Source organism: Mesoplodon bidens, assembly GCF_964165515.1.
Source record: "Mesoplodon bidens genome assembly, chromosome: 1".
Classification (NCBI taxonomy): Eukaryota; Metazoa; Chordata; class Mammalia; order Artiodactyla; family Ziphiidae; genus Mesoplodon; species Mesoplodon bidens.
In genome coordinates, this window is record NC_138176.1 from 8,449,754 (window position 1) to 8,591,967 (window position 142,214).

Below are 142,214 nucleotides of genomic sequence, written 5' to 3' on the forward strand. Positions count from 1 at the left end.
CCTTAATCCCTTTAAAATGAACTTCCAACAGCAATGCCTCTTGAATCAACAGCTTTAGAAGATGCCACAGCCGCAGCTTTCAAGGTCCTTCTCCCCTCCAGGTGGGGAAACTGAGGGTCAGAGAGGGGCTCAAGGGCTTACAGACAGCTGAAGGCAGAAGCAGAACTTGGGTCCCCCAAGCTTCAGTATTTCTTAAGCAAATTGTACATAAGACGCCTGGAGATTGACACAGCTGTGTTTACTTCTTTATCCTCACTGCGCTTACCTGATGGGTGTGCCCACCATGAACTTGAATTCACTGGCACGAGTGCACACTAAAGGTATAGGAGTGGGCTTTGGTCTTTTCCTATGTTGTTTTTTTTCCCTGAGCCTCAGTCTCCTCACCTGAAAAATGGGGATTAAATCATATTGGCTCACAAGGCTGTTTTGAAGGTCAAATGATGTAGCACGGGGAAGCACTTAGCAGTGTTTGTCACATGGTGGGGATCTGTAGGTCTCCATCCTTAGGAGGGTTGGGAGACTTAATCTTCTTAGTGGCTCCAACATTCACTCCAGTGTGTGGCAGAGCAGAGGTTCAGGGAGTGTCTGCTGAACGAATGAAGGAATGAATGAACGTACTTCGGGGATCGTGGCAGGCCCCTGGTCTTCCACTTTTCTGATGTGCTTGCATTCTCACAGAATCTTTACTCAAGTAATACTTGTCCATTAAGTCAATTAACCAGCCCAGTAACAGTCCTTATGTGACTATTATTTGCAAAACCACTTTCAGTAATATTGATTACTAATAATAACGAATATTTCTGAGCTCTTACTAGGTCCTAAGAATTATGCTTAATGTTTCTCAAACACTGTATCATTAGTCTTCACACCAGCCCACTGAGGGAATGTATCAGTCAGCCACTTCCACAATAATGCTGTGTAACAAAATTTCCAACATTCAATAGCTGGCAACAAGCGTGTCCCCCTTGTTCACGTGTTTGTAGGTAGCTGAGGCAGTTCTGAATCCAGGCTGGGTCACTTGGCTCCAGGCTGCAAGTTGAGTTCAGGTGTGCTCCACGTGTGTTTATTCTGGAGTCTTGCTGGAAGAGGCGGCAGCTTCTCAGGATGTGTTCTTCTCATTATGGAGAAGAGGAGAGCAAGCCCAGCCCTGCAACACACGTCAAGCCTCTGACTCAGTCACATTTTTCAAAATCTTTGTCTAAAGCAAGACCTATGACCAAGTCCAAAGTCAAGGGATGGGGAAGCACATTCCATGTGCTATGAGGCTGTGATAAAGATGTTGAAGCATAATACCCCCATCGGGTCAATAATTCAATTTACTGCTTGTAGGGGCTATTATAGGCCCCAGACTGAGGCAAAGAAAGAAGTGACTTGCCCAGGGTCACTCAGCTCGTTGGTGTCAGCAGTATGGGTTGAAGCCAGACGAGTTAATTCCAGAATTATGGAGGCCTACGTGTGCATATGGTGAGGGGATATTTGTTTTCTTAAATTACTTGTATTTTTTTTACCCATTAGGTGCCAATGTCATGTTGGCACCAGCCTCTCTCACAGTTACCCATCCATCTACTCACCCACCCGCTCACTCACACGTCTGGCCTTTGGGTATTCTCTCAACTCTCCAGAATAAAAGACTCAAGGGCAATTCTTGGGTGATTTTTTTGAAATTAATGTTGAGGGGAAAAATTGCCATCCAGTTAATCTCAGGCACATATATAAATACCTTTAGAAAGTCCCTGGTGGAATTCATATCAAAGCGGCACCGTGATTTTACTTAAAAACAGTTTGTTCTGAGTCAACTGAGATTTCTGACACCTGAATCTGAAAGGGATCTGGGTGGGCCCTGTGCTGTCTCCACAACGGAGTGGTGTGTTTACTTGGAGGGAGGAGAGGAAAGACGAGGTATGTGTGGCTGTGGAATAAGGTTCCACACATGCTTACAGGAGGGGATTTCCTCCTCTGTGTTTCCATAGAACCTTCCCTGTGTTTGTTTAAACCCACTGCACACTCTGGTCTGACAGCTGCCTGGCCCAGGGCCTTCCTTGCAGAAGCATGCACAACCAACCTTCTTTAACAGCACCCTTCACTGTGTCCCCCGAGGCAATTACTTGAGTATATAAACCTTACTGAAAGGCAGGCTTTTCTTGGGAACTAATAAATAAGCCCCAAAGCCACAACGTGGGTAAGACCTTGAAAAATGGCATCATCATCTATTGGGAATTGTGAACCCTGCAAAAAGCAGCTCATTGTATTTTCAGAAAAAGCTTTTTGTTAAAAAAAATAATAATGAACAAAAACCACCAAGTGGAGACTATATGGAAAAAGCAATCTAGTCTGAGATTCTAAGGCTGGTCTCTTTGCTGCATTAATCTTTCTTCGTAAATTTTATGTAAGAGGCATTATTTGCAGGAAAACAAGATACCGTTTTGAAGAATTCCCATCTCATCCCAGCTTTCCATCTGCAGTTATAATCCTCTGATTGTGACCTCTGCATTAGTTGCCATGGATGCTGAGCAGAAGTTTATGACCTCAGGGTGGGTTATAGTTTCTGGGGTGGGGGGGTGAAATGAAGCCTCAAGCAATAAAAGTCACGTATTTCCAGAAAGAGAGGAAAGGGGGAAAGGGCACCCTCAGGACGCATCCCTCAGCGGCGGGCCAGCGCTCGACACTTATGGAGCATTTTAGCTCCACTCTTGGTTGCTTTGTTGTTTTGAGGACAAGATGCTGGACTGTAGCCATGGGGACACGGGCAGGCAAAAGGCTGTGTGACTGAGGACAAGGATTTTTTTTTTTTTTCCTGTCCCTTGGACCTGTTTCCTGAGAGGCCGGGCTTGAGTCGAGTCTTCCAGAATTCAAAGTGTCTTTTCTTTAACTGACGGTATCTTCAGTCAAGAGCCCGGGAGTGGACCACTGGTGCTGCTTCCTTGACCTCGGGCAGCCCAGGTGGTTTCCTGGAGCTGCCGCCCCCTGGGCCGCTGCGGCCCGCCGGGATCGGGGTCCCGCTGAGCCTTCGCTCACCGTGGAAGCAAACAGGCTGGGCCGAAGAGCCGGGGAGAGCCTTCTCGGGATGCAAAAATACAACAGAGGGCGCGGAACCCACCAGCGCCGTGGCCTTGAATATCAACGTATGGGCTGGCTCCAGACCGCCAAGTTCGTTAAAAATGTCCCTGGCAGGGTGTCATTGGCAGACTTTCGGGGTTTCGGTTTGCTTTCTATTTGGAATCACCGCATCGCACAAGCCGTGTTTACTTGGAAGGAGAGGGGGCGGGAACCAAACCCACCGCTCCGCGCACACGCCTTTTTCTCACATTCCAGACTCGAGCTGATGTGTGTCAGCGCGACATGGGGCGGGGGGAGGGTTCTTTTCGGATGTTTCATTCGCCATCCGCACGTCACTCCCAAACTTTTCCTCCCTGCGCTCGGGGAGTCAGGTTGACGCGCCCTGGATGAGGGGCTCGAGGCGCGGGGCTGGGCGCGCTCCCGCGGACCCGGAGCCGAAGAGGCTCCCGGGCTGGACTCGGGCTTCTCAGGTACAAGTTGGGTGCCAGGCGCGGCGGCGGGGGCGGCGACGAGCCGCGGGTGGGTGTCTGGCTCCGGGCTCCGGCGCCCCTCCGCGTTCTGGCCGGGCAGCGCCGGGGGCGGCCCGGGCTGGGCGTAGGGAGTCCGGGCTGGCGGAGGCTGCGCGCAGCCTCACTCCCCGCGGCGCTCCCGGCGCGGCGGCAGCAGCGGCGGCGGCGGCGGCGACGGCCCAGGCAGACAATGAACTTGCGAGCGCGCGGAGCCGAGGCAGGTTTGGGCCCCGCGACCCTCGGCCCAGTCTCCCCGAGGCAACCGCGGCCCCCAGCCGAGGGCGTCCCCTCGCCGCCGGTTCTGGCCGCGCTCTGGGCGCCCCGCGCGCTGGGGACCCCGCGGGAAGGGTCGCACGCCCCCCTCCCCGCCTCGGGAAAATGCGGTCGGAGCTCGGGGACGGGGGACTCGGCGGCGGGGTGGTGGCGCTGCGGACAGCCGGAGGCCGGCGGGGGGCGCACGCCACGGGGCACGCACGGGGTGGCTGTCCAGGAGAACGACCCCAGGAGTCGGAATCGGGGCGGCGCGCTGCAGGCGGAGGACCGACGGACCGACAGATCGGTGCTTTCTCCTTAAGAGCGCGCTTTGGGTGGGGATGGGGGTGGGGGTGGGGATTCCCCAGCCTTGCGCTCCGCTTCCCGGCGCACTTCTGGGAAGTTTCCAGGCGCGGCCCGGGGCAGGTAGGTGTGCATCTGCCACTCTTTCCCGGACTCCGGTTCAGAACCGCCTCCTCGCCCCGGCTCCAGTCCTGCGGCCGCACAGGGAGGGGAGGCTTTGCGGGGGGGTTCCCAGGCGCCGAAGCCTGTGGGACCGGGTTCCGGGAGGGGGACCGCGGGGGCGGGCCTGGGAGGAGACGGGGGCGCGGCGAGGCCCGGGGCGGCCTGAACTTTTGGCCCCCGCTCCCTCTTCCTTCCTCCCCGCCCCCTGCCCCCTGCCCCCTCCCAGCGCCCCGCCGCAGCTCAGGAGGCGGTGTGACTCCGGAGTAGCCAGCGCTTCCCGGCTGCGGTGGCGGCGGCGGCGGCGGCGTTCCCGGCCGGCCTGGGCGCGGCGAGCCGAGCGCTGCAGGTCTGAGCCGAGTGGCGCGGCGGGGCGGCCGGGCGGTGGGGCTGCGGGGTGACGAAGCTGTGGGGAGCCGGGGTGGCAACGGCCCCTGCGCGGGGGCGACGCTGCCGATCGTGATGGAGCCCGAGTCTGTTGGGTTGTGTGTGCGGGTGGAGAGGACTCGGCGGCCGTGGGCGGATGGCGGGCGGCTCGTGGCGCAGTTGGCCCCCTTGGAGCCCCCTAGGATCTTGGGATGGAGGCGCCCGGGAGAAGGGAACCTCGCCTTTGGGGGAATGAATGAAGAGCTGTGGAAGCGCCTTCCGACTCCTCCGGGCGAACGGATTGGCCGGCGCGCGCGCTTGTGTGTGCGTGTGTGTTTAGGATTTGGAGCCTCCAGGGTCCTGGGCGCGGCTGCTTGACCGCCCCGTCGCGGTCCTGGTGCCCACGTTGCCCGTCCGCCCAGCGCCCGGGGTCGGCCCGCGGGGCTGGAGCGGCGGGTGTGGACTGAAGGCTGGGGCTCGGGTGCCGGCTGTAGCAGCTGGACGTCCGCGCCTCGAGCAGGGAGGTTCGAGAAGGAGGCGGCAAAGGCTGGGGCTGAGACTCGCTCCTCCGGCCCCCATTTTCCGGTTCCCCGAGGCCCTTCGCTGCATTCACGTAGGGTGAGTTGATGGCACGGAGTTCTGGGGAATGAGGTTGTATGTCCAGGAAGCCGCAGGACGCCCCGGCAAGGGATGTGGCGCGCTGTTCTGGAGGCTGAGCCGAGGGCTTCGCAGGGCCCCAGCTCCTCTTTATCAGCTGCGGTTCCTAAGAGGGCAGCCAGCCGATGTTGGAGCAGAAAGCAGCCCGGGGGCACGTGCACCCGCTGAGACGCCCAGGTGGAAACTGAGGCCTGGAGATTTGCCCCAAGTTCCTCTAGAACCTCGCACACCATTTTCCATGCCCAGCTTTCCTACTCCCGCCCCGCTTCCAAATGGTGCAAAATCAGGAACCCTTCCTTCTAGAACGTGGCACTTATTAATTTTACCAACTGTACGTTGAATCAGGCTGTCTTGAGGTACAAATCACATATGATTTTGTTCAAAATAGCATGGGCATAAAAATGCCTTTTTATTAGGTAGTTTTTAATCAAATACGTTTTTGTCTCTAATACTCCTGAAAGATTGGCAGGAAAATGTTTTCCTTGCCTCCTGCTGCATGCGGAAACTGAGCCAGCAAGGTGAAGCAGCTTGCCGTGGTCTCTCTCTCTCAGTGCATAGGTGCGTAGTTGAGCCAGAAGTGGAGCTGCAGGGCTCTTCTTCCCTCCCAGGTCCAGCTCCCCGGGAGAACCATTTCTAGGGCCCTCTGAGGGAAACTCAATAATGTTTTTGTGTTTTTTCTCTCTGGGTATTGTATGACTGCAGTGAGCAGGGTTAATTCATCCAGGATATTGCGTGTGGGAGGTGGAGAGGTGGGTTTGTCCATAGTGGATCCCACATGAGCCTTGCTTTTCTTTGATGGTTAGATGGCCAGGCATCCCAGCACTGTCACAGTGGCTGCCGTGAGGCCTCTGTGTCTGCACCTTTCTTCTCCTCTGTTGCTGCTGCCCCTGGCCAGAAGAGGTGAGGAATTTGATTTTCCGCTGGCCTGAAGGAGAGAAGATTAATCCCCGCATCTGGAAGAGGCTATGTTTACAGGAAAGTTTGGGAGAGGTTGGGAAGTGGACTCTGCTTATTTGGTGTCTGGAGAAAGAGCAGGAAAGAAACTCCAAGTCAACCAGCTGGGCCGCGGGAGCCCCAGGCTCTTGGAACCTGTGCTAGCAGAAGCTTTAGGTTAGGGCTGGGTTGTGATTAGACTGTGGTTGTCCAAGGCCACCTAGGGCCTGGCTGGAGGTGGCCTGGCTAGCATCTGCCTAGCATCTGCCGATGGCATGGCTAGCATCCGCATCCGGGCTAGCTCTAGGGGATGGGGAGAGGGGAGACACTCTGGGGATGCCCTGGGCAGGTGAGCACATGCCCTACCTAAGGAGGGCAGCTTTGGCTCAGCTCCAGACAGTTGGGGAAAAAAAAAAAAATCGACTTGACAGGTCTTGTTACTTTTCAAGAGAATTCTCGAGCCTGGACATTTAAGTGTGGGCTCCAGTACTACAAGTAGGGGGTGGGGTGAGTACTCTGCCAGGAGGTCTGAAGCTTGACATCTGGCCCTGTGTCTGTGTACTGGGGAGGGCATCCCACTGTCAGAGACATGTGACACCTGACAGGCCATGGGGATCGCATCTCCCCGAGGCCGAGGGACTGAGAATTGACGGGAGCCCGATGTGCCTGTGGCCATGTGCCCGGCTGTTTCAGGTGCTGTGTGTCATGCATCCATTCGATAGCTATTTGATGAATTCTTTTTTTTAAAATTTTATTTATTTATTTACTTGTACAGCAGGTTCTTATTAGTTATCTATTTTATACATATTAGTGTATATATGTCAATCGCAATCTCCCAGTTCATCCCACCACCACCACCCCTCCCCCCTTGGTGTGCATACATTTGTTCTCTACATCTGTGTCTCTATTTCTGCTTTGCAAAGCGATGAATTCTTGTCATGTGGAAAGAGACACCGTGCCTAAAACTTTTCATATAATTTCATTATCAAATAGTACACCATGATAAGACAGAGTCCCAGCCCTTGTAGGAAGGGAGCAGGAAAAAATGCCTGTACCTGATGGACAACTGAACAGCGAGCTGCGTTCAAAGGTGGGCAGGACAGTGAGGCAAGGAAAGAGAGAGGTGGGTTGTACAGGAGGAGTCTCCTTTTACTGATGTGGAAATTGAGGCTCGGAGCAGTGGGTCTGAAGTCACACAGCCCAGAAGTGGCAAGTCAGCCCAGGTCTCTGATTCTCCAGCTCCTGGGCCGGCTCTTTCATCCCACTCTGCTGGGCTGGAGCCTCTTGGAAACTCCTAGATGAATGGACATTCGCTGTGGTGGGGAGTTCTTGCTTCCTGTCCCTGTATCCAGACCCTGTCCTGGTCCCCAGGTCTCAGCAGGCCCTGGATTGCCAGGTGTCATTTGGGACGCATTTGTGTGAGAAAGGAGTTTCCTTAAATTCTAAAAACAGAAACTATTTTGAAACGTAGCTGGCCTGGGAGTGTCACTGTGTGAGCACTCTGTCACTGGGCATCTCTTCAGCAGCACGTGATTTAGAAGCGACACTTTCAGCCACTGGTGAGAACAGTGCATCCACCTGAAAGTCGGGATGCTCAGGTGATGTTGACTGAGTTCCGCCGGAACTGTGTTGCTTTGCTGTGAATCCAGAGCCTGTCTTCTCACTTAGCTAACGACGTACTGGGAGACTGTTTGGACTTGCACACGGTCTTTCGTTATTGTTCTCAAGTGCTGGGGTCTGATTTCCTTCCTGTGACGCTCATCCTTTAAAATGAAGCACTGGGACGAGATGATTTATGTGTAGACCCGTGTCTTCACAGCATGAAATGAAGCATAGAGGTGGCAGTTATCTACTGAGTATCCAGTCTCCATACCTAGGAAGAAAAGTAAAGGTTTTGTGTGGATTTGGGCCAATACAGAATATATATATTTTTTAAGTACGGGGGTTGGGGAGGAAGACATTTGGTCATAACAGCTGTCATTTGCTGGGCCCCTACTGATTCCCAGCTGGCCCTGTGCCAGCCAGGTCAGACAGGTGTCCTCCTTTGTCTCAATCAGAGGGCAGGGAGGCTCTTGGAGATCACAGGGAAGAAGCTTTCAGCCATCCGGATGTGCAGGAGCGAGGAGCACGGAATGGCAGTGGAGGAAGGAGGGAGATGAGGCTGGAGGTTGAGAAAAACAATCCTGGCTCTAGAAGGGGAAGGCGGGTGTGAATCAGCAAGTGGTAAGGGGCGGGGAGGTGGCAAAAGAAAGCAGGTTCCCAGTCTCTGCTGATTTCGAAACGGATGTACAGGAAACGCGAGCAGTCTCTTTCATCAGCAGCAGCTACATGCAGCATTTACGCCTTCTTCCAGGTGCAGGCCCAGGGCCAGGTGCGTGGGAGCTGAGAGGCTGCGCTCAGAGTAGTGGGCGAAGCAGAACTTGCGCAAGTCAGAGTTACACAGTGCTGCCCTGAGTGCGCAGGAGCCTGGGTTAGCGACTCTGACATTGGAGTGGTCTGGGGCGACGTCACCCCTGGCCTGAGAGCTGGGGTCCTATACATGACCATACCTGCCAGGCACTTAGAGTGGTGCCTGGCATACAGTAAGTGCTTAAGAAACATCGGCTTTTGTGGTATTCTTTAGCTCTAGAGCTCATAACCAGGGACGGGGGACGTCTCTGCTCTCTCTGAAACTGCACGTACAGTTTTTTATGTAGATGTGTATATTTCTTGGTGTGTGTGGGGGGGTGGAATTCTAGCATATTCTACCTCAGAGGGCTTCTCTGACACCCCGTAAGGCCAGGAGCCCCAGGACACATCGGGTTCTAGTCAGGCTGGTGGCTTCACCTCTCTGGGCTATTCTTCATCTGTGCCAAGAGGGGGCTGGATCCACAGTTGCCCTCTGGGATGCTTCCAGCGGAACGCTGTGGACAGGCTGTAGGTCAGTTTGGCTGTGCTCCCATGAGATGCGCTTAAGCCCAGGGCAGACCAGGAAATGGTGCTGGGGTGGCTGGCTTTTGAATGTTACATCTTGAGCACCACTGTAAGCTTCAGAGAGTCCTGAGCAGGTGTGTGTGTGTGGTGGGGGGTGCTTTTTGCCGGGGAAGGCTCTCCCTGACACCTATGCTACATTTCTAGAGATTGTCCTGGTCCAGACCTTTCAGGTCTCTGAAGAAAGTGAGGCTGGTAGATCCTCAAAAGCAGAGAGTATCATTATAATGGAAACCTGGACACTTTCCAGAATTGTGTTTGTGATAAAAATATTGAAACAGGCGGCCTAGTTACCCAGGTGCCTGGAAAATACCCCAACATGGGCAAATAATTAGATTACACGGCAGGCACAATTGTTTTTTCCAGTGATATGCGGGAACCTGGTGGTTTCACGTCTTCTCTTGAAATGGAGTATGTGCTTGCTGGCCCTTTATGCTCCCTGTGGTCGAAAACATAGTGGAGTGGCCTCTGAGGGGGAAAGGGCCTGAGAGTTGGCCATTCTATCCCTCTCGGGGCAGCCCTGGATCTTGGGGGAAGTTGTGTCCCACTCTGCGGTGCCCTTGTAGGAGCTGCCCCAAGGGCCAGGGCCCATGGCACATTTGCTGTGATGTTAGAAGGTGCATTTCAGAGTCTGAGAGGTCTGTGAAGGTGTGTTATTTTCTCACCCCTTGTTGAAAGGGGTCTGGGCAGCTCTGTCTGCCCTTTGTGACACACGCTAACTGACTCGGGCTGGATGAAGTAAGTTCGGCCAGCACCTTCATTTTCCAATCAACCAAACGTTTGGTGCCCATCATGCGGATGTTCTTTTAGCCTGGGTGTTGAATCCTGTATAGACCCTTGGAGGTGGTGGGGTGAGCCTGGGCACCACGTTGACCTGTGTTTGATCATGACCCTGGGCAAGTGGTTTAATCTCCTTGTGCCTCGGTTTCCTCATCTGTAAAGTGGGGTTAATAATCTCTACCTTGTCCTTGTAGTGTAGTTTGAGTACCAGTAGTACAAGTTAGGGTTCAAGGGAGCTCCCCAAACTGAATCCCTCTTTCCTGGCCAAGTTCTGAACCTACTGAGAGAGAGGGGAGGAGAGAGATGGGTGGAGGTAAAAATGCAAGGTTTGTTCCCGACTGAAGTAGACATAGTAGAATGTGATTGGACCGGTGGGCACGTGGGCATCGCAATCCTCAAGTGAGGAGTGGGCAGTTAGGCCGGCTGACCTCCCCTGGGTCACAGGTCGAGTGGGAAAGCGGCAGCCTCTCCCTGGGGCAGCCCCCTTCCTCCACAGCGCAGCCAGCAGGGGGCAGTGCCTGCTCTGTGTGGGAAGAGGCAAGGCCAGGCTACCTATGTCTAGTTCCTCCTCGCACACTCCTGGGATAGGGGTGGATGGACACCACCAGGTGTAGACACAAGTGGTGGTACACAGGTGGCGCTCTCTCCACGAGGAAGGAAACATCAGGAGTGGGCAAGAAGATACCCCCCATCCCCCACCCCACCTCCACACACAGCAAATAATAAGTACTTAGCCCAGGGCCTGACCCACGGGGGGGCGGGGGCGGGGGTTTGGGGCTGGCACATGGCACCTATTAGGCATAAGCTGATAAGGGCAGCATTAGATATGCAGTTGATAAGGATATTGAGGGGGACATTGCGATTAGGAAGTGAGCCTGTTAACCAGGCCTTGTTATCTGCAGAGCATGGCAGTGATTAGCCAGATTGAGATAATGATTAGCCTTTGTAATACACATGTAATTTACAAGGCTGGGGGTGCCCGCGGAGCCACTGGCTGGCTGGCAGCCTGGTAGCCTGAGTGGGAGAGCCTTTTCTGCCTCCTCTTGGTTCTCCCTCCTGGTTCATCCCAGAGGGGAGCTGTGGATCCAGCCCCCTCTTTGCATGGCCTGAACCTTCATCATCCCCCTGCCCCCACTCCCATCACCACCTTCGGGAAGCTTTGCCAGTAATTCTTACCATCTCTCCATATCCTCCCATCCAGGTGTTACCATCCTCCTCTGAGCGTCTGCAATTCTACGCTATTGAACTCGACCTACTTTATACCACGTTCTTTCTAGTTTTCCTGGGTGTGGTCCACTCACCCAGGCCCAGCAAGCCTCTCAAGGATGAGGAGGCTGTCTGGGGGCCCACTCAGTCACGAGAGACTGTCATGTGTTGAATTAATGCATCAAAAGCCAGCTAGTCCTGGAGAAAGGGCTGTGATGGATTTCATGTGGGCCCCTGGGTATGCCCCCAGAAGACAGAAAAGTATCCCCAATTTGGCAGCATGGTGCAGGAGAGTTAATGCTTGTCACTAAATTTCTGAAGGAGTCAAGAGCCTAATGTAATAACCTTGGATTTCCTGACACTAGATTTTTGGGCTATTAACAGGTAGTGACCACAGTTTTTCGTGTCTTGAGAGTCTTGGGGATAAACGTTATGGAATTTTGCTTGGTATTTCAGAAATAGAAGCAGGAGCCATTTACTCAGGATAGAAATGTGGAGGCCGTCAGTGTTTCTTATGGCCAGTATAAATAGCTTGTCTTTAAGTTCCATGCTCCTTTGTTTGGAATGTAAATATTTGCATTAAAAATATAAAGTATGTCCTGGCGTGTATTTATAGGGACCATAATTTCCAAACCAAAAATCAGACTGTTGGTCTACAGAGGATTACTGCCTCTGATTCATGAACCTGTTTATATAAAGTCTTCCAAATGTACACACACAGAACCGTATTTGCTTTGTGCACGTAAGGGATCTCCAGGATTACAAGAAAGCAGAGTTGCCCCGGGGAATTGGGCCAAGTAGTTGGGTTTCCCGACAGACACTTATGATCACGCTGTCTGTTAAGTTGCAACCACCCCGGGCAGGGCGAAGTTTTGGCCCAGGTCCCGTGGGACCGGCTGGCTTCTCTGTCCTCAGTTTCCTAGACATCCAGGTGGGAGTTGGCCGCAGCTGGCTCATCTCTGGGTCATGTCACCAGACACCTGATTTCAGAATTGCTGTTGCTGTAGGAAGATGTGAGAAGAAGGCGGGGATGGGTGTTCTTTCCGCCATCTCGTTTCTGGTTCAAGGATGAAGTCTGAGGGCCCCTGGAGGATGTCCTCCTCCATCAGATTCTTGGGGCCGTTTAGCTTTTTAATTTTCCATGAAGAAAAGTGCAGATTTGTCAGACATTTGCTGGAGGCAGGATATCACCACTTATTTGGTCTCTGCCCTCTTCTTTGGAATGAGAGATTGGGGGCTGCAGTCGGGCTGGGCCAGGGCCTCTGCGCCTGGCACTGTGTGTGTGTGTGTGTGTGTGTGTGTGTGTGTGTTGGGTGGGTGGGTTTATTCTCGAAACTCCCTGTTGGCAGCCCTCAATGGAAAGCCTCTCTCCAGAGTCTCAACACATACAGAGTGGGGGGATGTCTGGTCTGTTGGAGAGGGCCAACCTAGTCCATAAGCCAGCCCTGAATCCAGGCTCATCCCCTGCCTGGAAACCTCCCTATCATCACAGCGTGAAGGACAAATGAGTGGGGACCCAGGGGGGTCTTGGCAGGGCCGGGGACCCCAGCTCTGACCTCTGTTTGCCTGCTACCAGGACCTCCTTTGTCTGGCATCCCAGCCAGCCCAGGGCCCTTCTCTCTGGTGGGACCAACACCTCCTCTCCCACTGGGCACTGTTGCCTTAGGACTGGGACTCGGTTTGGGGGTAGCAGGACTCCTCCTCTGTCTTGCAAAGGGCATGGTGTCCTGGCTATAGGAGTTTCAAGCATCTTTCTGCTTGGGGTCCCAGGATGCTGAACCCCACCCCGGGGAGGAAGTAAAGCAGGGTGGTGGTCTGAGGGGAGGGGCGTGGAGAGCTGAGTTGTAGGCCCACGCTGCCTGTGTACCATCCAGCATTAAGCACTAAACTTCCCCTGTTTGCCTCTTGCTTTGACCCATCAGTATTTCTTGTCTGAAAGAAACACCGTCTGGGCTTAGAGATGGTGCGTCCTTAGGGAGGACCATCTTCCTGTGTACCTGGGTGTTCTTGAACCGTGGGAAGCTCACGATTGCCTTTTCTTTGGTCATCTGTAGCCTGACCTTCACTGGTGGGACCTTCCCTTATTCTGTCACAATTCTCTATAAAGATAATAGTTCCAGGAAGGCCCCATCCAACCCCACTTCAGGCCAGTAATCCAAGCGCACTATTTTGAAAGTCAGAGGAAATAGCTGCTTTTAGGACATGTTGAACTTGGCTAAGAAAGTTATCAGCAGCACTAAATGAGAGGATGAAAGAAGGCTCCGATTAATGAAAGTGGGATCAGCCTGATATCTGTGTTGCCCTAACGTTGAAAAGCTGTTTATACCTGCTCTGTAGCAGTTTCTGTGAGAAATTAGATATGGAAAGATACACAAAAGGGAAGAGTGACCTTAACAAATGTGGCCTCTTTATTGGAAATAGCTTCCAGGAAAAAAAAAAAAATCTTTTGCCCATGGGTCGACAGCTGAAAATCCATGGATCTTTTGCATTGTTCACAATTTGGCTCAGAGAAGAAAAATGATGTATTGGAAAGTAGATGAAACCTCAGTTGCCATTTATATGGTAGAAAATAAATTTGCTTTTGGCTGTTAAAACTGAAGCAAATCAATAGAAAAATGCAGGCCTGCCCACTTTTAAGTCAGCAGTTTCTTTTTTTCTGTGTGTGTGTGGGGGTTTATGTACCTTTGGATCAGTTATGAAGGTATAGGATTGTTTAGGGAGACGTGTGTGTGTGTGTGTGTGTGTGTGTATTTATGTGTATATATATTTATTTTACGAAGTTCTCATCTGATTTTTTTAATTTGAATTTTATTTCTTTTATTTTTTTATACAGCAGATTCTTATTAGTTATCTATTGTGTACATATTAGTGTATATATGTCAATCCCAATCTCCCAAATCATGCAACAGACTTTTTTGCCCATTCAGCCTGTCCTTTTTTTGTTGTTTTGTTTTGTGGTACGCGGGCCTCTCACTGCTGTGGCCTCTCCTGTTATGGAGCACAGGCTCCGGACACACAGGCTCAGCGGCCATGGCTCACGGGCCCAGCCGCTCCGTGGCATGTGGGATCTTCCCGGACCAGGGCACGAACCGGTGTCCCCTGCATCGGCAGGCAGACTCTCAACCACTGCGCCACCAGGGAAGCCCCTCATTTACTTTTTTTTTTTTTTTTGCGTTACATGGGCCTCTCACTGTTGTGGCCTCTCCCGTTGCGGAGCACAGGCTCCGGACGCACAGGCTCAACAGCCATGGCTCACGGGCCCAGCTGCTCCGCGGCATGTGGGATCTTCCCAGACCGGGGCACGAACCCGTGTCCCCTGCATCGGCAGGCGGACTCTCAACCACTGCGCCACCAGGGAAGCCCTCTCATTTACTTTTTTATATGCTTTTTCCCTGGCCCTAGAGAAGGCTTGATTCTCAGATGAGGTTCTGATCCCCACCTGAACTGTCTGAATTTTAGAGTTTGGAAAGGGCTTCAGGGAAACATAGTCTAGCCCCATTTTGTAGATGGGGAAACCGAAGCCCAGAGAGGCCACACAGAGTCAGGACTGAATCTGGGTTTTCAGAGTCAGTCCAGTTACCCTGAACGTTTTCCCTGAGTGCTTAGTAAAACCACAGGTCACCCTCTTGATTGGCTGGGGACAATAAACACAGGCTGGTTGGGTGGACAGACGGTGACCGCCTGGCCCAAGCCCACTATTCTAATCCCCTTTGATCTGCAAAGGCCCCAGAACAACTCATCCTCCACCAGCTGCCAAACGAGAACTGCAGCTCGTGGCTCCTGGCGCCAGTGCCTCCTGAGTCCTTCCCCTGCAGCTACGGGAGGCCAGCGCTTATCCGGAGAGTAATTAAATTAGGAACCAATTCAGAGAATGAAATTTTATCTGATCTGGCCAAGCCCATAAACAAGGGGCTGTGATTGTGACTCCAGGGTACATTATAAAGTTGTTTTTTAAAGAGTTAGGCTGGACCACAGCAAGGAAGGAAATGTGCGGGACCTGCGGGCAGCTCTCCCGGGTGGGTGTGTTGCAAGGGCTGGGGGTGCATCCCGGGGTGCTGAGCTGAATCCCCAGACTAGCTTTTGTTTTTTCCTTTTTTTTTTCTAGTTTTATTGAGATATAATTGACATATAACATTGTATTAAAGTGTACAACATAATGATTTGATATGTGTTTATATTGCAAAATGATCACCACGATAGGCTTAGCTGACATCCATCCCCTCACGTAGTTGCAATTTTTTTTCTTGTGATGAGAACTTTTAAGATTTACTCTCAGCAACTTTCAAAAACACAATACAGTATTGTTAACTATAGTCACCATGCTGTACATTAGATTCCCCAGAACTTATGTATCTTATAACTGGAAGTTTGTACCTGTTGACCCCTTCACTCATTTCCCCTCCCCTCAGCCTTCCCTGCCCCGCAACAACCACCAGTCTGTTGTCTGGACCTTATCCTTCAGCCTCGCTCTAGCTCTTGGTTGTCTCTCTCTTTTTTTTTTTTGAATTTTATATTATTTATTTTTTTATACAGCAGGTCCTTATTAGTCATCGATTTTATACACATCAGTGTATATATGTCAATCCCAATTGCCCGATTCATCACACCCCGCCCCGCCACAGACTAGCTTTTTTTTTTTTTTTTTAAAGAAGATGTTGGGGGTAGGAGTTTATTATTTATTTATTTTATTTTTGCTGTGTTGGGTCTTCGTTTCTGTGCGAGGGCTTTCTCTAGTTGTGGCAAGCGGGGCCACTCTTCATCGTGGTGCGCGGGCCTCTCACTACCGCGGCCTCTCTTGTTGCGGAGCACAGGCTCCAGACGCGCAGGCTCAGTAGTTGTGGCTCACGGGCCCAGTTGCTCCGCGGCACGTGGGATCCTCCCAGACCAGGGCTCGAACCCGTGTCCCCTGCATTAGCAGACAGATTCTCAACCACTGCGCCACCAGGGAAGCCCCCTAGCTTTTGTTTTGTGACTGCAGTGTTCTCCATGCTTAGGAAAGCTCACCTGCTGAGATCCTCCTGGATACATTTCACGCTGTTATCACTGACCTCTACAACTGTGATCAGAAGGAAACTTGGCAGGAGGCTCCTTGACTCTAAATCCAGGGTGCCACATCAGAACTCCTATGGGGCGTTTCGAAAGAAATATGCATGCTCCAGTCCTACATGAGTTCTTCAGGGGTTGGCCCAGGGCATCTGTGTGTGTGTGCTCCTGTGTGCTCACATGTGCTCACGTTCGTACGTGGGTGCGTGTGTTAAGCTCTTTAGTTAAGATGGAACGTAGCAGTGATTGTAATTGTTCTCGTGAGGAGGATTTCCAGTCCTTCCATGGCACAGATGGGGGACAGATAATCTGCAGAGATCTCAGGAGTGAGCCTCTTCTGTCCGCAGTCTGTCCTCAACGGTGACTCTCTTGGGGTTTCTTGATCAGATTCCCTGGATGTAACTAACATACATGTTCCATCACTGCAGCGTCTGTGGGATTTTAGCTCTGGTTTCCTTCTCTGCATGAATGGCCCAGCCAGAGACCCAGGAGTCTCCTTGGCCCTTAGCTGGTCAGTGCAGGAATTACCTCCTTTCCCTCTCTGCCACTAGAAAGTTATTTGTCCCTTTAGGGGAGGAGGTGTGTCTCACTCAAGGTTATATCCCCAGAACCCAGCCCATGGGAAAGAATGATTGGATGGATGGACAAATGGATGAAAGGAGGAAAGGCAAGAATACATCGATTGATTGAAAACCTCGACCCACAGTGCGGAAACGGCAAGGGTCTTACCGGTCGTCTGGGTTGTTTTCCTGTCCTGCTCACCCCCCTTTTCCAGCTGGAGAAACTGAGACCTGCGGGGGTGAAATGACTTGCCCCTGATCTTTCAACTTCGTTAACGAAGACCATTTGAGAGCCTGACCCTTCATCTTCAACTCTTCTGACTCAGGCTCTGCACCCCCTTTAAGAGCCACCCTCCAGTGATTGAGGGCCTACTGTGTGCCCAGTGCTGTCCTAGGAGCTGGGAATCCAGCAGTAATTAGACGGACAGGGTCCCTGCACTCACAGAGTGTATATTCTCATGGATGAGTTCACGAATATCAGAGAACAGACAATAATAAGTGCTATGGGATGGGAAGTGACTGTCTGGGTGATCGGAGAAGGCCTTTCCAGAAAGGTGACATCTAAGCTGATTCTTGAATGACAAGAAGGCACCACTGTCTGCAGCTCGGGAAGAGCAACCCAGGCAGAGGGAACAGCCAATGCCAAGATCCGAGGAGGGGATAAGTTGATGGGATGGGATCAGGTAGGCTTGGGAGAGCTGGTCAGAGGACTTGGTTTATAGCACCCTTGGGTTGATGCCTGTTGTTTTCTGTTCTACATCCCCCGAATTTTCCTTTACAGCTTCGCTTTCTGACTGGTCTCATCTCTGGGTGAAGAACACTTGTCGCATGCTGGCTGGCCCACAGCTGCTGCAGTTTCAAAAAGCAGGGCTAGTGAGAAGCAAAGAAAACCCCCATCCTCCTTGTCCTCTCACTTAGGGTTTGAGAACAGAAGTTATTTTTATGTAAGCACATGCTTGACGGGGGAAGTCTTGGGTGGGCAGCTGAAACCACACTCATAAAAACAAGACTGAAATAGTCTGTGAAATCCCAAAGGTGAGCATGTGGCTGTTCACTTGATTTCGGTGACAGCTCCAGACAGCCCACTTCGGGGAGAGGGAACCCTTTGGAGGGGGGACCAGGGCGTAACAAACTCCCGTGCTGGTGTGGCCCCTGCCTTGAGCATTGCTTTCTTCCCCTGGCCTTGACCGAGTCCCATCCCTCCCTCAGGACTTGACTTCCTGCTGTATGCTCTCACGTGGAGGTTTTTCCTCCCTTCCATGGCTACCCCCAGATGTTTTGACATGTTGAAGACTTGCCAAGAGTCCCCTTAATCTTTTGGCGATCCTAGATTCTGCCTCATTTTATTTTTGCTTTTTATTTTGAAATAATTTTAGACTCACAAGAAGTTGCAAAAATAATACAGAGTTTCTACGTACTCTTCAACCAGCTTCCCCCAATGATAACATCTTACATAACCATAGAACATTATCAAAACCAGGAAATTGACATGGGTACAATACCATCACTAAGCTGCAGACCTTATTCTGCTGCCATCTAATTTTATTAAACCTAGGGACCCACAGCACTTTGGAAGCATTTTAGAATTTCATGAACTTCAGAGTTGTCATTTATCTTTTAGATTGTTTTTGGGTTCCTTCCAACTGGCCATCAGTTAAAATTAGTTTTGATCAGATCAAAACAAATTCTGGAAGACCCACAGTTTATGTATTTCATGTCTCCGTGTGCCCACATGGTGCTTTGTAGGTGCCTCATCCCTGGGGTGTGCACACAGATAGCCTTCTTCCCTAGATCTGGGAGATTCTCAGAGGTAAAGAACCTATAATATAAAGAACAGTTTGGTGAAATAGAACACAGGACAGGGAATTGAGAAACTTGAGTTGTGATAATAGTAACCCACATTTCGGTACTTAGTATGTCCTAGACTTTACATTATTCCATTTACCCTCAGCAACCTTTGAAACAGACATGATTCACACCCCCATTTTACAGATGTGAAAACTGAGGCTAGAGAGGGTCACGCTGCCCAGGTTTTGGTAGCTTATGAATGATAGTATTGAGACTTGAACCCAGGCAGTCTGACTTTAGAGGTTGCTGGCTCTTACCTTGTAGGGCTGCCCTCATTTTTTCAGGCCATTGCATCTCTGGTCCCAGTTCTCACTGACTGCTCTATGTCCTGGGGCTGCTTACTTGACTTCTCTGAGCCTCTTTCCTCACCTGCAACACGAGGGGCTTGGCTGAGAAGATGTCATGTCCCTTCTGTCTTTGAGTGCAGTTGGTTTTACTGGTGAAAACAGTTATATCAGTAGAGGAAGAAACACTCCAAAGAGCTGAGTGAAATTTCTACCCTGTCCCTTGTAGGGACTTTTAAGGTTGGGAAGATTTCTGCTGCCTAATTTGGTTTGATGGGAACCTCAATTCCAATTGAATTATGCTCTGGTGTATTAATTAAACCATCTACAAACTGATTTCTTAAAGATGCAAAATCCCCATGCATTGTGCTGTGTCTGAACCCCCTACATTCAGCTCTGGGTCAGAGTGATGCTTGTAATAACCAGAAGGTGTTGTGTGAAGCTGCTTACGGTCAGCCTCATGGACTGCATTAATTGTGAGATGCCACCAGAACGTGATGTGAGGACGTTATCAGCAGATACGTAGTTGATTTTGCATCCTCCGCAAAGGAAGGTTAAAATGAAGCTTGTTGGTAAATGGTATTTAAACCTCGTTGTCTGCGGACGAGTTGTAAAAACTAACAGAGCAGAGCGCTTGTGGAAGGGCTTAATTTTTTTTTTCAGATTGTGGAATGAGTTCATCCCTCAACTAAGGTAAAGATTTTCCCATTTAAAGGGGCTGGAAGAGCGTAAGCTTCAGGTTGTAAATTTCACAGGCGGGGCCTCCACTTGAGTGCCTCTGAGATGGCTAGACTCTGGGATGGCTTTGTAATCACATTAGCTTGATAAATGAAAGGTCCCCGTAGTTTTAAAATCGTCAGGCCGAGCTGCATTAGAAAAGATGCTGTTATAGACCAGAGTTATGATAAACAGGCTCATGGAAACTGATTTTGCTAATTTCACTCCTGGTATAGTATGGAAGATTCTGATTCTGCAGTGACCCTGGAAAGGTCTCTACTTAAACCAATGATGGGATTAAACCCAGGGTGTAATGCCATTTCCAAGTATTCATTTGTACTTTAGCTGTTACATGTACCAGGAATAAGAGAAGCTCTCTGGATATGATTTCTCTCTCCGTTTAAACCTGACTGTATTCCTCTTTCGGTATCTCCAGAACTGGCTCTATAATTTGCAGGCCTTAGTACAACATGAAAATGCAAACCCCTCATGAAAAAATTATTAAGAACTTCAAAATGGGGACAGTAGAGCATTAAACTAAGTGCGGGGTCCTTCTGGGCACTGGGCCCTGTGTGACTGCATGGGTTTCAGCCCTTGGAGCTGTCCCTGGGCACCTTGTATCATGCTCATCCTAGACCACCTGGACCTGTAGCAACTTGTGTGAACAGTAGGTTGTAAGCATCAGGGGGACTGGGCTGTGGCCACGTCACCCAGGTGTGCTCTGCGGGCTCTGGCAGGGTTCTTGACCCCTGTACATGCTTAGGAGAGATTTGCTGAGCTGAGTCGGTTCACGGAGGGATTGTCCTGGTCTGCTGGTGGGATTTTATATGGCTTTCTCAGGAATCTGGAAAAATCCACCTTTAGACTCTTCAGAATGGACAGGTACAAGGACCAAAATTCCTACTGTCTGACAGCTCAGCTTGCAGAAGAATACAAAACCCTTCTAGATTTTGTGTGTGTGCATGTGTGTGTGTGTGTGTATAAAGCCAGTGATTTTTCACTGCAGAATATTAAAGGCTGACAAAATCCAGCACCTCGCAATGGTTAATGTGTTTTTCTGTTTGTAACCCTGTGCCTCGGTCCCTAGAGGGCCAGCTCCATCCTATCTTGGCTTTCATCTCTGGTGTCCACTGCTTGGGCTCTGCCTTCCCAGCTGAGTGGAAGGCCTCTGGAGAGGTCCAGGATCTCAGGACCAGTGTAGGTCACCTCGTCCTTTCCCAACCCTGGAGAGAGCCAGTGTGCAAAGTCGGGGGGTGGGAGGGGGCGGACAGCGCATCTTGGCGAGGAAACAGACTCCAGCGCCTGAAGCATCCCTCCTCTGGAGCAAGTGGCTTCAGGGCTTGGAAGGCCCGGTTCTTCTTTGTGTTAAGTCTTTGTTCTCTCCCGCGTGTTGAGCTGGGACTTGTACAGGCTCAGCGGGTGCCTCTTTTCTCTTAGAAGCCGGTGGAGAAGCGGAAAGTAGCATCCAGGGCTGCCTGCCAAAGAGAGGGGAGGTTCCAGCAGAGGAGAGCCGGGACTTGCAGGTTTTAAATTGGAACCGGTGATCTTGAATGAGGATTAAAGTTATTTTTTATTGGGGGAGGAGCTTGGGGGCTGCTCTGCTCAGAATCCCTAAGGAAAGCTCTTCAGAGGCACGTCTCGGGGGAGTTACTGTGGACTGCCACTGGATTCCCCGCCTTTTGTTCTCAGTTTGTACAGAGGTCACTGGGGGTGTGAGCTCAAAGGGAGCCGGGACGCTGTGCTCTCCTTTCATTGTCGCAAGCTGATGGGTCTGAATGGGGCTGTGATGCTTGAAGAAAGAAAGAAACCGTCTTTTATACATCTCCTGGCTGGGGAGAGATTGCTGGTCGGGAATCGGGTGGTTCTGGAGGCCATAGCTGCCCTTGCTGAGCCCAGGACTGTCTGTGGTACCTGGGTGTCCGGATTCAGGCCCTCCCTTTCAAGGCTACACTCAGCCAGCACTTAACTTTCTCAGGAAATGACAAGTTATAGTACCTTGGTGTGCAAACGAAAGCTGGTTTTATTTATTTTCCCTGTGAAGACATCTGCAATCACTGTTTTTATTTTGAAAAGAAAAATAATGGGAAAAAAACCTATAATATTTTTATTACCTGGTGCGGGAGTCTTATATAATTTAAATAATATGTTGGGTTTAAAGCTATCGGGGAAAAAAATCTTGATGCATAAACCAAAAGAGAGAGAGAGAGAGAGAGAGAGAGAGAGAGAGAGAGAGACATGAAAAGATGAATATGCAAACAACCTCTCCCCTCTGCAAAACCTCACAAACGCCGAAGCGGCTGGGATCTTGTCTGTGGTGTCCACCCACCGTGTCCCGTGCCTAGGCCAGCTGCACTGAGTGGACCCTGTTAATGAATGAATGAATCGGGTGCTGGATCCCTGTTCCGGCCTGCGAGTTGGCCTTCTTGGACAATGGCCTCAAATGGAAGGAAACTATAAAGATACAAGAAAATAATACTATCATGTTTGAGACACTGTGGTCAGTGATTAACCTAAGTCGGTCTCCCCTCCAGCCCTGAGGGGTAGATAAAGCTCAGAGAGGTTTGGTAACTTGCCCAGGGTCAACCAGCTGGCAGTGGCTGGGCTGAGATTTGATTCTAGGACTTGCCCCACGGCTGCACACCACTCTTTCTACAGGAGATGTCAAGGAGAGGGACAAAGAACATTGATGGACAGCCAAGTGTTGGGAATGCCTTGGTGTCCCCTCTCTGAGCCTTAACCCACAGATGGATACAGACAAGGAAATAAACATCGGCTGCTGGGAGCCGGTGGTGACTAAGACATGCCCAGCCCCTGCGCTCATGGAGCTTGGGTTCTATTGGGTGGACGAGGTACAAAAACTGAGTCAAATGATTATTTAATTTCAACTGTGATGAGTGCCAGGGGGAGACGAGGGGGGCAGGGGTGATATGTGAGCGTGCCTGTTGGTGCATTGAGCCAGCGTGACCAGGGAGGCGTCAGAGAGTTCCAGGGAATGACGGAGGAAACTTGGAGGAGACTGGGGCACCAAGGAAGCTCTGAGCCCGGAGGGGAGGGAGGGAAGGTCCTAGAAGGGCTCCTGGAGGGGCAGAGTCTGTGATGTCAGGTGAGTGACAGGGGTGGTTGTGGTGAGCTCGAGGCACATGCATCCCAGGGAGGTGCCAGGACCTGGGGTTCTCTCTCTTCAAGGTTCAGAATGTGGGGACTTCCCTGGCGGTCCAGTGGTTAGGGCTCCATTCTTCCACTGCACGGGACACGGGTTCGATCCCTGGTCAGGGAACTAAGATCCCACAGCCGCACAGTGCAGCTAAAAAAAAAAAAAAAAAAGTTGAGAATGTGGTGGGCTTCTGGTTCCTGGGCACTAGATTGATTCCAACTCAACCCAGGATCAAAGAGCGAGTTCCTTTCCCTGGGGGCCCAGCAGGAAAGCTAGGGTTTGCTGTTGATCTAGCAGCTTCTGCCCCAGAACTTCTTCTATGGAAAGTGGCAAAAAGAATACATGAGAGCCAGCCCTCTTAAGCCCGCACTTCAGACCTCACGCCTGCCGGGGTGTGCCCGGCCTGCAGGTGGCTGCCAAGCTGAGCTGGCCACGTGACGTGGCCCGGGAGGACCGGGGCTTGTCGGCCTCCTTGCCCAGCCCACCCTGGAGGGAGCCCTTTAAGACCCTGGAAACCCTTTGAACCTGGGAACTGGAAGTCATTATCCTCTGGACTGTGAGCTGGGTCCTAAAATCAGCCCTGAGTGGTTATGAGCGGAGGTGACTTTGGTTTGGTGCCTCTGAAAGGAAAAGGGGGTCGATCTGATGGGAGGACATTGCCCTTTGCAAGGCCAGAGAGCTGGATTGCATGGGCGCTTTCACGCCCGCGTCAAATTGCCTGCGTGCCCTTTGCTTCTTTTCTTGGTTTCTTATGGGGCAGAAACCTACCACCGCCCATTCTAACTTTCTTTCCTTTATGAACTTTTTTCCCCCATGGTGTGTAACAGACCTAATTAGAGAGCACCTGCCAAATGCTTACAGCTCGATGCATTTGCATAAACAGAACTCACCGGTGCAACCGGCACCTCGGGCAAGTGTGTCAACAGCACCCCAGAAGCCCCCAGTCAGGGGAGATCACCATCCTGATCCCCACGGCCTCTGCTGGTTTCGCCTGTTCTTTGTACTTTATAGAAACGGAACTATGTGGAATGTTCTCTTTTGTGTCTAGTTTCTTGCACTCAGTACTACGTTTGTGAGATTCTTTCCTGGTATTGCTTGTGGCTTTAGTTTGGCCTTAGAGCGGGGGCTCTGAGCATCCTAATTCTAGTACATGCCTTTGATCAGCATTGGGATCGTTTCTGTGGGGCACATACCTAGGAGTAGAATTGCTGGTCTTTGGGAATCAGTGTGCTCAGCGTCAGTAGGTGTGGCTAGTTTTCCAAGCTATTGTATCAAATACGATTCCCACCAGCAGTGTGTGAGTCTCCTGAAAGATGAAATAAGAGCCTGGAAGAAACATGCCGTGAGACTGACTCCCGTTTACCCCCTGCTCCATGCTCCCCCAAACCCCTGGGGATAACTGCTGACTATTCCTCAGGTTTGCATTGAATGGATAAACTGGGAACTGAGTAGAGAATCCCTATGATGCCCCAGAGAGATGTCCATCCCTACTGGGATTCTGCACCCCATGGTCACGTTTCACTTGGAGCCAGTCTTCGTGCCTGAACCTGGGAATGGGGATTTGTTGGTGTCTGGGAAGAGCCCAGAATCCAGCATTTAGTCACTGCCCTTTGGGGTGTCTGCTTGCATTGAAGTAGAGCCTCCAGGCTGATCCTTGAGATGAAAGTGGCTGGCCTGGGGTTCCTCCCTTCTGGAGCGGGGGGCGGGGGAAGGGGCTACCACCACGCAGAAAGATTTTATTTGCACATCAATCCAGTCCCAGAACCAACTGGTTCTGCACACTCCCTCCTTTTGTGGAGACTGACTGGCCAGATTTTCCCACCCCATGTTCAAGGTGGGGAAAGAGCTTTTCCTTCCCCCACGGCTGATGTTCAGGCTGACTGGGGGTCCAGAGCAGTGAGAAGAGGCAGCTGGCATTTCCTGAGCGTCCCTGTGTGTTGACAAGAGCTTTGGGCATAGGTAAGTTGGTGTCCCTGATATGCACAGGAAAAAAGTCAAGGAGAAAAGACTCTGCCCCTGAGTGCAGGGCCAGCCCTGGCTGAGTTCCAAGGTGTGTGGGCTGTCCTGGCTCCGTCAGATTCCAGACTCACACAATGGCCGTGACTGGATAAGGGAGTATTGGAAAGAAGGAAAATCTGTGGCCATTGGCTTGAGGCTTAAAAGTCACCTGGGGTGATTGCCCACCTACCTCCCCCTGCCTGCAGTAGATTCTGCAGATCGGGGGCAGGGGTGGAAGCTGTGTTTTTTTGGTTTTTTTTTTTTTTTTAACATCTTTATTGGAGTATAATTGCTTTACAATGGTGTGTTAGTTTCTGCTGTATAACAGAGTGAACCAGCTATACATATACATATATCCCCATGTCTCCTCCCTCTTGCGGAAGCTGTGTTTTATCTAGTACCCTAGGAGTCTTACATCAATTTTGGGAAACGGCGATTTCCCAGTGCCTTTAGTTGGGAGTCCAGGTAAGGAGAGGAATGAAGGAAGTAAGAAACAGCCCTCACCCTCAAGAAGCTCTTGTCTTGAGCAGTAGAAATTTCTGGGACAGTGGAGATACTCTGTATCCGTGCTGCCTGGGCTGGTAACATGAGCCACACGTGGCCAATGAGCACTTGAAATGTGACTAGTTTCGGTTCCACTGAGGAACCGAAATTGTGAATTGTGTTTACTTTTAGTTAATTTAAATTTAAAAACATATACGCAGTTCAGTTATTGGAAAACTTTTAAGAATGTTTGGAGCATCTTGGGCATGTACCTCTCCATTTTCAACTGTAAGTTTTATAAAATCTATATACAGATCAAGTACTTCCAATGAAAATTTAGCATCCAAATTGAGATGTGCTGTAAGTAGAAAGTACAGGACTTCCCTGGTGGCACAGTGGTTAAGAATCCACCTGCCAATGCAGGGAAGATGGGTCCAAGCCCTGGTCCGGGAAGTTCCCACATGCCGCAGAGCAACTAAGCCCATGCGCCACAACTACCGAGCCTGTGCTCTAGAGCCCACAAGCCCCAACTACTGAGCCGGCATGCCACAACTACTGAAGCCACCACAGTGAGAAGCCTGCACACCGCGACGAAGAGCAGCCCTCGCTCGCTGCAACCAGAGAAAGCCCGCGTGCAGCAACAAAGACCCAACGCAGCCAAAAATAAATAAATAAATAAACAGATAGATAAATAAAAAAAGAAAGTACACACTGGATTTTGAAGACTTAGCATGAAAAGAAATAATGTAAGCCGCATAGCACAGGGAGATCAGCTCGGTGCTTTGTGTCCATCTAGAGGGGTGGGATAGGGAGGGTGGAAGGGAGGGAGACGCAAGAGGGAGGAGATATGGGGATATATGTATATGTATAGCTGATTCACTTTGTTCTACAGCAGAAACTAACACACCATTGTCAAGCAATTATACTCCAATAAAGATGTTAAAAAATCATGTAAACTACATCATTAATAACTGTTGTACTGTATACACGTTGAAATGATAATATTTTGGATATATTGGGTTGAATAAAATATATGGAAATGAACTTCATATGGAACATTTACACTTGGGTGTGAGGCTCATGTTCTCTTTCTTGGGCACCGCTGCTCTGGGGGGTCTCCCTGTCCTTCCTGGGCTTTGAGCCAGAGGACCAGGGAACAGGAGAAGATGAGTGCCGCCCCTCCTGTCCCCCCACTGTTTCGCTCACCTGGGTGCGGGGTTTCGGGCTGATGACACACCTGGCCTCAAGGGTGCCTTGTCCAGCGAGAGGGGGGCTGTCCTGGGGCTCTGTCCTTCCAGCCACTTCTCTCTGGTGGTGGCTTTAGAAGTGAGCATCTGCTCTGACGCTCCTTGCTAGGGAGAAAGTCTTAGCACATGAGTGAGCCCATCTGCAATGTGGTCATGCATGGATGGGCCATGACCAGCCACCAGCCAAGCTGAGAATTTGGCCTTGACTTTTAAATTAAATTTAACCTAAATCTCTACTCCAACGGGATGGAGAGCCCCTCCAAACTCTAAGCTACAGAAATGTGGTCCAGAAAGTGAATCAGATTTCCTTTCTGCCTCCCTCCTCGCCCCACCCCCATCTCTGGGGGACAGTGGGAGTTCCCGGAGGGAGTCCCGTGGAAGTGTGGCGGGTGGCGATGCAGAGCTGAGCATGTTATTCTGCCAGCGGCTCGTATTCGCCCGTGGCACTCAGCCCATCTGACATTTGTCTTCTTTGTGGGATTCTGGACGCTTCTACTGCTGGCCTGCAGGCTCTGCTGGGCATGGCCTTGTTCAGTTCACTGCTATGTCCCTGGCTCTACACTGGGGCCCGGCACATAGTAGGGGTTGAATGAACTTTGTTGACTGGGTTAACTTGGAGTGTACTGTCTTTATCTGAGGGTCAAATATGGTCTTTAGGGAGGCTTCCCTGGTGGCGCAGTGGTGGAGAGTCTGCCTACCGATGCAGGGGACACCGGTTCGTGCCTGGGTCCGGGAAGATCCCATATGCCGCGGAGCGGCTGGGCCCGTGAGCCATGGCCACTGAGCCTGCACGTCCGGAGCCTGTGCTCCGCAACGGGGGAGGCCGCAACAGTGAGAGGCCCGCATACCGCAAAAAAAAAAAAAAAAAAAAAAAAGGTCTTCAGGGGTCAGGGGATTGGAGTGTACCTCAGTGGATGGGCGCAGGATGTGGAGGTGGTTAGGAACTTTGGATCTACCTTGTGTTTAGTCTAAAACTCCAAGTGCAGGGTCTTCTTCTCTTTTAAAAACTGTTTATTGGATGACACCATAACTTTTATGCAGAGAAAAGAGAACTCTCCCTGTCTGTCCAGACCTCTCCTTTCTACCAAGCCCTCCCTCCACCTTGGTCTGCCATTTGCTCTGCCAGTACCCTGGGTGACATCAGTATCTTCATGTGGTCCCCGGAAACAGGTGGGGCCATGTGGCCAGAGTCGAACGGCTGACGGGGTACAGCTGGAGCTTAGATGCGGGGGAACGCCCATCTTGGGGTGACTTCTTCACGAGTGTTATAGCCCACACTTAATGCGACCTAATGCATAAATCCTGGTTGATCGGACCCTAGGGAAACAGGAAATGTCAAAGTCAAGACCGAGAGAGAGAAATCTGTGCCCTTCAGAAGGGAGGATGCGGTCTGTTTAGGCAGGGATGAGCTGGTGGGCTGGGGAGGGCCTCAGGCTGGCCTCTGTGCTCAGGTGTGCCTTGGTGGGAGCTCGTGCCAGGACGCTGGTCTTGGTGTATTGGTCCTCTGCTGTGCCTCACGTGTTCAACGTCAGTGACGCAAATTTCTACAACCTGAAGCCATAAACTCATGAGTCCTGCGGTCCTGTTGGTCTCTGGGGAAATACCCGGCTCCCCCGCCCTCTCAGCCTTCCCCCGGCCACAGGTCCTGCACTCTGCTTGTTTGGGTTTCTCCTTCCATCACAGTGTGAGGTGGGGCACCCTTCAACTTGCCAGAGACTGCCCCGCCCAACTCCCCGAGGACCAGCCCTCGTGACTCCTGCAAGGTCACACCCTCTGCACCACAGATGCTGTCTGAAAACGGCAGAGCTGAACTTGAACTTCACAGGACTGTTGCATTTCTTGGCTGTATGTATGGTTTGTGTGGCCTTGATTTGTGCTAGAGCTAAACTTGCAGAATTCGGTTGAACCCAGTTCTCCATGTATGTAGGAGAACTATGGGATGTGGGGAAGCAAGTGAGGTGTTGGTTTGGGGAGTTCGCACCTTCGCCCCGGGGAGCCCGAATTTCAAACTCACTGCCTCCATGGGAGGGGCCTGTGGGGCATGATGCTGAGCTGGATGCAGGGACAAGGGACATCTTCTCACCACTGAGAGGCCGAGTCCCCACCCCGACTGGTCGTGTCCCAGTCACATCTGCCCGCGGCTTAGCCCAGAGAGGGACGTGTTCAGACCTGTTCAGACACTTTCTTCCTAGCTTGCATTATCTCCTTGCTGTGCCATCTTTGTGGGCTTGGGGCCCCAAATACCATCAGACCTAACATTTAAAATAAAAATGATTCTGTTTTTATTATTTGAATTTATGTTTCTTATTAAAATGGAATTTATGTTTCTTATTGAATGCAATTTCTGTTTCTTGCAAATGCTTTGCAGTTATTCACAAGATAAGGTCTTTTTAAAAGAATAACTGTTTCCTCGTTCTGATTTTTTTCTTTTTTTGTATTTAAGAGTAGGGCTTTCCAGGCAGGTGTATGAAAGCAGAATTTTGAATAAGAGCATAGCAACTCCTCAACAGGCTTAGAAGACATTAAAATAAATGTATGTGCTTTGGTCTTCTTTTTCTGGACTCGAATATGAAGGATCACTTGTTTCTGATACCTTTCAGCGAGCTGACATCCTAGAAGAGGCCAGCATGAAACATGCAACTGAGTGACACAGACCAGACCAAAGACGTACCGACGTGTTCACTAAACACAAACCCTAAAAGCAGGTGGCAATAGGAGTATAATAGCGAGCACCTACGGGGTACCGGGCGTCTTGCTCAGCGCTTCCCATGGATCGTCGCAGTCCTTCCCACAATTCTCTTAGACCAGACATTATCATCATCATCCTGTTTTATCAGATGGGGAAGTGGAGTGGGCTTGGGGTCGGGCCGTGGAGCCAGGATGAGGAGGACCCTGGCCACCGGGATGCCCCCTGTGCTCGTAGCCACCACCCTGCTCCCCAGGAACTGCTCACGAGTGGCGACTAGTCTCCACCACCCTCTGCCTCTGACCCCCAGAGAAGGTGAGGACTGGAGGCAGCTCTTCCTGGAATTAGCCATATGCTCACTTCTTTGCCTCAGTTATTTCACTAATTGAGGCAAAGGTTCTGGGAGTTCTGACCTTAAGTAACTGGATAATGCCTCAACACGTCATTTTCATTTTACTGTTTGGACACAACCTTTAATGAAATTTGAAAACCCAGCTCTACTTGGGGAAACGATATTACCTTATATTTCTAACTTTGTTTGCCCAAAGTAGTTGATGGATTAGGCTTCCAGTTATAAGTTTAATTGCCCGACACATAACCTCCTCCAAATGCCCTGTCTGTTGAAAGTCAGCTTGATTTGGGGCAGGTTCACTGACCTTTCCTTACCTGGGAAATGAAGACTTTTAAAAAAAGATGATCTCTCCGGTGCCTGGCTTTGGTTCTGAGGTTCCGTTCTGCTGGCTTCTATGCCTAACTGGATTGCAGGTCTCAGAGGGCAGGATGGAAGTCTGCCCTTTCCCTCATCCCTCCTCAAGGCCCAGCACTGATGACTGAACAGATGGGTCAGGACAAGGGTGAAGATGCCAGTGGTTTCACTGAATGATGTGAATGTAAATTACCGGCCAGAAAATATCCAAAGAAGATAAATATCTAAGAGCTTCACACTACCTTTGAAATGTTTCCCCTAATTTCTCCTGTGAGATCCCCAAAGAGGATTTTAAAGAGACTCCAAGTATGCTGCTTGCAAGAGCCCCGACACATGATCGTACCCCCGGAATAAGTGCAGAATGTGACGTGTGGGGTGCTATTCTTACATCACTAGGGAGTGCGGTCTGCACACCCACTGATGCTTTGAGAAGCCCAGCCAGTTACTGGGGGGTGTGCAAACAGCTCCTCTCCTCTGGCTACAAGGCACCTTTTGGGTCAGATCTCAGTGAGAGTGGGGATGAATGGGGCAAGAGGAGCTCGAACCCCTGGTACGTGCTCACACAATCCTGCTGTCACCAAAAGGCCCTGCCTGGTCCCAGAAAGCTGTGAGGGGACCAGAAGGGGACCCGGGAGAGGCAGCCCTGAGAAGGAGCTGCCACTGTGTCGGCCCACCCCTCGGGGAGGGAGGTGATTGGCAGTCCAGGTAGGGGCGCCCCCGCCTCCCCAAGTTGAAATGCCTCCATCTCCTTCCCATTGTAAAGTGAATGCTACCGGCCATTCATAGGGAAAAGCATCTTTGGAGTCTGTTCATAATCATTCGTTTCTGCTCAAGGTTTTACAACTGCAAAAAAGGGTGTGAAGACCTCAGAAGAACTGAGTTAAGCAAAGACGGTCCAGCAATGTCATAAACTGTTTTGTCATCAGAAAGTGAAAATAACCCCAGGGTAAGAACATTCAGAAAAAAAAAGTCAGCCCAGATTGCTTTGTGAGAACGTAAACTTGTTTCTTGCAGCCAGTTTCATAGGAGGAGGAGTGGGTGAGGGCTGGAAACAGAGGCAGAAGCAGTGACAGACCTATTGAGGGTTCACTAAAGAGGCTCCAGAAGCATCCGTTTCCCCCTGCCCATCCTAACCTGCTGGAACAGAACTGGTTGACACTTAAACTTTTCCAGCCCTGGAACTCTGTAATGCCATGAATAATTATTTTAACCTAAAAATCTGGTTTCTCCCACCCATAAAACCCAGTAAATCCTTCAAGTTAATTAAATGGAAGAACTCATTTAATTACATAGTAATTGGTATTTTTATCTCTTTTAAATATAGATGGGGGGAAAGTACCCGAGGAGACCAAAAAAAAAAAAAAAAAAAAAAAAAGAAAAAGAGAAGGAAAGAAGGGAGAAAGGTAATTTGGATTTTTAGTCAACTCTGAATACTTGATGTTTTTGAAACATTTCCAGATTTCCTTTACAGGAAAGGAATGAAAATGATCCAAAAGGAGGAGGGAATTTTTTTTTTTTCCTTTTGTTCTGAGCTCAGTCCTGGGGTTTTGTGGCAGGTGCTGAGAAGCTGGGTAGACTGAGCGCGTTCAGAAATTTGCCCGAAGGGGTTGTAAGAACTGAAAATGAGTAAAAACAAAACAAAATGGAAAAAAAAAAAAAAGAAAAAACACAAAAACTCCGGCCACAGATAAGCATCATGTAATTTGCTAAGACATATCATTTTGATGTTTTCTTGAGGAGGAAAGCTAATTTAGAAAGGCAGGGAGGTACACTTGTGGTTGAGGGGAGTGAGATCCAGTCCCGGGCCCTTGGAGGCCCTTGCTTCTGTTCTAGCAGAACCGGGGGCGGGTGGAGGCAGCTCTGTGGGTGTCAGAGCCCGGGGCCAGCCCACCAGACCGTCCCACCATGGAAACCAGTGCCAGCTGCAGGCCCGAGAGATACCAGGAAATGGGTTTTCAGTGCCATAGGGACTAATTCTAGAGAGGCAGACTTCAAAAACCTGCAGAATTTAAAGTCCTATTTTTGATTTTTTTTTTTTTTTTTTTTTTTGCGGTACGCGGGCCTCTCACTGCTGTGGCCTCTCCCGTTGCGGAGCACAGGCTCCGGACGTGCAGGCTCAGTGGCCATGGCTCACGGGCCCAGCCGCTCCGTGGCATGTGGGATCCTCCTGGACCGGGGCATGACCCTGTGTCCCCTGCATCAGCAGGCGGGCTCTCAACCACTGCGCCACCAGGGAAGCCCCTAAAGTCCTATTTTAAACATGACCCCCGCCCCTTCCCATCATTGGGAATTCTCTGTCTATGACTGTGCTATACTTGTGTAAGTGTTGCCTGCTTCCTGCCTGCCTTTCTAATTTCCTTTTCTGGAAATACTTTATAAAAGTCAACAGAAGAGACATTCTTGCCTTCATGGAGCTTATAGTCCAGTGGTCAAGGCAGATGTCAGCCCAGTAAGCACACATGAAGATGAGAAGTAGAAGGGGTTTGGCGGTTGAGGGCAGGGGCTGACTTGGTCTGGGGGCTGGGGAGGGGGGAGCTTGGCTGACATCGGAAGGGGGAGCGGGAGTTCATAGGTCAAGCAGACCAGTGGTGGTGGTGATGGTGGCCATCCAGGGAGGCTGGGGGATGCAGATGGAGACAGACAGAAACAGAGGCGGTGGGATAACAATAGCCAGACGAGCAGAGGCAGCACCCGTGCGGGGCACAGTCCTGCTTCTTTCCTTGGGTGGTGAATGTCCCCATTCACAGCGAGGCAGCTGACTGGGGCTTGGAGTTGAGGTGGCCTGCAGGTTAGGCGGCCGGCCCAAGGTCACCTAGCTGGGCAGCTGTTTCAGGACCTTGCGGTGTAAGAGCCATCGAGTCAGGCGTGTTTCTGCTCTGCTCGCCATGTGTCCCTGTGGACTCCACATCCAGTGCTCGTTTGGCGGCTCCATGGCCTCTGCTGGGCCTGGGAAGGATGGGCATGTCATCACGTAGGCACTCGGATTGTGTCGGGAGAAGTTCTTATTGACTCTGAGCTGACTCTAGGTCTGAACATCTATGTGCTTTGGCCAAATGTTTATCTGAACCAACCAGAGCAGTTCTTTTTTTTTTTTTTTTTTTTTTTTTTCTTTTTGCGGTATGTGGGCCTCTCACTGCTGTGGCCTCTCCCGTTGCGGAGCACAGGCTCTAGACGCGCAGGCCCAGCGGCCATGGCTCACGGGCCCAGCCGCTCCGCGGCATGTGGGATCCTCCCAGACCGGGGCACGAACCCGTATCCCCTGCATCGGCAGGCGGACTCTCAACCACTGCGCCACCAGGGAGGCCCCCAGAGCAGTTCTTGACAGAAAGTCAGCTATGGGGATTTTTTTTTTTTTGGTCGTTTTTAAAAATTTGAGACTTTTTTAGCCCAGGAAGAAGTCTGCTCTCTGCAAACAAGTCCCAACCTTCAGAATGAGGCCTGAACGCTTTCCAGATCTTTATGGAAAAGATTCCACTCTTCCGTGGTTAATTCCAAGAGGTCACTTGTTTACGTAGCACGAAGTTTGCAGGGCAGCTCGTGCAGCCCAGCTGTCTGCGTTTATACCGAGTACTGCTTGCTCTCCTGTCCCCACTCTGTGTTACCTCGTTGCAGAAGGAGGCTAGTCCTCTCCGTCAGCAGGGCAGCTGCGAAGGGCTCCGTTGAAGCAGCATCTTAGCGGGCTCCAGGGAAACATGGTTCTTCTCGGAGATCATGCCTTTGTTATAATGTTTATTGAATGTCCGCCTCTCCAGCTTCAAGTATCAAAACTTGGAGAGATGTTTTTTGAAAGAAATCATACCCCACCAAACACTTTGAGCGCCTCTACTTAACGGAAAAGAGGAAAGAACTCCTTTCCGACAGACTGATGTGTGTTTAGCATCTTGGGTGATATGTCTGTCAATAAATACTCGATCTATTTATTTTACAGAGGTTGGGAATCTGGATTTCAGATTTGAGTGGGGTTATTAGAAACTGGGTCTCTTTTCTAAAAGTGTCAAGGAAGTTATTAGAAGGAGAGTTTGAAACTGCCATTTTAAATGATTTATTTATTGAATACTAAGGAGTTTTATTTTGCAATTATTTTAACTCGTACGACTGCATATATTTTGGTTGCCATTTACTTTTTTTAAAAGGTTATGTTCCATTTATAGTTATAAAATATTGGCTACAACAACCATTTTTTAAATTATTTTTTTCTCTCGGTCTTTCCTTGCATCCAAAATCTAGTTCTTGGCTCCGGGTGTCCTGGTGGGACCAGTGTGTTTGTCGCCGTGTCACTGCAGGACAGGGCCTATTTCAGTCAGTCTCGATCAGACATTGCTGACACACAGCCTTTGCAACTTTCCTTCTTCCTATTTTGCATCCAGGCTTGGCTGGGTCTTTGTACCCCGGGTGCGAGTCCGTACTGCGGGGCTGAGATCCTGTCTGCAGAGATGGGAGGGACAGCAGGAAGAGAAATGGGGAGGTAGTGGTGGTTGGTTGCTTTTTATGGAGTTTAGGGTTGAGGGTTGGTGTTGGCAGCACTGTAGAGGCATTTTGCACGGACCATCCCGTTTGATACAGCTCCCTGGCGGTAGGTAGCACCACGTTGTCTCCATTCGACAGATGAGCAAACTGAGGCACAGAAGTGTAACGCGGTCTGCACAAGGGCACACAGCAACCAGATGGGCAGGTGTGTGTGTGTGTGTGTGTGTGTGTGTGTGTGTTCACATACTTCTAGGGTTGGGACTTTCATCTTTGGTCCCCACCACCACGCTTCTCTTTCCATGGGGGCAACGTGCGCATTCCCACCCTGTGTAGCCGTGTGAAGCAGGATCCTGCATCAGAAGATTTAGAGGCTCATTTGGCCTCAGCAAAGAGTCAGTCATGAGAAATGGTCATCTAGGGTCCCACTGTCCTTTTTGCGTGTTGTCCCTTGGCGCTCTTTTGGAATGTGCCTGTTTATAACCGTGGATGCCCACTCTGGGGAATTCTGTGGTCGGCTCCAGGATGTCCATGGCTGTGGCAGAGAGGGCAAGGGAGATGTCCCTCCTGGACTCACTCCCAGGCCTGTCATTCTTAGGTCAATGGGAACTGGATTTTTTTTTTTACAACAGTCGAGCGTGATAGTATATCCGGTGGTGGGGGCGGGGATATTAATGCAGAGATACCTTGAGAAGTGAGGGGATACAGTGGGGCTTGGATGTGCCTTCCCATCTGGCAGTTTGCATAGCCCCTTCCGTGCCATGGCACCTTGCCTCGTGTAGCCCCGCAGCCTCCTTGCCATCCCTTGTGCCACCTGATCTGCAGAGAGAGGCAAGAATGCACCCATTTTCAACAGATGAGGAAACTGAGGTTCAGAGGTGGGAACTCGTGTCCTGGGGAGCTTGGCCCAGACCGTTTTCTTTTCTTTAGCTTTTTTTTTTTTTAACATCTTTATTGGACTATAATTGCTTTACATTGTTGTGTTAGTTTCTGCTTATAACAAAGTGAATCAGCTATACATATACATATATCCCCATATCCCCTTCCTCTTGCTTCTCTCTCCCACCCTCCCTATCCCACCCCTCTAGGTGGTCACAAAGCACCGACCAGCCCATTTTCTATTTGCCACTCCTGTTTGTCAGCATGTATTATCATTGTTTCATCTTTCTCATCTTCGTGGTTATAAAAGTAATACACTATGTAAGTAAAGTGGGAAGCAAGGTGATTGGAAACTGTAATGTGCATGTGGGTCCCAGCCTCCCTGCGGGGAGGGGCAGTTTGGGCTTCAGCTTGTGTTTTTTTCTAAATAAATTTATTTATTTATTTTTGGCTGTGTTGGGTCTTTGTTGCTGCGCGTGGGCTTTCTCTAGTTGTGGCAAGGGGGGCTACTCTTCCTTGCAGTGCGCGGGCTTCTCATTGTGGTAGCTTCTTTTGTTGCAGAGCATGGGCTCTAGGCGCGCAGGCTCAGTAGTTGTGGCGCACAGGCTTAGTTGCTCCGCGGCATGTGGGATCTTCCCGGACCAGGGCTCGAACCCGTGTCCCCTGCATTGGCTGGCAGATTCTTAACCACTGTGCCACCAGGGAAGTCCCTCAGCTTGTGTTTAAATCCAGATCTGCCACTTACTTGCTGTGTGATTTAGGACAAGCCACTTTGCTGCCCGGAGCCTCAGTTTTCTTACCTGCAAGATGGAGCAATTGCATCTACTTTTAGCATCGCCTCAAAGTCGGGGTAGATGAGAGGCAGCATAGTGCCTGCCGTGGAACAAGTGTTCAGTTCTTGTTAGTTCTCCCCGCCAACCCCCACCCCGGCCCTATATCAGTGCCTCTCAAACTCACCTCCAGGAGACCCTGAAGGCAGAAGATAATAAATTCTCACTGGAGTGCCCTAGGCTGCCCGCAAGCAGCTTACAGACACCGAAGCAATCTGCAACATTGTACAGACTTCGTATCACTTAGTTATGTATCTGAGTATAACAATTTAAAAACAATGTTTCAAATGCTTAAATATTTTAAAGATGGAAGCTTCAAACTGTCTTGTAGCTTCCTGCAGCTCCTGGAGTACCTCTGCACAGCCTGGGGGGCTGGCACACACCTCCCCACAACCCTGGGGTCTACACACCCAAGCTGGTGTCGGTGCTGGAGTTGCTGTCCTTGCCTCTTGCCACACCTCGTAAGAGCTAGACCTGTCTGTGGGTAGACAGTGGATGTTCTGGAGAAATCCCATTTTACCCTCACCTTGTTCTAAAACCCTCCAGGGGACACTGCTATTCAGTCAGATGGCTCACTTTTTCCATCCAAAAGACATAAATTCCAAAGAAGTGTTTTCAGGCGGTTCTTCTTGTTCAAGGGTTAACCAGATTCTTATTTTGCTTTTCTTTGGAAATAAAACAATGTTTAAAACTATTCAGATCAGCAAGGCCATCTGGTGGGGAGTATGCAGCTGCTCCCCATTCAATTGTGCCGCCTCTAATGTATTCATCGTAGGTCCATTGTACAGCTGCAAAATCATTATTCGCAGTTGGTTTTGAACAGAGCTCTGTGTCTGGGCAAGACCTCTCTCCTCCGCCTGTCCTGAAGGACATTTGGCTTGGCCATCTTCTGATGGTTGGCAGTCTTTTCACTCTTCCTGAAGTCACATCAAAGCAGGTGAGAGGGTTCTGGGCACCCAAGTGAGGGGGGGAACAGAGCCCCTTGCTCCTTTTGGCCCTAATACTTAGTCTCTGCATTATACTTGGAGCCACTTCTCCTTTTCGTTCATTTTCCTATTTGTTAAGGAAGAATTGTTGGAAGGCAGCTAGAATCTACCTCTCATCTTTGTGGTTTAGTTGCACAAGAGCCAAAAGGACACACGAGTCTGAAAATGTGTGACTTTCCCCCCAGTAGTTAAGGTTTTTTTGTTGCAGATGTTTGAATCCTTGAAAGTGTGCAAAAAGAATAATAAGAGAATTTATCAGATACCTGTGTTCCTGAGATCACTGGACTCTGTGATGATGTGTCGTACTTTGAGAAAAAGAGGATGAGCGTCTAAGTGGTGCTGGGGTTTGCTTATGGTCACATGGCTGGTTAGTAGGTGTGGCAGGTGGTCCACCCAGGCCTTTTGATCCCCAGGCCCGCTCTCTGTCCTATACTCTGAGTCATGGTGGGGGTGGGGGAGGAGGTGTATAGCATTAAATTCATCTGTAAAATGGGAGTACTAACTGGGCTTTCCTTTAGATTATCATGAAGTGTAGACAGGATTATGCATCTAAATCCCAGCCTGGTGTCTGGACACCAGAAGGCCTTCAATAAATGTAGTTCATGTCACTTTTATTGTTGTCACTAAGTGGCAGGAGCCCTGTCCTGGATTTCTGCCAAGAGTGTGCTCCTTCACTCATTACTTGAAGAACGGTTCAGGGAGCACCCGCCCCCGTGCCGGGCATGGTTGATGTACAAGGAAATCTAGTACCTACACTGATTTGATTTCAGGTTGAGCCTCACCGACCCTGTCCTTGTAGACCTGACAGTCCAGTCGGACAGTCCCCAGCTCCGACCACACCTCCTCGCCTGGGAGACAGGGTGGCCGGTGGGCTGGGTGAAAGCTGCCCTTGCTGCCCTTTGAGTCTCGAGCTCTGAGCAGGTTTCTCCCGGAGCTGCCATCTTACATAATGGTGTGGTGTGGGGAAAGGTCATAGGCTTTGCAGCCAAACAGACCTGTGGTTGGAGTTTGGTTCTGCCACTGGCTGGCCATGGGATTCCGGGGACGTTTTTAGCCCTGTGGTGCCTCAGCTTCCTGCATTTAACTTGGGGGTCGCAGTGCTGACCTCAGAGGGTTGCCATCAGGAAAGGACCTTGCGTGGTGCTCTGTGCATGGCAGGGGCTGGATCAACATTTGTCACCTTCTCTTTTCACCATCCCTGGAGTCACTTAAAACCCTAAGCTGGGCCCATGTTTCAAAGTATACATCCTCGTCTGCACAGAGAGTGATATTTCATTTCTAATTTCAAATGTCTTCAAACAGACTGCACATTGCTTCCTTGACAGGCTTTACGTTATAGGACTGTCCTTGCTTTCTTGCCGAGAGCCATGTAGGTGGGTGGGTTTCACAGCAACCTAGCAAGCTTGTCTCAAGTAGGTTCTACTCTAATGGAAAACCACCGCCGTAGGTGTACAGGCTTGAGTGGAAACTCAAGTACCTAAATCCAGCACCAATTTACATTACAGTTACTACTGGAAATAATAAAATGAGTGGTTAGAAACAGTTTCTCCTCCCATTTGCTTTCAGAAAAAGAAAATTGTCGGTCGTGTCACAAAGACCTTTAGAATCTTGTGCCCATTGAGATTGCTGGGTGACCGTGCAAAGTGAACACAGTGGCAGCCTCTGGTTCACCCTGCCGCTGGTCGTTCTGTGCATTTTAGAGAGACTGGGGCACTGGCTGGGTGTCATCCATACATCTGGCGGTTGCACGAGGGTGCTGGAGCAGGTTACCCTATGGGAGAGTGAGCCATCCCAGAGGATATTAAAAGGATCCCATTTGCCCTCCCGCCTTCAGCTGTCGGATATCCCGTGGGCCAATGAGGCAGCCCCACTGTTAGGGTACATTTTGAACCAGCGCTGGTTTCCCAGCTCTGCGGATGCTCAGGGGCTGGTGGGCTTTGGGGCTGCCCTTGAAAAGGGTCTGATTCTGAATGTGGGCTTTTTTCTGGAGCCTTTGGAGCCTTTGTTCTGGAGTTAAATGGAATGTTAACAGAGGACCTGGGTTGTGCATTCTTCATATTTGTCGCCTCAACAAACACGGTGCCCCGCACACCGTGGGTGCTTGATAAACGTGTGCTCACCGGTGTGGGCTACTAATAAGGAGAGTGCACTGCGTGTTTGGGGGTTAATTGTGCAGCTTTCTTGCCTAGCATAAGGCAAGCACTGCACCAGCTTTTCAGTGCTTGCTGCAAAATCGTTGGCTTCTTAGCAGCCCGAAGACTTAATAGATATGATACTGGCTTTTTATTAGGAAGGAGTTAATTGCAAATCACCCACTCAGGAGTGTTAGGCTGAAAGAGGTAGTCCCGACTCCATATTTTACATACAGTTTCAGAGATGCAGTGACTTGTCCACGGTTACCATCCAGGTGAATGTCAGGTCTGGATGGGGACCACGCTTGGGAATCTCAGCTCAGGGGCCACACCCTGTGGCGCGCTGCCTTGTCGGAGACAGATGATCGCTGTGAGGGGGGCAAGCTTTTCCCAGGGTACACCCATAGCTGTCCCAGGCTCTCCAGGGCTCCCCACCCTGGTTATTGAGGCACCTGAATGATCCCAGTCAGCTCTGCTTTGTAACATCTTGTTTCTACTCTAAAACTTGACTGTTATTCCTGCACCTGTGTGCCTGCCTGTAGCTGCCACCTGCCTCTTCTCACTCATTACTTCAGATTAGTTGCAGACGGGGAAATCAGACATCTGTGCTAGAACTATATATACACTGAAAGCAGGTAGCCTGGAATGAAGGTCTGAGGGCCTCTCCTGTAATAATACAAAGAATACATATCATTTTTTGTGGCTTGGTGTGTGCTAGATGCCGGGTTAAACATTTTCTGTATATTATCTCATTTCCTCTTCACATCCATGCTGGGAGGAGATAGTTTTATTCCCATTTTACAGATGAGGATGTAAAGTCACGGAATGGTGAAGTTAGTTACCTGAGATCATAAAGCTGGCACAGACTTGAGTCGGATTGAAATGCAAGTCTGCCTGAGACCTTTGGCAGTCTGACTCCTGTAAGGCTTTGTTATGACTGCTCAGAGAACGTTTTTGCTACATCCCAACTTTCTTCCAAGTTGCAAATCATTTGTTTCCCTAGGCCAGATGCAGAGGGGGAGCTGGCTGCATATTTGTGAAGATTTGGTCTCAGAGAAAATGCCTGTTTCTTAAAGATATATTTTATGTAATGAAATAATAGTTTAGAATGTGTTTTCTAGACTGTAAATCATGTGAAGTGGTCATTACTCACAAACTGTTGATGATGAACTTAATGTCGAGTCAAGTACGCTTTAAAAATAACTTTAAAAAAACTGCCTTTGTTTTGTATGACACACATTTTGAGTGAGCCAGGAAGATCCTGCAGGTCACAGTTTGAGAATCCCTGTTTTAGACAAAGCATGCAGAAGGTGTCTTAGTCATCAGGAAAGACGAAATCTGGCAAGGAAACCATGAGCACAGGATGCAGGAAGGGCTTGCTCAAGGAGAGCAGCAAGGAGGAAATTATAGTGACTCTAAAAATAGGCAGGGAGGAAGGTTCTTCATCAGGGACTGGGGAAAATGTGGTCAGTCATCTGATAACTAAAGCATAACAGCTGTGGTTCTTTTAAATACACATTTTGCCAGAAAATAACCTGATGTGTGACATTTGGGTAGTTTTGTCTTGATTTGGGAACAGCTGCCATCTGGGTTTCCAGCATTATTTTGGCATATCTGCTTTTGGTGTTAGCCAAAGCATTCTTCAAGGCCACAGCCTTGATTCAGTTGATTCACTGGGTTTTTGGATGAATTGCTTTGACCTGAATTGCTCACTTTACTCAGATAACGACACTTTTTGGAACTCTTAAATGTATAATTATACCAGCTTAATTTAGTAACACCTATTGTTTGTAACCTGTAGAAGAGTGTATCAGTTAACTTTTTTTTTTTGTTAAGAGATTCTTTTAAATTTAATCATTTTGGTTGATAATAAAGCTTATTTACACTTGTTCTTCCCTTAATAGGAACAGAAAATAACCACCCACTATCAGTCCTACATTATCCAGTAACATCTTAAAGATTAACCAAATCTCCCTACATTTTTTTCTTTTCTTTTTTTTAATAAGTTTTTTTAACATCTTTATTAGAGTATAATTGCTTTACAATAGTGTGTTAGTTTCTGCTGTATAACGAAGTGAATCAGCTGTACATATACATATATCCCCATAGCCCCTCCCTCTTGCATCTCCCTCCCTCCTTCCCTATCCCTCCCCTCTAGGTGGTCACAAAGCACCGAGCTGATCTCCCTGTGCTATGTGGCTGCTTCCTACTAGCTATCTGTTTTACATTTGGTAGTGTATATATGTCCATGCCACTCCCTCACTTTGTCTCCCAGCGTACCCTCCCCCTCCCCATGTCCTCAAGTCCATTCTCTACGTCTGTGTCTTTATTCCTGTCCTGCCCCTAGGTCCAATAGAACCTTTTTTTTTTTTTTTTTTAGATTCCATATATATGTGTTAGCACGTGGTATTTGTTTTTCTCTTTCTGACTTAACTTCACTCTGTATGACAGACTCTAGGTCCATCCACCTCACTACAAATAACTCAGTTTCATTTCTTTTTATGGCTGAGTAATATTCCATTGTATATATGTGCCACATCTTCTTTACCCATTAATCTGTCGATGGACACTTAGGTTGCTTCCATGTCCTGCCTATTGTAAGTAGAGCTGCAATGAACGTTGTGGTACATGACTCTTTTTGAATTATGGTTTTCTCAGGGTATATACCCAGTTGTGGGATTGCTGGGTCGTATGGTAGTTCTATTTTTAGTTTTTTAAGGAACCTACATACTATTCTCCATAGTGGCTCTATCAATTTACATTCCCACCAACAGTGCAAGGGGGTTCCCTTTTCTCCACACCCTCTCCATCATTTATTGTTTCTAGATTTTTTGATGATGGCCATTCTGACTGGTGTGAGGTGATACCTCATTGTGGTTTTGATTTGCATTTCTCTAATGATTAGTGATGCTAAGCATCCTTTCATGTGTTAGTTGGTAACCTGTATATATCCTCTTTGGAGAAATGTCTATTTAGGTCTTCTGCGCAGTTTTGGATTGGGTTGTTTGTTTCTTTGATATTGAGCTGCATGAGCTGCTTGTATATTTTAGAGATTAATCCTTTGTCAGTTGCTTCATTTGCAACTATTTTCTCCCATTCTGAGGGTTGTCTTTTTGTCTTGTTTATGTTTTCCTTTGCTATTCAAAAGCTTTTAAGTTTCATTAGGTCCCATTTGTTTATTTTCATTTTTATTTCCATTTCTCTAGGAGGAGAGTCAAAAAGGATCTTGCTATGATTTATGTCATAGAGTGTTCTGCCTATGTTTTCCTCTAAGAGTTTTATAGTGTCTGGCCTTACACTTAGGTCTTTAATCCATTTTGAGTTTATTTTTGTGTATGGTGTTAGGGAGTGTTCTAATTTCATTCTTTTACATGTAGCTGTCTGGTTTTCCCAGCACCACTTATTGAAGAGGTTGTCTCTTCTCCGTTGTATATTCTCACCTCCTTTATCAAAGATGAGGTGACCATACGTGCGTGGGCTTATCTCTGGGCTTTCTATCCTGTTCCATTGATCTATATTTCTGTTTTTGTGCCAGTACCATACTGTCTTGATTACTGTAGCTTTGTAGTATAGTCTGAAGTCCAGGAGCCTGATTCCTCCAGCTCTGTTTTTCTTTCTCAAGATTGCTTTGGCTATTCGAGGTCTTTTGTGTTTCCACACAAATTGTGAAATGTTTGTTCTAGTTCTGTGAAAAATGCTGTTGGTAGTTTGATAGGGATTGCACTGAATTAGTAGATTGCTTTGGGTAGTAGAGTCATTTTCACAATGTTGATTCTTCCAATCCAAGAAGATGGTATATCTCTCCATCTGTTTGTATCAACTTTAATTTCTTTCATCAGTGTCTTATAGTTTTCTGCATATAGGTCTTTTGTCTCCTTAGGTAGGTTTATTCCTAGGTATTTTATTCTTTTTGTTGCAGTGGTAAATGGGAGTGTTTCCTTAATTTCTCTTTCAGATTTTTCATTGTTGTGTATAGGAATGCCAGAGATTTCTGTGCATTCATTTTGTATCCTGCTACTTTACCAAATTCATTAATTAGCTCTAGTAGTTTTCTGGTAGCATCTTTAGGATTCTCTATGTGTAGTATCATGTCATCTGCAAACAGTGGCAGCTTTACTTCTTCTTTTCTGATTTGGATTCCTTTTATTTCTTTTTCTTCTCTGATTGCTGTGGCTAAAACTTCCCAAACTATGTTGAATAACAGTGGTGAGAGTGGACAGCCTTGTCTTGTTCCTGATCTTAGAGGAAATGGTTTCAGTTTTTCACCATTGAGAACGATGTTGGCTGTGGGTTTGTCATATATGGCCTTTATTATGTTGAGGTAAGTTCCCTGTATGTCTACTTTCTGGAGAGTTTTTTTAATCATAATTGGGTGTTGAATTTTTTTTTTTTTTTTTTTTTTTTTTTTTTTTATTTTGCGGTACGCGGGCCTCTCACTGTTGTGGCCTCTCCCCCTGCGGAGCACAGGCTCCGGACGCGCAGGCCCAGCGGCCATGGCTCACGGGCCCAGCCGCTCCGCGGCATATGGGATCCTCCCGGACCAGGGCACGAACCCGTATCCCCTGCATCGGCAGGCGGACTCTCAACCACTGCGCCACCAGGGAGGCCCTTGGGTGTTGAATTTTATCGAAAGCTTTCTCTGCATCTATTGAGATGATCATAGGGTTTTTCTCCTTCAATATGTTAACATGGTTTATCACATTGATTGATTTGCATATATTGAAGAATCCTTGCATTCCTGGGATAAACCCCACTTGATCATGGTGTATGATCCTATTAATGTGCTGTTGGATTCTGTTTGCTAGTATTTCGTTGAGGATTTTTGCATCTATGTTCATCAGTGATATTGGTCTGTAGTTTTCCTTCTTTGTGACATCTTTGTCTGGTTTTGGTATCAGGGTGATGGTGGCCTCATAGAATGAGTTTGGGAGTATTCCTCCCTCTGCTATATTTTGGAAGAGTTTGAGAAGGATAGGTTTAACTTTTCTCTAAATGTTTGATAGAATTCACCTGTGAAGCCATCTGGTCCTGGGCTTTTGTTTGTTGGAAGATTTTTAATCACAGTTTCAATTTCAGTGCTTGTGATTGGTCTGTTTATATTTTCTATTTCTTCCTGGTCCAGTCTGGGAAGGTTGTGCTTTTCTAAGAATGTGTCCATTTCTTCCAGGTTGTCCATTTTATTGGTATATAGTTGCTTGTAGTAATCTCTCATGATCCTTTGTATTTCTTCAGTGCCAGTTGTTACTTCTCCTGTTTCCTTTCTAATTCTGTTGATTTGAGTCTTCTCCCTTTTTTTCTTGATGAGTCTGGCTAATGGTTTATCAATTTTGTTTATGTTCTCAAAGAACTGGCTTTTAGTTTTATTGATCTTTGCTATTGTTTCCTTCATTTCTTTTTCTTTTATTTCTGATCTGATCTTTATGATTTCTTCCTTCTGCTTACTTTGGGGTTTTTTGTTCTTCTTTCTCTAATTGCTTTAGGTGTAAGTTTAGGTTGTTTTTTAGTGATCTTTCTTGTTTCTTGAGGTAGGATTGTACTGCTATAAACTTCCCTCTTAGAACTGCTTTTGCTGCATCCCATAGGTTTGGGGCCATCATGTTTTCATTGTCATTTGTTTTTAGGTATTTTTTTATTTTACTCTTTGATTTCTTCAGTGGTCTCTTGGTTATTTAGTAGCATATTGTTTAGCCTCCATGTGTTTGTATTTTCTACATTTTCCCTGTAATTGGTATCTAGTCTCATAGTGTTGTGGTTGGAAAAGATACTTGATACAATTTCAATTTTCTTAAATTTACCAAGGCTTGATTTGTGACCCAAGATCTATCTATCTATCCAAGGTCTATCCTCGAGAATGTTCCATGAGCACTTGAGAAGAAAGTGTATTCTGTTTTTTTTGGATGGAATGTCCTATAAATATCAGTTAAGTCCATCTTGTTTAATGTATCATTTAAAACTTGTGTTTCCTTATTTATTTTCATTTTGGATGATCTGTCTGTTGGTGAAAGTGGAGTGTTAAAGTCCTCTACTATGATTGTGTTACTGTCGATTTCCCCTTTTATGGTTGTTAGCATTTGCCTTATGTATTGAGGTGCTCCTATGTTGGGTGCATAAATATTTACAACTGTTATATCTTCTTCTTAGATTGATCCCTTGATCATTACGTGGTGTCCTTCTTTTGTCTCTTGTAATGGTCTTTATTTTAAAGTCTATTTTGTCTGATATGAGAATTGCTACTCCAGCTTTCTTTTGATTTCCATTTGCATGGAATATCTTTTTCCATCCCTTTGCTTTCAGTCTGTATGTGTCCCTAGGCCTGAAGTGGGTCTCTAGTAGGTAGCATATATATGGGTCTTGTTTTTATATCCATTCAGCCAGTCTATGTCTTTTGGTTGGAGCATTTAATCCATTTATATTTAAGGTAGTTATCGATATGTATTTCCTATTACCATTTTCTGAATTGTTTTGTGTTTGTTATTGTAGGTCTTTTCTTTCTTTTGTGTTTCCTGCCTAGAGAAGTTCCTTTAGCATTTGTTGTAAACCTGGTTTGGTGGTGCTGAATTCTCTTAGCTTTTTCTTGTCTGTAAAGGTTTTAATTTCTCCATCAAATCTGCATGAGATCCTTGCTGGGTAGAGTAATCTTGGTTATAGATTTTTCCCTTTCATCACTTTAAATGTGTCCTGACACTCCCTTCTGGCTTGTAGAGTTTCTGTTGAAAGATCAGCTGTTAACCTTATGGGGATTCCCTTGTATGTTATTTGTTGTTGTTCCCTTGCTGCTTTTAATATATTTTCTTTGTATTTAATTTTTGATAGTTTGATTAATATGTGTCTTGGCATGTTTCTCCTTGGATTTATCCTGTCTGGGACTCTGCACTTCCTGGACTTTATTGACTATTTCCTTTCCCATATTAGGGATTAGGGAAGTTTTCAACTATAAGCTCTTCAAATATTTTCTCAGTCCCTTTTTTTTTTTCCCTTCTTCTCCTGGGACCCCCTATAATTCGAATGTTGGTGTGTTTAGTGTTGTCCCAGAGGTCTCTGAGACTGTCCTCAATTCTTTTCATTCTTTTCTCTTTATTCTGCTCTGCAGTAGTTATTTCCACTATTTTATCTTCCAGGTCACTTATCCGTTCTTCTGCCTCAGTTATTCTGCTATTGATTCCTCCTAGAGAATTTTTAATTTCATTTATTGTGTTGTTCGTCATTGTTTGTTTGCTCTTTAGTTCTTCTAGGTCCTTGTTAAACGTTTCTGGTATTTTCTCCATTCTATTTCCAAGATTTTGGATCATCTTTACTATCATTACTGTGAATTCTTTTTCAGGTAGACTGCCTATTTCCTGTTCATTTGTTTGGTCTGGTGGGTTTTTACCTTGCTCCTTCATCTGCTGTGTGTTTCTCTGTCTTCTCATTTTGCTTAACTTACTGAGTTTCGGGTCTCCTTTTCTCAGGCTGCAGGTTTGTAGTTCCCATTGTTGTCGGTGTCTGCCCCCAGTGGCTAAGGTTGGTTCAGTGGGTTGTGTAGACTTCCTGGTGGAGGAGACTGGTGCCTGTGTTCTGGTGGATGAGGCTGGGTATTGTCTTTTCGGTGGGCAGGACTGCATCCAGTGGTGTGATCTGGGGTGTCTGTGACCTCATTATGATTTTAGGCAGTCTCTCTGCTAATGGGTGGAGTTGTGTTCCTGTCTTGCTAGTTGTTTGACATGGGGTGTCCAGCACTGTAGCTTGCTGGTCATTGAGTGGAGCTGGGTCTTATCGTTGAGATGGAGATCTCTGGGAGAGGTTTTGCCGTTTGATATTATGTGGAGCCGGGAGGTCTCTGGTCGACCAATATCCTGAACTCGGCTCTCCCACGTCAGAGGCAGAGGCCTGACACCTGGCTGGGGCACCAAGACCCTGTCAGCCACACGGCTCAGAAGAAAAGGCAGAAAAAAAAAAGAAATAAGGGAAGGAAGGAAGGAAGAGAAAATAAAGTTATTAAAATAAAAAAAATAATTAAAAATAAAAAAATTAGAAATAAAAAAAGAAAGAAAGATGACAGCAACCAAACCAAAAAACAAATCCACCAATGATAACAAGTGCTAAGAATTATATTCAAAAAAAAAAAAGGACAGACAGAACCCTCGGACAAATGGTTATAGCAAAGCTATACAGACAAAATCACACAAAGAAGAGAAGCATACACATACACACTCACAAAAAGAGAAAAGGAAGAAAAAATATATATCTATATATAAAAAAAGGAAGAGAGCAACCAAATCAGTAAACAAATCTACCAATGATAATAAACTCTAAATACTAAACTAAGATAAACATAAAACCAGAAACAAATTAGGTGCAGAAAGCAAACCGCAAGTCTACAGTTGCTCCCAAAGTCCACCACCTCAATTATGGGATGTTTTGTTGTCTCTTCAGGTATTCCACAGGTGCAGGGTACATCAAGTTGATTGTGGAGATTTAATCGCTGCTCCTGAGGCTGCTGGGAGAGATTCCCCTTTCTCTTCTTTGTTTGCACAGCTCCCGGGGTTCAGCTTTGGAATTGGCCCCGCCTCTGCGTGTAGGTCGCCTGAGGGCGTCTGTTCTTCGTTCAGACAGGACGGGGTTAAAGGAGCGGCTGATTGGGGGGCTCTGGCTCACTCAGGCCGGGGGGAGGGAGGGGTATGGAGGCGGGGCGAGCCTGCGGCGGCAGAGGCCGGCGTGACGTTGCACCAGCCTGAGGCGCACCGTGCATTCTCCCGGGGAAGTTGTCCCTGGATCCCGGGACCCTGGCAGTGGCGGGCTGCACAGGCTCCCGGAAGGAGAGGTGTGGAGAGTGACCTGTGCTCGCACGCAGGCCTCTTGGTGGCGGCAGCAGCAGCCTTAGCGTCTCGTGCCCGTCACTGGGGTCCACGCTGATAGCCGTGGCTCGCGCCCGTCTCTGGAGCTCGTTTAGGCGGTGCTCTGAATCCCCTCTCCTCACACACCCTGAAACAATGGCCTCTTGCCTTTTTGGCAGGTCCAGAATTTTTCCAGACTCCCTCCCGGCTAGCTGTGGTGCACTAGCCGCCTTCCGGCTGTGTTCATGCAGCCAACCCCAGTCCTCTCCGTGGGATCTGACTTCAGTTAACATTTATCACATAACAAAACAAGACTCGGTGACTTAAAGCAGAAACCGTTTATTATTTCTCATATGTCTGTGGAGATTGGCTGGGGGTCAGTAGGGTATTGGCTGTTCCAGGTTGGGCTCAGCCAGGCGGCTCTGGTCCATGTGTCTCTCATCCTCCTGGCCAAGCCGCCATGTTCTTCCCACAGCGATGGTCAAGGTGCAGAGGGTAGGCGGACACACTCGACCCCTCTTAAGGCCTGGGCTTGGGACTGGCCTGCTATCACGGCTGCCTCATTCTGTTGGCCAAAGCAGCTTCCAAACCCAAGCCAAAGGCTGGAGAAATGCATTCCACTGCTTCGATCGGAAGAACTGCAATGTCAGTTATGTGGTCAAGGTGGTGAATATAGGGAGGGATAAGAAACTGGAACCAAAATGCAATCTGCCATAAACAGTAATGAACTGCTACTTATCCAATACTTATTGTGGACCAGGACTATGTATATATAATAATAACTAACGTTTATTTAGCACTTACTGTGAGCCAGACACTTCTACGCACTTGACATGAATTGTTTCATGTAATGCTCACAGCAGTGCTACGATATAGACCCTAAGGTTATTCCCAGTTTCCATCCAAGGAAACGGGAGGAGAGAGGTTTAGTGACTTGCTCAAGGTCAAAGCCGGGTAACCCTGCGTGAGCACCAGGCTCCAACGCTGTACGTGATCTGTTACTTTTGAGAATACAGAGGCCCAGATCACTTCAGGGACTTGTCTGCAGTCACTAGGTGGACACAACTTTAGCATCCTGGCCCACGTGACTGCTGACTGTATTCTTCCCACTGTGCCGTCGGCCAATGAGTGTTAATTGAGGAATGTAGCTTTATTCTGTTCACTGACTGTGATGTGGTCAAAGGCATAAAATCCAGGTATGAGATTGAAGCTGATCATCTGTTGTTTGTCCAGAACCCTCCAGTCTTGTTAGCTTTCGTCTCAGTCCCAGTGACAAACTCTAAATGTGAAAGGTGTTCCTTTTGCCACTTGTTGATTAATATTCCTTGAAAAAAAACTTATTTCCATACGCATAGCCCAAAGAGAAGTGTCCGCAGTTAGACATACTAATGAGAAAAAGGCTTTGTGTTTTAGTAAAGGTTAATTAAGACCCATCAATTTTTTTCCTTTAAAACATTAAAGTAAAATAATGTAATTAGCTATTTTTTTCCTCTTTACTCCCAGAGGGCAGATGTGAATGTTCTCCCTAAATGAAGCTATTTATTTAAATTCATCCAGATTTCTTTGGAAGTTTTGTACGTCTTTCTTCTGCCATATCAGCTTAGAGCTACAATAATTTAGTAAGTTTTTCCTAGGGTGAAATTGGATGCCCTTTATCAATCTTACACTGAGGGGGCATTCAATTACTTAATCTGAAGTGGTATATCTGGGTCTCTCGATTACAATTTTGTTATAAACGGCTTGCTAATGATGCTCGGGGTGCATAGGTTAATAGGGGCCATTCTAGCCAGGGCTGGGTAATTGAACGCTTTCTATTTTGGGACCAGTTATGTGATCTCTTACAGTGGTACTAGGTTCCCACAATTACAGCCTGCGTCCACAGGGCACAGTGCTGAGCCCAGGCTGGGGAGCAATCTCACTGAAATGTATATCTGAGAACTCTGGTTTAATACCTGAATGGGAGCGCCAAGGGTCCTGTCTCATCTGAATCCACTGGCACCAAAATGTGGACATTCCAGACAGGTAAAGTGCAGTGATACCCATTGCTTATTTCTTAAGAAAGAATAACCTGAGTGTTAGGTTTCGGAATGACTGTTCTTGGGATAATTTGTGGCATATGGAAAAGGCCAATCCAGGAACAAAGCAGCAATCCATTTTCCTTTCAATCCAGTCACATGAATTTGATTTTTCTTCACCGAGTTATGTTAGTTCATAGTTATATTTATTTTAAAAGATCTTTTTGAAACCATACATAGTGTGCATCTATGTATTTGGGCAAATACAAATACCCTTTGTGTTTGGACAAATCCTAGCCCTGACCCAGCCTTCCAGGCCTTCCAGAGTCTTGTCCCTGCCTTTTCTCCCATCCGTTTCCCCCGCCCACACCTGCCGCATAGCCCAGCGGTCTGCTCTCCTGGTGGTCCCCATGGGCTTTGATCTCCCGCTTCTCTTCTTCATGGGGTCTTTACTTCCCTGATCTCCACGTGGCTGGCTTCCTTCTCATCATTCAGAGGTCCCCTCCTGAGTTAGGTCTTCCCTGGCCATCCTCTCTACTCTATCTCCCCTTCCTCTAAGGCATCAGCTCTCCCAGGGGATGGAGCCCAGGGATGCTGCTAAACATCCTACAGTGTACAGAACAGCCCCTGACCACAAAGAATTATCCAGCCCTGGTGTGGCATTCAGAGCTCCTGTTCAAGGGTTTCCTTGTTTTCTCCCTTTATATTTTCTTCCTGCCCTTTACTAGCATCTGAGATGGTGTTATTCATTTGTGAGTTTTTATTGTCTGTTGCCCTGCAGCCCCTAACTCCTGGTGGAATATAAACTCCAGGTGGAGAAAAGCCCTCCCTGTGTCATGGTCACTCCTGCACCATTGCTGTCGAGGCTGACAAGGGTGGCCTGGAAGCCTCCAAGCTCCAGGTCCTGCACTTACAAAGGCTCACAGCAACGTATTCACCTGGTTATATGGCTGTTGTTTATTTATTTATTTATTTATTTAATATATTTATTGATTGATTGATTTTCTTGGCTGTGTGGGGTCCTTGCTGCAGAGCGCGGGCTTCTCATTTCAGTGGCTTCTCTTGTTGCGGAGCACGGTCTCTAGGTGCGCGGGCTTCAGTAGTTGTGGCTCGTGGGCTCTAGAGCGCAGGCTCAGTAGTTGTGGTGCACGGGCTTAGTTGCTCTGTGGCATGTGGGATCTTCCCAGACCAGGGCTCGAACCCGTGTCTTCTGCATTGGCAGGCGGATTCTCAACCGCCGCGCTGCCAGGGAAGCCCTGGCTGTTGTTTTCAATCAAGTATTTGACACACTATACGCTGGCCATATGTTTTGATGGAATTTGTAAGTGTAAGATAGTTTGACATTTTTTTCCTCCAAGAGGGCACCCCCCCAGGGTTTTTTCCCCACACCAACAAAATCTCCAACTCTTCAGACACCAGCTGGGTGTCCTACAATTCAGTTGAATTCTTACAGTAACTCCCTGGAATTAGCACAGACTTCACGGGTCAAGGGCTCAGTCCTCTGAGACTGCCCCCACTTCAGGCCCCAGTCACAAGTCTTGGGTCCCCAGGCTACCTACACTTCTGTCCTAATTGGCTGCAAATTCAGAGGTTCCCACAGCCCCCTCCTCAGGTTCCATAATTTGCCAAAATGATGCACAGAACTCAGGAAAGTGCCTTACTGACTATTACAAAGGAGATAATACAAGAACAGCCAGATGGAGGAGATGCACGGGGCAGTCTGCGGGGAGGGTCTTGGACCTTCCATGCCCTCTCTGGCTGCACCACCCGCCCAGCACTGCCATGAGCTCACCAGCTAGAAAGCTCTCGGAATCCTGTCACTTAGGGGGTTTTATGGAGGTTCCATTGTGTAGGCACAAGGGATTAAATCTTTGGCCATTGGTGATTAACTCAAGCTCCAGCGCTTCTCCTTTTCCTGGAGGTTGGAGAGGCAAGGCTGAAAGTTCCAAGCTTCTAATCAAGGTTTGGTCTTTCTGGCTACCAGCCCCATCCTGAAGCTGTCTGGGGGCCCCAGCAATAGTCACCTCACAAGCATAAACTGAGGTGTGGTTGAAAGGGGCTTGTTATGAATAACAAAAGGTGTTGTCCCTGTCACCCCTGTCACTCAGGAAGTTCCAAGGGTTTTAGAAGCTCTGCGCCAGGAACAGGGGACAAAGACCAAATACGTATTTTTTACGACATCACACCCCCCCATCACATCCTGGTTTCAGGCCTGCACACCTGGACTTGCATCTCGGGCAGTGCCCAGTGCACAGTCTGCCTTCAGAAGGGATCTGGTGAATCACAGAAGGGAGGAATGAATGAATTATAGGAGAGTGTTTCTTTGAGGCCCTTAAGGCATCTGGAATTGTCTCCCCAGTTCTCTGCTCCCCGTTTTACATTTTAAAAGTGAGACGTGGGGGCTTCCCTGGTGGCACAGTGGTTGAGAGTCCACCTGGCGATGCAGGGGACATGGGATCGTGCCCCGGTCCGGGAAGATCCCACATGCCGCGGAGCGGCTGGGCCCGTGGGCCACGGCCGCTGAGCCTGCGCGTCCGGAGCCTGTGCTCCGCAACGGGAGAGGCCACAACAGTGAGAGGCCCGCGTACCGCAGGAAAAAAAAAAAAAAAAAAAAAGTGAGACGTGGAGTGGGAGGTCTGGCTGGAGGGTGCAGCCTGCCCAGGGGACAAATCCTCTGGCTCACCACGTCCCAGGCCTCTCGGTTGAGACTGTCCGCGTCTCTGCCTACTCAGGTCCATTTGTTTATTTTGCTTGTCAAAGGAAACCTTTGTTCTTGTCGAGGAATGTTTTGCCCATCCTGTTGGGTCCAGATTTTGTACATTCTTGTCTTGGAGCTTCAAAGACCATGTTTGGAAAAAAATTGCATTAGGCCTCCTGTAGCCAGAGAGACAGAAGGGTGTGACTGGCTCCCCTCTGCGATGCTGGTTGGAGCCTCATTTTAACCCCACTTGGCCTTGTTTTGGGCGTGTGAAAAATGTTTTCTTGGCCTAGTGAGGGGGTTTCCAAGTAGGGGAGCTTGCCCTGTTGTTTCTCCCGTTGGGGAGAATTGTTTGTACCCAGTGATGGGTCAGGGGTGGTTGAACAAGTTGGGGGCAGAGGTTTGAGCCTTGAGGCTCCTGGCACGTCCTCCCACTGCTCTGTGGGATGAGCGGGTGGCGGCCCGAGGCATTGGCCTGGTTCCGGGCTGAACCCTCCCACAGGCCCTGCTCCTCTGCGCTTCTCAGAACTGCTCTGACCCGCTTCTCAGAACTGCTGTGACCCGTATCTCAGCCTTTGCTCACTAGCATTCCTCAAACTGCTTCCTTGAGACGGCAGTGAGAGTTCTTTGGCCCATTAGGTTTTGGAAACGTTGTGTATTATATTCTTCTCCGGTGAAAAGTCCTACTCTAAAGAAGTCTGTGTAGTTTGGTCCATCTCACCTTTTCTCCAGGTAATTTAAGCACTGAAGACCTATCGACAACACTCAGGACATTTTGTGGAAGATATTTTAGGAAACTGCTTGGCTATTTCTTGGTCATTGTGTTTTGACAAAACATGGGCCTTTCGGTCCAAGGGAAGGGAATATTTCTGGTGGTGAGTTCTGATTGTTCAGCCTTTCGGCCAATGTGAGAGGGGGCTTAATGCAGGGTTAGTTAACATCACGTTCTCTAGGATTGTTGGAGGGGTGTGTGTATGCAGAATTGGAGGCGAGTCTGCCACCCTTGGGTAATTCTGAGGTGCTAAGGAAAAATAATGGGATGGGATTACCCATCCTTGAGTCCACTTCAGATGTTCTTGGCATTCACTGACAATTAAAAAATAAGACTAATAGTCATTGATGATGCTATTATTATTCATGTCATCTACCTTTTATCGGATGCTAAATACGTGTAGGCATTATGCAAAGTCTTCACAAGCATTAGCTGATATAGTACTTGTTACACGCTTGAAAGGGAGGTACTTTTTATCCTAATTTGACTGGTGAGGAAACCAGAGCTCAGAGAGGTTATGTGGCTGGCTCAAGGTCACATAGCTAGCTAGTTAGAGCATTGCTATACCACTGCTGGAAACTAAGTAGGTCTCCTTTTTTGCTCTTTTTACAACATCCACAAAGAAGTGTCATTTGGGCAGCAATACAGTTTATAACCGCAGGGTTCTATTAATAGATTTTGAAGAATCACGTTTCCCCCAGGATGATGAAAGTGAAAAATTGTTTCAGGGTCTAAAGTGTTCTGTTGCTCAGGGGAATACTGCACGTTGGATTTAATTGCTTAATTAAAGTCAGAAAAAAATTTTTAATATGATACATTCTACTGAAGGAGAGAATCATTTCAGTGTTTCTAAATTTTCATTAACTTTTGCATCCTAAACTAGTAATAAATGTTAGCTCTAGGTTAAGAGACTGTTGGTGCTACTGGGAGAGTAAAAACCATTTTCTCTGCCTGCTCCCACCCTAAACATTCTCCTTCTTGGATTTTTTGTTGACTTAACAGCACTGATATTTGAAATCATCCCTCAAATTCATAGTCACTGACTGTGCATGAACCTGAGAATGACTGCAAGTCCTGGGATAGGGGGATCCAGTCACTTAGATGTGTCAAGGCAAAGGCATAACAGAATATGTGGGTTGTGCCAAGTAGGAGGTGTTTAATATGGTGCTGGTGGTGCTGGTGTTGGGGCCACATTTGGAGGCAGAGACTGAACTCCAAAGCCAAGCACCAAAGACCCGAAACCTCTCCCTTTATCCCGTATGTGACCCAGTCGGCTTGGCTAAAATTGAGAAGTGGAAAAGAAGCGTGAACATCTCTCCTTGGAAGATGGTCCCAGGGTTACTGCTATCATCACATAATGTAATAAAACCTCTTTTCTTCGTTGTTTAGGTAATCTGACATCTTAAAGATTTTGAAGAGGAAACATTCCAAAGGAACACAGGCTGTAAAAGAAGAAATCTTCATGGACTCTGTGTGGATGGTGTGCCAATCCATCCTTCATTGAGGCCATGAGATCTTCTAATCCCTTGGGTGTTCCCATGTTCTCCAGTGAGAACTCCTCCACTTCATTTGGTGCCATGGGAAAAACCTGAAGGACAGGAAGAATTGCTCCCGACCTTGTGGCTTTTTCCAGGATTGCAGTGGCTCTTACAGACCATGACAATTGGAGATCCTTCGTGTTGTCTTTCAGAGTCGAACCAAAGAACGTGCTTCCTCATTCTCTGGTGTTTTAGAGCCTGATCATTTTTATATTTGTTTCTGTTGCTTGTGCCTTTCAACCATCGTATGTGATCACGAGACGTCCTTAAAGTTTTCCAGCACGACTTGCAGGCATCTGGACTCCCTGGAGGCTCGCCCATGGCTCGGCGGGCCAGCAGCCCAAGGGCATTACGATGAGGCACTGCATTAATTGCTGCATCCAGCTGTTGCCCGACGAAGCACGCACACAGCAGGTCAGCTGCCGAGGAGGCCCCCGTCACAGTCGCCAGGAGTGCCCCACGTGCAAAGGAGAAAACAAAATTGTGTTTCGAGTGGACGGTAAGCAGATGAACTTACTTGCCGTTCTCGAAGTGAGGGCTGAAGGGAACGAGAGCTGGAGTGGGTTTTTGCGCTTCAAGAAGGGGAAGCGATGCAGCCTCGTTTTTGGATTGATAATAATGACGTTGGTGATGGCTTCTTACATCCTTTCTGGGGTCCACCAAGAGCTTCTGATCTCATCGCCTTTCCACTACGGAGCCCTCCCCAGCAATCCCAGCTTGATGGATGGTGAAAATCCGAGTGACACAAAAGAGCATCATCACCAACCCTCTGTAAATAATATTTCGTACGTGAAGGACTATCCAAGCATTAAATTAATTATCAACAGCATCACGGCCAGGATTGAGTTCACAACCAGACAGCTCCCAGACGTGGAAGATCTCAAGAAGCAGGAATTGCACGTGAGTAGCCTGGTGCTCATCTCTGTGGACTGATTTTTTTAAAACTTGCTGCTTCCTTTCCTGTCACCACCTCTGGGAAGAAAATGACCCCAAATTTCTCAAGTGTAGCAATGGTAATTTGACAGCCTTATGGATGAGAGTTCACTGGGGGGGGTCTGTGTCCACGCTGTTAGCCCAGAGAAGGGAATTCTGTACTGAATGGCGCAGCAAGCAATGTTGAAGGACGCCCCTCCTAGTAATTCCTTTCCGGGACTTTTTGCTTGAAATGTGGCCCTGGCAGTTAAAGTTGCTTTTGTAAATTACCGTCATCTTGTTTCTAGTCTGTCCTAATCACAGGGTTTGCCTCTAACGGCCACTTAAATATCCAGCTACATAGTCAAAAGTTCCAACTCTTTAATTTAGTTAGATTGCTGTGTGTGTGTGCGTGTGCGTGTGTGTGCGCAAGATAAATCATGGTAGAATGGATTCTGATTGAACTTTTATTTTCATTCTCTCCAAATTTTATTTTTATTTGGGGTTAAGGAAAAGCCTGGTCATTGGCTGTTTACCAAGTTTTGCTTTGTTTTAGTATTTAGTCATCATCCAATAATACTTCCAATGTGAACGCTGTAACAAGTCTCAGGACAGGATCATACTGTGGACGGAATGTGCTTGTGCTAATGCTTTCCCCTCGGTGCGTCTCTCCCCCTTTTTGTCTTTTGATTTTGCAGATGTTTTCAGTCATTCCGCACAAATTCCTCCCCAACAGTAAGAGCCCCTGTTGGTACGAGGAGTTCACGGGGAGGAACACCACGGACCCCTACCTGACCAACTCCTACGTGCTGTACTCCAAGCGCTTCCGCTCCACCTTCGACGTCCTGCGCAAGGCCTTCTGGGGCCACCTGTCCCACGCGCACGGCAAGCACTTCCGCCTCCGCTGCCTGCCGCACTTCTACATCATCGGGCAGCCCAAGTGCGGCACCACCGACCTCTACGACCGCCTCCGGCTGCACCCGGAAGTGAAGTTCTCCGCCATCAAGGAGCCGCACTGGTGGACCCGGAAGCGCTTCGGTTCGTGCCAGTGCGGTCCGCGGTCCCCGGTCCCCGGCCCCCGGCCCCCGTGGCGAGGGTGCACATGGGGGTCTCTCACCAAGCCCGGTGCATCTGCCTCCTTCATCCAGTCGCTCCTTACGTGCACGTCGGGGTCGGGATCAGGGGTCACCGTCAGGTTTGGGGTCACGGTCAGGGTTGGCGTGGGAGCCCTGAGACTGACCCGAGCAGGGCTGTGCGAGTTCCCAGGAGGGATGCAGGGCGGGGAGATGAGAAAACACGCCGAGATGCAGAGATCAGACAATTCTCTGGTTTAGGGATCCCCAGGCAGACATCCAGCAGGACCGAGCACCCAGCTCCCGACCACCCGGTGAGCATGCATGGAGCCCCAGTGGTGTGTAGGGCGAGGGAAAGGGGGCAGGATCAGCAGCTCTTCTTGTTCGGAAGGGCACACGCAGCACCTGGGAGCGGTGAGTGCTGGCCGGGTGGACGTCTGTCGGGCGCTGTCCATCCAGCTCCCAGCTCCGTGCTGTTCCTGCTAGAGCCCGGCACCCACACGCCCACCCCCGGAGGTGGCAGGAGAAAGAAAGACGGCTGCATGAGCGGGGTTTCCGCTTCCTGCTGGTTCATCCCAGGGCCCTGAGCCTGTCATTGAGCTGCTTCGGGCTTCTTTTCTCTGACCTGACCCTTCGGCTTCGCAGGGTCAGAATGAAAGCCCCAGGGAGATAATTCTGGGAGACCCTGCTCACAGCACCCCACCCCTTTCCCGCGGGGTTGGCATGCAGGCTGCTTTCTGCTCGAGCCACCCGTCCGCCCTTGGGTCACTGTTTCCTCTCCTCAACCTTTTCCCTTCTGCCAGGAGACGTTTGGTCACTGGAGCTAAGGGATGACAAATGCCAAAGTTCGGGAAGCCCTCGAGGGTGGTTTCCGTGCAGAGGACCTAGGCTGCTTGGAAGGGAATTTTGAAAGTTCTCCTTAGTACAGCCTAAGTTGAGACCAACTCTTAATGTGTTTCCCGACAAACGTTTGACTTAGTCCCTTTGATGTTCCTCCTGGAGTGAACAGAAGCGTAAATGTGTCTTTTGTGCTTGGCAGCGGCAGCTGTGGGAGCCAGGGTTTCTCTACTCGTCTGAAGAGCAGCCTCTCCTACGCAGCTCACCATTTTCCCCCGTGAAAACCAGGTGCCCACTGGCAGAGGAGAGAGAGGCACGGGGGCATGTGGGCCTCTGGAGTCTGGGCTCCAGTGTCACCTTGAACCTCTTGCTGTCTTGCCCCTGGATGCTCTCTCTCCACTTTCCATTAACCTTGGTGGCTGTGGTTTAGGGCAGTGTGTTGTCAGTACATTTTCCAGTGAAATGTACCCACTTCTGAGGCAAGGGCAAAATTCAGGCTGCATGTGGCTGATGCCAGAATAATAATGCCAGGTGTCCGTCCGGGGACCATCGATTCCCCTTATTGTTCGGACAGATGGACAGACTGCTTGATGGTATAGAACCTCAGGAAGGTGCTGGTCAGCCCTGGTGAAGAAGACTCATCTGAGCTTCAAAGGATGCTGCCGCTCCGATGGGCTGCCTTTTCTTTTGATCCAGTGTGTGTATCCTGACACCACTGCTGCCCTGCCCCTGGGGGGGCCTCACCTGGTGCACATGTTAACCAGCCCCAAACTCTCTGTTCCTCCAAGTAGACTCGATTATAGTTCTTGAACAGGCATGCCAGCCTTTCAGTGGCTACCGTGCAGCTTAATGGTGGTGCCTTCCACCCCTCGAAGTGCACGTGGGTTAAAAGATCATGGCCCATTCACAGACGCCCCACCCTCTCTTGCAGCTCCTTGGGCTGAGCCTTGGCTGCTGCAGCTGGGCCCTTGGACCTTTCCATCCCCCCGTGGTCACTCCCCGGAAGCCATCAGCCCAGCCGTGGCAGCTTTGTCCTAACTCCTGCTTCCTGGTTCTTGTAGGAATCGTCCGCCTGAGAGATGGTCTGCGGGACCGCTATCCCGTGGAAGATTATCTGGACCTCTTTGACCTGGCTGCACACCAGATTCATCAGGGACTGCAGGCCAGCTCTGCAAAAGAACAGAGCAAGATGAATAGAATCATTATCGGTATGGCCTCCGTGTAACTCCCACGAGGGCCCCCCTGCTTCTGCTTGGGCCAGGCCGGGCTTCACTGCACCTGCGAGCATTCGCATGATGCCTGCCGGTGGCTGCTGAGCACACACTTCCCCGCTAACCATCACTCTCCCCGCCGTGTAAAATGTTCATAGTGCTCGTGCAACTTCAATAAAGCAGAAATGTTTAGTAGCCTCTCTAGTTCTGTGGAGACTCAAGCACACCTGAACTGGCTTTTTGGAAAAGTTGCTATTTCTTTGCTTTTACTTGAATCAAGCTTGCATGCTTGATTTCTTTTCATGATACACCCACCTGAGTAAGTTTGGTTGGGGGATCATGAATGTAAAATGAACCAGTTAGTCATCAGTTTAATTCTTGTGGCTTTTGTAACTCCCTGGCCACTGGGACCCTGCAAAGACGGAGGTGGCCTCTCCTGAAATAGACGCCGCCCTATTGCATCGTGGGTGACTAATTGCTGTTGAAAAAGCTTAGGCCTTGTCGAGCTGATGCCTGTAGACATTCAAAGTGAGGTGGTTTGATTAATAGTCATTTTTTAAAAATTCACAAGAGTGTTTTATAAAAAACGTATCTATTCACTCTCTCTATTGGATTCAGCTTAGGAGAAGACATTTATCCACTTACACCTCTGAAAGGGAGAAATCGAATCACATATTTTGCTTAAATTGATTACCTGAGGCAGTGATCTATTTTTTTATGCTCCTAAATCTGTTATATTTTGATTCTCCAAATTCGGTGACTCTGTCAGTGACTAAAAGGAATTGTAATCAACCATTTGAAAGATGGATCTTTACTTGACTCCCATATCCAGGGGGACAGGCTTACATGCCTAAGCCCCAATTTATTTATTTATTTTTAACTCAAAGAAATCAAGTCCTAGGAGCCAGATGAGATCACACTCTCTCACCCAGTGTGAACTGGCTACTAGCTATTTTCTTGCAGCCTTGAGTTCTAACACCCCAAATTACAAATCTTAATTAATATTTGACTGTGACTCCCATACCATATGCCTCTGGGAAAATCTCATGTTCTTAGGAAAGAGCTAAAAATATGCATCCTAGGGTCAGGAAATAGAGCCTAAGATAATGATTGAAAAAGGAAGGCTTTAGTTTGGTTTCCTAGTTTTATTTACTTCTGGATTTAGAAATGAAAACTAAGGGATATATCTACGGCTCTGATGTTTACCTGAAGCAGAGTTTATTGAGTTTTATGGTAGATGGAAAGCTGGCATCCAGCTCTGATCGTGCCACCAGCCAGCTCTGTGCCATGTGACAAGTTGGTCTTTGTGTTCGTGAACTCAGTCTGCTCATCTGTAAAATGGGCTTGTTGGACCAGATCAGTTCTGGGCTCTTCCCAGCCCTGAAATGTGATTTAACTCTGCTTCAGCTTCTTTTGTTAGATCCTTGGTAGAAGCATACTGGTCTTTTTTCATCTTGGCCGATGGGTCAGAGAGGGCCTTTTCTCAATGGTCTGGGCTAATGGCTGGAGTCATGAAGGACTCAAGTGGCTGGGTTCTTTGGGCTGGGGAAAGGCCAGAGAACCTTTCCCCAGCGCAGAGAAAGGCCCCTGCCTCTGCTCTTACGGCCACCCGGCTCTGCCCTGTCAAAGTGCTCATGTGGGGCTCTGATTGTTTATCGAATTATTGATCTTCCCCTAGACTGTAAGGTTTGAGAGGGAAGGGGATTGTCTGTCTTGTTTCCGGCATCTATCCCCAATGCCAGGCATAGTGCCGGGCACATATTAGACACCAAATCAGAGCTTTCTGCCTGGATGGATGAAGGATGAATGAAGGAAGGATGGATAGCTGGACGGGTGGATGGACAAGCATAGAAGCAGTACATTTATGGGACTGACAACATTTGTGCTAACTTAGTTTTAGATACTTCCCTTGTCCTAATGTTTCCTTATTCATTGTGAGTAGAATTTTCAAAGGACTTCTGATTGACTTGTTTTTTCTGTATTCTATGGTATTATCACTTGAAAAAAATAGAAATAAAGATCAGAATAGTAATGCTCACCTGGACATGATTGCACATCCAACAGAATAAATAAGGCCCTGCTAACACTCTGCATGACTGTGATGTGCTCATCCCTGATCAAAGAGACTTAGTCTTTTGGCTCAGATTTTCACTGAATAAGTGACTTGGAGATGTATCATATAGTCCCATGTACAATGTTGGGAAATCGAATGTATAATTAATTGATTGATTTGTTTTTCTTTCTAAATCTATGAAGACTGTCCTGAAAAAAAAAAAGTCAGGGAATTGGTTCAGTTATCTGAGATAGAAATGTTGAAATGTCTGTGTCTTGGCCTCTCCCCTGTCCTAGAATGTGTGTTTAACGTTATCATGCTTCATTCACACAGACTGTGATCAAACAGGGGCTAGAGCCAGCTTCCTGTTCATGCAGTCAGCACTGAGTGAATGCCACCTGTGTGCAGGGTGACGGGGTGGGTGGGCACGCAGGACCGAGGTCGCATGAGCCTTCCCGCAAAGCCTTCCTCTCGTTTGGTCTTAGAGTGTGCACTGGGACTGACCCTTGTGATTTCAAGGGAAGGTTAATGCAGATTGCATGCAGTTTCCTCATGAGAAATGAGGATAAAAACAATGCCGGAAGCAATAACTGTCATTGAGAGGGAGAAAGGTAAATGATCAGCGAAAAAGGCCGCCACAGCAATTTCAAGGAGCAAAATTATTAATCCAGAAGTTCGGATCCCCGAACTTCTCCTTCATCCCTGACACTTTCTGAAGGGAACCATCTAGTACAGTCTCAGCGGGCCCTTAAAATGCCATGGAGCTATGCACCGTTAGCAAGTTAAACATCGTGAAATTGGGAGGCCAGATGCTAGCAGAGGTTTCTTGGCACATCCTGGAGAAAGGAGCTGGGAGGAAGAGGGATGCTCCGTGTTGCGTGGATCACCTCGATCTCCAGATGGAGGTCGTGGAGGGGAGGGGGTGACACGGCGGCAGAGGGTGGTCATCAGCCTCCTTCTCCCGGAGTCCCGTCTGCCAGCGTGGCAGACCAGCTCACCCGCTAACACCTATTTAAGAAGGTGTCACATCCAGGTTTGGCCCCTAATTTGGGCTGCTCTGTGGGAGCCCATAGCTCAGCACTGCTCACTCGTTTTCCGTTTCCAGGGGAGGCCAGCGCCTCCACCATGTGGGATAACAATGCCTGGACGTTCTTCTACGACAACAGCACGGATGGTGAGCCCCCCTTTCTGACCCAGGACTTCATCCACGCCTTTCAGCCAGACGCAAAACTGATCGTCATGCTCAGGGACCCCGTGGAGAGGTGAGCAGTGTAGATTTTTCGTTTTGGGAAAAGAAAAGGCACTTCTGAAGAGCAGCCTTCCTTCTCATCAGAAACAAGATTTTGCTGCTGCTGCTTTTTTTTTTTTTAAATAAACAAGCTTAACTTGCAATGTTACTGCTATTTCTTATGTAAACATTATTCTTGGGGCAATCTTCACTGCATCTAAACAAACCGAGGATTTTTTTGTTAGCCATTTTGACCCTGGCCTGTGGGCCTTCAGCCTCGGCCGGTCTGACCTCGGTACATGCCCCTTGGGTGATGTCCGACCATGAAAAATGCCCTTAGAATCGAGGATATTGAGGTTCTCCGCAGGGTTTAACTCCTAGAATTCCTTGTCTCCCGACTTCATTGATGCCTTTATCCTGTTGGCTCTGAATGTGCAAGCTCCACCTTTCCTTGAGACACCAAAAGGCAGAAAACGACAGACAGAGCTGCTTTGTTGTAGAGGGCAGGAGGTGCCCGGTGCAGATGAGGCCAGGCTAGCATGGTATTGAGCCGAGGGCTGTCTGAGGGTGGCCAGGCCGGCACTGGGTGATGCTGAGGTCACTGATGACGCCTGTGTGGATGGCAGAGTCTTAGGGCTGCCCGGACTGTAAAATCATTTAGTCCACCCCTACACCCCCCGCCCCCGCTCCCGCCCCGGCCAGTACCCCTACACTAGAGATAAGAGGTTCCAGTATGGTCCAGGAGTTCCCCACCCAGGATGGCCAGTCCCGCTCAGACAGCTCTGAAAGAGCATCCTTCCTGTTTTGAGCCCAAGTCTGTCTCTTGGGAGCATCGACACTTCGGACCCATTTCTTCCCTACGCAGACCACGTCTAATCCTTCTAAATGGGAGAGCCTGCCAGATATTGAAGACGGCGGCCACAGCCCTGTGTCTTATTTTCCTTTGAGCTAAATGCCTCTTGTTATGGGTTTAAATTACACCTTCGCTCACAAAGATGTATTTGAATGTGACCTTGTTTGGAAATAGGGTCTTTGCTGACGGACTCACGTTAAGATGAGGTCACACTGGATGAGGGTGGGCCCTAATCCAAGAGCTGGTGTCCTTATGAGAAGAGAACATTTGGACACCGAGACCTGCAGACATGGGGACCGAGACCTGCAGACACAGGGACCGAGACCTGCAGACACAGGGAGGACACGTGAGGATGCAGGCAGAGGTTGGAGTGATTCTGCCAGAAGCCGAGGCTGCCCGGGGAGGCCGGCAGCCCCAGCAGTGGGACACAGGCCCAGAACAGATTCTCCTCAGAAACCCCAGAGCGAACCGGCCCTGCTGACACCTGGATTTCAGACTTCTGGCTTTCAGAACTGTGAGAGAATAAATTCCTGCTGTAATAAGCCACAAGTTTGTGGTAGTGTTACAGCAGCCCTAGGACACCAATACCCCCCAGTTCCTTCCTTGGATGGCATACATTCCTGGCCCTGTAGCCTTGCCGATGATGACAATTTAAAAAAACACCTATAATCTCCCACCGAGATAGTCATCATTTTTATTTTGCTTAGTTTCTTCCAAAGTACGTATCTTTGTAGATAAGTGTAGTGTGTGTGTGCGTGCACACGTGTGGTGTGCAGCTGTGTGAATATCCAGTCTTACATCTTGCTTCTTTCATTTCGAATTGTTGATTTACCTCCTTGTCCCCCTCATGGCGTCTCCGAACGGCCCCCGGGCACCACAGTCATCCGGTCAGAGAGCTGGATGGCCCTTGCTCCGTCTCCACCCCTGCAGCCCTCTTGTGTCACACCATGGGGCCTCTCTCCATGCTGCACCTCCTCCAGCCTCAGGAATCCATCTGCTCTGCTAATGAGGCAGCCCTGACCTCGGAGCAGCTCGCCACGTCCTGCCTGCTAGTTCCCATACCTCGGGAGGCAGGAATTTGGCCCTTCTGCTCAGAGCGTGGGCTGGTCCCCCACGGTTTGAGAACACTTGACACAAACCAGCCATATTCTTGTGTGGACACAATTATATAACCGTCAGCCTTGAAAGGCCTGGTGATTAAGTGACCCCACGCTGCCCACTGAGGTGTTTTCACAGCTGCTCTGCCATACCCCACCCCGCCGCCCCCTGGCCGCCCCTGCTGCAGTTCACGAGGCCGGAACATTCTCTCTCGGGGGTGCTCACTGATCGCCCAGTGTCTTCCTGTCACATCTCCCTGTTCCTCCTTCTGAGGAAGGTCACGCTGCCTTGACTCCAGAGGGCCAAGAGGCTGAAACTTCAGCCTCTGTCACTCCCTGGGCACAGAGGTGGGAGCCTTGGGGATGGGGCGCTCACAGGCGTGGCCGTGGTCGTTACCGTCTGTGGTTCAGCCTGGGTGGGGAGGGAGGGCGAAGTGTGGCACCAAAGAGGGAAGGTGCTCCTAGTCGGGGGTCCAGAAAGGCTGTTCTGGAGGAGCTGAGGCCAGGCGGGGTTTTGAGGGCTGAGTAAGAGTTTGCCAAGCAAACAGAGTAGAAAGGTGGTCAAGGGGAAGGAGCATTCTGAGTAGGGAGAATGGAGAGCACAAAGGGAAGGACCGCATGTTCTCCTGGAGAGCGGGGCCAGCTTCCCTGAGTGTGTCCCTTTCTCCCCGCAGTCCTGATTCCACCTCTGAGGACACACGCACCATAAAGGCGAGCTTTTAATAGGTGGGGTCGTCATGCTGCCTGGGTTCAGACACTGAGTGGGGAGCTGGACCTGCCTGACTCTCTTCTCAGACCCCAGGCCCAAATCCCCCTTTTAGAAGGCTCTCGGGCCCAAGATGGCATCCTCTTGTTTCCTCTTTTTTTTTTTTTTTTTAAGGAACAAATACCCTATTTATACCAGGAACTGAAGGTTCTAAACTTCCTGGTGCTCACTTAACAGAAAGAGTTCATCAGTTAAAATGTTCATCGATTCCCAGTCACATGCTGGGCACCGTGCTTGGTGCTGAGCAGACATGTGTAGGTGCCTGTCCTCCAGGAGCTGCACTTGGTCAGGAAAGCGAGACATTGACTCTCATGATGCATGTGATGGTACCAAGGAGAAGGGCAGGTTGCCATGGTGACAGCCTCATCAGGAAGCTGACCCAGTCATGGGGTTGCCTACTGTATCTGTCATCTACTGCTGTGTAACAAATCACCCAGGAACTTGGCTGCTTAAAACACCACACTTACTATCTCACACTATCTTCTGTGGGTCGGAACCTGGCACAGCTTTCCTGGGTCCTCTACTTCAGGGTCTCTCCCAAGGTTGCAGTCAATGTGTCACCAGGGCAGGGCCTCATCCGAAGGCTTGACTGGGTAAGGATCTGCTTTCAAGCTCGTGTGGTTGTTAGCAGAATTCAGTTCCTCAAGCGCTGTTGGAAGGAGGGCCACCGTTCTTTACTGGCTGTCAGCTAGAGGCTGCCCTCAGTACCTTGCCACTGGGCCTCAACAACATCGGAGGTTGCTCGCTCCATCAGAGCCAGCAACGGAGAGAGCTGCTGCCAAGTTGGAAGCCTTCACCTTTGGTAATCTGAGCACCAGAGTGACAGCCCATCACCCTTGCCACGTTCTTTTGATGAGAAGCAAGTCACGAAGTCCAGGCCATAGTCAAGGGGAGGAGATTACAGGGAGTGAATACCAAGAAGTGAAGCTCTTGGGGACCATCTTAGAAGTTACCTCCCGGGACTTCCCTGGCGGTCCAGTGGCTAAGACTCCACGATCCCAATGCAGGGGGCCTGGGTTCGATCGCTGGTCAGGGAACTAGATCCCACGTGCCACAACTAAAAGATCCCGCATGCCGCAACTGAGACCCGGCGCAGCCAAAGAAATAAGTAAATAAATATATTTTTTAAAAAGGAAGTTACCTTGCACACCTCCTTTGCCCGTGCTGCTCTCTGTTCCTCCAGGAAAGCACACCCTTAGAGCCAGAAGAAGAGCAAGTACCAGTGTAGCACCGTGTGTAGTGGCAGGGCCCGCACACGCGTAGGGGAGTGTGTGTGCATGTGTGTATTTTCTATGTGGGTTACTGACAGTAGCAGCTGTTCTACTGCTTTTTAAACATTTATAAAAGTATGTAGCAATAGGAATTGCTTCTTTTTTGAACCCCGTGACTCATGGCCTGTCTGAAATGACTGGCTTATTTCCCATCCCAACCAGAAAGGATGATAAATTCTGGGTGGTTAGGTCACTCTTGAAGAAACAAACACTTTGGACCCAGGTTCCTATTAGTCTAACTGGGTCCTGTGCCGTTAGCCACTTCAGCCATTCCATGACCTTGCACTTCTGCAAGTGGGAGATTCCCTGAGTTGCTTGCTGCCAGTGGGACTGGACCAAATTTTTCTTTCCTCCTACAGATAGGCTCGGAGAGGAGTGGGGAGAAACCTTTATTTCTAGTTTTAGATTGACATTTAGCCTTTATTTCTATAATTGATCAATGGCAGAGGGTTTGAAAATGTTGGAATTGTAAGCAAAATCAAATCAATCACTTTAAAGTTTCCAGAGGAGGTTGTAAACAGCAAGTCGATTTATTTTTCTGGAGGGGAAGAGAGAATAACGGAAAGCGGATGGGATGGTTCTTAAGGGCCAAAAGGGCCAGCCAGGGATTCCTGTTGCAAGTTTCTCTATGTTAGAGATAACGATACTTTAAAATTCAAGTTAATTAATTTGAATTAACTAGGCTAAATCGGCCCGGTTAATTAAGAAGAAGCCACCAATTACAAGCAGGATTTTCCTTCATTTAGTTCAGTGCTTAAGTGGAAAAGACTTCTTTTCAACAGTGCTCACACTGGCCTCCTATCTCTTCATTTGTGAGACGGTTGATAGAGGCTGACTCTTAATGCAGAGGTGGTTATCTCCAGTGTAGTTCATTCAGAAGGCGTTCGGAGAGTGGTCCTGCGCCATGGGTCACGGACTTTACCGTCTCTGTATCTTGGTCTTAATCCCGGGTGTAGTCTTACCACAGTGCACGGAAATGACCACCTCAGGAGCCTTTGGTTTTCACGGTTAATGAAGGTAAGTCAGAAGGGAAGGAGAGCTCAGCTCCATTAAGAGTAGAACTTGATTTTGACCCAAATGTTTTGAGCCTTGGAACCTAAGGAGTTGTTTTCTTCCTCTGCTTTTATAAACTGATTTCTTTTAACAACTCACTGGGCTGGTTAAATACTTATTCTACTTACGGTGATAAACTAGGAATGGAAGGAATGAAGCTCTAAATGAAATGCATCCATTTATGTACCGTTGGTCATTCAAACAGAGAGTAATGAGTGGGCATGAACCTTTGGACTAGAACCTTGAACCTTTCATGAATTTCACTCCATCTCCAGAGTGGCTGGTGGGATGTGTGGGTGGTGAACAAGGACCCAGGATCATTGTGGTAGAGAGACAGCCTCAGGGACCAGATGGTCTGTATTTGAACCCCAGCTCTGCCACTCACTGGCTGTGTGACCTTGGGCAAGTTACTCAACCTCTCTGTGCCTCATGTCCACATCGGTGAAATGGGGGAAAATAGTCCTACCTCTAGAGTTGTGAGAATTAAATGACTTAATGTGTGTAGCATGTTTAAACAGTGCTGGGCACATGGTAAATATTATATAATTATTAGCTATTATTGTTAGGCCACATTAGTGGCAAATAATAACAATAACCAAACTGAGCACTCATGTACTCATGAGACATTTATTGAGCACCCTTGATATGCTAGATGCACTGCATAGATTGGAGAGCAAAGTCCTTCCTGTCTGCCCTCCTGGAGGCTTCATCCAGTGGAGGGGTGGGAACCTAGCATTAATTGAGCACTTACTCCACCCTGGCTCTGTGCTAAGCCCTTTTCAGGCATCGCCTCCTTTGAACTTTGCAAGCAGGTGAGAGGGCTGTCATGATGCGTCACAGGTGAGGTGTGTGGGCTCACTGGGGTTAAGTCACCTATCCACGGTCACCTGGTTAATAAGTGGCCAGACTGGGATTCAGTCCCACGTCCGTGTGACCGAGGATCCAAGCTTTCCACCTCTATCGTAGGTCAATTAGTGGGATGCAGACTCTGAGACAGCATTTTGTGTGCAGGAGGTTTATGAGTGCTTTCGGGACAACCGCTGTGAGGGGCGACAGGGCAGGACTGACAGAAGGAGGGGTCACAACAGAGGTCTCAGCCAACCCCATGGGGAGCTGTGCATCTGAGATGGCCCTTCCGCGAGGCATCTCCCACCCACCAGCCACTGGCTGTGTCTGACCTGGGGAGGTTTAACCTCGGGTGGGGCAGGTCTTTTCAGGGAAAGGACTGAACTGCAGCCACGAGCAGGATGGCGCCCCACTTCTGCACAGTTCTTGAGCAGTAAGGATGCCAGTCTGTGTAGGTACCTAAGCCTGGACTCCGCTCATTCACGTATCTCCATATCAGTGACATCAGGATGCTGACCCAGGGCAATAACCAGGTCTCGTAGGAGGGAGCTGAGCCAGACTGAAGCGGGATTGAATTGCTGTGGACCTCTGACTCCGGACGAGAATTTCTCTTGTGACTCAATAGGTGCCAAAAACCTTCTCCAAACAGCCCAACTTCTCCAGGTCTCTGGAAGCACCGATTTAGTGCCAGAGACATGTTCTCAGGCAGAAGAGGAGTTCTGGCACTCCAAGGCCGTGAGATGTTTTCTCGATAACAGATTTGCACGAGGATTAAAAAACAGGCTGTTCCTTAGCACCGACAGATTGATTTTTAATGTAAACTATCTCAGAGGGAGATTAGGAGAGCTCCCCTGTGGGCAAGAGATGGAGTTGCGGGGTGTAGGGGCGTTGGAGTATAAAGGTTGTGACAACAGCCACAGATCAATTTCTGGTGCCCCCACCCCCACCCAGGTCCTGCTCTCTTCCCTCTTCCCGCTTTAAGACCTTGGAGGGTCAGGGATCCTAAGGCAGCGGCCTTGAGGAAGACTGTTGAGGAGCGTCCTAAGCTGCTTGTTAATTTCCTGGTGATTTCAGGCATTTGGCTTCTCAGAAGCTGCCTGTCTGGGTGTCACTGACACACCTTTGTATGGGCCCTAGAAGTGGTGTGAGGTCACTTTGATAGAGCTGCGCTCTGAGCTGCCCAGGGCAGGCAGGGGGAACGGGCCGGGCCCGGGCTGGGGCCACGCGCCCTGTTCTCTGAAAGCCGTTCAGGCGTGACCGCCTGGGGAGGGACTACATCTTGTTGGTGGGAGAAAAACCATCGTGCTGAAAACTCCTGTGTGTGGAGCGCTGTTTAGTTTGGGGGAAGTGTTTACAAAGTCATTGGCAAACCTGAGTGTTCCCACATGGATGGTCTGCAGAGAGGGTTTCTGTGTGCTGAGGAGCGCTGTCCACAGTCTGCAGAGACTGGAAGGGGATGTGGGCATGGAGCACTGACTCTGGGCCACCAGATGAAGTTCAGGCACCTCTGCTACCCAGAGTACGGGGCTGATGAGTGAACGCGGCCCGGGTCACGGCCCGGCCAGCCTGGGGAGTGGTGGCCGTCGCTCTGCAATGAGGTCCGCCACCTGGGGACCTAGGTCTGGCTTCGCTGCTGCCTTACCCAGGGGTACCCCACCCATCCTCTGTGTGCCTGCCTTTCCTCACCTGTAGAGACACCTGGTATCGGGATCACGGGCGCATCAAGTGAAAGTGCTTTGTGAGCCATACCGGGCTCGTAGGTAGAGAGGATGTTGGCGTTGCCTCCACCTGTGGATGTTCACCAGGGCCCCGTGATTGGATGCTCAGGGAGAAACGGGGGCGGGGACCCATAACCCCTCTCGTGCTCAAGGGGAGCAGAAGGCCTGGCCCAGGCAGCCCCCATGAACCGGAAGCTTTGCATCCCTTTGGACCTTTTTAGGCCCAAGCCTGTATGTTCTTCTCTGGCAGAAAATGAGCTTCATCAGTGTCACCCGCAGGCACAGCCTGGGTGACTCGAGACATTTCCTCCAAATAAGCTGCTGTGGCCAGTCCTGCTTCAGTGTTCCTCATGATGAGATGTTCACGGTGTGTGATTCAGTGGATGAAAGGGCCTCCTTCCCAGCTATGTTAAAGGGTACTTTTTCCTGTAGGAAAAATAAATATAATCATTATTGATGACACCGTATCGGAGGTCGGGAAGTGATCAATCAGTGATTTGGATATGGATGCCAGCAAATGGAGAGTAATGTGGGGCTGCTCTGGCTGTCACTTTGGTAACCATGTGTGTGTGACCCTCCACAGCCGTGGAACACTGTGCTCTCATGGTGGGGGGGGTGGATTAGAAGATGTGAGTGAGCCCACACCGTGGGGCTGCTGGTGATGAAATGTGACCTTTCACACGTATGCGGCTGGCCGGCAGGTGCTCCGGGAGCACAGGGAGGCCGGGGCGAGCACGGCCTGGGGTGAGCCCATCCAGCAGCCGTGGCCGCCCCCAGCCATCCACAGCTTCAGCATCTGCCCCGGGTCTTTCCTCCAAGCACGGCTCCCTGAGACGGCCGAGGGGTGAGCGGAGGCCAGGAGAGACGGCGAAGCTCCAGGCCTCTGACAGCCTGCACTTGGCTGGGCGGACCCTACCCCGAGGCTCGAGCTTCTGGGGACCTCTTGGGCTGGGGGATCCGAGCGACTTCTGACCCAGGCCCTCTGGGGACCGACAGGTGAAAGCCATCAGTCCCTTTGGGGTGATGGAAATGTTCTGGAATTAGATGATGCTGGTGTTGGCACAAATTTGTGCATTTACTAAAAATCACTCCGTCGTTCACTTTAAAAGGGTGAATTTTACAGTGTGTGGATTATCTCTCAATTTAAACATGGTAGGAACAAAAATATCACAAAAGGAGGAGAAACCCGCCGCAAGGGGTGGTCTCGCTGATCAAGTAACGCGCGAGCCGGAACCTGCAGGGGCCCTGCCTTGAGGGAAGGCCGAGCAGCGTGTACCTTGTCCTCTCAGAGACACACGGGTAAAATCGAATGTGCTGTTTGCAGTGACCAGTGAATGGTAGCTTATCCAAGTGCTGAAAGGTCAGGAGGTGAGGATGGAAGCTGTGACAGGGACCTGAACCTTTGTCTGTTGTTGCTGTGGTTTCTAGATGCCCGTGCGGTGCTCCGTAAACGCATCTGCTTTTCCTGGTCACGCCAGTGCCGCTCCTGCTCGTCCTGAAGGTTTGCTGCTCTAATACACGTGCAACTGCTCCTCAGTCTCCTGTAACTTACTGAGTAGTTCCGTGACAGAACTGACTCTTGCTCCCAAATCACTCTGCACCTAAAACAATAAAGTCTTAAAAACAAACAAAACCCCCAGAGCATCAGCTGGCTAGTGCCCCACTCAAGTCAGCTGCTGATTTGGCTACATCCCTAAACTATGAGGCTGGGCCAGGTCCTGTTGGGTCAGTGGGCGTTGGGGTCAGGCAGGCCTGGGTTGGTTTGGGGCCAGCCCTGAGGCTTCCTGGGCCACATGACCTTAGGAAGCTCTGTAAGACGGGTAACGACAGGGCACATCTCAAAGGCTGGCTATGAACAGGGAAGGAGAATACACGTGCAGTGCCGAGCACAGGGCCGGGGGAGGGCAGCCCTCAGTAGCCATGAGCAGGCACGCGGCGGGTGGACACCAAGAGGATTCTGGGAGCTGAACCTGTACAGCACTCGAGTGAGCCTGGCTGGAGGAGGGGCCCATGGAGTAGTGGTTGCCCCTGTTTTCCGGATGATCAATACACCCATATCTCTGCTCACCTGGGCTCAGAGCAGTGCCCTGTCGCTGTTGGGTGCATTCAGCTGTGACCTTGGGTAACCACCAAGATTTTACGTGTTGAGACCTGCAGGCTCACTGATGGCTACTCTTCTGTTCCCTTGGGAAGAGACGCGATCCCTTCCAGAGGCACCAGGTGGAGGGAGCCCCTGCCACATGCACTCCCCTTCCCAGCAGTGCTGGGGTCCCGGGACCTCTGCCCTGCACAGAAAAGGTGCCTCACCATGTGAGCAGGCCCGCTGTCCCAGGGCCACCCCAGCGGCCTTCAGAATAACCGTAGCACAGAGGCCTGGAATGTCTTTGGACTTACACTTGGAATTGCTGTTGGAAACAGTTCTGGCCACATATAACACCCATCTGTTTGGGAGGGTTTGAGAGTCAGAAGATGAGGTGGTCCCGAAGGAGGGGCGTTGGCAGCACCAAAACTCAGGGCTGGGGGCAGGGATCAGGGTCAGCTGGCCCTCACCCAGCCAGGGAGCTCTCAGCCCCTACAGCCTTGACTTTTGCCGCTGGGGCTGCTCCCGTCATGCTGGACGGGATCAAACCAGCCTTTCTTCCTGACCCTTCTACCTAGGGTCAGTCCTTCAGGAGTCTGGGACCTGTCTTTTTCCAGCTCCGAATACCCTTTTAGCTGTTGAAGCTGGCACCCTTCTGGCTGAGTCCTGCTTCTCCAGATGGAACAGCCCCTTCCCCCTTACTGTTTGTCAGCCAGCACTGAAGGCAAGTGTCCTTTGGGGCTGGGACCTGCCAGGGTGGAGGAAGCAACACCCTCCCGCATTCTCAATGCCATACCTTTATTAATGTATCCCGAAGTTGCATCAGTGTCCCTGCAGTTCTGTGAGGATTCGTTATATACTATGTCAACTAAACCCCTTGTGTATTTTCCAGGTTGGCCTCTTTTCCCTACTTCCTCATTGTACAGTTGGTTTTAAAGACTCAAATGTGGACACTTAGGCTTATTTCTTTACATTTCCACTTGTCACATGAGTATGCCTATAACCGAAAGTGGGGGTCTGGCTGCTCGCTGCTCGAAAGCCAATAATAAAGAGGCCAGGTTGGTGGAAGGGAAAGTTTGCTTTATTTTGGATGCCGGCAACCAGCAGGGTGGGGGAGGGCGGACGCCTGTCCAAAGGCCGACTCCCCCCTCCCCCGACAATCAGAGGGCAAGAGCTTCTATAGACAGAGGGAGGGGGCTGCATGCAGAAACAGCACGGCCAGCTCTGACAGTCATCTTGAAATTGGTCATCGGTGGTCTGACCAGCATCATCTTGATTGTTTTAAGTACAATTAATCTTCAGTTCCAGGGTCGGTTTGTTCCCATTTTCCTGAGGCCGGTTCTTGGAATTGTGGCAGCTTCTGTCGTGGCTACAGTCTGGTCATCATGTAGTTAACTTCCTCCACCTGGTGAGGGTTTCAGTATCTATAAGACAGCTCGCAGGATACGGCTCAGAATATGATCTATAGCCCTTGAGGAGGAACTAAAGGTCCTTGACTTTGCTTTATGACTAAACTGGTATTATTTAGTCTGTTGGACTGTTTTCCTTTGTTTCTGCATTTTCTCACTTCTCTGATTAAACTTATTCTTCGGCTACAGTTTTTCCACAGACAAAAGGCAGGCGGAGGACACGGGGGGCGAGGACCATAGGGTGCTCCTCCGTTTCATGCCTACTCTGGCGTTTCGAGGTCCGTTTGGATACTTATTCATGATATATTTGCTGTCCTTCTCAACGTTTTCTGAATGGTTTTAGCCCATCCAAGTGGCTCGCACTAATCCAAGGTCATTATCTGACTCTTTTTCTCTAGAGAGTAGTTGTGGGGAAATCATAGTATTGTTTATTGAAGACATTCTTATGACGCACCAGCCTGATTTTTCAGGAGGACCCAGCAGTGCCCTCCGGGAAAACAAGGGTCCTGTTTTGCTTTTCCTCCTTCGTATTTCTCTGCGGAAGAGCTGGCCACATGGCCATCGTCCTCCTGTACACACAGGTCACTCTTCTAGGGTCTTAGGGTGGGAGAGAGGGCTGGCAAAAATGACTCCTCAGGAGTCTGGGTTTAGAATCTGGACTAGTTTCTTAGGGGCTCTTGTAACAAATTATCACACATTTAGTGGCTTAAAACAACAGAAACGTATTCTCTCATGGTTCTGGAGGGCAGAGGTCAAAATCAAGGTACTGGCAAGGTTAGTCCCTCCTGAAGCTCTGAGGGGGAATCCATTGCATGGGTCCCCAGCTTCCTGTGGCTTCCGCAATCCTGGCGTCCCTTGGCTTGTAGGTAACACTTCAGTCTCTGCCTCTGTCTTCACATGCCTTCGCCCCATGTGTCCCTGTCCAAGCCTCTTCTTATAGGGACACCAGTGCTTGGATTTAGGGCCCACCATAAATCCAGGATGATCTCATCTGGAGATCTTCAACATAATTAGGTCTGCAGAGACCCTATTTCCAAATAAGATCCCATTGGCAGGTACTGGAGGTTAGGACTTGGGCATATCTTTTGGGAAATCTATAGAATCCAAATGGGAGAGGGGGAGGGGAGAGGTCCCTGCTCAAATAGGGCATGAAGGACTTGTTACAGACATGCATCTCAGCATGTGTGTGGGCTCTAGGAAGCCCACCACCCACCCTGTGGGCAGATCCAGGGTCCCTGGGGGACTGAGGGGCAGGAGAAATCTCCCCTCACCCTCCCGAGGAGGTGGGCCTGGCCATGAACCTGATTCACAGAAGGTGGGGTCCTGAGTTCATTTCACTGTACCCCAAACAGATGACAATCAGTATTCTCACCCCGGTGGGCCTGGGCTGGCCTGGTTGGACCACTGAACACATCCCAGTTTGTACCCTAGAATTACTTCTTGATCTCTAAAGAATTGGAAAGATCCTTCATGAAGTTACTATGTGTTTAAAATTCAGCCAGGTTTAGAGGCTCTTGTTTTATTTATGAGCCACACGCCTACAAGAAATGTTATTACCACAAAATAAACTCAGCATGGAAAGCTTGAGCCGAGGGTTGGGTTTTTAAGTGGCAGTTTACGTGATAGAATTCCAATTCTGCCAACGAATTTGGATAGCTGTGTGGGAGTCCTTGGTAAGAACTCTGGACTTGGACTTCCAATTAGGTACAGATTTTGATGACAGTTTCAGAGGCGTCTTTCTTGGACAAAGTTGTCATATCGACAGGACTCATAGGAAATGTGTGAGCCAGAAGAAACCTCCATCAGACCCATTGCCACAAGGTGCCCAGTTGCGTACAGCTCAACTGCACTTTGAGGTCCATGCAAATCTGGTTTTGGCGTTTATCCATCAGCTTTTAGATTATACTATGACCGATCCTGCAGTGACAGGTGCCGTGTTTCAGTCTTGATGGAGGTCCTGTTTTTGAAGGGGGAAAACAGCACAGCCAATGTGGGGGGACACTTGTAATGGGGGGACAAATTAGTGTCATCTGGGTCCTGTATTTGGGTGAACATGGATCTGGGGGAGGATCTACTCACCTGAGCATCTCTAACGACTAGTCTTGAAGCAAGTCATTTTGGAGGTTTGGCTGACCAGGCTGAGATGTACGAACACTTTCCAGTGTGTGTTCGGATTCTAGGCAATCTGTGGGCAGGTCCCAAACATCTCAAGACTTCTCAGAGGTGTCCTCTGTGGACGCTGGCAGTGGATGATTTCTGAAGGGCCGTGTAGAAGGCACTGTGCCAAACGCCAGAGGGGAAGACAATCTGGTCCCTGAGAAGCACTGCTCTTGTTAGGAAATCTTTGGAAACGCCTGCAGCTGTAGCGAGAGGTGAGGGGTGCTGGAGAAGGAGTGCTTGCGGCTGACCTGTGCTCCAAAGGCACTGCCGTCTCTGCAGGCATGAGGTTGGCTGAGTGCCACGATGGAAGCCCTGGGTGCAATCAGCGGTGCACATCTACAATCCCCAGACCTGTGGGTACCTAATACGATTTGCTGAATTTCCTTCACTGGAAAGAGAGAAGATAGGTTGGAGAAGTTGGCAGAACAGAAAGTATAGAGCTGAGAAAGAGAGAAACATGACACCACAGAGCAGGGAGCCAGTCTGAATCAGCCTGGTTTCTGGGCAGCTGGGGGTTGAGTGTGAGTACAGGGTGTCGGGTAGAGCAGTGGGGGGCCCTAGAGGGTGTGCACTGAAAAAGGCATAAGACAGAAACAAAGGGGTGATTTTTGAAAAGCAAAAAAAGATAAAGACTTACCCTTTCTGCCTGCAGAAACAGAGGAGAAAAAGGCATAGGAAACTCACAACAGAACTCAGAAGTTCTGTTAATGTAAAAAATGACTGGGGGGCTTCCCTGGTGGCGCAGTGGTTGAGAGTCCGCCTGCCGATGCAGGGGATGCGGGTTCGTGTCCTGGTCCGGGAAGATCCCACATGCCGCGGAGCAGCTGGGCCCATGAGCTATGGCCGCTGAGCCTGCGCGTCTGGAGCCTGTGCTCCGCAACGGGAGAGGCCACAACAGTGAGAGGCCCGCGTACCGCAAAAAAAAAAAAAAAAAATGACTGGGGAGTTCCCTGGTGGTCTAGTGGTTAGGATTCGGTGCTTTCACTGCTGTGGCCCGGGTTCAATCTCTGGTCAGGGAACTGACATCCCACAGGCCACATAGTGTGGCCCCCCCAAAAAAAGAAAAAAAATTACTGGGTGACAATGGAATAAGGTTTATATTGGGCTGCTGTGTATGTACTACCTTATCTACTTTTACGGATGTTCAAAATTCCCCCAAATCAAATAATTAGGGGAGTGCCGTAATAATAGATATATTTATTAACTGATCCCATCCAATATGACCTGATACATCTATGTTTTTAAAAAATACAAAGTACGCAGATACATATTTGAGTGTGCACTGAAAATTTCTGGAAGGATATATAAGAAACTGATAACGAGGGTCACCCCTAGGATTTTTTTTTTTTTTTTTTTTGCGGTACACAGGCCTCTCACTGCTGTGGCCTCTCCCGTTGCGGAGCACAGGCTCCAGACGCACAGGCTCAGCGGCCATAGCTCACGGGCCCAGCTGCTCCGCGGCATGTGGGATCCTCCCAGACCGGGGCACGAACCCGCGTCCCCTGCATCGGCAGGCGGACTTGCAACCACTGCGCACCAGGGAAGCCCCACCCCTGCGGTTTATATGGATTATCTTGTTTATATGTCAGGAGGAAAGCACAATTAGTAGTCCTGTTTTACAGATGAATTTAATGCTAGACACCGCCTCCCCCCTATGACTTAGAGTACGGGAGAGAGAGCGGGCCTAGGGATCAAAAGTTGAGACCACAGGGGAGATTGGGGCCAAAAACGTTGAAACAAAGCTGTGCTCATTACAGTGTTGTAACTTGTTTTGTTTACTTTTTGTTTATTTGATATAAGAAAAGAATTATCCCACGGTAAAAGAAAGCATCTATCTGTAATGTTGAAAGTCCAGTAAAATATATTTCCAGAAGATTTGTGGAAAAGAAAGAAAGAAAGAAAATTATTCTGACTCGTGTTGAAGAATGGTAAGGCAGAGTTTATTCAGGGCTGTAGCAATAGGTGTAGGGACCACTGTGGTCGGGTCTTGCAGCAGGGGAAGGAGATTGTGGTCAACTCCAAATACAAGGAAGAGTGGGAATTTATAGCCAAGGAGAATGTGGGTCGGTGGATGGGAAGTTACTAAGAAGCAACAGCAGGGGTAAGGGGGATTTTTGGCTAAACCGACCTAGCAGGATTCTTGTTGAAATTGGGTGATACAGAGACCCACAAGGAAGTCTAAAACTCAAGGCCAAGTTGGGAAGAAGGTTCAGAGGAATCTGAGAACGGTTTGGTCAAAGAGAGACGCTGTCTGCTCCTGTGTGAAAACACTTACATACGTGCGGTGGGGTTTGTGTGAACAGATCCATGTGTGTGGACACACATGTAGGCCTACAGGCCTCTGCATGCGTACATGGGAGTATTTTTACACTGTGTTAAAAAATAGGTCCCTGTCAACCTAGAAAGATACGTTTCATAATTTTTGTTTTAACGTTCAGAGCCTGTGGTAAGGGCTGGGCATTTCACGCGGAATTGTAATACGGGGAGAGCCACAGCTGTTCCGTTATTACTGCTGCCGGCAGAGGAGAGAGGAACCGGAGGGGTCGTAAAATTTTCACGGCCTCTCTCTGCCTGAGGTGCCTAGAAAGAACCGGAAAAAAAAAAAAAAAGAAAGAAAGAAACCACAGAAACTACGGGTGGCTTGTCTGGGGCCAGGAGAGCGGGTGGCCCTGGGAAGGGTGAGGGTGTCCAGGGTGGTAGGAAGTGGCTCTCTGCCAGGGTGGGGGTGTGGCGAGAGGAATGGTTGTGTTTTAATGAACCAAATGAGGTCATATAATCGCTTGTAGATTTCCATTGTCACTCAAATGGCGAGATTTCACATTCCCGGTGGTAAAAGATACCCATTTGTTTTATTCACAGGTTGTACTCAGACTACCTCTACTTTGCAAGTTCGAATAAATCTGCAGATGACTTCCACGAAAAAGTGACAGAAGCCCTGCAGCTGTTTGAAACTTGCGTGCTGGGTTATTCACTGCGCGCCTGTGTCTACAACAACACGCTTAACAACGCCATGCCTGTGCGTACGCGGAGGGGGGGCTCGGCGGTTATTATGCCAGGGCGTTGTGCATCGGGATTTTAGCAGATCAACAGAGAGGCATTTTTTATTTTTATTTTTTGCAGTACGTGGGCCTCTCACTGTTGTGGCCTCTCCCGCTGCGGAGCACAGGCTCCGGACGCGCAGGCTCAGCGGCCATGGCTCACGGGCCCAGCCGCTCCGCGGCATGTGGGATCCTCCCAGACCGGGGCACGAACCCGTGTCCCCTGCATCGGCAGGCAGACTCTCAACCACTGCGCCACCAGGGAAGCCCCAGAGAAGCATTTTAATGTGCAAATGCCTCTCCCCTTGCCTTTGAGCGGTGGCTAATGCAAAACAAATATTCGTGGATGCAAAAACTGTAAAAGCTGATGGACCGTCTCAGCTGGCTCCCTGCTTTCTCCCATGCCGATCTCCCAGTTACAATGCTCTCTCCTCCCTCTGCAAGAGGATGAGGGCGCATTTAGGAAGATTACTATTTAGTGAGGCTCAGAAAGCACACCCTGCAATTAGGGTTGGCAGACCAACTCTCTGATTGTCTTAAGAGCGTTCTCTCCAATGCTGGATTGTTTTGTTGGTTTAAAAAATTACCCACCGGTGACTTTCAGTGCTTCTCCGACAGGGTCTTAATGGAAACATATTTTCCATTGATCCCTTTTTTCTTTGTTCTTGTTCGCCTCCAGGAATATAGCTGTACGTTTCTTGCCCTTTTTTTTTTTTTTTTTTTTTAAGCGAAAGAAGCTGTTAATGGTGAATTCAGCACGGTTTAGCTAAGGGATGGTTTTCTGCTGCACAGCACCCGGGGTTGTCCTAAGTGCCTTTTCAGCAGGTTTGGCGCAGTGGGTAAGCCTTTTTCAGTGAAGCTAATATGTCACCCGCCCCGGAGCGTGGTTCACAGCCTTGCTCCGCTGAGCGTGCCATGTGGTGAGATCTGCTTGAGGTGGAGGCTTGGGAACCCCCAGGTGCGGTGGGGTTCAAAGTCAAGAGGGTTCACCCCCTCTTCCTCATTATCTAGGCCATCTTAGCTGGCAGGATGCGCAGAGGCAGTAGGTAGGATTCCAGGCTGTCCCGCTGGAATCTATAGCTTGGCAGGGAGGGAGCACACAAAGGATCAACACAGAATCTGGCTGGGGGTGTGGGGTAGGAGTGGCCTTTGGAGCCAGAGAGTGGTGTGGGTTCAGTGTCCACTCGGGCAGCTGACTCTGGGCAGTCGTCTTAGCTTCTCTGAGACTCAGTTGCTTCATCATAAAATGGGGTAATAGCACTGCCTTACTAGGCTGTACTAGAGAGTGTGGTAGTTCATTCGCATGTAGGGGGCGAGAAGATAATCCTTTTCCTCTACCCATCTCAGGTTCGTTGACCAGGGCCCTGTAAATTAGACTGACGGAAGATAAACAAGAGAAGTTAAACAGAAGTTTATTAACACGTGCATATGCACACGTGCACATATACACAGGAGCCCCGGTGATGAGTAACTCGGATGGGTGGTTAGAACTCGGGCTTATATAGTGTCTTAACGAGAGAACCATAAATATGTAGAGAAGTGACAAGACAAAGGAAAAGGACTTTGACTTCCTAGGGTGGCAAATTGTGGGAAGGCAGATGTCTGTGGGAGCCAGTGGTCAATAAGGGCTAGTTTTAGCAAGGTCTGTCATGTGGACTCCCTTGGTGCTGTCTACAGGCTGATCAGGGTCTAGAGTTGTCCCCAGTGATTAACTTCTGTCCTTCCCGCTAGAGAGAGGACGAGGGGCACCTTGCAGGGCATCATCGTGTTCAGTCCTTTCTGTTTCCCTGAAATCCAAGCCCATTTTACAGATGAGGACACTGAGGCTCACAGAGGTTAACTCTCCCACCCAAAGTCATGTAGCTTGTGATGGGCAGGCTCAGGGTTTAATCCCAGGTCCCATGGCCTTTGATGAGACTCATGGCACTTCCACCTTCCCTAGCTGGCTCCTAAAAAGGAGGGTTTGAACCAGCGGGAGGCATGTGCTTTTTCATTCAATTCCATGTTTTGCTGAGGATGATGAGGCATCTCTGGTCAGAATGAGACCCCGGGGCAAGATCAGTGACAGGATGGCGGGGCCGTGATGTAATGTGGATCGCCATGACCCTTCGGTCCCTGGAGAGCTCCTGCACGGTGGGAAGGGCCAGGCAGGCAAGAGCGGTCGGAAACCCTCCTCTTCGGGCTGAATCTTCATTTCTGGGATGAGAGAAGCGAATTTCCCTCCAGCTGTGAATCCCAGCTCAACCACGGTGCAGGGAGGCCCATCTTTTTCAAACGTACGTGGAGCGTGGCGCCATCCCACTTAAGACCTTCCCTGCCTTCCTGTGGCCCCTGAGTGCACGAGCCCGCCCCGCCCACCTGTCCACCTCCCCCAGGCCACCTCCCCTGCCTCCCTGTCCACTGCTGCTCTCCAGCCACGCTCTCTCCTGCTAGGTCCTCGTGCCTCAGAGCAGGGCTTTGCAAGGTGCGCTCCCTGGACCAAGAAAATCAGTCCCCCCGGGAACTTGTCAGAAATGCAAACTCTCAGGTCGAGCCTCAGACCCCAGAATCAGGAACTTTGGGGGTGGGCCCATCAGTCCAGTCTGTTTAACAGCCCTCCAGGTGGGTGTGTTGTGCGCTTGGCTTGGAGAAGCCTGGTTCCAGAGCCTTCCACACTCCCTTCCCCGGCACGCGCTTCTCCTGGTTTTCGCAGGACTCCTCATGCTTCAGGTCTTGCTTTCATCTGACCTTCTGTTCTCTCTCTCTCCACACTATTCGTTTCCCCACAGCATGTGTCACAACTGGCGATTATAGATCATTGTTTCTTCACCATTTTAGCTCTGTTTCCACTAGATTACAAGCGCCACGTGGCCAGGGGCCACGTCTGTTACATAGCAACGTCTCTCCATGGCTTAGCAGGGTACCTGGTGTGCAGGATGCACTAGATTATTTGCAGAATGAATGAATGAATGAATGAATGGGGAGCTTGTGAAACTAGTGGAGAGGCTGAGTAGAGAGTTCCAACCAAATCCCTAATGGGGACCAGAGAGGTTTGGCGTGTGCCTGTCAGGGGAGACCCTGCACTGGCTCCTCAGCTGTTTTCCCAGCACGGGGGGGACGGGCCCCAAGTGCAAGTACCTGGCTTCAGGACCAGGCTCTGGAGGGTCTTCTCCGCTGACCCTGGGCAGGCAGGACCCCGCATTCCCTGGGCCTTGGTTGGTTTTTCCATCAAGAGCCGGCTGAAGCAGGTAACCTCAGAGGCTTCTCTCCGCTCTGGTGTTTTAAAATTTTAAATGTATCGGGCGCTTCCCCTAAATAACCTTTTTATGTTCATTCCATTTTGATTGTCTGGCCGATACTGGGGAAGGGTGCAGAAAAAGTGTTGCGTGGGCCTGTCTTAGGTTTGTTAGTAGTGATGCTGCGCACACCGGAAACCGTCACCCGAGGCGAGCGGCGCTTCCCTTAACTGGTAAAGGGGCTGGGGGTTGGAGTGAGCCAGAGGATGGAGTGTTCAGGGGGCCAGGGGAGGCTTCTCCACCTCTCTTCCCCTGCAGAGGCCCCAGGTTTGTTCCAACGGCCCCTCCGCTGCTGGACCAGCCCTCCTGGGAAAGAAGACTCAGCTGCTGGAGGCCTGGGCCAGTGGAGGGGGCTCTCCCCACGAAGACACAGACATGCTTTCAGGGAAATACTGTCACCCATGGACAGGTGCAGGAACCTCTGCAGCTACTTTAAAACACCCTCATCCTGCCACAAACTCCCAGCTCCTTTCCTTCTAGAAGGTTCTGAGTAGCAAAGGCGGGTTCCCTGGAAGATATAAAGCTCATCAGGCTGGTCCTCCCTGGGAGGGGCCCGCCTGGGAGCCTGGCAAAGAACCGAAAAGCTCTCGATGACTGAACAAGGAGATGTTCTCATAGCGGTTTGTCTGTGTTGGAGGCGACTCGTGTGTTTATTTCCGAGGCTGGCACGTGCTCATTTTCTCTTTAGCTCTGGCCCAGCTTGACGTCTTCTCCTGAGCTGGTGTCTAAGGTAGTGACAACCTGAGGGCTGTAGGCAGCTAATGGATTTTGGAGCCAGCTTCTCCCCTCTAATTGTTTTTCTTCCTCCACCACCTTCCACACAATTAGAAAAACAATGAAATGGAGAGAGACTAGCAAAGAGATGAAACTAGCGTCTGTACCTATTTTGTCAAGCGTTTCACCGTCTTATTGTTGCCACCGCGTTCAGTGTGAGTGGCTGGACGCAGGCCACTCGCGGCTGGGATGATGGAAGAGCCTGGTCCCCGCCCTGGAGGAGCTCAAGGTCGAGCTGGGAAGGAGAGGAAGTAGGATGTGAACGTGTCGGCTGCAGGAACTGAGAGGCTGGGCGCTGGGAGGGGCTGGGCCGGGAGTCCAGTCAGACCAAGGACCTGCCCCATGCGGAGCGCCAGGCGAGGCCAGGCATTGGCGTGGGAAGCTCACGCTCAGAGACTAGAGGTGGGAGCGCCAGTCAGGGGGCCGTGACAGTGCCAGGCAGGCGCTGATGTGGCCTGAACAGAGACGAGAGGGGGGCAGATGAGAAGCAACTGGGAAGACCACAGCGAGGGAGAGCCAGAGGCAGGACATGGAACCGGGTCCCAGAGGACGTGGTGGGCAGGGCCAGGGGTGGGAGTGCCGGAGAAGGGGGGCCTCAGAGCAGAAGGGGAAGGGCCTGTTCTTTTTCGGAGCCTTGCTAAGAGTTTAGAGCCCACTTTGAAGATAGAGGGGGCGGTCCCCAGGACCGCTCTTCCTCCTGACACCATGTGCCAGTTGGGTGCAGTCCCCCAAACCACTGTCGGGTTCAGTAATTCACTCGAAGGAATCACAGGGCACGCTGATGGCTGTTACACTCGAGGTTACGGTTTACAGCAGGGGAGGGACACAGACTAAGCTCAGCCAAGGGCAGAAGCGCATGTGATGATACACGCAGAGCGTTGCCATCCAGGGAAGCCCACCCAAGCCTTCGGTGTCCCAAGCACTTCTTGAGGCTCCTCACGTACTAACTGCCTGGCCGACCTTTACTGTCCAGTCCCTCCTGGAGGTCAGGCCGGTACTGCGTGGCCTAAAGACCCCATCGTAACTCACACTGTTAGACTGTCCAGTGGCCAGACCCCCCCAGGCAAGCAACATACTCTTACCAGGCAGGACATTCCAGGTGGCCTAGAGATCACCTTCCGGGAGCTGAGGACAAGGGCCAGACCTCTCTGTGGTCAGGTTCGTGCTTCACCACACATGCTTGCAGTTTGGCGTGAGACAAGGCACAGGAGGAGGACGAGAACCCCGACGCATAGGTGGAAAGGGATGGCTTCGTACAACTCTGCTTATATTGGGGTGTGCTCACACACCCAAGGTCATGGATGCCTGTGTGGCGCCAGGCATTTGGCTGTTCCCTCTCGGGGCTTGTTGCTGGAGCATTTGCCTCGGGACCCTTTGTCATTTGATTTTCTTTTTCCTTTTCTTGGAGAGCTTGTAATGTGACGGAGTGTGATTACTTTTTCCTTTTAAGGCCTAGAACCCTTTTTCTTTGATTTGGCCACCTGTAGACTCTGTCACATTCACGAGCTTGTCTTTTCTCACGGCTGTGGTGCGCTGGGCATAGGAGCTGAGGCAGCCGGGATATGTGCAAAGAACATTCGCACCATCGGTGGGTGTGACCTTGGCTTCTCCCTTCTCCCCGCTCCTCACTATGAAGTGGTGTGGAGCTACCTACAGGGTTGACCTGAGGATGACATGGGACCCTGAGGGTGGGAATCCTTTGTGCGGGGGGCAGCAAACCCAGCGTGGAGAAGCAAGAACACGTGGCGTTTAAAATCCAGCTTCTGAAGGCGATTGTTCGCGGGGACAGCTCTTCACTGTTGGTTTATAATGACGTGTGTGATACGTCTGGAAAAGCGCCGTCGGTGTCGGAGGAATTACCCCTGAACTAACGCCTGCCTTCTTTGGTCCTAGGTGAGGCTGCACGTCGGGCTGTACGCCGTGTACCTTCTGGACTGGCTCACGGTCTTTAAGAAAGAACAGCTCCTCGTTCTCCGCCTGGAAGACCACGCCTCTAACGTCAAGTACACCATGCACAGGGTCTTCCAGTTTCTCAGCCTCGGTATGAATGTCGCACTGGAGGCCCACAGAGCAGGGCGCGAGCTCCGAGGACACCGGCTCTGTGAGGCGCTCCCCGCGTCCCACGCAGACCCCTGAGCCGAGCAGGGTGGGCTGAGCCGGGAGGCCCGTTAGTACCTGTTTGTCGGGCACCACGTGCACACGGGGCCTTGCGCATGGTGTGGGGAGCCGTCTCTGGGGAGGAAGAGATGGCCTCTCATCTGGGAGCTTCCTCACTGGAGGGAGAGGAGGAAGCCAAGACTCGAATAACCGAGTAACTGGTAGAGTGACATGGGGGAGGTTAGCGATCTCCCGGTGGGTCCGTACACGTGACTTGGAGGCCCAGCCGCTGAAGCGATCCTGGAAGGGAGGGTGTGAGCTGCGCCTTGAGGATGGACAGGGTGTCTGGGCGCCTGGGACCATCTTGCAGAGGCCTCAGGGCCTGGGGGAGGGGATGGACAGGTCCAGGCTTGTCTCAGCTTTGCTGGGAACCCCCGCAGGCAGAGCCATGTGGCTGGGTTTGGGCTCCTGGGCCTCTGGGGAGGGGAGCCTGCCCCCAGCCAGAGGAGACCATCCGCCAGAGTCCCGAGTGGCACTTTGTGGCATGAGGTCAAGTCGCTGGCCACGGAGACGGCTGGTAGAGGCGTGTACACGGGTGCAGAGTGCTTCCCCGTGGATGGCACCCAGGACCGCTGCAGAGGCTGGAGCGTCCTGCACGCTCCTCCCCAGATGCCCCCCGCGGCCCTGTCTCATGAGCTTGCCTGGGAATTTTGTTAATTGAACTTTTCCTGAAATCTGTTTGCCCGCCACTGGGACTCGGGACCCTTTTGTCATTTGATTTTCTTTTTCCTTGTCTTGGAGAGCTTGTAATGTGATGGCGTGTGATTACTTTTTCCTTTTAAGGCCTAGAACCATTTGTCTTTGATTTGGCCACCTGTAGACTCTGTCACGTTCATGAGCTTGTCTTTAATCCCTAAGATGTACAGTAAGGCCAGTTCTGTTCCTTCCCTGTCACGTAACCCGAGGACACTGGGACGTAGTTTTTCTGTGCATGGGCTCAGGACTTCAGACTGATGGAGAGAGGCCGGGGCACAGAGGCCTGAGCAGTGGTCCTGGGGGTTAAGCCAGTGAGAGGTTTGCGGTCCCGAGGGCTGAGGGTGGAAGTGGCAGCCTCAGGGGGCAGCACCAGCTGGCCGGTTCCCGGCCTCTCCCCATGGATGTGCCTGCCGCAGGTGGAGGTTCAGCCAGCGGGGGTCTCTGGGCAGGTGGCCTCTCCCCTCCCCCCACGGCCACTTCACAGCACGACACACAGGGTGAAATATGGCCCCATCACGAGGCCCTTTGCATCAGCTTGAAGTAGAAGCAGTGGGGGCAGACTTCCAGTGGCTGGTGAGCAGGAGAGGCTATGTGCAGGGACTGTGTGTGGCAGGTCGCCCAGTTACCCAAGGACAGGCTGGCTCCCGTTTACGGGCAGTTGGAAATGAAACTGCGCCCCAGAGCCCCAGCCTTGCTTCCAGGGATGGGGTAACACTCCGGACCCCAGAATCTCTGCTCTTTCACCCTGGAATTTCCACCTTCCACCCTCAGCAACTCAGAAATGGATCCAGCCAAAGAATTTGAACCTCCAAACACATTCTTACGGGAAACTCCTGTCTCAACAGGAAGCACGGCTGGGATTTTCTCAAAGTTTCTTTTGCCTCCTGCCTCATTGGCTCTTTCCTTTGTGTTCCAGGGCCCTTAAGTGAGAAACAAGAGGCCTTGATGACCAAGAGCCCCGCATCCAACGCGCGGCGTCCCGAGGACCGGAACCTGGGGCCCATGTGGCCGGTCACACAGAGGCTCCTGCGGGACTTCTACGGGCCTTTCAACGCCCGGCTGGCGCAGGTCCTCGCCGACGAGGCCTTCCTGTGGAAGAAGACGTGAGGCCGGGTTCCCGCTGCCGCCATGATTTCCATGCTTTGAAAATCTCTCTTGGTGGGGAACCCTTTCGCTCAGAGCCTGGAGAAAACCTCTCCCCAGGCCCACGTTTATGGAAACCAGTTCAGAATTTCCTTTGTGATGTTAAACAGTCCGGCGATGGACCCTTCACCGAGCCTCGGATGGAGGCTGTTGGAAATTCCACTTGGGAAAGGGTCCCCTCTGCCCCGAGCGTGGCTGGGGTCCGGGGTGAGGCCAGCGGACGCTGGGCTGGGTGCCGGGAGGGAAGCGTGGAGTCTGGGCTTTGACAGTTCTGGGTGGAGGTCCCGCCCCGGGGCTGGCCAGACGTACACTATACATTCAGCTTCGAAACCCTCTGTTTAGATCACTAACCTCATTTTGGCGGAGAATGGAGGCTCCCATTTTTTTTTCCCTTTTACCCCAGAGTCAGCCCTTCCATCTCTTCAGATTTAAACCCTGTTAACTTCACTGTTGACGAGAAAAAAGACACAAGTCGATGTTTGGTAGCACATTCGTGTCTCGGACCTCCTCCCCTACTGGCCTGTGGACTTCACTTATGTTTAACAGAAAATGAACGCATTTAAAACAAACCACTTTCTACATGTCACTGGCTGGAGCTTTCTTTGCTGCCCCTTTAGATGTTTTCTCAAGGGTTTTTTCAGCTTCTAATTGGAATATAACCAGTTTAAAATCGGAAGGGAAATTTTTGCTGTTAATGCCAGACCGAGCACCTCGAAGGAACTGATGGAAAATCTGGGCATCTTGGCGCTCGCCGTGCATCTGAGGTCCTCAGAGAACCGCAGCCGTTTGAGGTTTTAGTTCTGGGTGCGACAGGCTCCGTTGCTCTGCCTTTCCTCCCAAGTGAACTTGTTATCACGTTCTCCGCCGTGTGTGGCCAGAGGTCCTTCCTCACTCAACGGACTGCAGGACGCTTTCTTCTGATTCGGAAGCACAGCACATGAGGTATGCCTGGGCCAGACATACTGTGCGTTGATTTGGAACGAGAATGCTGGGAGCTGTGTCCTTGACAGAACTTTTGGGCCACTTGGCAGCCTGGTTTACTGTTGGATGGGCTGAAGGTCTTGCTGTTACTTGGAGGTGATGGGAAGGATTGAACACAGTCCTTGCACGCAGCCCCAGGCGGGACCCCAACCAAGCTTTGCACGTGGTTGTCAAGGGAAGCTTCTGCGAATCAGAGCTCTCCAAGTCGAGGTCCCAGATGCACATCAGTCAGAGAGTGCAAATGCCTACACGCCCAGCCGCCAGTTGTGGGAGTGAGGATTTGCTGAGCTGTCCAGCCCTAGTGCCGTTGGAGATGGGATGCTCGGCCCATTTGAAGGCGTATGGAGGGCTCTGAATGGCACGGCCGGGCTGTTTCTGCTGTGAAGGAGCCATGGGCCTGAACACCCGCTTTCAGGGACAGGCCCCCATTTCTCTCCTGGTGGCCCTCGGAGCAGCAGCCAGCAGGCAAACCTGGCCTGAGCACAAGGTGCCGTAGGGGACGTCACTTGCATGTGCGTGTGTATTTATCTGCAGCGCAGGTGCGGTGTGCGTGGGTGTGTGTGTGTGCGTTTCTGAGTGGGTTCCCTTCAGTTCTGTTGCTGGTCAGCTTTTCCCGCTCTGGACACACCCCTTCATGCATTTATTTCTCTTTCAGTTCGCTTGTCACTTTCAGCCCAGATTTTTGCTCTTCGGCCCCGACTGTAATTACAAGGACTTTTCTTACACACCCCTGTGCATGTGAACAACATGTAACGTAATTCTGCTTCTTACAGAAGTATTACTGAAAGTCTTATTTCCAATATTATTTGGTTTATGATACAAATCTTTTTATAGATGATCCCTTGGTGGCGATCAGCGCTGTGCAGACCCGGTTTCTCCAGGGGCCTTTCTCCAAAGGGCTGTCTGTCTGTTCCTTTGCTTTCCTCTGCTCTCTCTCACTCGAGGCCCCACTCTTGGTGACAGCACGGCTGCCCTTTCGAGCCGTGGTCCTCGAGCCTGTCATCCCAAACCAAAGCGAAATGGAGGATTTCTCACGACCCGGTCTGGAAGTTCCTTTGTGTCCCCAAAGCTGTGCATCGGGTTGTATTAAATTGTACTCCCTTAGTCGCGTAAGGTATGTTAATGAACCTCTGTTATGCTATACGTTTATTAATGTTGAACATAATTAAATGTGGACCCCTGTGACCGGGACCCGGGGGTGCATGCCCCTCCTCATAGGCCGTCAGAGCGCTTGTGGGAGGTTTTCCGCCGTGTCCGCTGTGCGTGAATGAACCATGGGAGCAGTTCTGTGTCTCACCTGCGTGTGATGTGCACCCGGTATGCAGGGGACCTGCCACACGTGGTGACGGTGCGAGAGAGAACAGCAGGCAGGAGAGGCCAGACGTTACCAGGGCCTCCCACGTGAGGCCAGCCAGGGGTGTGAGTCAGAGCGGCGAGGTGCAGCCCTGCCCACAGATGGGCCTAACGTCGTCCTCAGACGTTTAGATTTGATGGCTGGGTGACCGCAGGACCTGCTGCTCCCAGCAGGCTGCTGCCCTCATTCCGGGGGCCTGCCTGGCCCCTGGGGGCTGCGAGTTTGAGACCCCTGGTGTCACTGGGGGCACGGCATTGTCCCTGGACACTCAAGGCCCCCACGTGCAGCCAGGGCAAGCCTGAGAGATGAGGGCCTCTCAAGTTCGGGGCTCTGGAAGCCGGGGCCATCCTGGGGGTAGCAGGGAGCCTGGGTTGGTCCCTGAATTCTGTAAAGACTCACCCTGGGCGAGCGTCTCCCCAGCACTGCCCCCCCCCACGGTTGTGTGCTGGGGGAAGAGGGGCTGGCGAGTCCAGGCCTGGAAATGAGGACCCCAGCTCTTGATGGCAAAGCCGGGGCGGCTTCACTCAGCAAGGAAGATGCTGTGCCTGGGAGGAGAAGCGGCCGGTGGGAGACGGGGGTCGGGACAGACGGGTGAGTCTGGAGGGCTGATGGCACAACCCCCTCCCCCAGGGCCTGTCCAGAACCCCCTCTGCTGTGGGACCACCTCCCGCCCTGACTCGGGAACCAGCTCTCAGGGAAACATTCTGACGAGGATCATCTCCGTCTTCATGGAAACCTCCCCTCGGAATGACCTCTCCCCAGATGAGTCCGTTTGGGAATTGAAGCAAAGGCCACGTGCTGCTGGAGGAACCTGGACCTCGTCCAGCAGTGAGACGCCTTGTGTGTGGGCGGGTATTTTTCTGTTGCTGCAGAATCCTCACCCTGTGGGCAGATCCTGTTGAGACTCTAGGAAGACCTCACTTTCCCAGAGCTTCACCTGGCAGGGCTGCCTGCAGAGCAGCCTGGGGAGCTATGTAAGCTGCAGCAGGTTACACTGGACCGCGTGGCTTAAACTAACACCACAAGGTCATTACCTCACAGGTCTGGGGTCAGAGATCCAAGCTCAGTCTCACGGGGCTGAAGTCAAGATGTCGGCGGGCAGGACTGGCGCCTTCTGGAGGCTCTGGGGAGAATCCGTTTCCTTGCCTTTTCCAGCTGCTAGAGGCCGCCTGCATTTCTTGGCTCGTGGCCCTTTCCTCCACCTTGAGACTCTCTCTGACACTGTTTCCTTCATCTTGTCACCTTCTCTGCTTCTCCCCCTCTGGCCTCTTGCAAGGACCCTTGCCATGACTCTGGTCCACAGGATGCTAATGCAGGATCATCTCCCGATCTCAAGGTCACATCTGCAAAGCCCCTTTTGCCAGATAACGTAACATTTATAGGTTCCAGGAATTAGAATGCAGACATCTTTGGGAGCCGTTATTCAGCCAGCAATAGGGGGGTGGGTCCAGTAGGCTGGTCGGCAGTCAGAGGATGGAGTGGGTGCCCACGGGTCGGTCCCTTGTGGCTGTGCCCTGAGGGGCCCACGCAGGTCTGAGTGCCTAGCAGAGGGCTGAGCTTCCCGACACGTCTGTTCTGAGATGGCGCATCTTCCTGTCCAGGCAGGACCCTGTGACTGGAGTGAGGGGGACCGGGTGAACGGCACGTTGTCCTTTTGTATGCTTCTCCGGAGTGAGCCACGTGGTGGCCCCAGGCCCGGATAGGGTTCTTTCTCCCTCAGGAGACCCACAGAAGCCACATGGGCAGTTTCGAATTTCTCCAGTTCAGCTGTTTCTGAGTGAGTTATGCTCCCAAGGGAGCAGCTTGTGAAAACTACAAATATGGTTAGAATGGCTTCTGGCCCCTGAGAGAGTCTCGGGGGCCAGTGGCCTCATGGTCCCATGCTCCAGGGATGCCTTTGGAAGGCAACCGCCAGCCTCACTTTCAGTGCTCATGCCTGATGGCCCCCGACCTGGCCTTGACTCCACGACCTCGACTCTGTCCCTGCTCCCGAAGCCCCGCGCCGTCAGCCTGGCCCTTGTCCCCAGCCCTCCCGCCCCTCCCCCTCTGGGTTCCCATCCTTTGCAGAACTGCCCCTGCTCAGGTTCCGAGTGGCAGGGTGGAGGCTGGGCGGTCCTGGGTCTCTTAGGCCTGCAGGTTGCTGTCCTGAGAGCCTGCAGGTGACGAGGACGCCACAGGGGCGGAAGTGGTGGCATCTCAGTGACTGCAGCAGGCCCCCAAGGAAGAACAGTTCCCCCTCGGCCGCCACCTGGGAGTGTCTGAGTCTTCCTGCCGGGGGCCCAGGACCCGCTCAAGCTGCACCTGTGCTCATTACCCGCACGCTTGGGGCGAAGCAAAGAGTAGGATGGTCCATCCCGTGTGACCGCCCCGCTCTGTGGGTGCCCAGCTCCAAGTCTGGGGCACAGAGGAGAGTAGGAAGGGGGCTTCCCCTCCCACGGTGGAGGACCCCATGGGTGCAGTGGCACAGGGGGCACGGAGGCTGCTGGGGCTCCTGGGGCTTTCTGGTGCACCCCCGGCTCTGTATGCTCTGAGCAGCCCCTTTGAGATCAGGCCCCGGTCAGGTCTAGAAGTAGGTGAGTCCGAAGCCTGGGCCTCTCTGAGTCTCACGACTTTCCCAAGGCCTCACGTTGAGGTGGTAGTGGGGACCCAGCACCTCAGCTCCCTGAACAATTCCCTTCTCGCAGAGCAGAGAAAGGCTGGGTCCAGGGAATCAAGATGGGGAGGCTTCCAGCATCTTCTCCTGGACTCATGAACCATCTTTCTCCACCATTCTTCCCCTAAAAGGGACAGTCTGACTTGCACCCATCAAACTCGGCTCCCCCAGGAGGACAGTGTGGGGAAGGGGTGAGCCTTGGGCCTTGAGCCAGATGAGCTGGGTTCAAGGCCTGGGTTGTGTCCACCCCATAACCTTGGGGACACTGCGGGTCCCTTCCACATCTGCAGGTCTATGGGCTTCATGAGTGGGTGTTGGGAGTTAACGAGGCAATGGTACATGAAAGTATAAAGTGAGGATCAGAGAGGCTACACACCTGCCTGAGGTCACACAGCTCCGATCTCCAGAAAGAGCAGAATGTCAACTCAGATTTTTCACTTTTAACTTCATAGTCAATGCTTTCACTGCTACAGCGTGCTACAGCGTACATCCCCCCACTCCCCCATCAGGCTCCCATCCCCAGCAGCCTGTCTGCATTTCACCTGTCAGCTCCCATCTCAGATGCCCTTAAGGTTGGGGCAGCAGTTCCTGAGTCTTCTGGGGCAGAGGTTTCTGCAGACCTGCCCATCCAGGGGTCTAGGTGGTGACTGGGGCTTCTAGGGAAAACAAAGGGAAATAAACATGGCTTTGTTTTGCCGAGAAGGTCTCGCAGCTGAGAGTCCTGCTGCCAGAGGCGTCCTCCCTGCCCTGGCCGGCTAAGCCTCCCACTCACAGGGCCAGGCTGACCTCACAGGACCTCGGGCTGGCTGTAGCGGGGGGCTTCAGAGTCACATCAGAAGTGGATGGTCTGACCCTGGGCTCAGCCCCTCCTGAGGGCCTCAAAGGCACCAGGGGACACACTCAGCTAGAAAGTCTGCAAAGAGTCAAAATTTAATTTTTTAGCAAGGGTTTTCTGAACATCTCCTTTGCGCAAGGTGCTGGGCCAGGCATTAGGGTGGGTGGGGGCTGGTCGTCTGCTCATTCAGTGATTCTTTCACTGGTTCTTTCACCACGTATTCGTGGAGCCCAGTCTGCGTGACGCAGGAGGCGGGGAGGCCAAAGGCCAAGTGGTCAGAGGCCAGGATGAGGCGTGGAGCTGGTGTCCACGCTGGGGAGGATGGGCTGGGTTGGGTCAGAATTCTCAAGAGCATCTGTAAATCCTACTTAACCACACATACATTTCTTAAACCTTTTATTTTTACTTAAAATATTTAAAGTACACTAATTTGTCTTTTGATAAAAGGGCCAAAGCCTTTTACCCAAACATAAGTCTGCAGACTGGAGGTTTGGGTCATCTTTCTGGCTGAAACCGCATCACGATGAATCAGCACTGGTTTCCGGTTTCGGTCCTCTAAAGGGGCATGAGAACTGGAAAGCCCTTGCGAAGCCTCTGAAAACAGTCTTTCATTGTATATGTGGTTATTCCCCTCATGTGTACTGTGACTTTCCAAAACTTCTGACCTGGTTTTTAGAAATTGACTCATATTTTGCACTTGTAGTTCATTTGTTTACATCAGTGGTTCTCAAAGTGTGGTCCAAGGATGCGGGCGACCCTCGAGGCCCTTTGGGGAGATCCACCAGTCAAAACTAAGACTCTGCATGATCATACCAAGACATCATTCGCCCTTTATCCTCTCATTTACTCATGATGTACACGTGATCATTTCCAGCGGCTGAGGCCCACTCTGATGCCTGATGGACTATGTGCTTGTGCATTCATGGGCTTTGAAAATCTTTCAGCTTTAATTTCTAATATAGTAAATACTGATAGATAGGAACCACATAAACAAAAGCTCTTTGGAAATCTTCGATAAGTTTTGAGAGTGTAAAGTAGTCTTCATTCTTAACAGTTTGAGAACTGCTGGTTTCTATATTTATTAAATCACACATTTCTAATACCAAGCACAACTGGCATAAGAAAGACTTGGGAACAAACAAAAGTGACCTGTAATAAACTCAGAATTGACTGGAGGGCGTTTTGCAGAATGGCCGAGAGCACTGAGCATGCCCTGAACATCAGCAAGGGTGCCTAGGGGACGAGGAGGCAGGCACCTGTCAGTGGGGAGGCCGGCTGAGAGGCATCTACGGTACAAGCGGTGACAGCAGTGATACGGGTGCTGTTTACTGAGCACGTGCTGAGTGCCAGGCCCCGGGCTCCGTGCAGCTCCAAGTGTGGCCTTGGATCCTCACCACCACCCTAGGAGAGAGGTCCTGTCTTTCTTCTGGTTCTGTCATTGTACAGGTGGGGGAACTGAGGCTCAGAGGGGCCAAACAACAAGCCCCAGGCCCCCAGCCCCTAAGGAGCAGTTAGTCCTTGATCTCAGGTCTGTGGATCTCCAGGGCCCGAGTCTTCACCTGCACTTCTCACCTCTGAGTCCCTGAAGTCTCTGAGTTTCTAAGGAGGCAGAACCTCAGGTGAAATCGGGGGCTGCCGGTACCTTCGGGACAGTCTGGGCTGGGAGGCCGACACACGCACCTGGGACAAGGTCAGGGCCAGGTGGCCTCTTCAAGGTCATTTTCTTGTGGAAGCAGCAGAACTGACCCGGACAGCACCCCACCCCACCTCCCGGCACCCCATCGGTGCCCAGCTTTGCAGGGGCCCTTGGGCAGAGACTTGATCCTGGCCTCTGCCGCCCTCTTACTGCATCCCTTCTGTGTCCTGCGTCCACCTGGATGGGAGGAAGCTGAGCTGCGTGTGTGCTGACCCTCAGGAGGAGCCCCTGACTTTTTGGGAGGTTGAACAGGTGGGACCGGCTGCTCCAGAGGCCCTTCCGTCTCACGGTCTGAGGCTTTCTCAGAGCCCGGGAATCCCGGGCTGGTCCCATCCTGCCAGTTCTGAGGTTGGTCAGGGGCCCCCTGTGGCCCCCCGTGGCCAGCCGCTGCTGCTGCTGCTGTGGGTTGGAGCCGTGGGTGAGGAATGAGGAGTGGCAGCTGCCCTCCTCAGGGCTGGCCTCCACATCTCCGAGGGGCAGCTGGACATCCCAAATGAGGGGCCACGGTCACCATGGAGATCTTTTGTTTACTCCCGCCTCCACGAGAGATAATCTGCAGAACTGCCGTTTTCTACACTTTCAACATAGCGGAATTCAGGAAAATTCCACAGCCAGGCCAGCCTCCAGTTCTAAAGGCAGCAACCCAGGCAGCCTGCACAAGACCTCAGGATGCAGGCGAACTTCTCTGGCCTCTAATCTCCTACTTCCCCTAAGAGAGCACACGCTTTGCTTCTGCTCCACGTTTTCTGCCTCCGTGCCTTTGCTCAAGCCAACGCACCGCCAGGAGGGCCCACCCTCCCCACTGTTCAACTGAGCCAGCTTCTTATCCCACCCCAGGGCCAAGGGCAAGTGTTACCTCCTCCTCCACGCTGGCCTCCTGGATTCCACCCTTCCTCCCGCCTCCCACCTCCTGACCTGCTTGAGGCCTCTTCCCCTCCTCAGTCTCTCTCCCATCTCGTGTGGTGTTGATTACTTTCTACGTGACTCTGCAGTCATTTGTGTGTTTTCATCTCGCACCCAGACAGCGAATCCTGGGGGCACACAGGCTGTTCCTTCCCCCACCCTCAGATACCCAGCCGTGGAGTGATGTCCCCAAGAGGGAGGCAGTGAGTGCCTAGAGAGAGAACTGACCTGGGAGCTAGGGATCTGGATGACAACGGAGCCAGCGACTTGACTTCTCTGAGCCTGTTTCCCCAGCTACTGAGCAGGGTGGGGGCCTGGAGGATTTCAAGGGGCCCTTTCAGATCTGCCCTTCTCTTTGTCGCCTTTTGAAGACTTGACACTTTCCGCAAGCTGCTTACGAGCCCAAGGTGTTTCGCAGAGGAAGTGTCTGCCGAAGGGGTTGGGCCGGGAGCGGCAAGCCCCTCCCCACTTTTCTGGGATTCCAGGCTGGCTGCCCTGGGAGCAGAAGGCACCGAAACACAGCCCTGTGCTGCCCCCGTGTGGCCTCTCTAGGCACTGCACCCAGGGGACCTGTCTCAGCCAGCCTTTCCAAGGGCTACCCTGGCAGATGCACATCACCAATCTGGATGGCCCGCTTGACCCTCCACTGTCTTCTTGCTCAACGCTCACCTGGGCCAGGGAGCTCCTGGGGACTAGCAGTAACCCTAATAAGAGGACGTCCAAGGATGGGAGGACTGCGGTCTCAGATCAGCCAACCAGGAGCCTTGTTCTGGAGGTGCCGTTATGTGGCGAGGATGGTCGTAGGAGCCCCCAGAGGTGTTCACATGTGCTTCTTGGTCTCCGGGCTCTCCCCCCGCCCCGACCTCTGCCGGGTGGCCTGCAGGCCATGTAGGATCACGCCCACAGTGCCTGCAGGGAAAGGAAGGCTGGGAGAGGGCCAGCCTGGCTCTCCGTCAGGTGCTCCCACCGCTCTATCTGGCGCGGCCAGAACACAGCTCCTAGTGGGCTGAGCTGAGACCCTCCTGCCCCTTTGGGACTGGCAGTGGTCAGGCACCTCCCCAGCCCCTCCCCATCTTGATCCTTCCCACACGTAGGTCTCCCCTTCTCAGCCCTTGTCCTCCACACCGCCCTTCCTAATACCCTGTCCTGAGCTGACCTGAACCTGGGTCTCGGGCACCCTCCTAGGACTGTGCATGGCCCAAGAGGGCCCTGGGGGAGCCCTCACCCGCCCCAGGGGGACCTCAGACGCGGGAGTATTGGTGACGGGAAGGGGCCGGGCTTGACGCTTCTGCCTGCAGACCTGCAGAGCTCCACCCTCGCCCGTCCCTGTTCCGCCTTCTCCACTCCTCCCAGCATCACCTCCTTCCTGGGCTCTCCTCTCTCCTCCCTGCAAGATGGCCCTCCTGGCTCCCGGCTCCAGGCCCCACCTCCATAAGCCGTGCTCTGTGGCCTCTTAGCCCTACCCAGGCAGGTTCCTCTGTTACCCTTGTCCTTGACAGATGCGGGGGAGGAGCTCAGGGGTCCTAGGGGACCCCCTCTCCCAGGTGTCCTGTGCTGACCCCCGTCCTGCCTTAGTGTAGATGAGCTGAGGTCTGGGACCTCCACGTGGCAGTGGGTCCCCCTCTCTTTTTTTTTTTTTTTTTTTTGCGGTACGTGGGCCTCTCACTGTTGTGGCCTCTCCCGTTGCGGAGCACAGGCTCCGGACGCACAGGCTCAGCGGCCATGGCTCACGGGCCCAGCCGCTCCGCGGCATGCGGGATCTTCCCGGACCGGGGCACGAACCCGTGTCCCCTGCATCGGCAGGCGGACTCTCAACCACTGCGCCACCAGGGAAGCCCTCCAGGGAAGGATTTTATCTTTGCTTTGGTCTGGATCCAAGGGATCATTTCTCTAAAAACAAATTTTGCAATAACTTTTTGGTTTGGGATGTCCTTGCTTTATGGGAAGTATAAATTAAAACTGTCCATCTGGTTGGGTGGGGTGGGTTTGGAGCTTCCGTTTTGTTTTGTTTTGTTTTTGTTTTATTCTCCAAAAAAAGTTTTACTCTGGAAAAAATCTGGCACAATTTATCCCATTTTCCATTTGTCTATAATGTGTAAAATCACTGAAAAGCACAGTGAGAGCATGGTTATTATCTGATACTTATTTGTGTCCTACAGTGTGGTGGTCTAGCATTAACTAAAGCAGCATTGGTCCTCATATCTACTTTCAGATGAGAGCCAATATTTTGGAGCTTCCATTTTTAATGGGAGCTTTTATGCACCGTCATCTTTTCTGAGCAGAGTCAAGCTTTGCTCCTGAGATTGCGCTTGTATTTTCTGAGTCTTTCTTATAAGGAGGGGCCAGTCTTCCAGGGACCTGACTTTATTCAGAGTACCCAGTTCACCTCTGCCTCTTCTATGTCAGGGATGTGTTTCCTCTCTTCCATGAGCGTTAAAACCCAGCCCCTAGCCCTTAGGACACATATTTACATTTGACCCCTCCCTGGGCTTCTGTGGTGTTGGCTCATGAATGATCCTTCTGGCTTGTGGTTCCTACTTTATCTCTGGCTCAAGAAGTGCCCTCTTTCCTTCTTTCAAACTTGACTATGAATTAGAAAGAAACTGACATGTTTTGGGGGTGCAGAGATGGCTAGCAGGGCAGAGAGGGGAATTTTCTAGTCAACTTTTGTGATTAATTCCTAGATTAATTTTGCAGTGGTCAGAAGACACCCCTGAATGATGGAAATCTTAAAAGTTGTGAGGTTGGCTTTATGACCCAGCATATGGTTCATTTTATTAAATATTTGTGCATTTAAAGAGTGCGTATTCTGTCATTGTTAGATGTAGTATAGTTCAAACTAACTGTGCTGTTCACACTTATATCCTTATTGCTTTCCTATTTTTATTGAGAGCCATGTGCTAATGTCTTCTAACATTATTACAGATTTGTCTCTTTTTCCTTTTGGTTTAGTGCTTATCTGGCATAGTTTTTTTCCCCAGCCTTTACTTTCACCACTTTTTGCTTGTTTTTGAGGTAGATCTCTTGTAACCAAAATATAATCAAGTTTTAAAAATCTGATGTGAAGTTTTAGTCTTGTTTGGAGTATTTAGTCCATTTACATTTAATCTAACGATTAATATATTTGGATTTATAGCTACACTTTTACTATTTGCTTTCTATTTGTTGTACTTGTTTTATGTTGTCTGCTCCCCATCCCTTTCCCCCTGGTATTTGGCCATTTGGTCCTGTTTCTTGGCATGCCTAGTAATTTTTCATTGAATTCTGGGCATCGTTCATCCTTTTCTCTGATGGGTGGATAAACTGTGTGTGTAGGGGTGGGGGTTAGTCATCTTAATCCAATCAGGAACTGAGTGGATGCTATTCAAGTACTGCTACTCAGGGCTGGGTGGCAGGATTGGAACACCTCTTCTCATGTCTGCTCCTACAGCATGGTTTTAAGGTGTGTTCATCAGGGCTCTTGCCCCATGATAGGTCCTGAACTCTAGTCCTTGTGTCCTCAGCACAGTGAGAAAATTAAAAAACTTCACTTACTTTTCAGGCTCTGTGTTTACCTTTCTAGTTTTCATCTTGTTCAGCTTCAGAAATCTTCAGATATTTTGAGGGGGAAATTGACTGAGAGCTGGGCTTGGTTCTTTGCCCCACTGCCAGCCCCAAGAATCTCATTTTTGTCTTTCCAGATCCATAAGCCTATCAGCGTCTTTGCTAGTTTCCTTGATCCCCTGGTAGCTCTAACCTGGACCCCTTGCCTCTTGTTCTGTCCAGGATTCCCAAGTGCCCTGAGTAGAAAAGTACACATTTATTAAAAATTTTAAGTTTAATACAAAAATAAAGAAAAATATTTCAAGACCTAATACTCAGCAAATGAAGCTTGTTCAAGGTTCCAGTGCAGGACCTTGGCCTTTTAGGCTTGATTGCCTCTCCAGGGCCTTCAAACAAATGTTTTTTGGTGTGTCATCAGCCTTCCTGTTGTCCTCAGTATTGGTCCTCTGCAAGATCTCCAAGAAACAGAAGTCCCTTGGTATTATGTTTCAACCACTTTATATTTTGGGGTCTATATGTTACCCCAAACTTTCCTATCCTAACTAATACATATTTTACCAGCATTTCTATATATTTTTAGGAGGAAGTCATCCATAATAACTAGTCTTCCAGTTGATTGAGCCAAATGGCCTTATATCGATTACAGTTAGAAAATATGAAGGGCGTACTGTCATTGGTCACGTGGTATAGAATACACAGTTAAGTACGTGTGAAGAGAAATGTTTAAAAATGATACGTCTTATTAAAAAGATAATACACATTTATTAAATATTTTAAGTTAATACAAAAATAAAGAAAAATATATCAAGACCTTGTACTCAGCCAATGAAGCTTGCTCATGTTGGAAACTCTGGACCCTGGCATAGAACACAAAGCTCAGCCTTTTGCATTCATCGAGTCAAGGAGTTATGCTATTTATCTAAAAAATCCCTTTAAGTATTTGCCCATGGGAGTTTCTAGAGGGCATTTACACCCAGCACTATACATATAACACTATACATATATTATAAACACATGTATGCATATACACGTGTATGTATATATATATATATATATATATATATATATATATATATTTGTTCATTGCCACATACCCAACGCCTGAAAGAATGCCTAGAAGAAACAGGTGTTTAAAAAACCATTTGTTTGGGCTTCCCTGGTGACGCAGTGGTTGAGAGTCCGCCTGCCGATGCAGGGGACACGGGTTCGTGCCCCGGTCCGGGAAGATCCCACATGCCATGGGGCAGCTGGGCCCGTGAGCCATGGCCTCTGAGCCTGCGCGTCCGGAGCCTGCACGTCCGGAGCCTGTGCTCTGCAGCGGGAGAGGCCACAACAGTGAGAGGCCCGCGTACCACAAAAAAACCAAACCAAAACAAAAAAAGACATTTGTTTAATAAATGAATGAATAAAGTAAAAAAAAAAAAAAAAGCCCTTGCACTCTGTGGCAACTATCGTCATATTTTTTTTCAATCTTATTTTTCTACACTTTTGATTAGTTGAGTCATATTATATAGACAATTCTATATGCTGCTCAAAGCAAAACACACATAAAAGAAAACTTAGTATAGCATGTGCTGTGTGCCCCTGGCCCATCCAATTCACCACATAGAGCCCCAGTTTCTTCCTCTGAAAAACAGACATATCGTGACAGGGTTGTGGTGAAAATCCAACGGTAAAGCTCTTACCGTTATTCCAGAGGCATAACCGCACAATACATTGTAGCTATTAGAATTTTAGGAGCAGTAGTATCAGGAGTGCCCCCAGTCTAGAGAGGGGTTAACCAACCTGCTACAGTCATGCCTGAGGTCCACACTCTGGTCTGCCCGGCCCCAGGCTCTTTCTATCTCCACCTTCAGCCTCAAACCATACCCGGCACCATGTTGGGTCCTGAGACTTCAGAGAAACTGAAAGCTTCCTCTGGCAGCTGGAGTTGGAGTGAATCTGTCATCACTTGCCGCGATGATGCTGCGTAACAAAAACCTCACCAAACCTCAGTGTCACACTGTTAGCATTGATTTAGCAGCTTATGAGTCTGGGGGTCAGTGACGTAGGCTGGGCTCTGCCAGACGGTTCTTCTGGTTGTGGCTGGGCTCACCCACATGTCTGCCAGTTGGCTTCAGGTTGGTAGACCCAGGGTGGACACAGCTGGGACAACTGGTGACCTTGGCTTTAGTCCACATGGCCCACCCTCCGGCAGGCTGTCCTGGGCATATTCTTGTGGAAAAGGCTGAGGAGCAAGAGGGTGAGGGAGAGATGCAAGTGTTTCTTCAAGCTTCTGCTTTTGTCACGTTTGCTAAAATCCCATTGGTAAAAGCAAGTCACGGGGCAGAGACTGAAATCTCTGGGGCAGGATGCCAGGCCCACAGTGGGGGGTCCTGAAAGTGTCATGGCAAAGGGTGGGGTACAGGAAAGGTGAGGAATGGGGACATCAATGCATTTCATCTGTTTCAGGGAGGGGAAGACACAGAAATCATCCAGTTAGCCAGCGGGGCAGACAGATCAGAACCCCCCTGTGTCATGCCAGCAGGATGACCTGTGATACGTGAACAGATGGGCTCCTTCTAACCCCCAAACGCTTGAACTGGGCTGCTGGTCAGGAGGCCCACATTGCCCGGGGGCAGGTCACAAAGGAAAGTGTGCAGGTGGCAAAATCCTGGCTTTTAACTTCAAGAGCCCTTGACTGGGAATAAACAAAAGATTCAGAAATTTACACAACAACATGTTCTTTCATCAACAGGAATTTCCCTTCCAGATAAGGCAAGGAGCAGACCTTCTAGGAGGAGCAGAGAGAGGGACGGTCAACAGCTGAACTTGAACTTGAACTTGAACTTGAACGGGGACCGTGTGCTCCTGAACCAAGCATGTCAACTTCACCGAGAGCATCAGCCAAGGGGCTGAAAACAAAGGCGGCGACCATTCTCGTGAAAGCTGACCAGGCCTGGTGCTCTCAGAAGAAGCGCTGAGAACTTGCCAAAAACCCAGGCAGAAGGCACAGGGCCTCCCTCATCCTTCTGTCTGCAGTAACCTTGAACTTCAAGGAGCTGAACGGGCCTGGTGCCAGGAGCTAAATTGGAGCAACTGCTGGCCCCAAATTAAGAATTTATAAGCAGCTCTGGGCTTATAAGAATCAAAAGCATATTCTTGCCCCAGTAGAGTTCGCCGGGATCCAGAAAGAGTCACACAAAGAGAGACCAAGAGAAACAAAATCTCTGGAGAGTTACATTTGGGGTGGCTGGAGGCTAGGTTGGCCCTAGGGTGACCTACGTGTCCCAGTTTCCCAGGACTTTCTTGAATTCAGCCCTGAAAGTCCTGCATTCTGGAAACCCCCTCGGTCTGGTCACGTGGTTGGCCTGGTGGCCCGAATTGCAGGACAGTGGAGAGCCATGGACTCCTGTTCTGTGCCTCAGCTGGGTCCTGCTTACCTGGCTGGCTGTGGGCTGGGACTCGAGGGGCAAGGCCTCCCAGCAGCCCCCATGGCTGGAGGCACCTGCAGCATTTGGGGGACAAGCCTGGTCCCTGAAGAGCACGGGGAGAGAGTCCCTCTTCTCGTGGCTGCCACTTCCCATCTGACACCTGGACGGAAATCTGTGTGGCCTGCGTGTCTGCAGAGGGACAAGGACTTGATGGAAAGCTGTCCATAAACACAGAACAGCAGGGCAAAGGGCAGGCGCCTCCCTGGTTGCAGCTGATGGTGGTACCTGCACATCCCTCGGTGCCCAGCATCTTCAGGCCCCAGTCCTCACCACTGTGTCTCCAGCGCGAGGCAAGGCAGGGAGGCCTGGGGGAACGGTGGCACAGAAGACCCCCTCCCCTTCTGCCCTGATCCTGCTTCCTAGGCTGGGAATTAGAGGACATTTATTTAAATATTTAAAAATAGCACCAAAACAGTTTGACTGTCCTTTCCAGGAGAAAAGATGAAGCAGCCCTCCACGCGCCGAGCTGGCCCCCTCTCCGCAGAGAACAGACCTCAGGGGCCTGGGAAGCGGTCTGTGAGGAGCAAGCTGGCGGCCAAGCTTCCTGCCCTGAGCCTGGAGCCCTGAGCACCAGTCTTCCCTCGTCAGGGATTTGCAGTGACAATGGGACGCTGAAATTCAGAACATCCTCACCACCCCTCACTCCCCAAATATATTTATATACGTTTGCACTGTTCCTGTTGTGTTTATCATCATTTTCAATGTCTTCCTGACAATTTGAGAGATTTGTAAGGTTGGCTCAGGGGTCTGGACAGGACACACTTCCCAAAGGCCAAGCTTACATCCTCTGCTGTGTCCCTGTTCAGTGGTTCCACTGTTTAAAGAAGTGTCAGCGTCACTTCTCATCACACATCAAGTTCACAATTGATACTTAACACACTGCATTACGTTTAAAAAATGCACACGGGTAGAGCTGGGTTTTTAGGCCTCCCCAGCCCCTTCCCCCCAGCAAAGCCTCGGGCCAGGGCTGAGAAACAGGGTAGGAGGAGGAAAAAAGGAGTTAAATCCTGTGAGTGTGTGTGTGTGAGTGTGAATGTGCGTGTGAGTGTGTGTGGCGACGTCTTCTACCCCAAGGCCCCCGGGGCAGGGTCCTGCAGCGTGCAGGAAGGAGGCCCCTTTTCATTAGGATCCCCCAAAGCAGCGGTGACCACCTGGGTCCCTGGGCCTCACCGTGGGAGCCCAGGTCACCTCCGGGATGCTCTGGCAGACGAGCAGCAGGTGGCCGTAGGGGAAGAAGGCAAAGAGAGGCCTACGGGGGGGGGCCGTGTTCAGCCACTGAGTGTCCACCGGGGGCGGGAATGTAGCGAGACCAGTGTCTGTCTTCTGGGAGCCGATGCTGTCCTGGGGGCGGGTGCTGGACACCACCGTGTAAGCACTCAAGGTCATGTTAAGGGCTACCGGGTGCTATGGCAGCCGGGAGACAGGGCGCCCCGGGAGAGCACGGGTGGATAGGGGGCTGCCTGGACGGGAGACCAGGGCAGGAAGTGAGATTGGATGTTTGCAGTGATAAAGGACAGGTGGGTGGCCAGGCTCAGGGGAGGGAGAGGAGTGGATGCCGCCCGGGCTGACTCTTAACCTTCAGGCCACGTGTCGGGTGGGGCACAGACTTCTCTCCAGAGCGGCGGCCTCCTCCGCAGGGGTCCAGTGGGCACCTCAGCCTCCTGACCTTCCCCATCACCCACTCTGAAAACCTGCCAGCCTACCACCTTCCCCGCCTCAGGGGCCAGCCCCTCTGTCCTTCCCGTGGTCCAGGCCCCCAGCCGGGAACCGTCCTCGGCAATCTCCCACGCCACACCCCTCTGGCCGGGGATCCCGCGGGCACATCCCTCAACTAAGCCCAGACCCTGACCCCCTCTCATCACGTCCACACTGCTCCCCAGTAGATGGGCAATGGTCTCCCTGCCCTCAGCACCCACCCCTGTCTCTTTACAATCAGCAGCCAGAGGGAGCCTGGCAGAGGTGAGCTGGGGGCTGTCACTTTGTTAGAACCCTGACGAGACTCCCCCTAGCCTGATGATTGCTGAGTCCTTCCTGTGGTCCCCGGGGACCTGCACAGCCTGCTGTCATCCTCTGCGACCTTGGCTCCTGCCATCTCCCCTCACGCCCTCACCCAGGCCCACGGGCCCTCTGGCTGGTCCTCAGTCCCCAGGGCTGTCCTCATCTCAGGGTCTCTACACTGCTAATGTGCCCCATCACCTGGCAACAAGGCCACCTGATGGCTGTCCCCTGGCATTCTGAGTCCCTCTCCCTTTTTTTTTCTTAATTGTATTATTTAAAAAATTTTTTTGATTTTTAATTTTTTATACTTTTTATTGGAGTATAGTTGCTTTACAATATTGTGTTGGTTTCTGCTGTACAGCAAAGTGAATCAGCTATACGTATACATATATCCCCTCTTTTTTGGATTTCCTTCCCGTTTAGGTCACCACAGAGCACTGAGTAGAGTTCCCTGTGCTATACAGTAGGTTCTCATTAGTTATCTATTTTATACACAGTAGTGTATATATGTCAATCCCAATCTCCCAGTTCATCCCACCCCCCTTCCCCACTTGGTATCCATAAGTTTGTTCTCTACATCTGTGTCTCTATTTCTGCTTTGCAAATAAGTTCATCTGTACCATTTTTCTAGATTCCACACGAGTGATGTTATACAATATTTGTTTTTCTCTTTCTGACTTACTTTACTATGTATGACAGTCTCTAGGTCCATCCACTTCTCTGCAAGTGGCACAATTTCATCCCTTTTTATGGCTGAGTAGTATTCCATTGTATATAGTACCACATCTTCTTTATCCATTCACCTGTTGATGGACATTTAGGTTGCTTCCATGTCCTGGCTATCGTAAATAGTGCTGCATCCCTCTGCTTCTTTATGTCCCAGCACTTTTCATCTTCTGTATGCTCATCATTTGCTCATGAAGTTGGCTTACTGTTTTCCCATCTCCCACTAAATAGCTCCACGGAGGGGGGAGTTTGGATTGTCGCTCCCTGACATTTCCTATTACAAGCTCCCAGGTCAGCACCTGGCGCATGGCTGGGGCTCAGAAGATATTGCTGAATGTTGGATGAACATGAGGCCTTGTTGGTCACGAAAGGAACTGGAATTTTTTCTCTGGTCACTGGAATAGATGATGGGTGAGTTTAAGCAAAGGTGTGACGTGAGCCAGGAGGAGACAGGGACCATGGAAAGAGAAAGCATCTCTAGAGCTGAGACACAGGGTCCTTCCTGACATGAGCCCGAGGTGATGGGATTCTGTTTGCTGTTTTTAGGTAAACAGGGACTTGACTGTCAAATTAAGTCCAGGTTTAGAAAACGAATACCCAGGGTCCTGGCCGAGGGAATGCCAAGTTAGACTTTCTTCCACACTTACTCAAATATTAGCAGCTGATTGGAAGCCAGTCTGTCTGGAAGCTGAGATTTCACTGGTGATTAAGTTTGGGTCATGAAAAGAGGCAAGTCAGCTGGACTTCTGATCCTCTGTAACTATCCTGTGGGATCAGAGTGGGTTTATAGAGCTTGGAAAAGATCGAGCCAGACTTAAACAATGACATGACCAGAGTGGAAAATATCTCTCAACTAGCAACATGCTGTTGCCTTAACACACTGTCATCCTTGTTTCTAACTCGCCAGGGTTCAGCTAAGCCCCAAGTCAAGTGTTTTGGGCTCTTAGGTCTTGGGTGTCAATGGCCCTGGAGCCTGGACCACGTCTTCCATCACAAGGTCCCTTATTAAGGACCTGTCAGCAGGAGGTCAAGTGGCTCTAACTTTGAAAGCAGAGCAATACTCTTGTTTCCATGTAAATTTGAATGGCCCCGACATGCTGGGGGTGGGGAGGTGACCTGGAGCCCAATGCTCTAACCCCTGCCTCTCAACACTCCCCTGCCTGACCCCAGCTGTGACAGAAATGTGCCACTCACAGATTTTATACCATTCAAGCAATGGTTTCATTGACAAGCGGAATAAACTAAAAGTTCTCAGCCCAAATAAGTAGTTAGAATGATGATAAACGCGTAAGCAGTACTGTACTGCAATTCTGTGAATTATCACTCAGTTTACGAGCATGGGCCTAAAAGGGGCCTTCTGAGAAGCCACCCCAGGATGCTCTGTTTTCTGGTCCCCCAACAGGCCCAGCAGAGGGCAGGCTGAACCTGGAAATGTGCTGGAGCTGCTGGGAATGAGAGGCAGCTGCTTCCCAGGCAGAGTCCAAGGATGCTGGAATCTGACTCTCTCCAAAGGCTTGCTCCCTGTCAAAGAGAAAATCTTCTCTGGCAGTTCTCAGCCAGGTCCCCCTCCCTTCCTACAGTGCCTGTCCAATACCACCGACTGGTCCTGGCTGGCCTGGCTCTTGGGGCCTGGGGTACTGGACTGGAGTCATGTGAGAGGGCTTGTTCCCTCCTTCCCTCCCTCCTGCTGTCCTTCTAGGCCAAATCACTTGGTCGCCACTGTGTCTGTGTCTCTTAGCCAGCTCCAGGCGCTGAGTCCACGTGGCAGCCCTGAGCCTGCCCTGCTGCCCACCTCAGCTCCAGCCCCCAGCTGCCTAGACAGCCTGGCACAGAGGGCAGAGCCTTCATTCTAGACCTGCCTGGGCTCAACTCCTGGCTCCACCAGCAGCAAAGGGACCTCAGCTCCCCACATCTTGATTTTCTCATCTGAAAAATGGGACTAAATCAGTTAACATTTGAGAAGTGCTTAGAAGAGTACCTGTTATGTAATCTGTGAGAGATGGATGGATAGTGTCGGCTGAAAAAAAAAGCACAACCTAAAAGTTGAGAGCTATGTTTTATTTGGCAGCCCAAACTGAGGACTTAAGCCCAGGACGCAGCCTCTTACATCGCTCAGAGGGACTGCTCCGAGGAGGTAAGGGAAGAGGCAGGATATACAGGGAATTTTGCAACAAATACCGGGTAGTTGAAACATCAAAAGATTATTATTAATTAAAAGAAAACCAGACATCTCAAGTTAATGATTTTTTTTTTTTTTTTTTTTTGCGGTACGCGGGCTTCTCACTGCTGTGGCCTCTCCCGTTGTGGAGAACAGGCTCCGGACGCGCAGGCTCAGCAGCCATGGCTCACGGGCCCAGCCGCTCCGTGGCATGTGGGATCTTCCCGGACTGGGGCACGAACCCATGTCCCCTGCATCGGCAGGCGGACTCTCAACCACTGCGCCATCAGGGAAGCCCTCAAGTTAATGAATTTAACACTTTTCTGTGTATGGGAAGATGCAAGGGTCTGGGCACACTGAAATCATTTCCTTGATATGCACCTTAGCTGTCTAGGGCCAGCGTTCTGTTCTTTCCCATCCTGAGTCCCCTGAGGGCTCACCGTTGGGGGCAGCGGCAGTGGCTTGATGGCTGCAACAGCCCTTGTTTACTGATACGGCAGGCAACATTTTTCATTCACAATAGATACAAAGTCTTCTCAAACTGTGGAACATTCTGTTTTTCCACTTGACACTTTGAGCCAGGGTTGACCCACTCACCAACCAGAAACCCGCTTGTGCCTGGGCTTTGCCAGCCCTCAGGCAGAGGGCACAACACTTGCCCCCCTCCTGGCTCTCTGGGCTTCTCCATCCACCGCAGTTGCTGTATTTTCTTTGAGGAGATTTTAAACCGCAAAGCTCTGTCCCAGCGTGCTATGGAAGGAAAGGGGATTGAGTTTTCCTCTTGTTTCTTTTAAATGCTTAGAGGTTGAATTTCACTCCCAGATGCTGGCAAAGTAAGGAGACCCTGCCTGAAATTCTATATAGGTCTGGATCATTCCAGAAGTCCCCAGAGATATGCAAAGCTACTGAGAGCTACCGGGAGCTGGGAAGCCTCCCCACTGCCCTCCCTGATGGACTGGGCACTGGCAGGGGATGCTCCTCCAGGGCTCAGCTGTGTCCAGAGGTGGGCGGGACCTGGATGAGGCAGAGGATGCCATGATGCCCGGGCACCAGCGTCCTCCGTTTGGGTCAGTGGACCCAAACTGGACCCTGCACGAGGCCCCTTTAGTCCCCCAGCCGGTGTTTACCCCTGAGACCCGACCCACCCCACCCCATCCTGGGCAGGCCATTCTTTCTAACAAAGTTTACTGGAAGCAGCTCCCGTTCCTTCTCTGCTTAAACAACACGGGCTGTGGCCTCTGCTGAGTCGGACCACGTTTCAATCGGTTTTTTATGGTGGAATGATCCCACGGTGTGTGCACTGTGCGAGTTCCAATACCAAACCTTTCTGGTTTCATCATCTTCATTCTGTTTAGTTTCCTCTGACTCATGTGATCAGTTGAAATATTAATTACAAAGAGAAGGCTAGGGCTTCCCTGGTGGCGCAGTGGTTGAGAGTCCGCCTGCCGATGCAGGGGACACGGGTTCGTGCCCCGGTCTGGGAAGATCCCACATGCCGCAGAGCGGCTGGGCCCGTGAGCCATGGGTGCTGAGCCTGCGCATCCGGAGCCTGTGCTCTGCAAGGGGAGAGGCCACAACAGTGAGAGGCCCGCCTACCGCAAAAAAAAAAAAAAAAAAAAAAAAAAAAAAAGAGAAGGCTAGATGCAGAGAGGTGGTCGTGATTTGGTCTGGCTCTTCCATTTAACAAGGAGGAAACAGGCCTTGGGTGGGAGGAGGGACCTGGCCTGGATTCCCAGCCCCTGGTGGGGCTGGGGGCTTCACCGGGGCCTCCGGAGTCCCATCTGCGGTCCCAGGGGCTTCCTTCTATTGCGTTGCTGACTCGGCCCCCATCTCTGGTACCGATTTCCCTGCAAGTGGCAAAGCACCAGACGGACCCAGGCCCGCCAGGGGCCAGAGACACTTCTCAAGTGCAGGGAGAACAGACCCAGCACCGTGCTGAGGCTTCGTGTGGGGAGAACGTGAGGATTTGGGTACCAGGTGGGAGCAGAAGCTTGTAAATACCCACGGCCTTTGGAAGAAGGTGGATATTAACCTTGGAGACGCAGAGCGCGGACAGCCCAGCATAGACACGCAGACCACACCCTCTGCACCGCCTGTTCTTCCATCTGTACAAACCAAGCCATGGCCGGTCAGAGTCCCTGAGTAGTGGGGTGGCTGGCCTCCCTTAAATAGCCACAGCCCAGGTGGTATGTGTGTGAGGGTTTTAGGTGGTGGTGTCTTGGAGTCTGGGTTTGGAGCACATGGATTGTTCCAAATTTAGAAAACAAATGCGTGGGAGGTTGGAGAGGGCACTGGCAAGGGGTGTGGGCTGGTGCATCTCGGTGCCTCTTTTTAAGGAAGAGGAGTTCTTCGTCTGAGCCCCACTGTCTCCAACCACGGGGAAGCATTTCCCTCTTGGGGCTGCGGTTTCTCATCCAGTTTGGGGTGAGTTGGGGCCGCTGGGCTTCTTGGGGGCCGGGTAGGAGTTGGATGATGTCAGAGGAGTCCTAGTGTCCCAGCTGATGCCTTATTCTTCCAGGACCACAGAGTGGAGGTGAGATGGTCTGCAGGCTCCTGCCCTCTGTCCACTGGAGGCGCTCCAGCCTGTTTGCTTCGTGTTCTTCCTGTAAGTTTTCATTTGGAAGAAGGATTCTGTAGCTCTCTGTCATTTGGAAATCCTTGGAGCTCAGAGGGCTTTCCTGGCTCTAACATTTGATGACTCTGCAACAAGCCTTTATTCTAGGACAACAAAGCTTCCCAGGTTTCCCTGGGACCCAGAGCTTACCGGACAAGACTTTCAGTACTGAAACCTGGGGTGTCAGGCAAGCAAGGTCAGCTGGCCATCCTAGCACATTCTCACAGTGCAGCTTGGCTTTTGAGCCGTGCTTGCTTTGGAGAGGGAAAAGCACACCATTTAGAAAGCCTCTCTGATGCCTGTGTGCCAAGAAAAATGGGACTGGGAACCCAATCTTGTAGTAACACTGGATGAGAAGGGAGGGAAGCCCACCCCATCTCTTTCCAGAAAAAGCAGCATTTACTTTAATTTGCAAATCACAGAGCAGAAGCCAACCGGGGCCAGGGTTGGTGTGCCTCATGGGAGCTGAGGGGAAGGGGAAACTTTAAAAAGGAGAAGAATTTCACACTGAATCTCTTAATCTCTTTTTACAAAGAGACTCATAAAATCTTAATATAGCCCCAGGACCGTCATGTTTATAGACGTGGCATCAGCAGTAATGGCAGGGCTGGAGTGTGACCAGAGACTTTGCAGAAACACACCCGGGAGGGATGTGGATTAAAGTGAGAGAACCACCTCCAAGCAGGGTAGGCGGGACAGCCAGGGCATCTCAGTCTGGTCCCCAACTGTGTCGAGGAGGCCGAGCTACAACCTGGTCTGAGGCTCAAGGTCACTTGCTCCTGTCTAAGAGCTCGGTCATGCTCAGCCCTGCCCAAGTCCACCTGGGGAGGAGAAGGCAGCCTAAGCCCGAGTACGCCCCTCCCCTCCTTCTCCTAGAGGAAGGTGAGTGATGTCATCATTAGCTCTAGACCAGTGGACACCTTTGTGAGGGATGTGAGATGGGATGGAGGTAGTTGAGAAGGAAGAGGGGCTGGCTAAGTGGAGAGGGAGGTCCCAGGGCTCCCTGGGGGGAGGACCCGGGCTGGCCTCCAAAGCACCTTTGGGGAGGTGTGAAGGGAGGGCATTGCAGGCGGAGGACGAGAAGAGCTTTCGGTCTAGGCTCTACCTGGGAGAGATGAGCTTGGATTTAAAGAAGGTGCAAGAGAGGTACCTGCCTGTATCAGGGGTTGTCTTGAGCCCACAGAGGCTGAATATTCAAACAGGATTGAAACAAGTCAAGTCCAAGAGCAGAGCTTTCAAATCTAGTCCTTCTCCATTCTTTCTATGTGCTCCCACCACTGCCTTAGGAATCTGGGCATTGGCATGACTCTGTTAACATAATGGCTTTTTAATTTTTTTCCCATTACGTGCTTTACAGAAGTGATTTCCAAACATTGGACTATGTGGAAAAAATGAAGAAAGAAGCAAGTGTTCCCTGGTCTAAGGCAAAATGTAAAAAATAAAGAAAATATAATGAATTTTTCACAAAGCTAAGTTGATTCAGCTTAAAGTAATACCCTCCACACCGTGAGTATGCTGCTCCTCTCTTTCTGTGTTCGACTCACGTTCTTTAATGGGACCATGGTGATGGGTGGAGGGAAGTTTGGTTAGTGTTGCTCTGTTTTATTTAGGTTTTTGTTTTAAGCTTTCAACCCAATGTCAGTCCCTGATTTAACTTGAAATTAAAAGCACTGGATGGCTTCACAGGTGAATTCTATCAAACATTTAGAGAAGAGCTAACACCTATCTTTCTCAAACTCTTACAAAATATAGCAGAGGGAGGAACACTCCCAAACTCATTCTACGAGGCCACCATCACTCTGATACCAAAACCAGACAAAGATGTCACAAAGAAAGAAAACTACAGGCCAATATCACTGATGAACATATATGCAAAAATCCTCAACAAAATACTAGTAAACAGAATCCAACAGCACATTAAAAGGATCATACACTATGATCAAGTGGGGTTTATCCCAGGAATGCAAGGATTCTTCAATATACACAAATTAATCAACGTGATAAACCATATTAACACATTGAAGGAGAAAAACCATATGATCATCTCAATAGATGCAGAGAAAGCTTTCGACAAAATTAAACACCCATTTACGATAAAAACCCTCCAGAAAGTAGGCATAGAGGGAACTTTCCTCAACATAATAAAGGCCATATATGACAAACCCACAGCCAACATCGTCCTCAATGGTGAAAAACTGAAACCACTTCCACTAAGATCAGGAACAAGACAAGGTTGCCCACTGTCACCACTATTATTCAACATAGTTTTGGAAGTTCTAGCCACAGCAATCAGAGAAGAAAAAGAAATAAAAGGAATCCAAGTCGGAAAAGAAGAAGTAAAGCTGTCACTGTTTGCAGATGACATGATACTATACATAGAGAATCCTAAAGATGCTACCAGAAAACTACTAGAGCTAATCAATGAATTTGGTAAAGTAGCAGGATACAAAATGAATGCACAGAAATCTCTTGCATTCCTGTGCACTAATGATTAAAAATCTGAAAGTGAAATTAAGAAAACACTCCCATTTACCATTGCAACAAAAAGAATAAAATATATAGGAATAAACCTACCTACGGAGACAAAAGACCTGTATGCAGAAAATTATAAGACACTAATGAAAGAAATTAAAGATGATGCAAATAGATGGAGGGATATACCATTCTTGGATTGGAAGAATCAACATTGTGAAAATGGCTATACTACCCAAAGCAATCTACAGATTCAATGCAATCCCTATCAAACTACCACTGGCATTTTTCACAGAACTAGAACAAAAAATTTCACAATTTGTATGGAAACACAAAAGACCCCGAATAGCCAAAGCAATCTTGAGAAAGAAAAATGGAGAGCTTTCCTGGTGGTGCAGTGGTTGAGAATCTGCCTGCCAATGCAGGGGACATGGTTTCGAGCCCTGGTCTGGGAAGATCCCACATGCCACGGAGCAACTAGGCCTGTGAGCCACAACAACTGAGCCTGCACATCTGGAGCCTGTGCTCCGCAACAAGAGAGGCCACGATAGTGAGATGCCTGTGCATCATGATGAAGAGTGGCCCTCGCTTGCTGCAACTAGAGAAAGCCCTCGCACAGAAACGAAGACCGAACACAACCAAAAATAAATAATAAATAAATTAAAAAAAAAAAAAAGGAAAACAGAGCTGGAGGAACCAGGCTCCCTAACTTTAGAATATACTACAAAGCTACAGTAATCAAGACAGTATGGTACTGGCACAAAAACAGAAATATAGATCAATGGAACAGGATAGAAAGCCCAGAGATAAACCCACGCACATATGGTCACCTTATCTTTGATAAAGGAGGCAAGAATATACAGTGGAGAAAAGACAGCCTCTTCAATAAGTGGTGCTGGGAAAACTGGACAGCTACATGTAAAAGAATGAAATTAGAACACTCCCTAACACCATACACAAAAAATAAACTCCAAATGGATTAAAGACCTAAATGTAAGGCCAGACACCATCAAACTCTTAGAAGAAAACATAGGCAGAACACTCTATGACATAAATCACAGCAAGATCCTTTTTGACCCTCCTCCTAGAGAAATGGAAATATAAACAAAAATAGACACATGGGACCTAATGAAACTTAAAAGCTTTTGCACAGCAAAGGAAACCATAAACAAGACGAAAAGACAACCCTCAGAATGGGAGAAAATATCTGCAAATGAAGCAACTGACAAAGGATTAATCTCCAAAATTTACAAGCAGCTCATGCAGCTCAACATTAAAAAAAACAAACAACCCAATCCAAAAATGGGCAGAAGACCTAAATAGACATTTCTCCAAAGAAGATATACAGATGGCCAACAGACATATGAAAGAATGCTCAACATCTTTACTCATTAGAGAAATGCAAATCAAAACTACAATGAGATATTATCTCACACTCGTCAGAATGGCCATCATCAAAAAATCTAGAAACAATAAATGCTGGAGAGGGTGTGGAGAAAAGGGAATCCTCTTGCACTCTTGGTGGGAATGTAAACTGATACAGCCACTATGGAGAACAGTATGGACGGTCCTTAAAAAACTAAAAATAGAACTACCATACGACCCAGCAATCCCACTACTGGGCATATACCCTGAGAAAACCATAATTCAAAAAGAGTCATGTACCACAATGTTCATTGCAGCTCTATTTACAATAGCCAGGACATGGAAGCAACCAAAGTGTCCATCGACAGATGAATGGATAAAGAAGATGTGGCACATATATACAATGGAATATTACTCAGCCATAAAAAGGAACAAAACTGAGTTATTTGTAGTGAGGTGGATGGACCTAGAGACTGTTCATACAGAGTGAAGTAAGTCAGAAAGAGAAAAACAAATACCGTATGCTAACACTTATATATGGAATCTAAAAAAAAAAAAAAAGGTCATGATGAGCCTAGCGGTAAGACGGGAATAAAGACACAGACCTACTAGAGAATGGACTTGAGGATATGGGGAGGGGGAAGGGTAAGCTGTGACAAAGTGAGAGCATGGCATGGACATATATACACTACCAAACGTAAAATAGATAGCTAGTGGGAAGCAGCCGCATAGCACAGGGAGATCAACCCAATGGTTTGTGACCACCTAGAGGGGGGGGATAGGGAGGGTGGGAGGGAGGGAGACACAAGAGGGAAGAGATATGAGAACATATGCATATGTATAACTGACTCACTTTGTTATAAAGCAGAAACTAACACACCATTCATTGTAAAGCAATCATACTCCAATAAAGATGTTAAAAAAAAAAAATTAAAAGCACTGGTTCCAGAAATCCTAAAGGCTGAGAACGACTAATTAGATGGCTGACTGTCTCCCTGGCTAGATTATATGTTGATATAACTTGGAATTTTGACATACGGGCTTTAGGTATCAAGAAGACAGGAGATTCTGGGCTATGGGAGATCAGGACTTAAGTGGTTGTGCTGGAGAGCATGGCACGTCTGCGTAGAAGGTGGGGCCCCTAAAAGGCGAACCCCACAGCTTCCCTCTTGTCTCCTCAGTTCTGTCCCCTGGAAGGTGTGCATTATCATGGTGATGGCAGGTGGGGACAAATTGGGAGGGTTTAGATGATTCTATAAGATTGGGACCAACAAAATCTTTGTGGAAGTTTGTTTCTTTGACCTTGGGATGGAGAAGAGTTTTCTCTCCTTTGTTGCAGACACAAGTGAGATCAGAAAATGTCCTAAGATGCCTGGAGCTGGCCTGCTCTGAATCTTCTGTGTTACCCCTCCCTGGCCTTCCTTTGGCCACGTCCATTCCCAGAGGGTCAAAGAGTCCAAAAACCAAGTTGACATGCCCATCTGGAACCTGTGTCCCCTTCCTTCTGGGCGAGGCTCCAGTTCTCAGAATCCTGGAAGTCCCTGTCTTAATTGCCCCAAAGCACTTCCAGGGCCTGCACTGGTCTCCTTCCCGAGTCCATTTCCCCCAAGTGGGCCACTTGGTTGGATGAGCACCTCTAGGCCCACGGCACGGCCAAGGGAGGCTATTTGCATGATGGGGGCAATTCCACAGACTATGAAGAGCTTGGGGGTGATCATGTGTGCATGAGAGGTGGTCCAGGGTAAGCCACGTATGGGAAGGGAGAGAGGGAGGAGAGGCTGGGGACAGCTGTGGCCACACTGCACATCACAGTGCAGAACCCCAAGGAGAACTCTCGGGGATTAAAAATATGTTAGAAATAAATGTACACAATCCATAGAAGAATCAGAAGAAATCCGAAAAAAGAAAAAAAAAGGAAAAATAGATGAGAGAAGATAAGAAAATTAGCAGATCAAGTTAGAAAGTCTAATATCTGCAGAAGAAAACCAGAAAGAGAAGAGCAAAGAAAGTGGAGAGAAGAAAGCGATCAAAGAAATAATTCTTAAATTCAACTGTTGACCTGATGTCTTCATCTGGGTGGAGAGTGTGTCCAGACAGTGGCCAAAACAGAGCTCTGACTCTTCCCGCCCCACCCCCCTTGGTAATTCCCTCCATTCCAATGCACGCATCCTCTGGTGTCCTGCTTCAGCGAACAGCATGGTCAAGGGCCCAGGGGGTGAAGCGGGAGGAGGTGGCCACACCTTCTGGCCACTGTTTTATCTGTGACCATCTTCCTAACTCAGGGAAATGCTGCAGGTGGGGCAGGGTGGAGAGCCACACTGCTTCTTGGGCATGAGTCATGGGCAGAGTCATGGCCCCAGGAAAAGTCTGGACTTGATTAGATGCTTTCATGCCTTTTTCTCCCACCCACATCTATTTTTTCAGGACATAGCTGAGCCCATCAAGCTCAGTGACAAACAGAAAGGAATCCACATAAAACCTATGCACAGATACAGCAAGAAAGCAAACAAGGAGGAAAGGGATATAAGAAAAAGTCAGATGAATAACATGCTTCTAAAGAGGGGTTGCTCAAAGGACGGGGAAAGATCAAATGAATCCTCCACAATCCAAAGAAACTACAAGCAAAAAGGGCTGAAAACCTGAGCTCCACTGACATCTGTGTACGTTTTAAGGAAGAGATTCTGTAACGACAGAAAGAGATGAAAGGCAAGTTGACGGACAGAGCTTAGGAAACAAGTGGGAAAGAAAAATAAAACATTACAGAGATGAAAACCTCATTCAAAACAACAAAAACCTGAAAACACAAGTTTGACAAAACCATGCAAAACAAACCTGCACAAAGATGCCAAAAGGATTGTGGAGATGATTTATATGGCAGGAGAAGGATGGTGGTGCTTCTAGAGAAGAGAACAGAATGAAAGGAATATGAGATGTAAACTCACCAGAAGAAGGACTCAAATCTTCTATTCAACAAAGTCCTTGTAGCCCAGAAAAAAAAATGCACAGAGTGATCAATTCTGAATCATAACCATGTTTAGCTACTGAACACAAAGGCAGAATCCTATAAACAACAAAGCCAAACAAAACAAAACAAGACAAAAATTCCCCCACAGCGTCCAGTGCCTGAGGATGGTGTCCAGGATCTGCAGAGTTGGCAGGGAAAGGAAATATGACCCAGCGCTCCCTGGGATATAAAGGCAACGGACATCTTTAAGCATGAGCACATGGCTCCTAAAAGCCTTTTTTTTTTTTTTTTTTTTTTTTTTTCAGTACACGGGCCTCTCACTGCTGTGGCCTCTCCCGTTGCGGAGCACAGGCTCCGGACGCGCAAGCTCAGCGGCCATGACTCACGGGCCCAGCCGCTCCGCGGCATGTGGGATCTTCCCGGACCGGGACACGAACCCGTGTCCCCTGTATCGGCAGGCAGACTCTCAACCACTGCGCCACCAGGGAAGCCCCCTAAAAGCCTTTTTTGACAGAACCTGAGGAATCAAACTCCAGATCTCAGAAACAAGACACCATCCTAAAAGGACTGACTGGTGGTGAGCGTAGGCTTCATTCTACTCTGGATGTGGCCCGTGTAAACAATGATGCCAGTAACTGAATTCGAAGGGGAGGGGAGAGGAAGGTGGAATTCCCCTCATCTTTCATAGCAGGAAGTCAAACATGAAACAGACTATTATATCAAAATATAATAACCTCAAGTTCTTACCATTTTTATACTCCTTTCCTCCCTTAACTTTGAAGAGATCTTTTGGTCCTTTTTATATTGCTTGACTTTTTTTTTTTTTTTTTTAATGAGCATGTTTTCTTTTAACAGCAACAACAAAAAAGTCTTTATTCTTAAAACATTTCAAGTTTTCTCTTTTCCATCTGGTTTGTTTCATTAAAGAAAAAAGAAGAAGAAAGAATTCCCATGCCTTTGGAAGGTGCCTGTCTTTTTTTTTTTTTTTTTTTTTTGGTGGTACGCGGGCCTCTCACTGCTGTGGCCTCTCCCGTGGCGGAGCACAGGCTCCAGACGCGCAGGCTCAGCGGCCATGACTCATGGACCCAGCCGCTCCTCGGCATGTGGGATCTTCCCAGACTGGGGCACGAACCCATCTCCCCTGCATCAGCAGGCAGACTCTCAACCACTGCGCCACCAGGGAAACCCGGAAGGTGCCTGTCTTAACTCCACATACCCAGGGCAAGGAAGGAGGTGAGGGCTGCAGATCAGAGGCTGTGAAGGGTGGATGGGGGTCTCCTTGCTTCCTGCTGGCTGGAGATCAGGGGTCTAGGCCAGGCTGGAAGGCTCTGTGAACACCTGGTCCTTGGAGAAAGAGTCGACGGCCAGTGGGGGGCCCTGAGCTTGGACGGGGGCTTGCTCTGTAGGGCAGAACCCTGGGAGGTAGACAAGGAGAGGAGCATCTGAAGGCCTTCTGGAAGGAGGCTGCTGGGGCCCCTCCTGCTGCCCCTCCCCGATTTCTTCATCAGTGGGCCCTCTCATATCTGGACCAGGTGTATGGCTTGGGCCTCAGACTCACCCAGAGCAGCCATCCTGCCTGCTGGCCCCCCTTTCTCCAATTTTGGCTGTGCCCCTGTCAAACTGGGGCTTGAACAGAGAGAAACTGGGGATATGTGTGGAGGGAAGAGAGATATGGAGGGGGAACCATTCATTCATTCATTCATTCATTCTTTCATTCATTCCTGTGCTGAGCAGCCCTTGTGCACAGGCTTGTGCAGTCTCTGGGGACAGAAATGGGTCCGACCTGACACTCAGGCCTCTTGGCATCTCTGCCAGGTGTGAGATCACCAGGGAAACCCTCACATAGGACTCAGGACCCCATGGGAGTCACGGAGGTGGCTGTGTGCCAGGCACTGTCCTAAAAGTGGGCACAACGGTGGCTCCAGGCTGGGAAGAGGGTTGCTTCCCTGGAGGACAGCTTTCTCTGCTGGGTCTCAGTGGATGACCAGAGGGTGACAGTGGAGTGGGTCACGTTGTGTCTCTTCCTGGCTCTTCCCTCGCAGAAGTACGCTCTGTCCTTAGGACCACTTCCAGCTGTTTGTGTCTCCCCGCCTCCAGGCCATGCTGACAGGTCCGGTGCTGGGAGCACCTGACCCATTTGGCCCAGTCAGAGTGAAATGGTGCCAGGCTGTGGTTCAGAATCCAGCTCCCTGATGGATGGGTTGGAGAGATTGGGCAAGCCAGTACCTGCTCTATGCCTCAGTTTCCCAGTGTGAACACTGGGTTGTGGGAGGATCAGATAAGGTAATACACGTAAAGCATTTGGTACCATTCCTGGTGCTTTGTAGATAATGGCACAGATGCACCCAGGGAATTGGAGGTGTCCTGGGTCCCCGAGGGCACACCAGTCCTGGTTCTGTTTCTTCCAGAAGCCCGACTTTTCTCTAGTTCTTGGAGTTCATAATCCAACCTGTATTTTTATGATAAATTCCTTTTTTTGGTGATGATAATGGTGGGGTTGTCACTTGTCAGGGTGTCCCAGATCGGGGGAGGGGGATGTGCAGGGGTAGTGGCTGCAGGATGTCTTCTAGGGCTTGATGGGCGGGAGCAAAGCTGAGCAAGTCTGGGCTCATGCCTTTTCCCTGGAGCACAGAGTGCTGGAAAGAGGAGAATCACCAGGACCAGATGCTGAGTATAGGGCTAGGCACATAGTAGGTGCTCAATAAGAATTGGCTTCCAACTACCCTAGTGAGTCCCCTGCCCCCAAGATCAGTCTCTCCTGTAAGGAGAGATGATCTCTAAGACCTCTTTTCAGCCCAAGACACTGAGTTCTCTGGGGTAAGTGATACACTCAGTGTGCACAATTTATAAAATATAATTATATATTATATGCTTATTTAGGCATCCCTGCTCAGGCATCATTCTATTTAATCCTCGTTTTTTTGTTTTTTGTTTTTTGGTTTTTTTTTTGCAGTATGCAGGCCTCTCACTGTTGCGGCCTCTCCGTTGCGGAGCACAGGCTCCGGACGTGCAGGCTCAGCGGCCATGGCTCACGGGCCCAGCCGCTCCGTAGCATGTGGGATCTTCCTGGACCGGGGCACAAACCCGTGTCCCCTGCATCCGCAGGCGGACTCTCAACCACTGCGCCACCAGGGAAGCCCAATCCTTGTATTCTTATCCCCATTTTATAGATGAGAAAACTGAGGCTAGAGAAGTGAAGTCACTTGCCCAGTAGTAAGTGGCAGAGACATTTGTACCTGGGCTTTCTAACTCCACATCCCTTGCATTTAGTCAGTATATTCGTCAGCTTATTTGTGACCTGTTTAAATAATAAGTATTTTTTCCTTCCAGCTGGTGAGGAACAAGATACTAAAGGGGAAGAACTAGTCAATTCACACAGACAGGAGAGTGGGCAGGGAGGAAAGGTGCACGTAATGAGGGGCTGTGTCAGGGGAGAGCTCTGCCAGAGCCATTTCCCCTTAATTGAGAGAGTGTTTGGAAAATACTCCCCTCTCTGCATAATGAAAGGCTGGAGAAACTGGCTTATTTTAAGGGACCATGAGCTAATGCATATGCATGCAATCACTGATGCACAAGCTTGTGTTATGTCTGCCTTTTCATTTGTTTTCTCTGGATGTGTCTGCATTTAATATACATAACAAAATGCCTTCATTGTAATATGTTTCTCATTTAAAGAAACAAAAAAAAGCCCAACTTAGAAACCCAGTATAGAACCAAAAGCTTTTAACTCAGCCATTCCATTAAAAAATAAAATAAAATAATAAAACAAGGTGCCTGGCTCCCTAAGGAAGGGCTGTCACGACTGTCCTGGCTAGCTCTCTCTGTGCAGCTCTTCCCACATCCCCTGGGTGTTTATTACTTGTCCCACAGAGCCTTCCTGGCCTGAGCTCTCAAGTGGGTATTTGCTGTGTGGATACAGAAGAAACAAGCTCTCCCTTCAGAGAGAATCCAAAGATCTTACCTTTTGTATCAAAGATCCATCTGGAGAGCTGTAATCATTCCAGCAGAATTGCTCTAGGGTGATCTCTGTGACTGTTTGAATCTCCGTGATGATGCGGTTTTATTATCTCTCGTAGGTAAACAAGGATGCTCTCTCTGAGATGTTCATTGCCAGTGCCTGGGAGCCAAGCGCCCTGTGGTCCTAGGAGAGGATACTGTGGCTCCAGCTGAGATGGGTTCTGCATCTCACTTCAAAGGGATTAAGCTGTACGCTTAACCTTGGTTCTTTCGGCCCTGTTCCTGTTGCTCTGTATTACACTAACCTCGCTGCGTCAGCTCCTAGGCCTGCACCGGCTCCCACTGGCCAACAGAGAGGCTGGCATCGACCTGCCCGTATTAACCCTTGCCACCCCCGAGCCCCTGCCAGGGCACTTCTACATGCCAGGTGACCTGCAGGCCCTGGGGTGAGCAGGGGTCAGTGGGCATTGTCCAGGAAAGGTGTGGGCGGAGACGGGAGGTGTGGTGGGGAGGGGAAGGGGACGGTGAGCATTTTTGACAATAATCTGCCACCTTTATTCCGGTTTCCCAGCGCTGAACTGCCTCTCAGTCGGCCTGCCCCAGGGCCCTCGTCCTGGCCTCAGTTTCCCTCAGCATTTCCCTCTTGGCCCTCCTCCTGACTGAGGCGGAACCATCTGTGACTCCACTTCTGGCTCCTCCAGGGATGGGCCCAGCCTCACATCACATCTCCCGACATGATGGCTGTCCTCAGGGAGCACACAGGACAGTCCCCAGCATGCCCCGAGGAGCGCAGAGGACTGAGTGAGGGGGACAGAGGCAACGTTGTGGAGGACGGGATGCTGAATTGAGCTTTGAAGGGCGAATGAGAAATACCTGGGCGAGGACGGGAAGTGGGAGGAGCTCCAGGCAGAAGGAACAGGGTATGGAAAGGTCTAGAGGCACACCATTGCACCGTCGGGGATTCTAAGTGGTTAGACAGAAGGTTCCTGTCACACATGGTGACAGGTGAGGTCACAGAGATGTGGGGGTCCAAAGAGCTTGAAAGTCTCTCTGTGTTACACCCAGGACCACAGGGTACAGACGGGCAGGTTGTGCACTGCACCACAGCAGGAGCGCCCAAAGGGCTGTAAGGAGGATAGCAGCCTGGCTGTGAGCCTGGCTGTGGAGAGTGGGCTGCCGGAGACAAGCGAGGAGGCAGGAGCAGTGGAGAGAGGGCTCGGTAATCTAGGTGAGGCGTGCTCTTAGGCAGTGGGGGCACAAAGGAGAGGAAGGCGTGTTGCACGTGGGCGTGGATTCTGCAGTGTCGGAGCCGGACAGCGTCAGCGCGCCCAGTAAAGAAAATACCCATCCCTTCAGTGAACAACAGGCCTGTAAAATTAGCTCCTATTTGTCACTGCTTTTGCCCCAGAAACTTTCCAGGATTTGTCTCTTCCACAGTTTCAGTGATGCTTGAAAAAATCGTTTTGCTTATTGCAGATAAAATGCACACTTGGAGACATTTTTTTAAAATGTTTTTGGTTGATGTATAGTTGATGTACATTATATAAATTACAGGTGTACAGTATAGTGATTCACAATTTTTAAAGGTTATATTCCATTTATATTATTATAAAATATTGGCTATATTCCACGTGTTGTATATAGATCCTTGTAGCTTGGAGGTATTTCTTTGTTTCGATATCTCTTCCATGCTAACGTTCAATACCTTTTCTCTTTATAACTCAAAGAACGTTTCTGATTCCTACCAACCTCTTGCCATCTCAGTTCTGGAGATGCAGGAACACTTGGATGCTTGAGATGGGAAAAAGGCAGCAGAGTTTGGTAGAGCCTGACGCCATAAGTTTCCCACCTTTCCACACCCCACAAAGGGCTCAGCCCCCATCTCCAGCACTCACAGAGATAATTTCCTCACCTCCTTTTTCTCTCCCATGGTTGCCCTGGAAACAACCTGCCATGCTTGGTCATCTACTGACTTGGATGCTCTGCATGACTGAGAGAGAAGGACCTGGAGTTCCTGAAGGCAATTCAAGAGGTACTGGGGAAGGGGTGAAGTGGAAGAGAGGACCCAGGGAGATGTGAGGAAAATGAAGGGCTTCTGGCGAAGAAACACAGCTCCAGTGGTGGTAGTGACCAAAGAACCAGAATGCCACTCAGATGCAAATACGGTGGTTGCCCTGGAACTGTCTGTACAAATTCATGCAAGGGAGTTACTGTAACAACAAAATTCAAACAAGTAGTGGTTCAACATAGAGCAGTTCACCTCCTGCTCACAGATGAGCATGGTGGGTGTGGCTGTGCTCCACGGAGTCACTCAGGGACCCAGGCTCCTCGGTCTCTTCTCCATCACAGTCTGCATCAGCCAGGGTGAAGGGAAAGGGCCTGGAGCAAAACATGTGGGAGGTTTTTACAGACCAGTCCTGGAAATGGCATGTTCACTTCTTCTATTTATTTATTTATTTATTTTTTTTATTTTTTTTTTTTATTTTTTTTTTCTGTACGCGGGCCTCTCACTGCTGTGGCCTCTCCCGTTGCGGAGCACAGGCTCCGGACACACAGGCTCCGCGGCCATGGCTCGCGGGCCCAGCCGCTCCACGGCATGTGGGATCTTCCGGGATAGGGGCACGAACCCGTGTCCCCTGCATCGGCAGGCGGACTCTCAACCACTGCGCCACCAGGGAAGCCCTCTATTTATTTTTTAACAACTTCATTGAGGTATATTTTGTATATCATAAAATTTGCCCATTTCATTGAATGTATCATTCAGTAATTTTTTACATAACTTTAGAACATTTTTACTATCCCCTCCACATTAACCCCACATAAGATCCCTTGTATCCATTTACTGTTCCTACCCAGTAGGTAATCACTAATCTACTTTTCATCTCTATAGATTTGCCTATTTGGAACATTTTATGTATATAAAACCATGAAAGATTTGCCTATTCTGAACATTTCATGTATGTAAAACCATAAAACCATGTGGTCTCTTAGGTCTTTCACTGAGCATAATGTTTTTGAGGTTCATCCTGACATAATGTTTTTGAGGTTCAGCTTGGGTCAGTACTTCATTTCTTTTTAATGCCAGAAAATATTCTATTGTATGCCTAGACTGAGCCGTGTTCACTTCTGCTCTCCTTCCATTGGCTAGAACTCAAGTCACATGATCAAATTACACTGCAAGGGCAGGTGGGATATGTAGTCTATGTGCCCAGAGGAAGGGAGTCTATTGTGGTGAACAGGTAGTAATCTCTGCCCAGGCACTCCTTCCCTGACTCCAATTACCCCATAAAAATTTAGAAACACACAAATGCCGTGCATGAGTGTTACCGTACCATGTGTGTGTGTGCGCGCGCGCGTGTGTGTGTGTGTGTGTGTGTAGAAACTGCAGAGTCCAGGTCCAAGCAACAGAGGGTGTGCTTGGGAGGAGATAGGAGGGGGCACAGACCATAAATTGAGGGCCAGAGGTGACCTTGAGGACACGAACATAACGTCTTCCTGGCCCCCCACCAGACGCGTGGACTTCTACAGACCTCAGAACAAGGGTCAGTGCAGAACTTATCCAGTTCCTCAGAGGCAGGGAGATGCATGGATTCCAATTAACAGAATCACTTCAAATGCACTTGAAATAGCTCGTGAGAGGGACCTTGGGGTGGGGCTGCATTTCCAAATCCATCCCTTCTGTGCTCTCAGATTTTCACATCAGCAGCGTCTTGTCGACTCCGCTTAGCTGTTGATGCAGGCGCATTAGCACAGCTCCCAGTCTGGAGGCATAATTTTTAAAAGAAAATAAGAACTCTCCTTGTATTCTTAGAATAGCTGTCAAGGGGGAAAATGTCTTCCAGAAAAAGCATGGTCTTTGCAGGAGAGGGAAAGAAATTGCACTCCTGGGCCTTTCCTGAACTTGATGCTGCTACCAGAAGCTCAGGGTGAAGAGTTGTCAGAGGGGCAGCCCGGGAGTTATTTCAGGACACGTTTTGCACTGGTTCCCTTTGATTCTCAGCAATGTTTTTCACTTAATATTTTAATCATCTGGCAGAAACGGGGAGGCTGATTCCATCATAGAGGCAGTGAACTTTCCAGGCCAGCGAATTACATCACCTTGGATCATAAGCCCAGCTGCCCACACTGACCTGCGGCTAGCTGGCTTCTCCGGGGCAGCTGAATCCCCATACCTGCTCTGCGGAACCTACTTTCTGGCCTGGGATGTCTGACAACGGCTGAGCATCTTAATGAGGGAAAGCAGTGCTGCAGCTTCTTCCCTTTGGGGGCAGAATGCTGGAAAGGCAGCCGAGACTCTGTCTGCTCTCTGGAGGGCAGTGGTGTGGAGGATTTAGAAAATTCTGCAGATAACGCTGAGAGGCCATCCTCAGACTTGTTCTGCCCCTCCCAGACATTCCTGTCTCTCCGGGGAGGGTCAAGAGGAAAAGAGAGTCAGGACAGCTTTTGTTGAAATGTTACCGTCATTCCTTAGAAAACAGCTCAGTGTTCCCATGTCCTGAAAAATGGCAAGGTGGAATGCCGGAATTCCATACCTTGTTCAGGTCCCCTTATTTTAAAGACCCAGAGAGCAGACATGAGTAAGTCTGTGTCAGAGCCAGAAGGAAAACGTGGCAAAATCTAGTGCTTTGAGAGCCTACGTCGGACCTTCTGTTTCCATCCTACGGGAAGGAACAGCCAGGGAACCAATATGTAGGTAGAGTCTGCTCCGAACCAGGCGTGTCTCTTATGTTCTCAGGTAATCCCACAACCCACCAGGTGCACACGATTGTTATTCTCCATTATAAGCTGAGGAAGTTGAATCAAGCATCTCCCTTGAAGTCACACAGCGGGCAAGGGAGAGAGCTGGGATTCGAGCCCAGGTCAGCCTCACACTCAAGCTTAGCCTCCTTGTGCGACAGCGTGGATGAAGAGTTCTTGATGTTTTCATCTTTCAGTACTGGCACACCCTCTCCTGAGCTGTGGAGCCTTGCAGGATGGCCTCAGGTGGGAGTAGCAGCAGGCGACCAAGACCCTGGGTGTCTTTAATTAGAATTCCCCAAAGGACCTGCCCTCGCTTCAGTCCTGAGACAGAAATGCCTTCTCGGGTCACTAACTGCACAGACTCCTGTGCTCTGTGGGGCAGCAGGGGCTCTGACTCCTCTATCTGGGAAGAGAAGCAGGAAGGTGGAGCCCTGGAGGCCCAAGGCGGGCTGTGCTTGTATGGGCAGGTGGATTCGTGGTGCTGGACAGCCTCTCCAAGGCCTCGGCCTGGACCTCCACCCACCAGGGCTATCAGCAATGTCTCGGCAACCTGGCTCCAGCCTGTTGGCACGCACAAGGCCCGACCATGCTGCCAGCAGGGAGGTTTTTATGATCCTGTTTATTTTTCAGACCTAACCTCACCTCTCTGCACTTTGTGGAGCTGAAATACAGCTCTCTGTGAGGCCCGAGGGGGCGTCTGGCCTCCCCGCAGACCCGGCCACCTGAAGATTTGTCCCTTGCTGATCACTCAGCCTGAGCGGCTGGCAGGTCCTTCTGGGATGATGCTGGATATGAAAGAGTTCCCTGGAGGTATCACATCTTGAAAGGATCCTTACGGTCCTGGCTGCCGTCATCTGTGACCATACATTTCTCAACTTGCCAGGAACTTGTCCGTTCAAATGCTTTACCTTGTTGCCCCTGTAAAAAGATCATTTTGTGAAGGTCATGAATCTCAGAAAATAAGAAATGGACAGGTTAAGTTTCTTTAACTCATCATTTAATGAGGAAACCAATAGTATGTTATAACCAGTTCAAAGGAAGACTCAAAGAGCATGCATAAAGGGGCAATTGGGGATGCTGAAACAAATGCAGAAATTGATGCAAAACTGGTTGATATCCACAGGGCGATAGTCAGTGCCATTCCTCTGGACAAAATTCATCAGCACATGTGTAGACAAATCATTTGCATTCTCTAAGTTGTCTACAACTTACAGAGCTGTCACCTAGCTCAAAGAAAATGAGAAGTGCAGGCCCCTAGGAATCAAACAACCCAGAAAGGACACCCATAATCTTGTCCGCCCTCAAATCATCCCACATGCGTGCTTGTGAGCACATCATACCTGCCAACTGCAGGTTTATGTATTTTGGCTGTTTTCTGCCCAAGGTAAGTGACAAAACAAGGTCTTCTGGCCCCAGACTCTGGCTTCTGAGCCCTTTCCCTAAGCACCCCACAAAGCAGAGGAAGGCGAAGGAAGTCTGGTGTCCAGCCTACAGCAGGCATGAGGGTCTTCATTTTAGCTCATGCAAATTTTACATTTTATTCCCTCATTTATCCATCTTGGGTTAAACACAAAAACACTGTTTTTCAATTCCTCACTGTTACTGGTTCAATTGTGTCATCCAGAAAGATATGTTGAGATCCTGACCCCCAGTGCCTCAGAAGGTGACATTACTTGACATGGGGTTGTTGCAGATGTAATTAGATTTCAATGAGCTCATACTGGAGTAGGGTGGACCCTGAATCCAGCATGACTGGTGCTCTTATAAGAAGACGAGCAGAGACACAGAAACATAGACACATGAGGGCAGAATGCCATGTGATGAAGGAGGCAGATTGGAGTGATGCATCTACAAGCCAAGGAACGCCAACAACTACAGACGCTGGAAGAGGCAGGGAAGGATCCTGCCCTAGACCCTTCATAGGGAGCATGGCCCTGCCAACACCTCGATTTTGAACTTCCATCCTCCGGAACTGTGAGAAAATATACGTCTGTGTTTAAGATGCCCAGTTTGTGGTACTTTGTTTTGGCAGCCCTAAGAAATGGAGGTACTCACTGTGGAGACAACAGATGCTCCAGGAAGAAGGACCCGGCTCATCCAGTGGTTCTGAAGGCCCCTACCCACCGTGTTGGACCCACCAGTGTCGGAATCTCGGTCTAATCCATGGCTCTGGAGGGGCACGTACTGCTGCTCCCCCTGTCCCCACTCCAAAAATTCAGTGTTGGCTTTAAATGCTGGAAGCTGAAAGAGAAAAACTACTGACATATACAAATGTTTATTAGATGGACCTTGAGGTATCTCCAGAGAACTTGGAGAAGACGGAAGTAAGCCTGTTCATTGGGCTCTGTTATTAAAACCAACATAAAGAGTGTTTAGATCAGAGATGTGCACACTTGCTGGAAAGTGATTCCCAGGCTTGGAAACTCCTTCACCAGGTTGAATTCCTGGGAATGTCTGAATACCTCAGGATGAGGGTTTCTCAGTCACAGGATGGGTGTAAGAGGAGGCCTTGGGGCAAATGTGGGCGGACCCGCCCAGGGCGAGGACCAGGCTGCAGACTTGCAGTCCTCCCTGCCCTTTGGCTGGGTCTGCGGCTTCCAACATGAGCTGGGTGCGGGGAACCAGGGAGGGTGGGATCCCGACGGTGGAGGTGAAAGAGCTTTGCGGTCGGGACGCTGGGAGGATCCTGGTTCTGGAGATGAGGCTCCTCGATGGTGAGGTGGGGCCGTTTAGCATCTGTTCTAAGGCTCTCCTTCCGATTCCACGACCACCACGCCCCGTGGACATGCCCAGCCAGCCCTGCCTGTGGATGGGAAGGGGTGCCAGCTGATCCGTCGGCTCCCGGGGTCTCTCACGGCGTTTCTCACGGAGAGCCGGTCACGTGGCCCCTGGTCCTGAGCCCGGCTTCCCGGCAGCGCGGAGCACGCGCACTTCAGAGCATTTCTAGTCGCCGGGACAGGAATTCTCACGGCAGATTGAGAGCGTCTTCCACGTTTACCTTCATCTCATTCTCGTGCCAGTTGGCCTGAGCCTGCATGCCTGCCCGCCCGGGCGGGAGGGGAGTCACATCAGACCGGCCCTCTGCGCCCGTGGCCTCTGCGCGCCCAGACGCTGGTCCTCTGCCAGCTTCCGCTCCAGGCGCCGGGCTCCGCGCTTCTAATACACAGTCTCGTTTACATGCCAACAATCCTGCAAATCAGGGTCTATGCCTTGCCCTCCCCCATGATAAAGACAAAGGAATTGAGGCCAGGACAGTTTAATAACTCGCCCAAGGCCCCACACAGGCCAGTGGCCGAGGCAGGATTAAATCCAGGTCTGCCTGACTGCAAAGCTGGGCTCCTCCTGTGTCACCAAGAGCCGTCATGTGAGCCAGAAGGTCCAAACCCACCAGGACACCAAGAGGAGAGACTTGTGGAACCCGCCTGCCCTCCGCGCACTGGGCCCTGCTCTGTGCCTCTTTACCGGTTTGGCTTAAACACCTGGGTCTTGTTTCCAACCTCACCCGAGGCAGGCCCAGGTAGAAAACATCACCATGGTAACCCTTGTTTCCAAGGGGCAGCATATGACTTCTGGGAAAAAATGATACCTCGGTTCCCAGCACTTAGCGTCCTGTGGCTCTGCGGGGCAAGTTTAATGGGCACCGCCGCTCGCAGCCGGCTCAGCGGATACGCTTCTCGGCTTTACATCCCTGGTGCGGTGTCCAGGTTACCAGGAAACATGATGTGTTTGCTCCCAGAGAAGAGGGAGCTGGGGAGCCCGGGTGTGTTGTTCATACTGGCTCCAGGCTGTCTGGTGAGAGGGGCTGGGAGGGCTGGTGCTCCGTCTGGGCTGTGGGGCACCCGTGCTGTGTCCCACCTGCATGTCACTGCCACTACCTGTCTCATGTTGAAACCTGGCATGACCCCTCTCCCTTTCCATGGACCCCTGGTAGACAGAGCCTATAGGGGTGGCCTGGAGCATTTGAAAGACGGCTGTGGTGGACATTGCTGGCTGGTCACGAGCAGCCATTCCCCTTTCCCGCTTGGTTACCTCTGCCATGGTAACCCCCGTTCTCTTTTACCAGCTGCTCACCCTCCCAGGCTCCCTATAGCCCAGGTGGCCATGAGGCAAGAGCGGTTGCCAATGAGGTATTAGGGGGCATCTTCTGGAGGCTTCTGGGGAAATTGTTCCCTTCCTCGTAAAAGGAACAGACATGAGGAAACAGCCCCTTTCTGCCTCCTGTCGGGGGTCACTCTTGGAGGATTGCAGCCATCTCGAGACCCGGAGAATCACAGGCACTGACCAAGCATGTGGACATTGTTGAGCTGGAAGCCACTTGCTCTGTGACACTATGAAATACCTTTTATGGTCTGAGTCTTTGTGACTCAAAGTGTGATCCCAGGTCAGCAGCTTCAGCATCCCTTGGGAGCTTGTTAGAAACACACACCCTCAGGCCCAGCCCCAGACCTACTGAGCCAGAGGATACATTGAAAAAAAGATCTCCAAGTAATTAACGTGACATAAAAGTGTGAGAAACCCTGGGGAGAGAGAGGAGAGGGAGCGGGGTGGAGATGGGCTGGGGAAACCTCTTAAGAACTGGCTTTTTCTGGAGATTTTTCTTGGTATTTTTGTGTTTATGCCTCTCTGAGCTAGGAACAATGAAATCTTAACTCTGTCTAAAAGAAAGGCAAAACTTCCTCCCCGCAAGCCTTCTCCCCAACCAGCTGCAGGACAGTGGGGTTCTAGCAGGCTTACAACAATGGCTGCGGGTGGAGGGGACGTTTGCACTTGGCTTACTGCTCTTCGGGTTAGACTTCCCTCATCCTCTCTGAAGTCTGGGCTTTAAGTTTAGAAAGATTAAATCTGCAGGTTCAAAACAAAGGAGCCCTGAAAAATAAAAAATGTTGCCTGGGACTTTTTCTTTCAAAAAAGCTTGTTTCCCTTCTCAGACAAGCAGTCAAGATGCTTGGAGAAGAAAACTTATTGTGAAATTTAGCTTCAAAGGAACAGTCAGGAGGCTTTGTGGAAAGGGGAAAGCTTTCTTAAGGAAAGCATTTGGTTCTTGGAAGAACACAAAGAGCTCGAATTCCAGTGCAGCTTCTTTCCACAACACCGGGATTTGAATGTTTTGCTCTTTTCTTTCTAAAAGGGCTGAGAAGCGTGTTAGCTCCTAGGAGTTTGGGGGTGGAGGGACCTCAAAGTTGTAGACCATCAGAAAGGTTTCTCTGTATATAGGAAGGCACCTCAGCCTTCTCCGCCCTCCCTCCATGTGAAAGGGACCTCTGAGGCTCTGAGGGGAACCATGGCTTTCCTGAGATCCCTTGGCTGGAAGTGGTGGAGTCAAGTCCAGAACCCAAGTCCAGACTCCCTTCTTTACATGTCATCATCACCCCCCCGCACACACACACACACACACACACACACAAGTTATCATGAGAGGAACGTTGGGCTGACCTCACTTCTCCTTACTTTGTCAGGGAGCCCAGAGCCCAGAGAGGGGGCATCGCTGGATGCTCAGAATTTGGCAAAGATCCCAACTTTGCCTCCTTCTAACTGTCGTTGGCCTGTCTGAGATTCAGTTTCCTCATCTGACTGAGATGGAGAGAACAAGAGATGTCAGGTTTACAACCTTCCTACCATCTTCTAGGGAGCAGCCTTGGTTTGCAGAACTTGAATGCCTGGTCTTCTCCCTGGTGAATGAGCTAAGGTGATTGATCAATACCCGTGGAAGAAGAGAGAAGATGAAGTGGGCGGGAGGCCGTGGACCCGAGGACCAGAGTGTGGGAGTGTGGGAAGAGAGAGAAAGAGGAGGGAAGACTGGAGGAAAATGTTGCTGAGTGTGAGACTTGAGGAAAGAGAAGAGAATGTTGGAAAGAAACCTTGAGTGTCCCATGATGTCGTTCCCCCGGGGGCAAGGTATTCAGTGAAGACCTTCATTCCTTTTCAAGGCTTGTTGGAGGTGTGTTTCCATTTTGTTTGGATGTGCCTTGGCATTGAGATGGGGCTCAAAGTCGCCTTGTTTTACTTGGGAGACATGTAAAATATGGGTAATGCCTCTTCTGCTTGCCTGATGCCCCCAAACAGAACCCCTACCCCAGCCTGATGCACCCACACTGCAGGAAGCCAGCATTCGGCCAAGATGAGCCACAGACACTTCCGGAGTCTTCTGATTCCAGCTCAGCTCCTGACCCATCTGCTCCCGTAATTACTGATGGATCTTGGTGGGGAGGTAGTACGGCAAATGGTTCAGACCACGTGCTCTGGAGACAGGCAAGTCGGGCTCAAGTCCTGACCGCCCCTCGTTGCCTGGTGGCTTTGGAAATTGATTTACCTTCTTTGAGCCATAGTTTCCTCATCTGTAAAATGGGGATGATAATGCTGACCTCACAGGGTTGTATAGGGGATTAAATTTAATAATGGATATAAAGCCCAGTGCCTAATTCCTGGTAAACAATTCAATAATAGATGAAGATGATGATGATGGTAATGAAGAAGAAGACGATGGTGATGATGATGATGAAGATGATAGTGACAATGGTGATGATGGTGATAACACAGGTGATGATGGTGATGGTAATGACAATAATGAAGTTGGTGACGATGGTGATGATGAAGGTGATGGTGACAATGATGATGGTGATGATGACAATGAAGATTATGGTGATGATGGTGATGATAAAAATGAAGATGGTGACAATGATAATGATGGTGATGATGATAATGAAGATTATGGTGATGATGGTGGTGATGGTAATAGTGATGCTTGTTTCTCTGGATGGATCTTCTTTTAGAGTCCCTCCCTGACCCCATCCCTCACCTTAGCTCTTTTTCTTCCCAACTGTCTTGAGTGGTTCCTGGCCTGGGCTCCTACCTGCTATACCAGCTTATAAGTGTCTGGCCCCAAACTTATTAGCCATGGTGGGAGGAGCAGTTAGGCCATGGGGTGGGGTGAGGGGACCCTTTTAGCTCCCTGCCAGAGCTGTTAAAATCCCCTCTCCCCCATGAGCTCTGTCCCCAGTTTCTGGGCCTTTATGACCAGGGCAAAGTTTGTATCAGCAGCTTCACACCATCAGAGGGGATGCTTCAAGCAAGAGATGCTGTTGAGACCTGTGCTCTGAGGGCTGAGCTGGACTGGGCGGCACTGCCTGGTCTCTGAGGCCCGGCCTGGCTGTCCCCTCCTGGGGGGGCATTGTTCGAGGACCACCCCTCGGGTCCCTGTTCCCAACGGCAGGGCTGCTGTCTCTGCTTGAGCCCCCTCGAAGCTGGAAATGCCACGAGTTCAAAGCTTTATTCATTTCAAATGCAACTCTTCTGGGCTGGGTCACACTTTAAGCCAGGCTCTGTCACCCCTTCTGTAAGTTACAGCCGTCTCCTCAGTTTCCTCTCCACATCACAGCGTGAACAGCTCGGGTTATCAGCATGGCGCGCGCTCTGGGCACCAGCTCTCTGGCAGGCCATTTACCCCATCAGTACATGCTGTACACGCACCATCCCCTTAGACAGAAGGAGACAGAGGGCATGAAGCAAAGTCACTTGCTAATAAATGCTGGAGCCAGGGCAGAGATGAGAGAATGTGTGCAGAACAGAACCACCGGGAGCTACCCAGCTGGCCTGGGCCCGCTTTACAATTTTCCCGAAGACGGCTTCGGCTGCATCTTCTACCTTTAGGTGGTGAGGAGATCATCTCCCTGTTGCCTGACAGAATGTGAAGGCTGAGCGTTGGGATCAAGGGGAGCTTGAAACAAAGGCCATCTGACATGAAGCCGACAGGATGTATGGTCCCCATCACAGTGTGCAGAGGCAGGGGTATGAAGAAGGCAGTGTGTGGAAGACCAGAAACACCTCTTGAAGAAGCTGGGAGGAGGGGGAAGGGGCCTGCAGCCCTCCTTCCATGCGGTGGGGGTGGGGCGGGCATGGAGGAGGCACCCACCTGGTACATTCCTAGGAGGGGCCTCCCGCAGGAGAATGGAGAGCTCTATCCACTCTTTAGTTTCCCCAAGACAGTCCCAACTGGAAATCAGCATGCCTGCTGTTGGTATGTGGTTCATAGGATCTGTTCTTCCACTTGGGATTTGTAGTGGGTGGAATCGTGACACCACACCCCCTCGAATTCGCACCCACCTGGAAGATGTGCATGTGACTGTATTTGGAAATCGGGTCTTTTCAGGTGTAATCGAGTCAAGATGAGGTCAAACTCGATTAGTGTAGGCTCTACATCTAGTGTGACTGTTGTCCTTAGAAGAAGAGGGAAATTGGGATACAGAGCTGCAGAGCCACAGACACAGAGGGGAGAAGGCCAAGGGGAGACGGAGGCAGAGATTGGAGTGATGCATCTATAAGCCAAGGACTGCTGGCTGCCACCAGGAGCTGGAAAAGGCAAGGAAAGATCCTCCCCTAGAGGCTTCTGAGGAAGCACGGCCCTGCCAACACTGTGATTTTGGACGTCTGAACTCCAGAGCCACGAGAGAATAAACTTCTATTGTTTTTTTCTTTTTTTTTTTTTTTTTTTTTTGCGGTACGCGGGCCTCTCACTGCTGTGGCCTCTCCCCTTGCAGAGCACAGGCTCCGGACACGCAGGCTCAGCGGCCATGGCTCACGGGCCCAGCCGCTCCGCGGCACGTGGGACCTTCCCGGACTGGGGCACGAACCCGTGTCCCCTGCATCGGCAGGCGGACTCTCAACCACTGCGCCACCAGGGAGGCCCTAAACTTCTATTGTTTTATGTCACCAGTGTGTGGCACTTTGTTACAGCAGCCCTAGGACACTGACACAGGACCCCTCTCTCATGCCTAACCAGTGGTCCGCCAGCGTGTCCCCTCCTGTTCCTTTCCTAACAGGACCTTACATTTGCTCAGGTAATACCCCTGTTCCTTGTCCCAACAGGACAAAAGTGAAGGTGACTTCCCCTGACCCCAGGAATAATCCTAATTCCCATGAATAGGTCTGGTCATTTTGGTTCTAGAGCAGACATGACCCAGTCTGGCCAACAAGAGGTGAGGGAGTTTGGAGGGGAGGTTTCTGGGAAGAAAGCTTTCCTCTCTCTCGAGAAGGAGGCTTGGGAGAGAAGATGCCCCTTCGTCCTGCGGACTTTGCACCTCGTTAAGGCTGCATTGGCCTCCTGCAACCTACCTGGGAGTGTGGAAGGGAGGGGCCGACACGGGCGGGATTGGGCTTCTGATATTGTGAGATAATGAATCATCATTATTTTAAGCCAGTTTGAGTTGGGAGTTTCTTTTGTTTTTTGCAACCCAAGGCATCCTTACAGACACCTCAGGCCTAGGTGCAGAGGAAGGCAGGTCAGAAGAGATGGCCGAGTAGGAGAGCATAAGGCTCTGGTAGGCCACTCCCCAGAAGAGCTACTGCCCAGCTGTTGGTGGGCTTCTTTGCTTGCTTCTTGAAGTACAAATATGGTGGCATCAGTTTTTGGTTTTCTCCTTGGTCCCTCTGATAGCTCATCCCTCCCCTCACAGGGTCAGAACCCTTGGGACTTGCTTAATCCTAAGGCAACCAGTCCTGGGTCAACGCTAGACCAGGGGGCCTGGACGTTGGGTGGTCAGCGGAGGACTGGTTTGCCTCCTGCTGCCATGTGGTGTCGCTAATGGAGACTGGATGGTCCTGCTTCTCCGTCCTTGTGATGTCTTCGCTCTCCATTCCCTGCCCAGGACACAATGCTTGGTTCCAAGGTCACATCTAAGGTGACCTTTAACTTACACGTCCTGGGTCAGTTACTATCCCTAATGCACAAGCACTGTGCCAGGGTGGCTGGATCCTGTGATCTTCCCGCCTCTGTCACTGGTCTCAACTCCAGCAGACCCCAGGCACATTATCTTTTGGAGTTGTGCTCTAGGGCCCAGTTGTTACAGCTCACTCTGCTTTACAGAGCCAGTCCTCCCCATGTGAGCCCTGCATCCTTGTGTTGAGTCTGGGGCCCCAGCTCAGGGTCCCCCCGCTCCTGTGTATTCCCAGTGGGAACGCTTGGTATATTTTGCTACCTTCCATACTAGGAAAACATCTCTTAGGTATCACCCACACTTCCACACTTGGAATTTAGGGTACGGACATTGGAGTTCTAGACCCTCCTTCCCTAGAGGCTCTTGTGTTCCTTATGCAAGCTGGTCCATCTTGTACCCAGAGCCCTGTGCTCCCAGGGAGGAGCAACTCTCAGCAAACACTGTCTTAGTGCCATTGGGGACGAGGCCCAAGGAGCAGAGTGTGGCCGGGGGAAGCACAGAGGGATGAAGAGCCAACACAAAGATGCATTCTTTTAAAAAAAAATTAACTAATTAATTAATTAATTTTTGGCTGCACTGCACGCGGGCTTTCTCTAGTTCCGGTAAGTGGGGGCTACTCCTCGTTGCGGCGCACGGGCTTCTCATTGCGGTGGCTTCTCTTGTTGCGCAGCACAGGCTCTAGGTGCGCGGGCTCAGTAGTTGTGGCTCACGGGCTCTAGAGTGCAGGCTCAGTAGTTGTGGCACACGGGCTTAGTTGCTCCGTGTCATGTGGGATCTTCCCGGACCAGGGCTCGGACCTATGTCCCCTGCATTGGCAGGTGGATTCTTAACCACTGCGCCACCAGGGAAGCCCACAAAGATGCATTCTTGAGTAGGAGGGTGCAAGAGGCAGCTGACTGCCTGATCTGAGAAGTCTGTGGAATGTGTCTTAGAACTGTCCACCCAACAAACAAAGTGGGAAACTCGCGACCCCATGGGTCAAGGCTGTCCCTTGGGGTGTTCACTTGCAAGCTGCGGGTGAGAGCTCTCTGGTAGTGCAAAGCCTGCCCAGAGCTGTTTGCTGCAGCAGAGGTGCAGAGAGCAGTGGGCTGAGAGGCCTCTGGAAGGGTGCCCAAGAGCAGTTCAGTACTGCCTTCCACCCCCTGCAACACAAACACCAGGGTGCCTGGCAAGGGCGCCTCCTGACCCTGCACTTACATAACCAAGGACCAATGCTGGACAAAGCACTGGACAAAGAAAAATAGCTTCAAGGTGACTGCCGTGACACTCACACCATCTCTAAAACTTCATCAACGCCTATCACCCTGTTTAAAAGAACACATGCAGACTTATGCTCTGTATATGATCCTAAGTCCTGATTTTCTTTTTTCTTAATACTACAGCCTAAGTGTTTCTCATGTTATGTCAGACTCTTGTGAATTTCATCCTCAGTGGCTGTCTGACGTTCCTGGCGTGGCACCTGGTCTGGGGAAGGCGGTGTTCCTCTCAGTGATACTCTGGTGACAACCTTTCGCAGAAAGTGTCTTACTCTTCATTCAGTTGGTGGACTGTGACTCTGGTATGTTTATCATGCTTCTGTTTGTTTCAGATGAGTGCAGCGGGAGGAGTTGATAAGCATCGTCCCTTTTTGATGAAGTCCAATTTATCAGTTTTTGCAAGTGCCACTTCTTCACGGGTTTGGGGCTGCTCTTCCCCAGGTGCAGGGGTGGAAAAGAAGCCAGAAACCTCTCACAATACTGAAGACCCATCGGCTACACCCTCACTCAGGCTTGACAGTTCCCGAGAAGGACCCTGGAACAGGCTGAAAGCTGTTATACTCACGGTCATAGTTTATTACAGGGGAAAGAAGCATTAAAATCAGCCAAGGGGGCTTCTCTGGTGGCACAGTGGTTGAGAGTCCGCCTGCCAATGCAGGGGACACGGGTTCGTGTCCTGGTCCGGGAGGATCCCACATGCTGCGGAGCGGCTGGGCCCATGAGCCATGGCCGCTGAGCCTGCGCGTCCGGAGCCTGTGCTCCGCAACGGGAGAGGCCACAACAGTGAGAGGCCCGCGTACTGCAAAAAAAAAAAAAAAAAAAAAAAAAAAAATCAGCCAAGGGAGGAGGTGTACGGGGCAGAGTGCAGGAGATTTCGAGGCGTGAAGCTCCCAGATGATCTCCCCCAGTGGAATCATGGGCTTTTCCTGGCTGTGATGTGGATTACACATGTAAAATTTTGCCGACCACGGAAGCTCACCCGAGCCTTGGGATCGAGATTTTTTTGGGTCTGGGTCATGTAGACCTGGTTGATTGCCCATGGCTGACCTCAGTCTGCAGCCTCTCTGGTGGTTGAGCTGACAAAGCATGGCCCAAAGAAAAAGCCCACCATAAATCACAGTGCTAGACTATCCGTTGTGGCTCAGGACCCCCAGGTAAACCAAGTCACTTACTAGGCAGGAAGTCCCAAGGCTTTAGAGGTCACCTCCCAGGAGCCGAGGGCAAGGCCAGACCTCTCTTTGGGTAATGTTAATTTCTTACGACTCAGTACCTGAGTACAGACGTGTCCACAGCCATGCAGTTCTACACGCAGACATCTGGGAATAGAAGTTCCATAAGTTCTCGGCTGTCCAAGGAGTTGTTTCCCAAAAGGTCCCCCTCACCTCCCTTTCTCTTTTGTTAAGTAACAAACAGACACCTGGGGCTCTCTCCCACCCTCGCCCCCTCCCACTGCTGCTCTCTTGGCCAGTCAGAGGTGGTGGTCAGTCCCTCCCCCCAAGCTTTCACGACCCTCCTGGACTGATGTCTTAGTCTGCTTGGGCTGCTTTAACAAAGCACCACAGACTGGGCAGCTTATAAGCAACAGGAATTTATTTCTCCCAGAGTTGGAGGCTGGGTGTCTGAGATCAGGGTGCCAGCATGGTCCGGTACCCGTGGGATCCCTCTTCTAGGTTTCAGACTCATTGCATCCTCACGTGGAGGAGAGCAGGGGAGGGAGTCAAGCTCTCCTGCGGCCCTTATCAGGGCACTAATCCCCTTCAGGGGGCTCCACCCTCATGACATCATCTAACCCCAGCTGCCTTTCAAGGCCCCATCTCTCAATAGCACCACATTGGGGTGTAGGATTTCAGTATATGAATTTTGAGGGGCACAAGCATTCAGCCCATAACTGGGGACCTCACTGGTCCATACTCAACGTTGAGGTCAGCTGTGGTCAAGTTGTCCCCACGGATAGGACTGGGTACTCAGAAGCCCGGGCCATAAACTTGGACATTACTGCAAATCCAGTGTGGCTAAGTCCCCTACCTGCACTCAGATCTGCTGTTGTGGAGACGGAAGATTTATTAGTGCATTACCAAGCTCCAGCGACTTCCTGGGCCACTTATTTTCCACAACTGTGAGAGGATGGTGATAATTGAACATTAAACTACGCAATTAACATTAATATCAGGAAATGCCGTTGTGAATTGTTTTGGGAGCATTCTTTTAGTGACTTGTTGGATCCACACTTTGGATGTCTTTTTCCCACCCCGGCTTTTACAGGAACAGGGAAATTAAAAGCACATGGCAGCTCTCAGGCATGTTTTGAATTTTGAGATCCCAACCCCCCAGCTGGAGGTCTGAGTGCTTGTCAACTCTGGGTCATGTGCACTTAGAGGATGGATGGCCCTGGAAGGCCAGGCTGCTCTGAAGGTGCGGCTGCCTGCCTAAGCGAGCGAGGGGGCTGGCAGGAAGTGCTCTCCCGCTGGCCGCTCCTCCAGGCCCGTCCCTGGCAGAGGGAGGACTGCGTTCCTCTGGAATGTTTCAGGCCCAAGATAAACCAAGCTGGAGCCACGGGGCTGCTGGCAGAGAGCGCCCCAATGTGTTTTCATTCCGCTGACGGCACCTCTGCCTCGAGTTCAGATGGTGCTTTGGGGAGCCGGCCCATGGCCTCACATCAGCAACTTGAAAGTAGGTCTGGGAGGCACACCAAAGGCTCATGGGAAGAGCTGGGGGTTGCTTTATAGGCCCCCTGTGTGCACGTGGGCATGGGTTCTCCCAAGAAAGTAAAGTCATCAGGGTGTTTAGGTGTGAACCCACCCTTTATTTATCTGGGGTGAGAAGGGGGCAGGGTATAGCTGTGCTGGAGAGAGAAGCTGAGCGGGGCCGAGCTGGGCTCCCCGGGGAAGGCAGCCCCCTCCGGGTCAGGCCCCGCAGGTGGAGGGGGGAGGGGGGAGAGGCTGGTATTTGTCAAGTCTGCTTCAGCAGGGTCTCCAGGCAAAGCACCGAGGTCCTGGTCACGGGGGCGCAAGACCAGCGTTTGGGGCTGTGTGTCCCCGAGGTCTTGCCCCTTCCTGGTGTTTATAGACAGGGTATTTGGCTGTGAGTGAGAGTTGGCAGGGGGCGGGCTGTGCACGTGTGTGGTGCACACCTGCCCCAGGAAGGGCTGCTTCTCTCTCTGGACTGTCACGCAGTCGGAAGCTCCTAGGCAACAGGTTACTAGGAGGTAGCCGTTTGCAGAGGAGGCTTGTGAGAGGCAAAGGAGCACTTCCGGCCGGGGCCGAGGTGGGAGGGCAGGAGCAGTGACCGGAACTTTGGCCAGAGCGCTCCCTTCACAACAGGACCCCAAGGGGTGTGAAGCAGCTCGTCCAGGGGCAAACACGGCCTCCTCTGGGATGGCCTCCCAGCTTGCCTCCTCCGATGCATGTTGTCTGCCAGGTCCTCAGTTTACCTGGTCTCAGATGCAATTGCTGTTCTGCAGTTTCCCTTTGGGCAGCAGCCCCAGGGACTCTGACTCATAATGCCACCAATGGGGTCAACCAGGAAGCCCCCAATTTCCAGAGGCCGAGTCAGCCCCATTCAGTCTGGGGGATGATTAGCCAGGGCCCCGGCCCATTTGTCCTCAGACCCCTTGCTGTGGCCAGCCCAAAGCCAGTCCTGCTGGCATTCTTGGCCGTCACCTGGCCTGGCACTGCTTGCCCCACCCCAAGTCTGGTGACAGCTCCCCTTCTCAGATCTCCTGAAAGGACCTCAGGAGTCTTCTGTCGTCAGGCCTGTGGGCTTCTCGAGGATTCCTTGGCTCAGTCTTCCATTTGGCAGAGGGACCAGTGCTGGCTGCCTGTAGGAGTGCCCCCTGCTCCACTCAGGGTCGCGGGTGGCTTCCCGGGCACCCAGTGGGGCAGCCCCGTGTCCCAGTTACTGCTCTTCTGTAACAAACCACCCCAAACTTAGTGACATAAAACAACGACTTTTTTATGCTTGTAGATTCTGTGGGCCAGGAATCTGGAAAGAAGCCTGTAGGGATGGATGGCTCTTCTCTATCTTCTGGCTGAGAAGACTCAAAGGCTGTGTTACCTCGGGCAAGGTGCGTTACCCTCTGTGCCTCAATTTCCTCATCTATGGGCTTCCCTGGTGGCGCAGTGGTTGAGAGTCCACCTGCTGATGCAGGGGACGCAGGTTCGTGCCCCGGTTCGGGAGGATCCCACATGCCGCGGAGCGGCTGGGCCCGTGAGCCATGGCCTCTGGGCCTATGCGTCCGGAGCCTGTGCCCCGCAATGGGAGAGGCCACAGCAGTGAGAGGCCCGTGTACCTCAAAAAAAAAAAAAAAAAAGTCCTCATCTATGTGGTGAGGATGACGCTAGTACTGATAGGATCATGGAAAAGAGTAAATGAATCAGTGGAGAGTAAATGAATCAGTGGTGTGTAAAGAGTTTATAATTGTGCCTGGCATGCAGTAAGCAATTATGCTCTTCTGATGGTCTGTTAGAGTGATCTCATTCAATTCTCACAACAATCCTTTGGGGCAGGTACGTTATGATGCCAGTTTTATGGATGAGGCTACTGAGGCACAGGGGCCATTTTGCTGGCCTAGTATCATTGGACGGTGGGACACAGGAAGCTTCCAGAGAAGCAGCCTCAAGGAGACCTCAAGGGAGATGAGGAGAAGAGAGACCGTTCTTTCTATAAGGGGGGCAATATTGAGCCCTAAGCTGAGCTGGAGCATGGGGTATGTATGGAGCTGCCTGTGGAGTGTGGCTGGAGCCTGGAAATCAAGAAGGAGTAGTGGTGGGAATGAGGTAAAAAGGTCGGCAGGGCTTGGTGAGGCCCATGTGCTTATCCACAGATGAGTGTTTACTGGGTTCATATTATGTTCTAGGCCTTGTACTTGGTCTAAGAATATAACAATCAGTAAATCTGTCTCTTTTCTGAGAGGCTCGATCAGTTAGGGTGCATTCGGCTGGGACTCAGGAAATCTGAACAGCAAATAACTCAAGGAAGTAAAAGGATTTTCCTCACATAACAATAAATCTGGAGCCAAACAGTACAGGGCTGATGCAGCAGCTCAGAAGCCACTGGGTACTCTATCCTCTTCCATCTTTCTGCTACACCAGCCTTAATTTGTGGCTTTCATCCTCATGGTTGCAAAATGGCTGCTGCACCTCCAGAGGTCACATTCATATTCTAGGCATAAAGAGTGGGAGAAGAGTTAAGGACAAAAACAGAAGAGAGGCCAGGCTAGCTGCATCTATCCTCTTCAAGAAAGCTTTGCATAAAGCCAGACTATGTTGTGGGCCAGTCTAATTGCAAAAGAGTACAGGAAGGAGAATACTTTAAACAAGACCCACTGCCATTTTGTCCACTTCCCTGGACAAAATTAATGTCCTCTAAGGTCCAAAGGAGGGGAGAATGGCTGTCTGGGAGGCAACCAGCAGTGTCTGCCATGGGAGTTCAGTTTGAGGGAGAGAGACAGATGTGAACAAATGATTCCAATAATTGCTATGGAAGAGGTAAGCCAAGGGTGCTGGGGAGCCCAGCAAGGGGCATGACCCAGGGAGGGCTCCTCAGAGAAGGTGGCGTCCGGTTAAAACTTAGGGACAGTAGGAGTGAGCAGAGAAGAAGAGTGGAAGACAGGGGGAAGGGAACTCCACTGCAAGACTGGTCATGGGAAGCTCGGGTTCACGTTCCCAACTCTTTACTGCCCCTTGGTTTGGGATTGGCTGGTGACTTGATTTGGCGATTGGACCATTAAGAACATGGCATAGGCACTGCTGGGCTTGCCCTCTGGCCCTCTTGGGATCTGCCATGAGAAGAACATGTCCTAGGTAGCTTCTCAAAAGAGGCGGGTGGTGGGCTTGGGATATATGATCTCTGCAGCCCTTTTAACCCTGAAATCCTGCTGTACATTTAAAGCATTATGCAGACGTATGTTTCTGGAATTTCACTGGGAATCAGTGAAAACAGGGCATTTTTGCCTGATATACAGATCTTGGAGACTAATTTCGACTATGTTAAGTTATTGCAATTTGTTGTGGTTCTATCTCTAAATTCCATGAGTTTTACTCACCACTGTATCTCTAGTTTCCAGATCCTGGACACTTAACAGGTTGCCAGTAAATATTTGATGAATGAATGGATGAATGA

At 50.2% G+C, this 142,214-nt stretch overlaps 1 protein-coding gene across 7 annotated transcripts; it reads left to right on the top strand.

Annotated features, from left to right (window-relative positions):
* The first annotated feature begins 3,425 nt into the window (after positions 1-3,425).
* Positions 3,426-102,809, top strand: CHST15 (carbohydrate sulfotransferase 15). Of its 7 annotated transcripts, XR_014016607.1 has the most exons (10): positions 3,426-3,527; positions 54,897-55,945; positions 56,656-56,995; positions 58,929-59,075; positions 62,237-62,393; positions 78,472-78,628; positions 84,593-84,740; positions 86,469-88,163; positions 89,661-89,858; positions 101,398-102,809. XR_014016607.1 is itself a non-coding variant. In XM_081243678.1 (8 exons), the coding sequence occupies exons 2-8, from the start codon at positions 55,400-55,402 to the stop codon at positions 86,657-86,659; spliced, it is 1,686 nt and encodes a 561-aa protein (XP_081099804.1). In that variant the 5' UTR covers positions 3,426-3,527; positions 54,897-55,399; the 3' UTR covers positions 86,660-89,387. The 7 variants fall into 7 exon arrangements, 2 of the variants coding, with proteins under 2 accessions (XP_081099804.1, XP_081099805.1); XR_014016608.1 differs by lacking the exon at positions 89,661-89,858; XR_014016609.1 differs by lacking the exons at positions 89,661-89,858; positions 101,398-102,809 and adding an exon at positions 101,112-101,278.
* The last annotated feature ends 39,405 nt before the right edge of the window (positions 102,810-142,214 follow it).

Excerpts from the sequence above, each read along its gene's own strand:
- CHST15 (XM_081243678.1), top strand. The coding sequence starts at position 55,400 with ATGAGGCACTGCATTAATTGCTGCATCCAGCTGTTGCCCGACGAAGCA. Across the intron at positions 55,946-56,655 it reads TCAAGAAGCAGGAATTGCAC|ATGTTTTCAGTCATTCCGCA; the intron begins GTGAGTAGCCTG and ends TTGATTTTGCAG. Across the intron at positions 78,629-84,592 it reads CGCTTAACAACGCCATGCCT|GTGAGGCTGCACGTCGGGCT; the intron begins GTGCGTACGCGG and ends CTTTGGTCCTAG.